This window comes from Schistocerca nitens, chromosome 7 (genome assembly GCF_023898315.1).
Source record: "Schistocerca nitens isolate TAMUIC-IGC-003100 chromosome 7, iqSchNite1.1, whole genome shotgun sequence".
In the NCBI taxonomy this organism is placed as follows: Eukaryota; Metazoa; Arthropoda; class Insecta; order Orthoptera; family Acrididae; genus Schistocerca; species Schistocerca nitens.
Genome location: NC_064620.1, coordinates 263502184 through 263646362, shown reverse-complemented (window position 1 = coordinate 263646362; position 144179 = coordinate 263502184). Strand labels below are relative to the sequence as shown.

Below are 144179 nucleotides of genomic sequence, written 5' to 3'. Positions count from 1 at the left end.
GCCTCCGCGCTCTTCTGACCTCAACCCTATTGACTTTCATTTATGGGGGCATTTGAAAGCTCTTGTCTACGCAACCCAGGTACCAAATATAGAGACTCTTCGTGCTCGTATTGTGGACGGCTGTGATACAATACGCCATTCTCCAGGGCTGCATCAGCGCATCATGGATTCCATGCGACGGCGGGTGGATGCATGTATCCTCGCTAACGGAGGACATTTTGAACATTTCCTGTAACAAAGTGTTTGAAGGCTCTCTGGTACGTTCTGTTGCTGTGTGTTTCAATTCCATGATTAACGTGATTTGAAGAGAAGTAATAAAATGAGCTCTAACATGGAAAGTAAGCGTTTCCGGACACATGCCCACATTATTTTCTTTCTTTGTGTTTGAGGAATGTTTCCAGAAAGTTTGGCCGTACCTTTTTGTAACACCCTGTAAATAAGACAAGCGTCTGGCGCAGTTGTTAGATCGGTTACTGCTGCTACAATGTCAGGCTATCAAGATTTAAATGAGTTTGAACGAGGTGTTATAGTGAGCGCATGAACAATGGAACAAAGCATCTCCAAGGTAGCGATGAAGTGGGGATATTCCTGTACGACCATTTCACAAGTGTACCGTGAATATCAGAAATGCGGCAAAACGTCAAATCCCCTACATCGCTGCGGCCAGAAAAGATCCTGTAACAACAGTACCAACGACAAGAGAATCGTTCAACGAGACAGAAGTGCAATCCTTCCGGAAATTGCTGCAGATTTCAATGCTGGGACATCAACAAGTGTGAGCATGCGAACCATTCAACGAACAATCATCTATATGGGCTTACGGAGACGAGTGTCAACTCATGTACCGTTCATGACTGCACGACGCAAAGCTTTTCGCCTCACCTGGGCCCATCAATACCGACATTGGATCGTTGATGACTAGAAACATGTTGCCTGGTCGGACGAGTCTCGTTTCAAATTGTATCGAGCGGATGGCCGTGTACGGGTATGGAGACAACCTCAAGAGTGCATGGGTCCTGCATGTCAGCAGGGGATTATTCAAGATGGTGGAGGCCCTGTAATGGTGTGGGGGGTGTGCAGTTAGAGTGATATGGGACCACTGATACATCTACATACGATCCTGAGAGCTGAAAAGTAGGTAACCATCCTGACTGGTCACTTGCATCCATTCGTGTCTATTGTTCATTCCGACGGACTTGGGCATTTCCAGCACGACAATGCGACACCCCACACCTCCAGAAATGCTACAAAGTGGCTCCATGAGTACTCTTTTCAGTTTAAACACTTCTGCTGGCCAACAAACTCCCCAAACATGAACATTATTGTGCATATCTGGTATGCCTCGCAACGTGCTGTTCAGAAGAGATCTTCACTCTCTCGTATTCTCACGGATTTATGGACAGCCCTGCAGGATTCAAGGTGTCAGTTCGATCCAGCACTATTTCAGACATTAGTAAAGTCCATGCCACATCGTGTTGCGGCACTTCTGCGTCCTTGCGGGGGCCATACACGTCATTAGGCAGGTATAACAGTTTCTTTGGCTGTTCAGTGTACACTCCTGAAAAGATACACATGGGGAATTTTTACTCATGGGTGTACCATGTTCAGAGACTTGAAAGTCACTACACCCATGCAGTATTATGCCTTCCCACACCATAACACGTGCACCACCTCAACGGTCATGTTCAGCAGGTTCCTGGGTGAATTATTTGTTCCCACCTCTCAATATATGAGGATACGTCCAGAACCGATACCCAGAGTGGATTTTCTCTCATCTGTGAAGAGCACGTGATCCTATTCCTCGCTAGCCAACCACTATTTCCCGCGCACCGTCGGAAATGTTGACACCAATGTGAGGGCGTCAACGGAAAGCAACGGGGCAAAGAGACGACCTATGGGCAGTCACCGTGTCACTGTAGAACGTGAGAATGCGTGTCTTGGGGTACTGTTGAATGTGGCTGCAGTTGCACCCACTGTTTGACGTTGGTCCCTTCTTGCCTGTTGCACAATTTAGCGGTCATCTGCTGCTGCAGTTGACCAAAGTCAGCTGCCTCCTCTTGTTCGGGTAGCAGTGCCTGTAGTTCAGAAAGCTACCTATGCACGAGGAAGAATGCTATGAACAATACCAAACTCAATGAATATTCATGTCACACTTCGTCCTTCTTCCAGTTTCGCGGTGATTCTTCGCAGTGAAACTCATCCGTATGTCGCCTCTGGGCAATATTGTAATGAGGAACACCACCATAGTCCTCTGTAACTGCTCGCTGATTGACACAGACTGTGTTTCCTGTTCTTTTAACTGCCTCGTACTGCGTGGTCAGCCACCTTTGGCGCTATGGGCACGCTGATTTCGCGCCAGGTTTTTGTGCACGACTTGGGGGCCCTTGGCGATATTCTCCCTCACTTTCATTATTTACACAGACTAGTTGATATATTTAGTTGTTTTATGTATCTCGTGCTTGGGCTTTGCAAGGCAGTGTAGTATTATCTGAAGAAGAGCTTGGTAAGATGCGAACTGTTGCGAAGTTTGACGGCTTTTTTTCAGTATTCATAAATATAAAATGGTTCATTTCATTAAGTGCATAAAAGTAGTATCCTATGATTACTGTGCCAACGAGTCGTAATTGGAAGCAGTCAACTCATCGAAATTGAGATCTATGAAAGGGAAGCAGTGGTTGAGAAGGGAGTGAGACAGGGCTATCATGGGTTTTATTCAATCCGTATTTTGAGCAACCAGTAAAGAAAACAAAAGAAAAATTTGGAGAAGGAATTAAAATCTATGGAGAAGAAATAAAAACTTCGAGATTTGCCGACGACATTGTAATTCTGTGAGAGACAGCAAAGAATCAGGAAGAGCAGTTGAACGGAGTGGACAGTGTCTTGGAAGGATGATACAAGATGAACATCAACAAAAGCAAAATGAGAACAATGGAATGTAGTCCAATTAAGTCAGGTGGTGCTAAGGGAATCAGATTAGGAAATGAGACACTTAACGTTTTGCCAAATAACTGAGGACGGTCGAAGTAGAGAGGATATAAAATGTAGACTAGATATGGCAAGGAGAGCGTTTTTGAAGAAGAGAAATTTGTTAACATCGAGTATAGATTTGTCAGGAAGTCTTTTCTGAAAGTATTTGTATGCAATGTAGTCAAGGAAGTGAAACATGGATGATATATAGTTTAGACAAGAAGAGAATAGAAGCTTTCTAAATGTAATACTACAGAAGAACGCTGAAGATAGATGGGTAAATCACGGAACTAATGAGCAGGTACTGAATAGAATTGGAGAGAAGAGGAATTTGTGGCACAACTTGACTCGAAGGATGAGTCGGTCGGTAGGACACATCTGAGGCATCAAGGGATCACCAATTTAGTATTGGAGGGAAACGTGGAGAGTAAATATCGTAGAGGGAGACCAAGAGATGAATACACTAAGCAGATTCATAGGGATGAAGGTTGCAGTAGTTACTCGGAGATTGAGCTTGCGCAGGATAGAGTAGCATGGATTGCAGCATCAAACCAGTCTTTGGACTGAAGACCACAACAACAACAACAATTTGTATAGATATGGAATGGAATCGTCACTTAAGGTCAGTCGTAAGTAAGGCTCTGGAAGATTATGTTTCACTGGTAGGATTCAGAGTTAATGAAGTCACTCTAAAAATGGGGCGCATTTGCTCACAACACATTTGTGCGACCCATATTAGAATATTTATTGAAATATGTGGGACCCTACTGCAGTTAAATAGGTCACATGTTCGAGTCCGGAAGGATCATATATTTTTAAAGTTTTACACAAAATACGAAAATTGCGTTAGCACGAACTGATTTTAGCGGTAGTTTCGATTGTGGACTGTATTACCTATAGCTTCACACTAGTCGTAGTCAGAGAAATGGACAACGGAGGATAAACGCATTTACTTTGCGAACAATCAATTCACTTTTTTGGAAAACATTGCTAGTAGTGAAGATATCACTATACGCCCACAGTACAACGAGTTGTAGGACGATGATTCTATACGGAGAGATATAAAGCATGCACAATATGCAGGTGACCCAGAACTTGGGGGCTGTGATGCTTGTGAATGAAAAGAACGTTGGCATCTGAAGCACACTTAATTCATCTTTACGTAAGACAATGAAACTTCAAAAGTTCAAACAATTAGCATCATATTTGGACAGTACGAAGAAAAAATCATTGTTTCTAATAAAGTAAAAGTGTGTGGTCACATTAACTAGAAGATAACTTTTTGAAAGTGATGTGTGTGAACAGCGATTTCAAATGTAAGCGCATTTAAACAGCAAGGAAAACACAATAATATTCTGTTTCTGATCGTTGTGGTGAAGTTTTGTCACTGTGATTTGGTTTTTATATTTTACAAATGAGTTAAAATGTTGTATTGGGTTAGATTCAAACCAGAGGTGTATTGATATCAACACGTAAAATTCGACGGTCTATCGCTCGTTTTTTTTTTTTTTGGAGGGCAGCTAACCCTCTGACCGAACACGATGAGCTACAGCGCTGGCTGTAACTGCTACCGAAAAATTGAGTGTAGTTGGGTAAATCTACAATTTTCACTAGGAGTTCAATTTCGTTGAGTGTATCTCGGAGTTAAGTTAATGTTAACTTCACAGTGGAACACAATTTTAATTAAGTTGGTGAACTTGTCTGTGGACGTAGTGGCAATTTGCCGGTACAGTGCAATCACATTTTATGCATCTGCTCGTTCTCTGGAACATTCAAGAACAACTTTTCCGGAGTTTTTAGAGATGTATTTGCACAGTATGGTACTATTATTTGTAAATCACTTTCCAAAACAAGACAGCACGGTGAATTAGCATTATGATAGTAGGAGAAGCGAGATAGCCGGTGTCGTCACAGGCATCACACGACTGGAATGGAGGGTTTTAGCGGTATTTCATATTATTTGAATTTAATTTCTTTTTTTATAGAAGAATACTGAAATTCAACACGAAGAAAAGCATATTAGGAGCATAAAATAACGTAATTAATCATTTAAGACAGTTTACAGGAAACAGTCAAATACCCTATTCCGTAGTCCCTATTCCGTAGTTTTGAGAGAGTTTAAGATGTTTCAGGGAGCAGGGAAAAGAGTGTCCGTTGTTGCACATATTGCCGCTCTAAATGAATGGAGCATAAACACATCACTTCCGCAAGGTTTCTACTATCAGCGTTCACAAAATTCCGGTCTATTGTTATTTAAATGCCGTAACTGCGTTTTAAATATCTAAATAGATAAACTGTTTGCAGAGAAAGTACGTAAAAACCGCGTAACTTCTAACACTCCTATAACAGTCGTATAGCTTCGTTTTACTCCTAGTTTGCGAAGTCACCACAGTATCAGCCAATAGAAGAGCGTTTTCGATCAGGTGACCAGATCTTGATATTGAATGATTTTCAAGCTTTAATTACATAAAAGTAACAGACATATTGAGAGAATATTGACCATGAATACTATTTAAATGTTATAATCAATCAGAAAAACATCAATTCAAACCATTTCTTTTACATATGAAATTAGCCTATTATAAATGGTGTCCCTCTCAGAAGCCCATTTATTTTGGTGCCAAATGGCAAATTATATTTGATTGAACTAAGTTTGGGGCATGAAGACAGTATGACTAGTATGTAAAAGTGAAAAAAAATCCTGTCCAACTTAAAAAAAGATATCACACAGTTTGCTGATGAATGTTATTTATTTGGATTTTGTTTGTAATGTTTTTTGCGGCATTAAAAAAGCACCCTGTGATGAATGATAACGAGGTAATCGAACATTTTAGTGTGCCTATAGTAGTTTTTTATTTAAATTCCATGGCGTGTACCGAGTTGGTTACTATACGTCACCTGCAGTATTGCTACCACTGAGATATGAACGCAATGAAAATAACTAATTACCATCTAACCATATAGATCACCGCATATAAGGTTTAACGAGTAGGTTCAATAAAGCAGTCCCCTACAGAGCAGCTTTTGTCACTATAAAATACGTGTACTCCGATCCTCCAAAAAATGTTAACATGATTGGATTTACATAAAACACAGAACTGAAAGTCTGTATTCGATTAATCCAGAGGTACCCACAGGAGTAGGCGCAATTTAAATAGAGGTGGAGCCCCTCCACGCCCACACCGGCATGATGGCCAACACAAAAGGTCTACTGCCATCTCTGCATGAGGTTAGTATTCACTAAAGTGAGGTGTCGCAGGATGTGGGTACTGCGATGTTTGCGTACGTCTGGTTAGGATTAACCATTAATACGCGCTCATCTAGAGATAGATTGGTCGAAATCTGACGAAGGGTAGCGGTTTGTAGGGCAGAGGAAAAAAAGTGCCAAGGCAAGAGGCAAGGGAAAAAAGCCTCTGCGAAAGTTAGGTCAGGCGGCAAGAGCAGTAGCGGTTGTCTTGCTGCCTGCGATAGGTTGTGTAAGGATAGGCTTTGTTAGTAGTGGGTATCATGCATATCGATACCTTGACGTTGTGCGTTTGTTCTGCTCGGCGGCTGGCGCTGGGTGCCGGTACAGGGTCCTCGTTCAGCGTCAGCAACCTGCAACAGTTAGGTTTGTTATCGATCTTGTGCCCGATAGGTCATATACCGGAGGCACAGTGTGAGGGAGTGTTGGCAGATTGTTTGTGCGTCTGTGGGCGAGCTCGTCGGTGTCCCTGCTGTGGCCTGTTGGTCGGCACTAATAGCAGCTGGTAGTTGCCAGTCAGTGTTGCTGATATGCAGGGGCTTGCCGACGTTTGTCGCTGTTAGCGTATGTTAGTTAACCATAGGTGGCTATGCCCTAGCTAGCAGTGTCTTTGGCCGCTTGTGTTTCCACCTGTGGTTGTGATCGTAGCTTCCCATGGAGTAGGCGCGTTTCGTTCTTCTTATATCACAAAGATCAGAAAATTTGAAGCAAAATGTAAGTAATGTCAGAATAATGTGTGCAGTCGAAATTTATCTGAAAATATATTTTGCGAGCCAAAGCCGTTACGGTCTTCACGAACTTGTTATCAAATTTGCACACACAAACGATCTGTTATGCACAGCATTGGTATATAATTTGAACTATTATCACAAGCATTTCATCTTACAGGTATACGAGATGACGTAGTGAACAGACCGTTAAGAGCGAGGAAAAATTTCAAAAGGCAACATTTCTATAAAATTAGCTGGCCGAGATGAGTAATATATGGTTCTTACAAGTTTATAGCTAGAAGTTAATAAGAACACTGCATTTGTTGCAGCACAAATGTAAGGCTCATTGGTATGTAGCCAGAAAACAGGAAATCATCATTGTGCAACATATGTTTACAAAATGCGTTTCTTCAGTTTTACAGTATTACTTATAACGAACTGGAAGAGCTGACACGAGAAGAAAAATTTTCATTTAAGGCGTTTGACCCTGTTTCCTTCATGTTATTAGGAAGACCAACTTGAAACGCGTGTTCTAAGGAAAAAGAGTGGAGCTGACAGATTACTGAAGCTTCTGTGGAGTTCTCTTCACCGAAATGTGCAGCTGACAGCCTTTACCAAACTACAGTTTGCTTATGTCACAGAGCAGGTTTCTCTGGAAGAGAGATTATCTGGTAATACTAAGAACCCTCCCATTAGGATGAAGTACATCTGTATCTAAATAGATCTTCTGTAAGCTACCGTATGGTTCGTGACGGAGAGTACCCTGTACTGTGTTCCAGTCGCAAATAGAGTGAAGGACAACCGACTGTCTATAAGCTTCCTCATGAGACCTTATCTCTCTAATCTTATTTTCGTGGTCCTCGCGCGCAGTATATGTTAGCGACAGTAGAATCGTTCGGCAGTCAGCTTCAAATACCGGTTGTGTTATTTCTCTCTATAGTGTTTCTCATAAATAACGTCGCCTTCCCACCAGGGATTCCCATTTGAGTTCCCGAAGCGTCTCCGTAACATCTACGTGTTGTTCGAACCTATCGGTGACTTTTCTAGCAGCCTCTGAATTGATTCCGATGTTTTCCTTTAATATGACGTCGTGCGGATCCTAGACACTTGAGCAGTACTCAAGAACAGGTCGTTACATCTTTGCAACGTTACGCCCAGATATTTAAACGATTTCAGTGTGTCAAGCTGGACACTAGTAATACTGTATCCGAACATGACAGGTTTGTTCTTTCTGTACACCCGCATTAACTTACGTCTTTCCAAGTATAGAGGTAACTGCCGTTCCTCATACCAACTAGAAACTATATCTAAGTCGTCTTGTGTCTTCCTACAGTCACCCAACTTCCACACCTTACCAGACACCAGCGTAGACTGTTGCCCAACCCGTCCGTCATAATGATGCGAGAATTTCTGCCACGTGTTAGTAACCACTAGAGGAGTGCTACTACCTGGGAAAAATGGGTTAACCAAGTAGCAGAAAGTAATCTTTTTGTCCCACATGTCTTGTTTGTCGATAGGTCTCAACGTTTAAGCAGGTAACGGTATCACTTCGAGTGCGTTACATCTAAAAGACGGTGCTGTGGCTTGGGCGTCTGACAAGTTTTCTTCAACTCTGCGCATGTTGCATGGAATTCGTTGTGGTCTGTAACCGTACCACAAAATTTGTAAGATATCACTGTTTATAAAGTAGTATTGTTTTATAAATTTATACGGCTTATGTAGGCCAGAGTTGCCGTGCGCAAGTCGTCTTTTGCCGGGAGTCATGTCGTAAACTGCAGTTCTTAAGTTGGAGGCGAAGGCAGTGGAGAAAAAAAAAAGTTGCGAGGGTTAATTGAAATTTATGAGAAAACTGATCTGAATACGTTGCGCTTCCTGACCTACTTAATTCTGAATAGCTATCCTTTTGCCGCATCGTTATATCTGTAAGTTGCAAGGAACCAGCTGGAAGTGGTTCATTGACATTTAGCGATGTAGAATAAAATATCAACGAGGTGTGCACTATTTAATGGAAAGTATCTGGCTACTAGAAGCCACTAGATGTCATGGGATGTGGACCCGGCAGTGTTCAAGAAGGGGACTATTGCGTTTTCAGTAGGGAAGTAATAACAGCAGAATGGGTCCGTCAGGAGAGTTCATCGACATCAAACGAGGGCTGGTCGTTGGATGTCACCTGAGTAACAAATTTATCAGACACATTTCAATCCTTTTAAAGCTGCCGAGTCGACTGTTGTTGACTTTGAAGTAGAAGCTTGAAGACACAATCATAACTAAACCAACACCATGCAGACCTGACGCACTGACGGACGTGGACCATCAAGCACTGCGGAAGGTGGTTGTAAAAAATCGCATGAAACCAATGGAAGGAATCACTTGTGAGTTTCAGAGTGCTCCGAGTAGACCAGTTAGCACAGTGACTGTGCGTAGCGAGTTACAAAGGATGGGGAACAATGGTCTATCAGCTGTTCGTAAGCAACATATCTGTAGTCAGGGTTAAGCAATGCTTCAGGTCATGTAGAGAGCGACGCCACTGAACAATGGCTGGAAATAGTGATTTGGAGTGATGAATCACAGTATAACATTTGGCAGTCTGGTGGAAGGATATGGGTTTGGCGAATGCCTGGAGAACGTTACCTGGGATTACGTGAGGTGCTAACAGTGGAAGACGGAGAAGGCAATGTTAGAGTATGGGATGTTTTCCGTGGTTATGACGTAGTTCCATGATTTCGCTTAAGAAAGTGCGGAAGACCATGAATGCGTTAACTAAATTTTCCGTCGGTGCCTTGCACAACATGATATAAACACATTTTACAGGACAACATTTTGCGAGACGATGATTGTATTACACTGAAGAGACAAACAAAATAGTACAGCTGCTTAATATCGTCTACGCCCCGCGAGAGCACGCAAAAGCGTGGCGTGGAGTCGACTAATGTCTGAAGTAGTCCTGAAGGGATTTAAACCACGAATCCTACAGTGCTCTCCATAAATCCGCAAGACGACATTCTTACTTCAGGCAATGAGCAGACCACAATCAAAAACCTTGCTGCTCAACTGAACTGATCTGTTGGTAGTGCTGACTCACTCGTCCACCAGCTGGGGTACTCAAAGGTGTGTACGCGCTGGGTTCTTCGCCGCCCAACAGCAGACAGTAAAGAACAACAAAGGACCATGTGGGCGGAATTTATTGTGCGTTACAAGGCTTATCATGACAGCTTTTAGTCGAACATCGTCACAGGCTATGAAACATGGTTTCATCACTTCGAACGGAAAACAAAATAGCAATACATGAAGTGGCGCCACTTCACCTCTACTCCGAAGAAAAAGTTAAAATCCGTAATCTCAGCCGGTAAAGTCAAGGCGACGGTCTTCTGGGATCTGAAATGTTATTCCTGATGTCCTCCCTTATATGGCAACGACCAATTCTGAAGTGTATTGTACTACCCTCAGGATACTGGAGAAAATGCAAGCAAATTTCTGCTTCTCCATGACAACGCAAGGCCTCAACCCAGTTTGAGCACCAAAGAGGAGCTCTGGAATGTTCTTCCTCATCCACGCTACAGCCCAGATCTCGCACCTTCCGATTTCCTTTTTGCCCAATGAAGGATGTGCTCCACGGGAAGCAATACGTGCATGATGCGGAGGTTACTGGTGCCGCAAGACGTTGGCTCTGACGTCAACCATTAAAGTGGTACAATGCGAAAATAGAGGCCCTCCAAATAATGTGGTGCAAGGCTACACTGAAGGGAGATTATTTTGTCTAAAAAAGGTGAAAAATTAGGTTTTGTAGCCAAAAGAGTGGGGAATAATATGGTCTATTGGATTCTTGAATAAAATCAGTCTGCTTTCAGAAAAAAGTGTTGCATTACTTATTGAACGCTCTCATATAAGATGACTGAAAACTAGAAAAGGACAGTCTCGCTGCTACCGTCTTAGTAGAAGACCTGCAGTATTGGGACAATGTCTACGTGGATTCTTAACAAATTTATACATCTGAATCTTCATAATGAGTCTGTTTATTGGCAGCAACAGCCAACTGTCCTTTCCTACTTTTGATGTGACATAACAAGTGGCATATAGATGGCAAGATTGACTGATTTATACCTTCATATCGCTAAGGTGCCACCCAAAGTCGCCGGCGCGGCAGTTGTCCTTTCTCCTCCTCCTGTTGTGGCAAGAAGGCGCAGGCTACGGCAAGAGACAAAGCGAGAGTGGGACAGGCAAATGGCTCTTGGAGGACGTCCGACGAGGAAGTCAGAGCAGCTGTGCCCATGTGAATGCCATTATGCGCAAGATAACGTTGAAGGGCATGGACAGACACCGAGGTCAATAGTCTGGAACCGGAGAGAGGTGACCACAAGTTACACAGGGGGACGCAGCGTGCTGCTGCTGGTCTGGAAGGTGGCGGTGCTTGGGAGTAACAAGTACGTGCTGCGACTCTGTGGTGGCTGTGTTCATCATCCCAACTTGTTTCGATAAGTGGCGAGGTTTTGTTTCTATTTTTAACAGAGCTATGTTATGCTGCTCTGAAAGGGGATTCCGCAATTGTGCATCAGCTAAATAGCGACTGATGGAAACTGTTTAATTAACTGAAATACTGAACTGTAATATTTGAGCCTTGGCTTTAGCTTGCGGAAATGCATGATAATTCCGTCCTGTTCAAAATGGCTCTGAGGACTATGGGACTTAACTTCTGAGGTCATCAGTCTCCTAGAATTTAGAAGTACCTAAACCTAATTAACCTAAGGACATCACACACATCCATGCCCGAGGCAGGATACCAACCTGTGACCTTAGCGGTCTCACGGCTCCAGACTGTAGCGTCTCCGTCACTGCCACCTCAGCGCTGCCCACTGGTAGCTACAAGGTGGCCCATGGTGTGCTTCCTCGTTGGCGTGGCTAACATCACGGCGACAACAAGCACCCGCAACCTGTCGTCCGAATCTGCAGCCCTCGCTTTGGGATGCATCCGGCGTGTGTTGGAAGCCAAAAAGACTGCCCACAGTAGCGAGCCATGGCGTGGCCCGCCACTGGCTCGCTGCGGACACCGTGTTGGCCTCAGAGGGTCGAAGCAGTGACCTACTGTGGACTGGAACGTTGACTCCCAATCTGCTACTGCATGTAACCAGTGGTGTGACGAACCCTGCCGTCCAGGAGAGCTGTCACACTTAACGCCTTGTTAGTGAACCGGTGCCTATTTATATGCGGCTGTGCGCCTCTGTTTTGCTAATACGCTGCTCCGAGTCATGTACTCTTAACACCTAGGTAGGCCAGAGGGCCACTTCTGCCTGTAACTTGTGCCATGCAAACCACTGCGTGTTGTCTTTTCAGTGGGTCTGCGGTCCTGTGGCCTCCATTCTAATCACAACCGCTGGTACGCGTAACTTACTGTCAACTGGTCTGAGCCTGGCTGTAACTTGTACGCTCAGATATATTGCACCGAAGCTAACCTCTTCCCATCTTAACCAGTGGTGCCGCAACACCTGCTAATGTAGCAATGTTTCGATATAAATATATGGGTTGTGAATACTAAGCTGTAGTCATATGTTCTGTCATGTTCAGGCATTAGTGCGATCAGGCCAAGATGTCTGAGTTTTCTGTTAAGGGTTTATCGTCCCCCTTAATGCAAAGTTTTTTAAATAGTCAGTTACTTGCAAGTTCATGTGCAGTTAACTGTCACAAGGATGCTGCTTCTGATAGATGCATGATTTGATTTTCCTTGTGATGGCCTGTGTATTTATACACTATTGGCCATTAAAATTGCTACACCAAGAAGAAATGCAGATGATAAATGGGTATTCATTGGACAAATATATTATACTAGAACTGACATGTGATTACATTTTCACGCTATTTGGGTGCATAGATCCTGAGAAATCAGTACCCAGAACAACCACCTCTGCCCGTAATAACGGCCTTGATATGCCTGGACTTTGGGTCAAACAGAGCTTGGATGGCGTGTACAGGTACAGCTGCCCATGCAGCTTCAACACGATACCACAGTTCATCAAGAGTAGTGACTGGCATATTGTGACGAGCCAGTTGCTCAGCCACCATTGACCAGACGTTTTCTATTGGTGAGAGATCTGGAGAATGTGCTGGCCAGGGCAGCACTCGAACATTTTCTGTATCCAGAAAGACCAGTACAGGACCTGCAACATGCGGTCGTGCATTATCCTGCTGAAATGTAGGGTTTCGCAGGGATCGAATGAAGGGTAGAGCCACGTGTCGAAACACATCTGAAATGTAACGTCCACTGTTCAAAGTGCCGTCACTGCGAAAAAGAGGTGACCGAGACGTGTAACCAATGGCATCCCATACCATCACGCCGCGTGATACGCCAGTATGGCGATGACGAATACACGCTTCCAATGTGCGTTCACCCAATGTCGCCAAACACGGCTGCGACCATCATGATGTTGTAAGGGAACCTGGATTCATCCGAAAAAATGACGTTTTGCCATTCGTGCACCAAGGTTCGTCGTTGAGTACACCATCGCAGGCGCTCCGGTCTGTGATGCAGCGTGAAGGGTAGCCGCAGCCAAGGTCTCCGAGCTGATAGTCCATGCTGCTGCAAACGTCGTCGAACTGTTCGTGAAGATGGTTGTTGTCTTGCAAGTCCCCATCTGTTGACTCAGGGATCGAGACGTGGCTGCACAATCTGTTGCAGCCATGTGGATAAGATGCCTGTCATCTCGACTGCTAGTGATACGAGGCCGTTGGTATCCAGCACGGCGTTCCGTTACTACGCTCCTGAACCCACCGATTCCATATTCTGCTAACAGTCATTGGATCTCGACCAACGCGAGCAGCAATGTCGCGATACGATAAACCGCAATCGCGATAGGCTACAATCCGACCTTTATCAAAGTCGTAAACGTGATGGTCCGCATTTCTCCTCCTTACACGAGGCATCACAACAACCTTTCACCAGGCAACGCCGGTCAACTGCTATTTGTGTATGAGAAACCAGTTGGAAACTTTTCTCATGTCAGCACGTTATAAGCGTCGCCACCGGCGCCAACCTTGTGTGAATGCTATGAAAAGCTAATCATTTGCATATTACAGCATCTTCTTCCTGTTGGTTAAATTTCACATCTGTAGCACGTTATCTTCGTGGTGTAGCAATTTTAGTGGCCAGTAGTGTACTTGTTTCTTTTGTTGTATAGTTCTGAGCTGTTATTTGTGAGTACTAAGTTAAGCTGACAAAGGACCTGTGTGGACCAGTGGGTTCTGAACTTTCTGTTCTGAATGTGTTGTATTCATCAGGCATCACTGGTCAGGCACTGGTATTGTAAACAGTTTGCCGTGAAACATTTTGCCTTTCCCGGTTATCAAAAGTTTGCTAGTACAAGCAATGATGGTTAACAATTTTTTTACTCAGGGCATATTTGGATTGTAATGTCCCAGTAACAGCAATGCCTTGATTGTATTTGAATTCTGACGTACAGTAAGGTTCATTAAAAAAGTTAGGACACCGGCCAAGCACAACTGTTGTAGAGTGTTACATAGGTTAGCATATCAACTATTTCCCAAGTAAATTTAAATAATTTAGTAATTCTTAACAATCTATTCTTTTGCTGCAAATTTTCGTGGGCATTTTTCTCCATTCAGGTTGTTTAATGAAATGGACTACACTTAAACACAAACACCTATGACCGCCACCTACTTTCAGGTTGTTTCAGTACCTAGTATTGCTCTCTGCTTTTGATTAAAATGTCTAAGAGCTTTTGGCTGTTGTTCAAGACTCTTTTTTTTTTAGAACTCAGTCACTGTGTAGAATCTGTTCCTCGTTTAAATTGTTCCTTCACAGTTGCGTTTTCATTTGTGGTAAGAATTTAAAGGTTTGTGGCCGCTTATATTTTGAATTTTTTTAATTACGAAATATCACTTGACATTGTTTAGTGCTGTACTCAAATTACCAACGTGTGTTGCACGTGAAACTGTTGGTAATAAATAAAATTATTTAACTTTATTTAATGAGTCCATTCCAGTGGAGTTCCACGTGTAGATCCTTGCATCCTATCTGCATTTACAATTGAAAAACGTCATCTATTACAAGGACTTCAAATTAAAGAAGTGTTTCAAACTTCTGCATCAATTGCTAGTGGCCTAATCAAAAGGTGATCGCCACTTTGGTTGTAACTGGTATACAATCTGATATTCTCCTTAACAGTCCTCGGACGAGTAGCTCTGAAACTATACACTCAAATCGTGTTTCACGGAACAGGTACATAAATCGCGACAGGGGGACTCGATTTAAATAGTGGAGTCATTGACGTAATGCGGAAACTGAGCAATTTACGTGATGTCCGAAACGGCATGATCACTGCTTGCCACCATGGTTAACGTAAGTGAGCAAGGCAAAATGGAGCTATCCAAAACCCACGCCTAGCCAACTGGGATGCACCAAGCTCCATAGATGACAGCGGTGAACGACGACAGCGGAGAAGTGTACTGGCGAACAGATGTGTAACTGTTGAGCAACTAATCACCCAGATGAACCAAGTGGCTACCAACAGTGTCTCCTCATCGACCGATCAGCGAACGTTGCTGCTTAAGGGCCTCCGCTGCATGCACCTGTTTCATGTGGGCATGCTGACTGTATTTCATCAGCGACGAGGTCTGGAATTTGCACGCCATTACCGCAAATGGACGTCCACTGATTGCAGACTGATGACATTTTTAGATGAATCTTGCATGCTCCATCGAACAGATGGCTAATATTCTGCAACAATCGTTGGAAGGGTCCAGCAAAGAAGTGGGTGTGTTATGGTCTGTAGAATGTTTTCATGGCATTCCCTAAAAATTCTTTTTCTGTACTCTGGAAAGCATATCGATCAACACAAGTGTCTATGTCCAATACTACATACAGTGCGGTTTTCTTCGTCACGATAGCATCTACCAGCAAGACAACTGAACGTGTCACACAGCTCAAAGTGTAGATGCGTGGTTCAAAGAACACCAGGCTGTGTGTACAGTAATTCCCCGGCCACCAGACTAATCAGATTTAAACCCAATCGACAATCGGTGGGACTACCCGATCGCACCGTTGCCATGGATCATCTACCAAGAAACCTAACGCAGCTGATCACGGCACTGAAACCTATATTCCCCCACATCTCTGTCAGTACCTTCCACAAACTCGCTGACTCTTCCTGCACATTTTGCAGAGGTGCGCACTGCACAAGGGAGCTATTCAGACATTTGGAAGGTGATCACTGGACAGTGTATAATACTGAAGCTTAACAAACTTCTGGAATGTAACTGAATTTACCAAAATCATTTCGGTTCTAGAAAGATAGATATACCTATAAATAGCATCCCTCAGTAATCAAAATAATTGAAAAACATGCAGTATGTACATGGAGTGACTTTGCTGGAGCATTTGGCAATTCGGATGGTTTGTGCTTTCCACTCAGTACGAGATAAGAGCAGCCAAAAGTATATTGATACCTTCATGACGGAAAGACCAAACGATCAGGTGATGGATTCGTGGAACCTTTCTACAGAAGCACATATCAAAAGATTATGTACACGGTTCAGTATGTTCTACCGTTTCTGGGATGTGGTCTGCATTCAAACCATGAGAAGAATTTAACGCCTGTAGAAGCGTTTATGACTACACAGAGCGCACATCAGCATGCACGGTCCTCTTTCGGATGATGGTCCCCCAGGCAGATACAACCAGTGCACACTGGCTTTCTTTTCTGCCCTGAAAGCTATAAGCCTAAGGGGCTCCATAGCAAACCTGAAGTTGGCTCCCAATAACTGGCAAACCCCTCGCCCCTTGTGCTCCCTCGGAGAGACCACTTGTCCCCTAGCAATGTGAATGGGCGAGGCCAGATGGCCTCCATGTTGGCCCTCCGCCTCTAGCGATGCGAAACCATTACTACCCGCCACTCATCCTCTTGTGAGAGCAAGTCCACTGCGTCGGATACACTGAGAGGTGCCACGGCAGCAGAACCCAGGGGCAAAACAGGCAAACAAGCGTTATCGGCGGTGTCTCCTGCAACTCATCAGATTCTCCGCCACCGCTACATCTCGAGGCAGCAGAATGAGGACAACTGACTGTAGCCAAAGGCACATTCAGCTGTTCGTGGGGGCCAGCTCCCCCTGAGTCCGTACAGAGCATGCGCACATCCTACCCACCCCAGTAATACCAACTTAAGAAGTGATGATAAAAGCGCAGGTAGAAACCTATACATGCAACCTGCTATGTCCCATGTTACTAATGGACACTGATTAATAATTACTTGTGAAATTAGTTGTTGAGAAGAAACGGGAACTTTCAGATTGCATGACAACATTTTATAGCTACAAATCATCACAATAAACCTCTTATGTACAGGAAAATATGCACGAAATTTAAGAAATAAATAGAATAAGGTAAATAGGTAACTTGCCCTTACCAGGTGTGTCCCAGAAACTCTGGGGGGGGGGGGGGGAGAGGTGTAGGGACTGTCAAGGGGGAGATGACCATGAAAAAAAGAGTCAATAACGAACGAAAGAATAACGTACTTAGAGTTGGAGCGTGAAGTGTTTGGAGTTTGAACGTTGTAGGTGTTATGTATGAGGCGGAACTATGAGCCTCATGGAAAAAGGGTGACCGGCTGAGTCATGCAATTTGATCTTAGTTTGATCACGAGGTGTGGCCATTAATTGCACGCGTTGATCACGTAGTCTGACGTTGAGGATCGATGAAGGATACTTGACGAGATGTATCTGGAACATCTTAGGTGAACAGAAAGTTAGTAGACAGCAATATCATTAAATACTTAGCTTTAATTCAGCATTAGCGGTGTACGTCGATCTTGACTTTGTACAATAATATTTACAAGTGCAGTTATACACTGAGCTGCGAATACTTCTTTAATTCTGATTGCATCACACATATAGATCAATTGTCAATGCATTAACTGTATGTTGCGCCTGGCTAGGTCGTAGCTACTGACTTAGCTGAGGGCTATGCTAACTAGCGTCTCTGCAGATGAGATCTCTGAAGCTATAATAAAGTGAGCCATTCCTGTTAAAGTCTGATGTAGAACTGGCCAGTGCACTAGCTTGTCTCGTAAGACCAGCCGTGGGGCGGCGCTCGGTCTGCTAGCGTCGACAGCGGCGACTCGCGTGTCCGATGTGTACTGACCGACTGCGGTCGATTTGAAGCCTACAACCTAGCAAGTGTGGTGCCTTGAGGTGACATCACATTAGGGAAGCTATGAAATATGAAACGGGAAATGCAAAGGCTCAGTATATATATACTGGGGGTCATTGAAATGAAATGGAAAGAAAACAAGGATTTCTAGTCAGACGAGTATAAGATGTTAACAACAACACCAGAAAATGGAATAACTAATATAAGACTCATTTTTTTCAATAGGAAGGGGCTGTGAACAGTTCAGTGATAGGGTTCACCTTGTCCGAAACGACAGCAAACCAACGCCGACACAATAGATCAGGTGCACATGCAGACATCACAAGCACAAAATAAATAGGTAAGTAAGGTATAAGAGAATATTGAACGCGTAATTCAGTATGTAAAGGAAGACGAAAATCAAACCGTAATGTAGGATTGGAATGCGATTATTGGAGAAGGGTAGAATAAACGTTTTGGCGGGGAATATGGGCTTGGTAGTAGGAATGAGAGAGGGGTAAAGCTAACTGAGTTCAGCAATAAAGTTTGGCTAGTAACAGCGAAAACTATGTTCAGTATCAGGAAAGGAGGAGGTATGTCTGGTAAAGGCAGGGAGTCAGTTAGATTACTTCACGGTCAGGCAGAGATTGCGAAATCAGGTATTGGACTGTAAGGTGTGCCCATGAGCAGATGTAGACTCAGATCACAATTTCGAAATGATGGAGAGTAGGCTGAAGTTTAAGAGACTAGTCAGGAAGAAGCAAGGTGCAAAGAAGCGGGATACGAAAATGCTAAGGAATGGATATATACCCTTGAAGCTCTCTGAAGTTGTAGATACTGCTATAATGAATAGCTCACTAGGGAGCTGAATTGAATAGGAATGGACAGTCACAGAAACTGGAAACAAAAACTTAGCTACAAAGACGATAACTGGGAAACCATGGGTAACAGAGGAAATACTGCAGTTGATCGACTAAGAAGGAAGTATGAAAAACCTCAGGAAAATTCAGCAGTATAAGAATACAAGTTACTTTGGAGAGAAATAAGTATTCAGTGCAGGGAAGATAAGGTGATAAGGCTGTATGAAACACGTGAAGAAACCGAAAAGTTGGTGTTTATTGAAAAGAATTATTCAAAAAACAGCCCCTGATGAAATTAAAATCAAGACCGGTAAAATTAAGACTACAATGGGAATTCCACTGTTAAATCCAGAGCAGGGAGCAGATGGGTGGAGAAAGGACATTGAAGAAATCTGTGAGGTGAGGGCTTGTCTGATGACCTGATGAAAGAAGAAACAGGAATCGACAGGGAGGAGATATGGGATCCAGAATTTGAATTTGAATTTTAATTTAAAAGAGGTTTAGAAGACTTAAGATCAAATAAGGCAGAAGTGGTATACAATATTCCACTGCATTTCTAAAGTAACTGGAACAGCAGCAACAAAACGACTATTCACTTTGGTGTGTAGAATGCACGAGAGTGGCAATATACCATCAGGTTTCCGGAAAAACGTCGTCCACACAATTTCCAAGACTGGAGGAGACAACAAGTGCGACAGTTAGCGCACAATCAGCTTAATCGTTCATGTCTCCAAGTTGCTGGGAAGAATAATACACAAAACAACCGAAAAGAAACCTGAGAATCTGTTTGATGACTATCAGCTTGGCCTTAGGGAAGGTAATGGTAACAGAGAGACGGGTCTCACGATGCTGTTTATAATGGAAGTGTTATGCCGGTGCCACGGTAGCCCCTGTGGGCCAGCTACCCATATTACACCACAGAAGACGAGGATGTCTTTGTCCAAGGCGTACCAAATGCTCCTTGGTAAACAACGGAGATCCACATACAAGATAATGGAAACAGACATTCCGAGAACTACTTCCTGCAGGGAAGCTCGATCCACGAACTGCAGGAAGTATCACTATGCCAAAACCGGACTGGCTGGAGACAGCTATTTAGGGTCTAGAACCAGCCCCGAAGTTCAGTTCACTGTGGATGCTGACCTCGTGTACTTTGACTGCGCCGGCCGGTGTGGCCAAGCGGTTCTAGGCGCTTCAGTCTGGAACCGCGCGACCGCTACGGTCACAGGTTCGAATCCTGCCTTGGACATGGATGTGTGTGGTGTCCTTAGGTTAGTTAGGTTTAAATAGTTCTAAGTTATAGGGGACTGATGACCTCAGCTGTTAAGTCCCATAGTGCTCAGAGCTATTTGAACCATTTGAACTTAGACTGCTGAAGATTACGTCTTCTTCTTTGAATTGGACTCTTACTAATGTGTGTGTGTGTGTGTGTGTGTGTTACCACGAACTTTTGTGGAAAATTAGAAATGAACGTTTGTTTGCCTCAATTAGGAGATTTTTACTGGCATCGTTATTGTTACCTTTCGTTTGTTGTTCAGTCATCAACCTTGTGAACTTACATCAATAAAAGTTTTGTTTGTAAAAAATTGTGAATTGTCAGTCACAACAGGAAGCGAGACTGATGAAAGACATGTTCATCGGATCTGTGGACCTGGAAAAGGCGTTCGACATTGTAAAATTATGCAAGACGTTCGCAGTTCTGAAAAACACTAATGCTAAGCTATAGAGACAGAAGAGCAATAAACAATATATACATGAACCAAGAGCGAAAAATAAGACTAGATGATATCGAACGAAATCCTCGGGCTAAAAAGGAGGTAAGGCAGGGTTGTAGTCTTTCGCCCTGCTTTTCAAGAAGCAATGAAGGGGAGAAAAGAAAGGTTCAAGAATTGCGTTAAAATTCAGGCTGAGAGAATATCTGTGATAAGATTGTCTGATGACACAGCTATCCTCACTGAAAGTGAAGCAGAATTGCAAGATGCGTTGAATGGAATGAACAATTTAATGGGAACAGATTTAGACTGAATGTAAATCGAAGAAAGACGAAAGTAATGAGAACCAATAGAAAAATTAACAGCGAGAAGGAAGAGTTGGGAATCAAGTCAAGGAACTCTGCTACGTATGAAGCAAAATTACCCATGATGGACAGAGCAAGGATGACATAAAAAGCCGACTAGCACCGTACAAAAGGGCATTCGTGGCTCAGATAAACCTGCAGGTACAAACTCAGGCCTCAATTTTAGGAAAAAATTTTTTAGAATGTACGTTTACAGCACATCTTTTTATGACAGTGAGACATGGACCGTGGGAAAGCCGGAACAGAATGAAGCATTTGAGATGTGGCGCTGCAGAAGAATGTTTAAATGAGGTGGACTGGTAAGGTAATGAATGAGGAAGTTCTTCGCATTCTGACATGTGTGAGACTGGATCTGATGTATGTTCCTAGCACAGTTACGCATTGACGCTCTGTGAGTGTTTTAAGAATTTGTGTTGAACCTATGGCCTGCAAGGTAGGAAGATACCACAGCTCACCATGCACAGTTAGAAGAGTGCAGCAATACGGACTGTGATGTAAACAGACAATGATCTCAAAGTCAGTTCCACTAAACCCCTTGTAAAGGAAACACTATCGCTAACAGAAATTAGTGTATGGCTTCAGGCGTAACTACAGGTCAGCAAAAATAAATAAAAAAAATAAACAGCAAGAGAAAATTAAAATCTTTGATTTTCATTACTAAGGTTTATGTTTCACTCTAAGTATGACTTTATGACATTTATGACATGCCAGCCATAATTCTAATACGTACAGGATGGTAAAATATTGATTTTGGATATTCACAAATGAGAAGCGAAGTTCCTGATTATTCTGAGGTTCTTTAATAGTTACATGGTTGATGAACATATCTGGGGGTCGATAAAATACAAACAAATTAAATACAATTCGGACCGAAGACATTAATTAAGCTGAAATACACAATTAAAGAAACCGAATAATGGATGGGGGTTGGTGAAGAGCAATCAGAAAGAAGTACACAATTACAACAATTCAGTAACTTCAGAGTATAAAGCACTCTATAGTGAGTGATCAGTTCCGTTCGTTTAATCAGATACCTCACATTTCTGCTTCAGTTAAGTCGAACAAGCGTGAATCTGTTTAACTACAAGTCGTGGTTGAATGTACGAAGAAATAGGAGAGACGGAGACGTCCAAAGTTCTGAGGGTCAATTGAGTATCACTTGCTGACGTAGCGCAAGCGCGCTTGTTTACCTTTCGTCGGCGGCGTCAGTGGCTGCCATCGGCGCGAGCTGTGAACCTGAGAATCTATTCTAAATCTCTCTCGACTGTTATTAAACACCAGTCTGATACATTCCTACGTCTTTGATGAAGCCGAGACACTATTTGCCTGGAATAGCGCATAATGTCGTTGTCCTGAAATCGCTTGCAAGCGTTAACTGGCAATGCTTGGTGCAATTCTCCTTGCTAGGAGACGCTGCAGTTTATCTCCTTAAGAGTTAAGACGATCCTGTAAACAAGTGTTCACATAATTACTCTCGCAATCGTCTCAGAGCGGTGCAAGTCGCCTTGCTCAAACACTTTAAAATTTTCTGCAAGTTAAGTGCGAATTTCTATGTCTGCAATTTTCCTATGTCAAAGCTGGTGGTCACGCATTTTATTTCTGGCCAGTCAGAGCGTTCGTACTTATCATAGCTCCACCAAATAGAGTTTCTGTAGCCTATTTCAGGCGTCGATTCTTTCACAGGGCAGATTTAACGTCTGCTACATAATACTGAAATAAACAGCTTCTTTCCACGTGGGCTTTTACGCAGATGGCCGCAGTAAGTCCCCACTGTTTGGAGTTGGATTTTTCTGGAGGTTTATCTGCCATCTCCAGCTGTGTTCCTTAGAAAGGCTTTCCAAAGAGCCGTCATTAAAAGGGCAGCTTTTTCCGACGGCCTACGCGGTGGCTACGACATCTCATTGTGTCCACTGGATGTCTCGCTGTGAAGGTTTCTGCCTACACGAGACCAGACATTGCAGTTGTAAAATTTTCTTTCGCTCCGAACTCCATCTCATAGCACGGGTCTGGGAAATTCCATGGCTGCAATTACTAATGTGAGTGTTAGTGGTTTATATTCACGAAATGTTGGTTTGTTTATCCGATATTAAATCAATTAAATTCATACATTTTCATGTAACTATGTCGTCTGACATTTAAATTTAACCGGAATTGTTTCAGGAATTCAGTGTGAGGTGTGTTATTTGTCTGACATCTTACAATATTACCGGCGAGTAAAGAAGTATATGTAACGTGCTGACAAGAAGAAGTGAGAGGATGATAGGACATAGGTTATCACACCAGGGAATAAACTTCATGGTACTAGAAGGAGCTATTGAGGGTGAAAACTGTCAAGGAAGAGTGATTGGAATACATGCAGCAAATAATTGAGGACATAAGCTACAAGTGTTACTTTGAAATGAAAAAGTTGGCACAGGACGAGGACGCGTAATAGGTTCTATCAGTTAATAAGTCTTCGAGCCACTCACATATGTATGAACTTATTCCATTTGCTCGAATCTTCGTTAACAGTCTGCAGTGCTGCAACATATCAAAGGCTTTCCTGAAACCTTGATACATGGAATCTGCCTGTTGCCCTTCATCTGTAGTTTGCAGTATATCTAGAGGGAGCCGGCCAGGGTGGCCGAGCGGTTCTAGGCGCTACAGTCTGGAACCGCACGACCGTTACTGTCGCAGGTTCGAATCCTGCCTCGGGCATGGATGTGTGTGATGTCCTTACGTTAGTTAGGTTTAAGTACGTTCTAGGGGACTGATGACCTCAGAAGTTAAGTCCCATAGTGCTCAGAGCCATTTGAACCATATATCAAGCGGGAAAAAAGTAAACCGAATTTCTCACGAGCGGTGCTGTCTAAAAGAGTGCTCATTTGTGGACGTAAGGTTTTCGGGATCAAGAAAATCTCTATATATAAAAGGAAATGTCCTGACTGACTAACTAGTTATCGCCCAGGTCAAATCGGTAAGGATAGAAACTTGAGATTTGGACAAGGTGGTGGTGGTGGTGGTTAGTGTTTAACGTCCCGTCGACAACGAGGTCATTAGAGACGGAGCGCAAGCTCGGGTTAGGGAAGGATTGGGAAGGAAATCGGCCGTGCCCTTTCAAAGGAACCATCCCGGCATTTGCCTGAAACGATTTAGGGAAATCACGGAAAACCTAAATCAGGATGGCCGGAGACGGGATTGAACCGTCGTCCTCCCGAATGCGAGTCCAGTGTGCTAACCACTGCGCCACCTCGCTCGGTCCTTTGGACAAGGCTTGTATCTTATACTGTAGGCACTGTTTAAGAAGAGATTCTTCGAAATTACAGCCCTGAGGTGGGGGGGGGGGGGGAATATGGGATGAAGGTTTTTTCTGAAAAACGTCACTGTTAAGGCAATTTTGAAGCTAGACTTACAAAAGTTGGTATTTGGTTCCTCGGTTGGAAAAAGGGAAATACGTGTTTTAGCATTTTCAGGAATTTAACATCATAGGGTGAAATAGTAGGTGAAAATACATCATTATTAAAGAAATGTTTTAGTACGAATGCATTTTTTAAAGCTAAATTTATGAAAAATGAAACTATTTCAGTTTTTTCTCTACTCCAGGGATGCTTATTACTAAGACGTCCACTCGGGAGTCTGTTCGATATTCAAACGACAGTATTTTCGACTATCCTACGTGAACGATTCCTTAAACGCGATATTTGAAATTTCGGCTTTCGTTTTGCCATCTACATCGTGCACAACAGGCTGGACAACGAGTGACTGGATAGAGTCCTTAGACCCGCCTAGCGATTTTATGTAGGAGCAGAACTTTCTCGGGTTCTCGTCCAGACCTTTTGCTAACGTATGACGGTGATCATTGCTGTATGCTTCGTGCATAGATCTTCCGACAGAGGCAAAAATATCTACTACCCCTTGCCAGTCGCCATTTGCGCGTTCTCTTATGAGCCGAGAGTGCAACACACATTGATTCCTCAGCATTTTTCGAATTTCGTTGCTAAAGCGTGGTGGGTCTCTTGTATCCTTAACCCACTTACTAGGCACTCAGCTCTTCAGACCACTAATAACTATCTGTTTAAACTTAGCCCATAATTCCTCAACGTCCAGCTTACTGTTAATGAGAGACGCTAACAACTGCTCATCTCTTTTAACAGAAACACTCTCCTAGCCTTCTTTACTGATTTACTGCCTTTCGTAACCGAAGATGCTATAATGACATCAAGATCACTAATCCCTGTCTCTACATTGACGCTGTCTGTAAGGTTAGGCCTGTTGGTAGCTGCAACATCTATTTACATTACACACGGGCTGCAGAACTAACTGCTCAAGACAGTTTTCATTAAACATATTCAAAAGTACTTCCCAACACTGTGTGTTTATAGCCCATCCACAATGAATCCGTAGACGTCTCGACCTGTACTCTATAGTCGCCTCCAACCAGTATTGCACGATCTGGGTATTTTCGCGCTATTGGCCGTAGACCTTTTTTGAACGACTCTAGAACTTCCGCAGATCTTGATTTCACCTAGACCTGTTATACGTGAGTGTCACATTCAACTTCGTCCTCAACAGTGTTAATATTTGTGTCATCTGTAATGATCACTCTCCTTCCAATGGAGTCTAATCTGTCTTTCCGATATACGTTCCACGACTCGCTAAGTATCTTTCTGCTTCGGGTTTCTACTCCCAGTTGTCGGGCCGTGTGGCGGGTAACAGTCAGGTTGAAACCCCACCGCTGTCCAGTGCGAGCTAACATCTCAAGGATGTTAGGGCTCACATGCGATTCCTCTTCATTGAAATGTCTTGGCTCAAACTCGTCTAGGGGTTGAACCTCACACGTCGCATTACACGTCCTAAATTAGACACTTGTGACCCTTTGGTTAAATTGTCTGGCTGATGGCATGTTTGCGAAACTCTAAGAAGTTAATATGACATATAATGATAGTAACATCAGGAACTAAATTAACGACCCATAAATGATGCAGGCCACACTGTTGCGATTTGGTTAGAATAAAGTGTATTCAGAAAGCAAACTAATAGCGACAGTGGTTGTATTTAGAATTACTATTATACTCGAGCGCATATCCATTTGGCGCAGTTCGATAATTCACAGTCTCATCGCGAATCACAAGTCCAATACTCCACCTCGTTAAGTACGCGAAAAGGTAGAGTTCATACCAGGCGCGCGGCTGTTCACTGCTCAGAGACCAAGTCCCTCGATACCACACAACGCGAAATTTTCAGAGTCGTTTCACTTCCTAGCTACCTAAAGACCGACCATCCTCTTTCGAGTCTCCACCAGCACTGTACCCTTTGGTGTCTAGACTTAGTGTACCGTCCGCTTTCGCGACTGCACCACCACAAGACCCTCTGCCCGTCCCCGGCCGCGTTTCCCGCACGCCGAATATCCTCGTTCAACTGACTAGGTCATTTCCCTTTCCTGGAGCCGTCCATCTGATTGGATACAGCTTATTCTACATTACTTTACATTTTAACGCATTTAAACAATCAAAGCTGGACCACTTTCACGTTCTAATTAAAGTAACAATAATATCCATTACTTAATAAACGTTAAATTCTTTTACATAAAACCAATACAATTTCCTTCTTAGCTTTGAATACCACGGCCAGTAGCCTTGCACCAATGTGCTTTCTGATAAATAAACAAAGAACAAAAGTAACTATTATGCACTAAACTTTACGCCCCCGCTAGCAGAGTGGTCAGCGCGGCAGAATGTCAATCCAAAGGGCCCGGGTTCGATTCCTGGCTGGCTCGGAGATTTTCTCTTCTCAGGGACTGGGTGTTGTGTTGTCCTAATCGTCATCATTTCATCCCCATCGACGCGCAAGTCGCCGAAGTGGCGTCAAATCGAAAGACTTGCACCCGGAGAATGGTCTACCCGATGGGAAGGCCTAGTCACACGACCACCACCACTAACCTTTACAAGAAATATTCTATTACCTAATGAATCAATAAGGTGTCACGCTGTCATCGTTCATTGTGTTTTGTGTGGAGGAAATGATTATTTCATCCTTAACTGAAATACTGATAATTTAAATTTACTATATCTTTTAAACAAATAATGTTACTGAGGTGATATTTACAACATTTGTCATTTTAATATGCTCTCCTATATGAAATGTCGATCGTTAAGATCGACCAAAGCGTTCAGATTTTAGCATTCAGGTCTTTAACTTGTTAATTTCACTTTAACAGTAAATCCTAAACTGTTATAGATATGATCAATATTCAAGTCTTCTTGGGATCACCTTGAAAATTAATGAAGGATGACACATTAAATTTACTGTAGCTTCATTCCCTGAAATACTACAGAATTAAATAGTTTTCATAAATGTTTCCCTTTATGGCCGATCTTAGCTCCACCATATTTAACACTGTTACGTCTCCCTGGCCACAAACAGCTTCTACGGGGTTTCCCTACGACGTAGGTTCTCGTCTGTCTCACTCGCACATTACAGCGCTCAGGCCTCATTCAGCACAATGGACGCCTGTGAGTTTCCACATCTCTTGGCAAGTCTGTGCTCTTTGTGGCACATGGTCCTGGACGACAGGGTTCGTTTCACAATTCCTGATGGCTGACTCTTTCAGTCATATACTTAAATGAGAGCGAAATGCTCGTTAATTCACACCGGGGTGTCACCAGACACATCTTGACTAGCCATCAGGGCCTGAAATCTCATTGACTGGAGTATAATTGAATTCAGTGAAGAGCCCTGCTTCGAACTGAGCCCCGATAATCAGTGAAGGCGTGTCTATGGCAGCTGCATATAGTGCGTACGTGATCATCAATCTTCATGTCAAGTTTCTCGCTATTCTCATCTCTGCTACATCTTAACACTCCCATATTGCTCAGAGCCATTTGAACCATTGAACCACTAAGGACAGCAATGTCGTCAGCGAATCCTGTCACCTTTAATTGTAATTCCACTCCTGAACCTTTCTTTTATTTCCATCATTGCTTCTTCGGTGTACATACTGAACAGTAGGGGTGAAAGACTACGCCTCTGTCTTACACCCTTTTTAATCCGAGCACTTCGTTCTTGGTCGTCCATTCTTATTATTCCCTCTTGGCTCTAGTATACATTGTATATCACCCGTCTCGCCCCACAGCTTATCCCCATTTTTCTCATCATTTCGAACATCTTACACTATTTTACATTCTTGAACGCTTTTTTCGGGTTGCCAAATCCTATGAGCGTCTCTTGATTTGTCGTTAGTCTTACTTCCATTCTCAGCCACACCGTCGAAATTGCCTCTCTCGTGCATTTACCTTTTCCAAAGCCAATCTGATCCTCAGTTTTCTTTTACATTCCTCTATATGTTATTCTTGTCAGCAGTTTGGATGCATGAGCTGTTAAGCTGATTGTGCGATAATTCTCGAACCTGTCAGCTTTTGAATGCTTCGGAATTTTGTGGACGATATTTTTCCAAAAGGTCAGATGGTATGTCACCAGACTCATACATTCTACGTACAAACGAGAATAGTCGTTTTGTTCCTATTTTCACAATAATTTTAGAAATTCTCATGGAATGTCGTCCATCCCTTCTGCCCTATTTGATCATAAGACTTCCAGAGATCTTTTAAATTCTGATTCTAATACTGGATCCCCTGTCGACTCCTGTTTCTTCTTCTATCACATCGTCCGACAAGTCTTTCTCTCATAGAGGCCTTCAATGTACTCTTTCCACCTATCTGCTCTCTCCTCTGCATTTAACAGCGGAATTACATTTGAACTCTCAATGTTACCACCTTTTCTTTTAATTTTGCGGAGGTTGTTTCGACTTTTCTACAAGCTGAGTCAATCATTTAGACATTTATTTCTTTTTCCATTTCTATACATTTTTCATGTAGCTCTTTCGCCTTATTTCACTGCACTTCCTATTTACGCCATTCCTAAGTGACCTGCATTTCTGCACTCGTGAATTTCGCTGAACATTTTTATACTTCCTTCTTTCATCTATCAACTGAAGTATTTCTTCTGTTACCCATAGTTCCTTCGCATTTACCTTCTTGCACCTTTGATTTACTTCCCAAATCCTGTGATTTCCCTTTTTCAAGATGTCCATTCCTCTACAACTGAACTCCCTACTAAGCTGTTACTTATCGGAGACTCTACAGCCTTAGGAAATTTCAAGCGTGTCTCTTCATTTCTTAGTACTTACTTAACCCACTTTTTTGCACATTGATCTTCCTGTCTAGTTTCTTAAACTTCAGCCTACTGTTCATCACTATTAAGTTGCGATCTGAGTTTATATCTGCTCCTGTAAACGGCTTAAAATCCAATATCTGATTTAGGAATCTCTGCCTAACCGTGACACAATGTAACTGAAATCTTCTCGACTCTCCGTGCCATTTCCAAGTACACCTCCTCCTCTTATAAATCTTGCATAGAGTGTTTCCTATTACTAGCTCAAATCTATTGCGAAACTCAATTAGTCTTTCTCCTCTATCATTCCTACTACCAAGCCCATATTCTCCATCAACCCTTTCCTCTACTTCTTGTCCTACAACTGCATTCCAGGCCCCCATGACTAATATTTTGGTCTCGTTTTACGTACTGAATTACCCGTTCAATAACAAACACTTTCTCTATCTCTTCTACTTCAGTTTGTGACGCAGACATCTTTAGCTGAGCTGTAGATGTCGGTGATGGTTTGCTGTTGATTCTGATGAGAACAATCCTATCACTGTACTTTTCACAGTAACTCATTGTCTGCCATATATTCGTATTCATAACGAATCCTATTTCCGTTACAGCATTTTCTGCTGCTGGTGGCATTACCCTATACTCACCTGACCAGAAATCCTTGTCTTCTTTCCATTTCAGATCACTGACCACCACTATATGTAGATCGTGCCTTAGCATTTCGCTTTTCAAATTTTATAGCTTCCCTACTACGTTCAAACTTCTGAAATTCTACAGGGTGATTGTAATTAAAAGTTCAGACCGCTGTACAAATAACACTACTGGTCAGAATGACGTCAAATAGCAACGGAATATTATCGAAGGGGAAAACGTATAGCAGAAGAAAAATAAATAGTTACAAAATGTAGCAATAGATGGCTCTGTAAGCATCATATTTTAGTAGTGGACGACTACAAATAACAAATGAATCATACAATACCAAATGTGTACGTTTGACGTTACACAAACTGTACTACGCAGTGTGCATGGGTGTACAGGTGTGATACTGTTACGTAAGCAAGGCAAGGGCTTATCACGTCGGATGCGAAAATTCGGTTTTTCATTGTTCTGCGTCTAAAAACCTCATAAAAAGCATCACTCACATCGGTTTTTAATTGTCCAGAGACCAAATACCCCAAAAAAAGCATTCATCACTTCGGTTTTTAATTGCCATGAGGCCAAAAACAGCATAAAAAGCATCAATCAAAATCAAATCGGATTATTAATTTGTGTGTGACTGGCACAAAACGTCTTCAGTATCCTGTCCACCGTTTTCCGCAACAAGTTCAAATCGAGAAACAGCATGTTCCTTTCCGGGGTCACCGTTCAATGCAGCTAAGTCAGCAGTCGGAACACTGAACACAACATCTTCCAGACAGCCCCACAGCCAAAAGTCACACGGATTAAGATCAGGTGATCGGGACGGCCAGGCTGTAGGGAAATGGTGGCTGATAATTCTAGCATTTTCGAAACGGCGTGTCAGCAGCTGCTTAACTGGATTTGAAATGTGTGGAGGTGCACCATCTTGCATAAAAATGGTCCCATCCACACATCCACGCTGTTGGAGAGCTGAAATGACGTGGCTGCGCAAAAGACACTCATAGCGCTTATCAGCGACGGTACAGGTAACAGGACCGGAAGCACCTGTCTCTTCGAAAAAGTATGGACCTGTGATAAATGATGCGGTAAACTCGCACCACACAGTGACCTTTTCAGGATGAAGTGGTACTGGTTGATTTGCGTGTACATTTTCCGTTGCTCATATCCGGCAATTCTGTGCATTGACATATCCTGTCAGGTGGAAATGGGGTTCGTCTGTCCACAAAATCTTCCACAGCCAATGATTGTCTACTTCCATACGAGCAAGAAATTCTAAAGCAAAGGTCTCTCTTGCTAGCAGGTCAACAGGAAGGAATTTTGAATGGTTAGCAATGAAGGATGTTTCGTAGGATTTTATGCACCCTGCTCACGGGTATGTCCAATGTTCGGGCAATTCTCCATGCACTACTCGTTTTCACACCACCAATCGTCTCCTACTGCGTTGCTGTGGCCACTGCTTCCATTGATGTCTAATCAATTCGTTTCCTTCTCCTACCAGATTGCACACCGAAAGAAACCGTCTTTTCGAATTTCCGAATCATTTTCTCCAGACCCTTCAGTGTCCGGAACTTCTGTAGGGCGATGTGTACACAGTCATCATTCTTGTAATACGGCTTTAAAAGCAGAGCGCGAACGTCAATTGAGACAGTCATGGTGAACGTCGCAGACGCGAAAGGATTTTAGCCGTGTACCCGGCGTGTTTATGCCAACTTCAATGGGTAGTGCGCATGACAGGTTTTTTCATTTACGTATTCTGGCACATAAAGCGCCATTTACTGATCAATTTTCACACAATTTTTTTTCTTCTGCCATACGTTTTCCACCGTCTCCAATAGCATTCCGTTGCAGTTTGACGTCATTCTGACCAGTGGTGTTATCTCTACAGCGTTTTGAAAGTTTAATTATAAGTACCCTGTACGTACTCATTCGTAGAACATTATCCTTTCGTTGATTATTCAACCTTCTTGTCACAGTCACCTCCCCTGTGGCATCAGCCCTGGAGATGGTTACTGGTCCGAAATCTTTTTCCAATGGAGAGATCATCATGACACGTTTTCGGTTGCAGGCTACAGCCATATGGACACACATTATGTAATTTTAATGAGTGTTTCTGTTGCCTTCTGCATCCTCATGCCGTTAATAATTGTTGATTTTTCCGCCTTCTGGGCAGTTCCCGGCCAAAAACCATCAGAAATAGGAAGTCACCCTCAGTCAGCCAACGGCCTTGCCAAAGAGGACGGATTAGGGAACAGTGCTCCTCTACAGACCGATAACGAAAGCCCAAGCAGACTGCTTAAGTAATACATCCAATACGTTGTCCTGCACGGTGAGTGTTCATCAGAGACATGAGTGCCACAGGGATATGAGATAGAGCCGCTCTTGATCTCTGCATACCTAAATGGTGTGACAGATATGACGAGCAGTAGTCTGTGATTGTTTGCTGATGACAGCTGCCTGAGACAGTCACGACAGTTAAATATATAGGCTTGGCTGAAAATGACATGAAATGGGAGTCGGTTGCAGGAAAGTAAAAGTGAAGTAGATTTCGGTATATTACGAGAATTTTAAGAAATCATAGTCCATCGAGATATTGCGTGAAAACCAACTAATGCGACCCGTTTTAGAATAATACTCGAGTGTCGGGAACCCCACCAGGCGGATTAAAGGAAGAATCGAAGCAATTCAGAGACGTGTTGCTAGATTTTTTACCGGCAGGTTCCAGCAACACTCGAGTAATACTGGGGTCTCTAAACCAGATGGAAATGTAGTGTTGGCAGAAGAGCCAACACCGTGTTGCTAGAGGAGGCCGAAATACACGCGTTTAAGCTCACGCAGGCTGGCGTGAGGTCTGGAACAATTAAAGGAGTTGAGTTTAATAAATAAAGAACGTAGTGGCTTGAATACTTAACTTTAATCCATAATTGGTGTACATCGCTCTGGTTGATTCGTTAATAACAATCTCAATATAAACTGGTAATGGCACCTTGCTAGGTCGTAGCAAATGACGTAGCTGAAGGCTATGGTAACTATCGTCTCGGCAAATCAAGTCGTATTTGTCAGTGAACCTTTCCTAGCAAAGTCGGCTGTACAACTGGGGCGAGTGCTAGGAAGTCTCTCTAGACCTGCCGTGTGGCGGCGCTCGGTCTGCAATCACTGACAGTGGCGACACGCGGGTCCGACGTATACTAACGGACCGCGGCCGATTTAAAGGCTACCACCTAGCAAGTGTAGTGTCTGGCGGTGACACCACAGGAAATCCCTGGAGGATGTCTATACCCCGTGAGAAAATATAGAGAACGAGCATTTTTGCATTACGATTGTGATGCCGCCAACGAACGTTTCTCGTAAAGGCCGCGAGGACAAGATAAGAGAAATTAGTTCTCGTGCGGGACCGTATCATAGTCGCTTTTCCCACGATCCATTCTCGAGTGAGCCGGCCGCTGTGGCCGAGCGGTTCTAGGCGCTTCAGTCCGGAACCGAGCCGCTGCTACGGTCGCAGGTTCGAATCCTGCCTCGGGCATGGATGTGTGTGATGTTCTTAGGTTAGTTAGGTTTAAGTAGTTCTAAGTTCTAGGGGTCTGATGACCTCAGATGTTAAGTTCCATAGTGGTTAGAGCCATTCTCAAGTGAAAGAGGAAAGGAAATGATTCATAGTGGTACACGGTACCCTCCAACATGCACCGCACGTATTCAGTTGTAGATGTCGAGGTAAATGTGACTGGTGGACTCAAGCAGCGAACCTGTATTTAGAATCCGTTACTGTTTAAATTTGCTGAGAGTCTGTAACAGTAAGCTATCGCTCTTACTAATCGTACCCGACAACGAATGTTTCACTTTTCGTTGGATCTTGTCTGCCTCTGCTGTTAAACGAAGTTCGTAAAGCTCTCAAACTGACTGGATATAAGAAGCACACGAACGAATGTTTGTGAGCCGTTACTTTGTGGATGAATTAAATTTCCATGAGGTTCGTCTGTCATCTGTTTTTGTGTGGTTAGTCCGCGGTAGAACGCTTCGGCTACGTCTAGGTATTCATCGCAAATGGTGTACTATAATAAAGGGAAGTCTCAGTCTGTTTATGCAAAATCTGTCCTTACAATGATTGTGGATCCTGTGGAGATCATCCAGCAAGCCACCGATAGTCTTCTGGAGATGCAACTTTCCTACAGACAGCAGCGTAGTTCGTGATCAGCCATACGGCTAATGTGTTTATCGAACTGCTATGGAATAAGAGCTATGTCCTATAGCAAGTACAGCAGATAAGATTAGTGGTACAATCTAAAAGCCGGCCGGGGTGGTCGTGCGGTTCTAGGCGCTTCAGTCTGGAACCGCGTGACCGCTACGGTCGCAGGTTAGAATCCTGCCTCGGGCATGGATTGTGTGCTGTCCTTAGGTTAGTTTGGTTTAATTAGTTCTAAGTTCTAGGCGACTGATGACCTCAGAAGTTAAGTCGCATAGTACTCAGAGCCAACAATCTAAAAACTAAAAAATATAGGAGGAAAATAAAGGAAAAGTAATAGTATGTCACGATACGAATCACACTGTTTGTTGTGAACATCGATAAACACATATTTCAAGAGTATGGCCTTTGCATAATGCATAAACACTCGTCAACTCATTGCCTATTAAGCTATCATGTGGTGCCACGTACAGTGCATGACAAAAATTTCAAGTAAGAACACAGCCCGTGAAACGCATATTTGTCACTGATTGAGTAGTAAAAATCACGGTACATTACGGTATGACGTTTTACACTGGTTACTAAAAGGTAAAAGTTGTAAACAAATGTGAATACAATCAAACAAATATTACACCCAAAATAAAATGATCCATTTAGTGAGGAAACATACACAGTTGTATGCCAATTGAAACTAGAGAGAGGGTGAATGTAGGGTTCTCTTACCACGTAACATGTGAAAAATTAGGAACATCTGCCAACTGATACCCCTTTTTGACGCTTCATACAAGTGCTACTCACTGAACAGTCTATGATTCACTCTCCATGTCACCTTGCTGTCTTGATGATATACGATAATTAATCGTGGTAAAGGAGATTCATCGGGAAACCACGGTAATTGCCTCAAGCTCCTATCGTGATCTACTGCGCTGTCGATTACTCTGTTTTCAATTTAACGACTCAACAACGGCTCTCATCCTCAACACAGGGCACTCCTATGCTGAGAGTGCTCTTACGAAACTTTGGCGCTTATCTCAGTAGGTTATCAGTTTCTTCCCAAACCATTTATTCGTCATGAAAGTCAGTGTACGAATTGAAAAAGTCGAAGTGAAATAATTAAGTGTAAGAGGATCACTAGTTCAAAGGCTATATCCTTCGCAGTTTGTCTTTAAGAAATAAAATGGCTATCACTGCTCAGTATAGATGTCATGCTGAAAGAGATGTTTAATTCTTCTGATAAAAACGGATGCAACTGCAATGGCAACACCATTTCCGGTGTTATCTATAAAGAGGCAGTCCTATGAAATTATCTTTTTTACTTTGGGAGTGTTTTCTAAACTATTTCAGTACGTCTGAATTCAGAGGTAAGGGAAGGTAGCGTAAGGTGGCCATTCTAAGAGAAAATGAGTTTTCAGCAAAACACGGTTACTGCTGATGGAATGAAATTTCGTGACTACATTTGTCTAGGTAGCATATTTAACCCTTCTAATACCGAGTACTTTTTGTTACACTGAGTACCATTGGAGTCTTTAGTGACCCCAACGTAATTTATTTTTATTAAGGATAGTTTTAATAATGGTAGAATAAAATCACATGATGTCAGTGACATTACATTAAATTAAAATGCATATTTTTTAAATTATTTATTTCCATAAAATTTACAAACGATTCTCATGAAACTACAAACATTTTTGATTAAATTCCGAATTGACATTTATGACGCATTACACTTACAGCAATAAATTGCAGAGTGCTTTTTACACACAGAACATCCACATTTTGAACATTTATCGGTGAATTTTCTATCCTCAGACTTTTATAAAACGGACACCTTCCTCTTCTTTTTTGTCTGTACTGTTGATAGAAGTACTGGGGAAATAGTTTTGTCTGGCTTTCTTCCGACGAGCTACTTTCCTAATTCTATGAGAAATTCCCGTGTCTTGTAGTTGCTCCTTTCTGCCCAGTCTCGTGTAATATGTAGCCATATGATAAATGCGTTCAGTGCACTGATATCAATCATGTTGTAAAATAATACCACTGGCCACCTTCTGCTCATCCTCTTTGTAGTCTACGTTCTAACCAGCTTTTCCATGGTATATACTCCTGATTTTGTTTTGTTATAATCCAGAATCATTGCTGGCTTGCATTCATCATGATCTTCCACTTTCTTCCTTGAATACATTGTACTGAGCAAAGTTACAACTTTTCCGTTTTTCGGACAATATGAAACAATTGAAGCATGCTCTTGGAATCCAAAAATAGATGAATATTTGACTGGACGTTTGGTCTGAATGAAAGCTTGTGGTAGTCCTCTTTTATTTTTTCTAATTGTTCCTAAGAGTGTGAGACTGATTTTCAGAAGGTCTTTGGCCAAACGAAGGCTAGTGAAAAAATTTTCAGTTGTTACATTTCTGCCACTGTTTTCTAAGCCTTTCACCATATCTAAAGCAGCTCTCTTGCCTTATCCAACTTTACGAGATTCATTTTCTTGTCGACCAGTATAAACTTGGAGATTGAGAACGTAAGACATCGCACTACACATACAGCCCATAATTTCAACCCATATTTTCCTGGTTTTGAAGGAATATATTGCCGAAATGGACATCTACCAGGAAATGCCACAAGTTGTTCATCAATTGTTACGTTGCTGTGAGGAACATATACTTCTTGCAATGTGTGTACCCACATTTCAAATATTTCTCTGATGGGAGCAAGCTTGTCAGGAGCACGGTTGTGACGTCTCACATCTGCGTCATCAAATCGGATGCACCTTGAAATTTGCGTATAGCGATTTCCAGCCATTGCTTCACTAAAAATGGGTCTACCATCCTATTTGTTCCACAGATGTGCAAGTGCTTCATTTGTGGGCCTTGTAAGCAACTGCTAGGATCAAGACACCGATAAAGCACTTCAGTTCAATGGCATCTACTGGTTTCCATTTACTAGCATAAACAAGACTACTCTCTTCGTTAGTCCACATCAGCAATGTTTCTCCTAAGAAACATCTGAAAAGCTGATTCTATGGAGTCTACATTTTTCACTGCGAATTTTGTTGGACCTGGCCTTACTCGCATTATGTTCCATCTCTCTTCTCTTCCACAAGCTCTTCTCAACTCGTGTTTGTGCCACAATTCTTCTTGGTTTTTAGACCTACAAAATATAAAAAAAATACAAAGGTTATATCTTGGCTCTAGACCCTAACACACTTTTACAAAAATTCATTCTGTACTTATATATAAGTCAGAAATATGTGTTACTTCCTGTTCAGGCTGGACATCTGCGCTGTCCAAATCTTCTTCTGAACTTCCGTCTGATTGAGGAATATTCTCTTCTAAGACGTCAATTTCTCCATCGGTACATGAGACCTCAGAAACTATATTGCTGATATCACTACTTGATTCTCCAGACAGAGGATTATTCTGCAGTAATATTTGAAGCACTTCGTCTTCGGAAAGGTGACGAGACATTTTCCACTAAATGCAACATATACAATAGTAGTCTCCACTTGTATGGAACAAACAACTATCGGCTTATAAAGTACTGGCAACAATCACACGTTACAACAATATTTACAAGAATAAAACAAAGGAAATAAAGCAACAGTTACGGATTCAATGCAGCATAATTGGGTAATAATACCGCAAGAGAGAAATGGGGTCGAATTCAACCCCAATGGTATTCAGTGGTTCTCTCTTGATTTTCTGCAAAACTAAATATTATCAAAAAGTTATATTAATATATTACGAACCCATTACTTAATTCAGGAAAAGTCCGAATTTTTCATAATTTTTAGGAATAGGAAATAAGGCATATTTTATAGAAAATTACGGCCTGGGGTCATTATAGACCCCACGGTATTAGGAGGGTTAAGTGATTAAGATGGCAAGATTGCAGGGTAATGTAAGCGCAAGATAAGCCATTGCAAATGCGAAATGCTGGTACGTTAATAACGGCTGTAACTATCAGAATATTAAATGGAAACATGAATCCTGCGTGTATTGTGTTGTACATGTGTCGAACGCAGTTTGTGTGATGGGGTTACATGCCTGTTGCACTTGGTTGGTCAATACGGGAGTAGGTACTGCTGTGTGTCGATGACGCTGGAGTTGTGTTCCAATGATGTTCCTCATGTGCTCGACTGGAGACAGATCCGGTGATCGTCCAGGCCAAGGCAACACGTCGAAACTCTAAAGATCATGTTGTATTGTATGTTAACCGGGGACCTAGAAACGATGGATAGGCTCCATCCCTGCCGCAACCGCAGTGGTCCACAACCCCACGACGACCACCGCCGTCCGCTTCACCCCTCCGCCGCACCACACTGAACCCAGCGTTATTGTGCGGCTCGGCCCCCGGTGGACCCCCCAGGGAACGTTTCACACCAGCCGAGTGAAACCCCTATGTTTGCGTGGTAGAGTAATGGTGGTGTACGCGTACGTGGGGAACTTGTTTGCGCAGCAATCGCGGACATAGTGTAACTGAGGTGGAATCAGGGGAACCAGCCGGCATTCGCCAAGGTAGATGGAAAACTGCCTAAAAAATCTATCCATAGACTGGCCGGTTCACCGGACCTCGACACAAATCCGCCGGGCGGATTCGTCCCGGGGACCAGGGGCCCCTTCCCGCCCCAACCGGGCGGGCACAACAGTGGTAGGTGGGTGAGCGTTATTATCCTCTTGGGACACATCCCTTGAGTACTGTTCATGAATGGCAGTACAGCAGGCTGACGTACAGACTTGCAGTCACGGCGCTTGCGATAACCACGAGCGTGCTACTGCAGTCACCCTGGACCACAGCTCAAGATGTAGGCCCAGTGTGTCGAGCAAGCAGGCTGTTTGCAGACCCTCAACTGGCCTTTTACTAACCAATACACGACCGTCACTGGCACCGAGGCAGAACCAGCTTTCATCGTAATAGACAATTCCCTCTAGTGAGCTCGCGTTTGACACCACTGAAGTCTCCAATGTTGATGGTTTGGAGTCAGTAGAACGCACGGTGCAGGGGATCTGGATCCAACTGCCCTTGAAGTGAGTGATTTGCAATAGTACGTTGTGTCACTGTGGAGATAACTGCTGCTCCAGTTTCTGCTGCAGTTACACTACTATGCGCCAGAAACATACGCGGACCACGATGGTGCTCCCTCTCGGTAGTGCCATGTGACCGTCCAGAGCCCCGTCTTCTTGCGATCGTACGCTCTCTTGACCACCCCTCTCAGCAATCATGTACAATGGCTACATTCTTGAAAAATCTGTCTGCAGTATCACCAAGGAACATCCAGTCTCTCGAAGCCCTATTACACGATCTTGTTCAAACTCGGTGAGTTGTTGATAACTGTGTCTTTGTCGCCTTAGAGGTATTCTTGACTAACATCAACTCACAACATCCCATCTCAACAGTAATAAACGATCACGACCGTTAAAGCGTGTACACTACTGGACATTAAAACTGCTACACCACGGAGGTGACTTGCTACAGATGCGAAATTAAACCGACAGGAAGAAGATGCAGTGATATGCAAATGATTAGTTTTTCAGAGCGTTCACACAAGAATGGCGCCGGTGCTGACACATACAACGTGCTGACATGAGGAAAGTTTCCAACCGATTTCCCATACACAAACAGCTGTGGACCGGCGTTGCCTGGTGGAACGTTGTAGTGATGCCTCGTGTAAGGAGGAGAAATGCGTACCATCACGTTTCCGGCTTTGATAAAGGTCGGATTGTAGCCTATCGCGATTGTGGTTTATCGTATCGCGACATTGCTGCTCGCGTTAGTCGAGATCCGATGACTGTTGGCAAAATATGGAATCGGTGGGTTCAGGAGGGTAATACGGAACGCCGTGCTGGATCCCAACGGCCTCGTATCACTAGCGGTCGAGATGAAAGGCATCTTATCCGCATGGCTGTAACAGATCGTGCAGCTACGTCTCGATCCCTGAGTCAACAAATGGGGACGTTTGCAAGACAACAATCATCTGCACGAACAGTTCAACGACGTTTGTAGCAGCATGGACTATTAGTTCGGAGACCATGGCTGCAGTTACCCTTCACGCTGCATCACAGACAGGAGCGCCTGCGATGGTGCACTCAACGACGAACCTGGGTGCACGAATGGCAAAACGTCATTTTTTCGGATGAATCCAGGTTATGTTTACAGCATCATGATGGTCGCATCCGTGTTTGGCGACATCACGGTGAACGCACGTTGGAAGCGCGTATTCGTCATCGCCGTACTGGCGTATCACCCGGCGTGATGGAATGGGGTGCTATTGGGTACACGTCTTCGTCACCTCTTGTTCGCAGTGACGGCACTTTGAACAGTGGACGTTACATTTCAGATGTGTTTCGACCTGTGGCTCTACTCTTCATTCGATCCCTGCAAAACCCTATATTTCAGCAGGATAATGCACGACCGCATGTTGCAGGTCCTGTACGGGCCTTACTGGATATGGAAAATGATCGACTGCTGCCCTGGAAAGCACATTTTGCAGATCTCTCGCCAACTGAAAACGTGTGTTCAATGGTGGCCGAGTCACTACTGTTGATGAACTGTGGTATCGTGTTGAAGCTGCTGTTTGACTCAATGCCCAGGCGTATCAAGGCCGTTATTACGGCCAGAAGTGGTTGTTCTGGGTACTGATTTCTCTGGATCTATGCACCCAAATAGCGTGAAAATGTAGTCACATGTCAGTTATAGTATAATATAAATCTCCAAATAATACCCATTTATCATCTGCATTTCTTCTTGGTATAGCAATTTTAATGGCCAGTAGTATATTTAAAGAAAAGCTGATATGTATCCTCTTAGTGGCACTATTAGTGGCACTCTTCTGCGACTGGGGCGAAACTGGAATAGACATTGTCTTTTAGATGCAGAAGCACGCTTACCAGCTTTCTTTTATGCCACACAGCTCCTTCGTGGTTTTGCAATGTTTCTTACCGTCAGTATATTTTTACATGGTCATTTCGCGCTAGATCTCTCGGGCTACTTCTGCGTATTTTACGGCTGCTACTGTTTCAAGGCATTTATCGTAAACGGTGTCATAAAAAGTAGTCGATCTCTCGGTCTGCTTATGCCAAATCTGTCTTTTCAATGACTGTTGATTCTGTTCAAATCTTCCAGCAAGTCACAACAGTCTCCTGGCTTTGCAGCTTTTATGCAGACAGCAGCATAGTTCGTTACCAGCCACACAGTTGATGTCTTTACTGAAGTACTGTGGTGTAAGAGTTACATCCAAACCAAATGCAACATATAAAATTACCGTATCGCGCCGAAATTAAATATATATAGTGGGAAACTAGATAAAAAGTAATAGTATGTAGTAATATGAATCTCACAATTGTTGTGCTAGGGTAACAGGAATTCATGCAAGGGCTGGTAAAATCATTCATTACTTGCCAATTGATTTACATTTATTAAACAATTTAAAAAAACAACAACAGGAAACACAATTAAATAATATTTTAGAAATCATCAATTCTTAAAACAGTGAGGGAATGATTTAAATTCAATGAAGCACAAAGCTTTAACAACGACAGCAAAATTATTAAGCAAATATGACACATTAAATGTCCCAGGTTAACACTATGGTTTTATATTACCTACCCAAAATTTAATACGGTCTATTAAGAGACCTGACAGAATTTTTGAAGGTTAAATGTTACACTCGATTAGCACAAATTTACTAACAGGTAAACTGTATAAACAAATTTAAATGTCCCAAGCTAACAGAACGGTTTTAAATTACAGACCAATGTTTAACACACTCCTTCGAGAGACCTGGCAAATTTAAGCAAATATAACTGCCAGCGAATGGTCCGGCTAATTAGGGAAAACTTGATACAGAAAGGGCACGCTACCAAAGGAAAATACGCAAAATCTGAAAGGAAAAAATGGAAATGAGCGGATGGCATAACTGGCCGGGAGGCCCCATCCAGAGAAGTTCGGCCGCAAAGTCTAAGAATTATTTCAGTCGACACCACATTGGGCTACTTAAGCGCCGGTGATGAGGATGAAATGATGAAGGGGACAACACAACACCCACTCCCCGAGTCGCGAAAATCTCCAACCCGGCCAGGAATCGGACCTGGGTCCGCTTGCATGGGAGGCGAGCACGTTACCACCTTTTCGTTTGTTTTTTTTCTTTTTTTTCAACTCATTTTGTTCGCTTTTTTTCGTTGGATCCGCTCGGGGCGGACGTCGCAAGATACCGGTTTAAGTTCGTCGTTGATCGATTAACGCAGTGTTTTTATTACAGAGGGCAGCTAACTCTCTGACCGAACACGCTGAGCTACCATGCCGACTACCACCCAGCTAAGCAGGCGGCCCGACGCGAAGCAGTGAAGAAAAAATTTAACTTACGAAATAGTCACCGTGCCGTATAGCAGCTACACACAAGGTAACGGCAGCGGAGAATTGCAAATGCTGCCCTACAGTATCATGCCACCGGTGTGCTGACCCTTACCAGGCAGTACCTGTTCCACGCAAAGACTGCAGAAACAGTAGGTGAGTCATCGGGCAACAGCACGGTGCTCGTAAAATAAGCGTCATGCGACAAGAAGAAGTCTAGAAATACCAACAGGTCAATTAGTACTTTCACGAAACAGCTGTTTGAAAAAGCGATCCAGAATAACGTACAACACCCGCAAACGGCAGTTAACAGAAAAAAACTAAGAATTTCAAGTACAGCACAATTCGAACACTGTCGAGAACCAAGAATAAGTATATAATATAACTAAGGTAAAAACATAGTTAAAGTAGATTTCAAATAATTTTTAACTCTTATTTCGGATTGAAGTCCTGGTTCTGTTAGTAATATAAAGGTCAGATAGATGTACAAGAAGGCCCGTAGAGCCAATCAGGCTTCAAGAACCAGCTAAGGAATCTCGCCTTACAACGTCCAAAGGTGTCTACATAGAAATTTTCACAGCTCTCTGGCAGCGCTCCGAGTATACTATAGTTCAATTCTTTTATCTTGGCGGTTCGCGCATGCCCGCCCAGACGCCGGAGATTGCTGCGTTGCCAGTTGCACGCGCCAAGCAAACTTACGTATATGGGGGAGTGCGCAGTTTATGAAGTAAAGCCACCACGGCCGTTGCTAGAGACGTGCTACCCGCATTCCGCGCTGTGCGCGATTTTGTCATCACTGCACTGCTCGCCTCTGCAGACACATGGTGTTCCGACTGCTTTGACACACTTATCATTCGCTTTCACAAAAACTATTTGGTCCAAAAATTTGATTTTTACACATCTTCTTGACTGATGCCTTCCCCACATAAATAACGTAATTTTGTTTCGATGTTCAAAGCAGTTATTGTGCAGCATTAAATGTAGTAAACCATTGCACGAAATTTGAAAGAGTTTGCAGAGGTAAAAGCCCATAGTGTATACTTTCCATATGGTCTATTTTAGTTGTCACTAGAAATTTAAAAAAAATTACCTTCAAACGAATAAAATTCATGAAGTAAGACACTTCGATATTGTTTTTAAATAAAGAAAATATTAAGCACCGTACAAGGTGTGAACTCAGAACCTTTCGCTTAGCAGCGAAACACTTTAACCATTTTTTTTTTTTTAACCCGGGCCCTTAGGATTGACATTCTGTCGCGCTAACCACTTTTTTTTTTTTTTTTTTTTAGGGAAATAGGAGACACAGGAATCAACAGTAGTGGAAGGCGTTGTTATTTATTTATTTGCATGTGTTTTTGTAAGATTCACTAATATCATGAAATTATGGGAACACATCGGCGAAAAAGAAAAGAAATATAAATTCTGGTTAAAGAAAGAAAGGAAAAAGGAAAAGCAAAAAGAAATAAAATCCGCGCAATCTGCGACGCGCTCTCCCATCCGCGGAGGTCAGAAGTAGAATAGATCGTAGGCGGTTGAAACTCAGACACCGCCAGGGGAGGAGCCAGGCACCCCCCAACTCAGTGGAGGTCTAACAAAGACCGCTCGAAGATAGTTAGCAAAAAATGTTCGGTATCGTGGCGAGTTTTCGAGAGCTGCATGGGCTGTTCGTAAATAGGTCCAAAAGTCGAGGCGGGATTTAGGTCCCTCATGAAAGAGATAAGCGACCGCCCATCCTTTGACCCACGTAATAGCATGACATTTGGCGGCGGGAAAATGTCGGTCCTCCGGGTATAGAAACATTCGAGGTTCGATTGTGTCGGGTGGCACCCGGAGATAGCAGGCAATGATTTGCTGCACGAAGCGCCATACATCTTGCGACGAGGCGCATGTCAGACGGTGTTCATCAGTGTCCAGTTGCTGGCAAAGGAGACAAAGAGGGGATTCTGACAAGCCAATGTTGTGCAGGCGCTGCTTCGTGGCAAATTTCCTGTTGACTATGTGATACCACAGTGCCCGGACGTTCGTAGGGAGGAAGGGCTGGTGGACGGTAGTCCAAACTATGGGCCACTGGATGGAGGGATGTTTGGTCTCCATCACATTCCGGGGAACACAGCGCAGCAACAGGCTGTAAAAATCCTTAGTCCTAGGTGGGCGTGTATCTGGGAGACCTGTATGTATGTAACTGTAGTCGACGAAAAAGGTCGAAATATGGGACAAATAAGGCACGATATGGCCGACAGACACCGGTGGTGAGGTGGAAGCAGGTAGGAGGACTTCAAGCAGGCTGCGTGTTAGAGATGTACCCTGGCCCATCCACTGTTTTCTCATGGTACTCATGTACAAGGCTGCAGCTCGCATACGGACATTAACGAGCCCGACGCCACCATACCGTGAGGGCAGGGTAAGTGTCTCATAACGGACTTTAAACATCGAACCAGCCGTGAGATAATAGCCAAAAGCCGCCTGAAGGTTGCGCCCAATTGCAGTTGGCAGAGGGAGAACTTGCGCGATGTGAACCAATTTTGATGCCACATAAAGATTAATAAACTCAACCCGTTGAAGTGTGTCCTGGCGGCGCAAGAGGTTCTGGCGGACGTCGTTGCGGATGACGTGTAACAGGCGACGGAAATTCGTTGCCGCTGTGCGTGTTACCGTGGGGGTAAAGGTAATGCCCAAGTACCGGAAAGTCCGCACAAGCGGCAGGGGTGCAACTTCACCCTCCTGGAGGCCTCGTCCAATGTGCATTGCAGAAGATTTGGCGACATTCATGGCACTGCCAGCGACAGCCCCATAACGGGTAATCAATTCGAGGACTTCCCGAATCTCAGAGCCGGAGCGAATGAGGAGGAGCAGGTCATCAGCATATGCCCGACAGCGAAAAGTGTGTTGGCGTAGGGTGAGGCCAGAGAGCTTGGTCGTCAAGCCACCAAGAAGGGGCTCAAGGGCAATGGCATACAGGAGGGTAGAGAGGGGGCACCCCTGCCGTATTGAACGGCAGATAGGTACCGGCCCTGCTAAACGTCCATTGACTTGGACACGTGAACTGGCACTGTCGTAAAGACGCCGGATGACGTCGAGAAACGGAGGGGGGATGCCCATTCGGGCTGCCACCGAAAACAGGAAACGATGACGCACTTTATCGAAGGCGCTGTCGAAGTCTATAGCGACAACCGCTGCCCGGAGTCTGCAGGCCGCCGCTATCGCAATTAAGTCGCGGCATTCCCCTGTGGCAGTCTGTATGTTAACCTGTCCGCCAGGCGTCGTTTGCTCTGGCGAGAGGATATGAGGGAGTGTAGTTCGGAGCCGCATTGCCAGTAAGCGCGCGAAAATCTTGTAATCGGCATTGAGTAGGGTGAGCGGTCGGTAACTCGTGACCATCGAACCTCGGGCTGGTTTGTGGACCGGTATAATGATGCCCTCAGCAAAGGCGGGTGGGATTGCTTGGTCAGATGTCATCAGTTCTTGGTACATAGTCGTCCACCGTGGTGCCATGAGGTCCCGAAAGGTACGGTAAAACTCAATCGGTAAGCCGTCAAAGCCGGGCGATCTGTTGACTGCACCCTTGGCGATGGCATGGTTGACTTCGTCTAGCGTGACCGGCACTGTCAAAGCATCCGCCTCCGTGTGGGGGAGGGTGCGCGTGACGTAATGCAAAATGGAGTCGTCTGCTGCAGTTCCAGCGTCTTCATCACTATAAGTACGACGGTAGTGCTCGACGAATGCGTGGACGATGTCATTCTGAGTGGTCACCTGCGTTCCATGAGGCGTGGACAGAGTGCTGATGATCTGCCGACGACGCCTTCGTTTGTCGGACACTATATCATGCATGGATGGAATTTCTAAATCCGCGTGATCGTGGCGCCGCGTCCTGATCACGACCCCTTGCAGTTTCCGGCGTGCCAGCGCAATTATCTTCGCCTTAGTTCGTTGCCGTTCCAACTGGTTGTCCGGGGTTGGCGGTTGAGCATCCAGATCTCGGAGAATCGCGTAATAGAAGTCAACAGTGGTGCGATGCCAGTCCGCCATGTCCTTCCCGTATCTCATTAGTGTCCTCCGGATCGCCGGCTTGGCACAATCCAACCACCACGTCAATGTCGAGTGGTAGCGGGGAAGGCGTCGTTCGCAGGCTGTCCACGTTTCAGTGACTTGTTGGCGACACGCCAGGTCATGCAAGTGTGAGGTATTGAGTTTCCATGGCGCACGGCTGCGCCATACTGATTGCGGCGGAAGGAGGACCGTACAGATGTAAGCGCAATGGTCGGAAAACGCCAGCGGCCATCGTTCGGCGCCCCGTATCGCAGATCTAAGAGTTTGTGAGACATATATCCTGTCTAGTCGACTTGCGGAATGACTGGTAAGAAAGGTATGGCCAGAAAGGTCGCCGTGGTGAACTTCCCAGGTATCGTGAAGCAGGAGGTCTCGCACCACTATACGTAGCTCCTGGCATGTAGTATAGTGGGGAATCTGATCTTTAGGATGCAGCACGCAGTTAAAATCACCTCCTAGTAGGCAATGGTCATACCGCCCTAAAAACAGAGGAGCGATTTCCTCGGTATAAAACTGGGCTCTTTCATGCCGTCGGTCGGTGCCTGAGGGAGCGTAGACATTAATGATGCGTGTCCCCATGGCAGTGAGTGCCATGCCCCGAGCTGATGGAAGGAAGGCGACATCGGTCACAGAAATCCCGTGGCGGACGTGGATGGCCACCCCGCGGCCCATAGGATCACTCGCGGAGGCGTGGGCGGTATAGCCATTGATATCCGGGAGACTAGCCATGTGAACTTCCTGCAGAAGGGCGAAATCAATATCCGAAGCCCAGAACATCTCCTGCATAAGGCGGATTTTCACCCTGGAACGGATGTTGTTGGTGTTGATGGTTGCTATCCGGTAGGCCTGGTGTCGGATTGCTGGAGGTTGGTCCACTCCGCTGTCCGCGCAAGGGTGTGGGCGTCGCAGCGGAACATTATCCCGCTGGCCCGCAGGGGAGTCTGGGGAGAGTATGATTAGTGGTGAGGCCGTGACGGCGCAGGGTCCCGTAACGGGTCCTGCTCCTCGACCTCCTCCTCGTGCCACGCCGTGAAAGCGGAAACTGGTGTATCGTCCATTTTGCCTGCAGAAGATGTTGTAATTGTGCGTGGTGTAGTATCGCCTGTGTTACGTTCAGGATTTAGTTCAGCGTCAGCACGGGGCGCAGGCACACCGATAGATGTCTCCGCGCTCATAACGTCTTCGTCAGCAGTAGCGGGTTCTGAGGCCTCGTTCTGGTCGACGGTTACGTCCTCCTCGACTTGTAACGTCTCCTCTTGGCCGGAAACGGTGCGACGTCTTCGCTTGCGACGTTTCGGGGAACGTTGTTTCCTTGTGCGACCCTCCGTGTCAGACGACGCAAGGGAGTCGCGTCGTTCTGGCAGAAAGGCCGCTGTAGGAACGATGAGCGAGTCGATCTCCATCGTGTTTTCGAGGCCAGGGTCAGCGTCTGGTTGCGCCGGCATCTTCGGAGCGGCGTCGATGGCCGGCCGAGGCGGCGGGTCGTCCTAGGCGCTCTCCGTCGGTGACGGGTCGGGCTCGTTGGTGGCGTCGTTTGTGGTGACCGGGCGACGTTGCAAAGCGGTAGGAGAAGCTAGAGCAGCGGCATAGGTCACCGGTAGCACCGTAGGTTGCGACGTGGGTGGTTCTTCGGCAGCTGGAAGTTGCGTAATACGCCGTTGTAGGCATTCGGATCTAAGGTGGCCTTCTTTACCGCACCCGGAACAGGTCCGAGGCTGGCCGTCGTATATAATTATTGCACGGCATCCGCCAATCTGTAAATAGGACGGGACGTGGCTTCGGAGATCTATGGTGACCTGTCGGACCCCGTTTAGGACAGGATACGTCCGAAACTGTGTCCACTTCTCCGCAGTGTGGCCATGGACTGTGCCGTATGGGCGTAGTGCCGCGACGACTTCCTCAGCAGGAAGTTCGAATGGCAGTTCGAAAATGCGTATCGTTCGCATACCTAAGCCTGCGTGGTCGACGGTTACCTCCCCCACATTGCCATCAGCGTGACAGAAGCGGAGCCCCTGTTTGGTCTCACGTAGTATGCGTTCGCACGCCGCGTCGTTAATGATTTTCACATAGACCGTGCTGCTCACGATGGACAAATGTATGCCGATAATATCGGTCGCCGGGATCTTCACTTCCTCTCGCAGAAAACGCTCCACATCGAGTGCTTTGGGTCGGGCATAATCTTTGCAGAAAGTAAATCGGAGTGTTGATTTACGGTAACGGTTCGCCATGGATCGTACAAGGTAAGCCGGCACTTAAGCAACGGCCGTCAGAAAGTAAACAAGGCGAGCTCGCGCGCCGCACGAAGTCAACACGTACGCGTCCGCTCTGTTGCCCTGCCGAAGGCAGACTGAACCATTAGGCTAATGCAGCTCGTCATCCAACAGCCTTCTTGGAGGATTTTAAAATATGACGCAAAATACCGATAAACACTGTTGGTATGACTATGAATTACTCATGTTTCGTCGATGTACAATAGGAAATAAACAATAATGGCTGTTCTTTATTGCGAAAAAGCGGTTAGAGAGAATGATACAAACACCTTTCCTTGCTGTCGCCTGAATTATGAAGCTTATTGCTTGTTTGGTTTAATTAATTAATGGAATATGAAGCAGTTGGTATAAAGAATGCTTTTTACAAACTTTCTATTAAAGAAATTCTGCTATCAAGACATTGCTTTTGTTCAGTTACTTTATTTATGACTGAATGTTTCTAAAACTGAAGACACTCGTCCGTGTTCTGCACTGCAGTCAAGCACTGGCAACGTCGTTCTCTGTTCATTGGCTGACTGTGTTTTGTGACGTCAGATGCGCAGAACGAACCTAAACTCGGCCGCCGTCGTAAATGACGCGCACTTTAACAGATCTGCCCAGATCAGACTCTAAAACATAATTAAAGAGCATATTAATTACAAATGTTCATAACAGCATCTGTGACCGCTGTTACGTTCCCACTGCTAGTACAGATGGTGACTATAATAATGTTACGCATCACACGGCAAGGGAAACACTATTAAGGGAGGCCATAACTCCGCTACCGGAGGTGTCTTAAAATCAAACCGCAAAAAACTGTCACCCCAATCGCCAGACGCGAGGATCACAACTAAGTTACTTTTCAGGAAAGCAACACAGGGCGCTCAGCGAACACCGAGTTAGGCGGGCTCAAACAGTTTCTATGAGCGATACACATCACACTAACGGTGGAACCAAACTTCCCGGAAAGCACAAATTCACAACTCTGGGAAAAATCATACAAGGCAGGGCAGTAACAACAGAGCCCGCTAATGCTAGTTCGCCGGAATCAGCTAATCAAAATGAAGCTCTTTTTCGTTGTAACGGTTGCCTCATGCAAGACATCGACCACCGGCGAGTCACAACACACGTTTCCCCCTGCCGACTTCCAGCCCCTCCTCGTCCCCAGTGACTGCACGTTCTACACTCGCCCGCCTCACAAAGATTTCCAAACAGAAGACGTGGCGCAAGAGCGCCACCCGCCGATCAGAGGGAAAATAAACGAGGGATTCGATCTGCAGACTGCAGTAGATAGGAGTCAACATTTCTCGGTTGTGACCTCGATAAACGCATACTTCAAGAGTATGGGCTTTGCATAACCAAGAAACACTTCTCTGACCTGCCTGAAACCATCTCAAGGAAGTTCAGCTATGCTGATTATATGGCTCTAGCTATCCAAAGCAAGCAGTTTGAAGACACTGAAAACATCCTCACAACTGACCTATACAAAATGGATGAGTATTTCACCAAATGGAGGCTAATACCAAATCCCACCAAGACTGAAGTCAGCTATTTTCATTTGAACAACAGAATGGCGCGATATGAGTTGAAGGTTCATATGAATAACAGTCAACTGTGATATCAGCCATATCCAAAGTACCTGGGGGTCACTCTAGATAGGACATTATCCTTCAAAAGACACATGGAAAATGTATCCAGTAAAATAGGCTCACGGAACAGCCTCATTCAGAGGCTCTGCAGCACTAACTGGGGAGCAGCAGCAGACACACTACGAACCTCTGTACTCGCCTTAATGTACTCTGCAGCCGAGCACTGTGCACCAGCGTGGTTAACCAGCAAGCATGTAAACAAGGTAGACACGCAGCTCAACGCTCCTATGAGAACCGTAACTGGATGCCTAAGGACTACCCTATTATATTGGATTCCATCACTTTGTCTTATAGCTTCACCCTCCCTGCGAAGACAGGAAGCTCTGATGAAGGAATACACAAAAATAATTAATAACCCCTACTTCGTATCCATGAAGATGTCCCAAGTTTGGAAAGAACACGACTCCGCTCCAGAAATCCCCCTTTAAGACTGGCTCATCAACTGTCAGCTGCCAACTTCAGGATGGATACTAAATGGCACGAGAGCTGGAGTGATAGTGCCTTCCCTGACAACCGTGAACTTATCTGTCCATCAGAGAAACCTAAGGGCTTTGAACTTTCACGACAGCTATGGAAAAGCCTAAACAGAATCCGAACAGGACATGGACTATGTGCACACAATCTACACAAGTGGGGAGAGCTTCCCAGCTCTAGCTGTGACTGTGGGGCACCTAATCACCTGTGAATTAAGAGCCTACCAGGGTAGTCGGGCTGACTTCTTCAACGCCACACCGCCCTGCCTCGAATGGATCGCCAATTTGGAGGTCAGAATTTAAAGACTTGTGTAACGCAAAATATCTGCTGTGATGTTACTTTTTATTGTGTTTATGTATTATATTTTATCTGAATATGTATGCTTCACTTATGTATTTTATAGTGTATTTTATGATATAATTTCACAATGTAATAAGTGTAAACCATGTGTGTGGCGCCATACGCTAAATAAATACTTCTCAACTTACTGTCAACTTAACTGCCATCTGGTGCTGCGTACAGTTCACGCCAAAAATTTCAGTAAAAACACAGCCTATGAAATGCAAATTTGTCTCTCACTGAGTAAGTAAAAGTCACAGCACCTTACACTGTTTAGCTTTACGCTTGTTACTAAAGAACGAAAGTCGTGAAAAAATGTGGATGCAACGAACCATATTTTATCCCTAAAATAAAGCGATAAATTTAGGGCGGAATGAGATATAGTTGTATGCCAGGTGAAAAGGAAGAGCGTAAATGTAGCGTTCTTTAATCAAGTAACATCATAAAATTAGCAGCACTTATCAAGTGATACCACAGTCACACGCTTCATACAAGTGCTATTCATTGGACAATCTTTGACTGAGTGTCTGTGTTATCTTGCTGTAATCATGATATACGATAACTTACCGTGGTAAAGATGATTCGTCGGGAAACCACGATGATTATCACAAGAAGTTATCGTGATCCATTGCCCCGCTGATAACTCTGTTCTCAATGCAACAACCCCACAACAGCTGTCATACGCAACATTTAGCATTCCCATGGTGAGAGTGCTCTTATGAAAACTTGGGAATTACCTGAATACGTTACCATTTAATTCCAAAACCAGTCGTATGTAGTGCCAACAGCAAAATGCGGAGGTTGGTTCAAATGGCTCTGAGCACTATGGGACTCAACTGCTGAGGTCATTAGTCCCCTAGAACTTAGAACTACTTAAACCTAACTAACCTAAGGACATCACAAACATCCATGCCCGAGGCAGGATTCGAACCTGCGACCGTAGCGGTCTTGCGGTTCCAGGCTGCAGCGCCTTTAACCGCACGGCCACTTCGGCCGGCTAAATGCGGAGGCGGTGGTCTTATGGTGTGGTCGTGCTTTTCATAGAGGGGCTTGCACCCCTTGTTGTTTTGCGTGGCACTGTCACAGCACAAGCCTACATTGGTGTTTCTTGCTTTCCACTGTTGCAGAGCTATTCGGGGATGGCGATTTCATCTTTCATCACGATCGAGCACCTGTTCATAATGCACGGCCTGTGGCGTAGTGGTTACATTACAGTAACACCCCTGTAATGGACATCCTGAGTTGAATCCTAATGAATACCTTTAGGATGTTTTGGAACGCCGACTTCGTGCCCTACATCGATACCTCTCCTCAGTGCAGCACTCCGTGAAGAATGATGAGATGCCTTCTTCTGCAGGAGCAAAATAATTTCATGTTCCACGTGGTACGCCGATAAGAAGAATACTAAGAGGAATTAGAGATGCAGTAGGCGGTAAAAAGATAATGCGAAGCTTATACAGTATCTTCAATACAGAAAAAAAAGAAACCCTTTTTGAAACAGAGAAGCGATTTTATGTATTTACAGTGAATGATCTACGGAGAACTGACAGAATGGAAGGGAACAGGGCATTGTTTTAACAAACAGTAGGAGATGGCAGGCGAAACTCGGCCCTAATATTGATTTCAAGAAGCTTAGCTCGATGGCTAGAGAGCAACCTTACAAATAAGTCAACGTAGACAGATTCCCCGAGTAACCTTCCAGCATCTGATTGAACGTATGCCTGCGAGAGTGGAAACCGTCATGAAGGCTAAGGGTGGGCTAACACCATACTGAATTCCAGCAATACCGATGGAGGGCGCCACAAGCTTGTAAGTCATTTTCAGCTAGGTGTCCGGATACTTTTGATGACTCAGCATATATATATTCTAGAGTTTTTGAAAGCCTGCTGCTGTTCTAGGCCCTTCAGTGCGGAACCGCGCTGCTGCTACAGTCGCAGGTTCGAAAGTCTAGGGGACTGATGACCTCAGATGTGATTGGATCCATTTTAACCAAGTTTTCGAAACTACTCCAACACCACTGGCTTCAAGGGGAGGCGAAGGTGCGGTAAAGTGATCACTCTAAAGGAAATTGAATTTTCACCCAAACACGATTATTGATGGAAGCTTCCCGTTTCCTTAGTTTAGATCTACATATTATAAGATATTACACTGAATATCGACAAGTGAAAATATATATAATGAAAAGGACCTATATACATTTTCTAACGCCTTACATAGAGACCACTTTTCCCAACTTAACGGGGCAAGTGGTCAATGTGTAGGGAACGTGGCTATCGCCGAAACAACTGGTTGTCAGTTGTATCGTTTCTTTTTACAAGCCAGTCTAACTTGACTCTTAAAATATGCTCAAAGGAAATCCTGAAATAACTGATTTTCTTTTTTTTATTTCCATTCTTGTTAGAAATCGATTGAAAAATGAAACATTTTGTTTCTTTTAGTTTCATGCTGCCCAGAATCAAAATATTATTCAGGCATATATAAGAAAACAATGTCCGGTCACCATCCGCTGCTTTTCTCGAAAAGTGATGAGTGACTGAATACTACACAACATGATCAGTATTCTCCTACTGACTCTAATTGTTTCAAACCCTTCTCAAAAGTCATGTAATCGACGATACCACTATTTCGGCGTTACGAAAAGTCAGTGGTATAGGGTGTAAAATGATATGGAAGAACTCCGTTTTTATGTATGAAGATGGTATCTGTTCTTTCGGACATGTCCGAAAGAAGAGATACCACTATACGGCTCACCGGCCATTTGACCATCTTCTTCTGTCGGATGCACAAACAGCGCCCGAACTCTTACGGGAGTCGGCAGTAAAGCCGCGAGTAATGAGTATGATGGGCAGGGGCACTATGATTATAGTGCGGGACAGTAAGTTGCGAATGTGGGTCTCACGGGAGGCGTGCCAGAGATAAGTCCCTGCAGCCGCACTATCCTCTGTGTCCTCGGTGACTCAGATGGATAGGGCGTCTGCCGTGTAAGCAGGAATTCCTGGGCTCGAGTCCCGGTTGGGGCACACATTTTCAACTCTCCCCGTTGACTTATATCAACGCCTGTATGCAGTTAGGGGTGTTCATTACATTGTAACGCTGTGTTTCCTGTTAACTTGTCCGTTTTCAAGGGCTACAAGAAGATAAAGACTTATTATACAGACGTAAGCCAGCAAAGAGTTGCTTTCTATTATATACTACGAATGAATTTAAGTTATTAATTTATAGGTGTTACCATAATAGCGTTTCTATTTTCTTATTTGATGGAAATGACACGACAAATTTTTAATATTCTAAAGCAAACAGAGCGCTGTACTTCACTGCTACGTCACGTCGTAAAAATATTTTCAGACTAAGGTTGGTGCCATTCTGCAATACAATGTATGTCCGGTGGCGACGGTAGGAAAGTACCACATAGACCTAGTTGGGGCACGTCTTGCACACTGCTCGTACACTCGCACCTTAAGCCACGACACATATCATATGTGACATTACTGTCTCAGCAGTGGTGTACCAGTTCTTATGCCAAGTGTTTGATGATCATTTCTGTCGGCATTGTTATTAAAATAGCACTGATCGTTTTCTCCATTTTCTTCAATAAATCAATATTTCAAACCAATGCAGATATTACGAATAAAAATTACTCTTTCCTTAAAATTGGTTAGGGAAAAACGAAAATTTTTGCGCTACTGTTATGGCTAATTGATATTTCGCTTCTTTACTCGCTTATTAGTAAAAAATTAATAACACTTGTTAAAACTGAGACCAAACAAGTATCGAAAAATACCGGTTATTGCGAACTAAAATATCGGTATCGGTTTTAGCCGCTCGGCTTACCCGTCCGAGCAGTGCGGACATACGTACTCCAAAAATGGACCGTAACCGTCTGGGCTGAAGCAACGCCACCAGCTTGGCGCCTTCGCTTAAGCGCAAAAACACTTTGCTGATATTGTAATGAATTGTCAGTAGTTTCACACACATTACGAATATGATGAGAAGAATAATTTTTTTTCTTGCGGTGCTGGAAGAGTATGAAGAAATCTGGGTATTTTGGCCTATTTGAAAGCTTGCTCTCTGGCTGTTGAGCTAAGCTTCCTGAAATTAATATAATGGTCGTGTTTTGCCTGCCACCTCCGACTGTTTCTTAAAACAATGCGCTGTTTTCTTCAAATGAAATGTGAACTCTTATGGAACTTAACTGCTAGGGTCATCAGTCCTGTTTTGTTCCATTCTGCCAATTCTCCGTAGATGATTCACTGTAAATCCATAAAATCGCTTCTCCGTAAAAAAAAGGGTTCCTTATTTTTTTATGTATTGAACATATAGCATAAGTTTCGCATTATCATTTTACCGCCTACTGCATCTCTAATTCCTCTTTAAATTCTTCTTATCAGCGTACCACGTGGAACATGAAATTATTTTGCTGCTGTAGAAGAGGACACCTCATCATTCTTCAGCACCTCATCAGCATTTGACATTGCAACAGGATCTCACTTTTTTGCTCTGATTTCTGGATATATTTTCTAGACAACTTCATGCCCTAGCATGTGAAAGAATACCGAGCAGCAGCAGCAGCAGACTGTTTTCAAGCGGATTCTAGTATGAGGCCAAATATAACAGAACACAGATTTTTTAAATAAAATTGATCAATTAATTCAAAATCGTCACAAAGGTATAGAATAACAGTTGTTACCTTTGTATGTAAAAGGATTTAGATGTCAATCTGTAGTACTATGTATAGTATGTACAAGTATCTACTGCGAAAAACGGTTTAAAAATGAACTGTCAGGAACAGTGGCCAACAGTGGCCGCCATGGCTACTTTTCCTGAAGAGTAATGAGACCACGTTCCCCTACGAGACGCCATGTCAGCATTAGTGGTTCACAGATGAAAATCTCCAACCGATAGAAGCAACAAGGAACTATATTCGTAAGTCAAAATATGTTGTTTAACCACCGGTATAGCAAAAAAAAGTATTATTCTAGGTTTAAGTGACTTAACAACAACAGTAGAACTGACCTACATTTCATCATACGACTGAAAACTAGAAAAGTACCTTACAAAAAGCAACGGGACTAGCTTCCTCTGCCAAACTCAATAAAAACAATAACGGTGTGGTTCGGAAATGGTTTCACTGCTTCTCGGCAGCCAGCAGCGCTGTTCAGTGCAATGGCCACTTTACCCCCTCTTTACCCTCCCTGACCACCTTACCCCACATTCATTGTGCGGTCCTGCCCACTCGACGCTCATAGTGTGCTTAAAGGATGCTGCGTTCTCGGAATACTATACAACAATTCAAGCACATAACATTAATACTTGTTATTACAAATAAGAATTTGGCAGTGCTTAACTTTGAGTTTACAGCGGTGTCGCAAGCGATGGGCGACATGCAAACAAAGTCCTTTGCTGTATACAAGGCCCATGTAAGCAATTGGTGTGGATCACACGTCACTGCTATTGTAGTGCTCTCCTAGGAATGTGCTAATACTGTCCGAATACTGTCCCTGTGAGGCTAGCAGGAGCGGAGCTTATATTCTCTTCGGTTAGAGGGAGCTCTTGTCGTGGTGCTGTCCTTTTCAGAGGGCTATTGGCTGACGTCGTCTCACCGTCTTCTCTGGTCTTACGTTCTTCGTCTTCGTTCCGGCGCTTGTCGATACGCCGGAACATTCCCATGTATATCGTTAAAAAAAATGGTTCAAATGGCTCTGAGCACTATGGGACTCAACTGCTGTGGTCATAAGTCCCCTAGAACTTAGAACTACTTAAACCTAACTAACCTAAGGACAGCACACAAACCCAGCCATCACGAGGCAGAGAAAATCCCTGACCCCGCCGGGAATCGAACCCGGGTATATCGTTAAAGAGAAATTTAATGTGGTAGATAGAGTATGAAACCTAATTGCTTTTGACAATGAAGGGACCTACTGGCATCTGTATAGTTTTTTTTTGTTTAATGTGATACAATATGCCAAGAATAACTATACAACGTATTTCAACAGTCAGTAGAAGTATGTTTCGAGAGCCTTCACGTCACAGCGCTCAGTACACACATTTCAAAGTTAGATGAGTCCACTGGATGCTGCTGGCATAAAAGCCGTCTGTGAGGAATCAATGCTCTCTGTTACGCTGTAGTCGCCATCAGTGTCATCTCCACCGGATTTTAGTCGGTAGCCAGTCAGGATCTTGACCGCGTAACGGTGTGCACTGCCTCGAGCACAAGGCCACCAGGACGCCACCATTAGCAGTAAAAGTACTCCAATTTTTTCCTCGTTATCTGCTGAGGCCGTTCCTTCATCTGTTCCGCCGTCTGGAAAAGACAGCCACCACTCCACCGCCGCGCGGATTAGCCGAGCGGTCTAAGGCGCTGCAGCCATGGATTGTGCGGCTGATCCCGGCGGAGGTTCGAGTCCCCCCTCGGGAATGGGCGTGTGTGTTTGTCCTTAGGATAATTTAGGTTAAGTAGTGTGTAAGCTTAGGGACTGATGACCTTAGCAGTTAAGTCCCATAAGATCTCACACTCCACCAGGTGAGAGCCCCCCCTGCACTGACAATCAGCACCATTCCGCACACATTCCAGTTCGTCGAGACACTTGGACTTGGCTCCATCCAGAACTGTCTTCTTCCGTGTCATTCCACGAACTGACCCTTTCCGATTCAGTCCGGGAACTGACTCCTTCCGAGTCACTCCAGGAACTGACTCCTTCCCTTCGTACACCTTCAAGCACAGCCAGCCTCGACCAGTGCTGCAGCCCTCCGCAAAACTGTGCTCAGTGTCCACGACACGATGCAGGCACCACCCACGGGCACAGCGCTTGCTTCCAAGAGATAGTGCCTGTTCCAGTGGATGACTCCCCGTCGCCGTCTACGTCTGTTCCCAGCTCGGCCGCGGTGATGCCCGTATTTACACTCGTGGAAAAAAGTATAAAAGTAGGGTTGCTATGAAAGTAATATACCATGTCTGAAACATTCTTGTATCGACTTCATTATGAAAGACATAAAAAAATCATGACGGAATCACGTAGTTCCTTTCATAACACGAGTAACAGAATAAGGCGTTTGCATTTCCTAAATGGAAACTGGTACAAAGGCATTCACTTTCCTTTTGTGTTATTGCGATGTTAGCTCTTTGTCCAACCTCCGTACTTCCTCATTACCCCAAAAATTCTCTTCGGCATTAGTATTGTTACCGTCTGTAATTCTTGCAGTGAAATTGTCCACACTTCTATTTCTATTTCAGCTCACATTCGGACTCAAATTGCCTTCGATTACGATAAACACGCCTTGCAAGTATTCCTCAAAGGTTTCCCACACAGTTCAATTCCGCACTACGAGCAGGCCAGGGTGAGAAACCTAGCGTTATCTTCAAACCACTTCTTTGTTGTAGCCAAAACATGTACCGATGCATTATCTTGTTGAAACATTAGACTTTCGCGGCTTAAGTACTCATACATTCTAATTCATTCTGTCTCTAGCAACTCTGTTCATTCTAGTGTTCACCCAAGCAAAGCGTGATTCATCTTTACTGCAAAAGACTGCCCAAATCATAAGACATCCGCCACCAAAATTTCTGCTCATTCTTACCTGCTGCTCTGTTCTCAGATCATAGCTATCATAATGAAATCCATCCTGAGAATCTAAATTAAACTTCTTCCAATCACAGATAATCACATTTTTCCCAGTCTGAAGTCCATGACATATGTTTTCCAGTACACTCCAATCTGACCTCTTTATGTTTGGGCGTTAGAGAAAGTTTCTGCAGTAGTTTCAGGAAAGGGAGATGCCTGTCATTTGAAAAAAAAAAATCGTCGCATACGTCTAGCAATTACTGACAACTGCAAATAAGCATTAAGTTGAGAAGAATAACAGTTTGTGTCCTTCACTCTGTGCAAAAGAAACCGTTTCGATGCCTCAAATAATTTTCTACGACGTCAATTCTTTCAGTTATGTCAATATTGTGCTTCCAGTGTGACGAAATTATCAATCACTGCACTTGGACTTTTCAACTTCTTGGCGATTTAACGATTAGACAGTCCCATTTCCTTGTACTCACCTACTCACCGACTTTTGCTTTTTCATCACACGGTAACTGTTTTCCACGTGGCCGTGTCACAATTGTGGTTTGTGTACACAATAATCACTACCACTAATTGCGTCTGTTGCCTGTTTGCAGTAAAGGCAAATATTAAAACATTAACACCACACAGAAGGGACTGTCTTTATACTGAGATCTACCCGCTACCAACTGAATTGTTGATCTTCTGTTATATACTGTACTACTGACATCAAGCGCGATACCATCTGACTGAATTTATGAGTATACTGCATCTGATACTATTGCATATACACTATGCACAAGTATTCCAAACAACAATGTTAAATGTCCTACAAGCCTTCATGCTTTTATGCTAAACTCCACTACTACATTTCGTGAACCGTTCCGTCCACTTGTCGCGACACTAGCGTGACACACAACTTGCGAGGAATTTTTGAGACGGGGAAAATTAACTGTAGAGTTTGAGATGGTACACCGGTTAGAACCGTGGTGGAGAATGGGAACGAGAATGTGCCTGCTTCTAATTTAGGTAAAGTATTTGAAAACCTCCTGTATACGAACGTGTATTTGTTGCTATGTGTGCAGATTTAGCTCGACATTTGCAGTACAACTATGCCGCCGCCAATCGACGAATCACCCAATAATGCACTGAATCAAAATGGTTCAAATGGCTCTGAGCACTATGGGACTTAACTTCTGAGGTCGTCTGTCCCATAGACATTAGAACTACTTAAACCTAACTAACCTAAGGACAACACACACATCCATGCCCGAGGCAGGATTCGAACCTGCGACCGTAGTGGTCGCGCTGTTCCAGACTGTAGCGCCTAGAACCGCTCGGCCACACCGGCCGGCTGCACTGAATCAGTGCCAAATTAACTGTATCACTGTCGAAAGTGCAAGTACGAGTTAATGTTCTCACGTTGTTTCCAACTCGTTCGCAGACTCTTACAGAGAGTCTTTATGTTTCATTAATGCTAGTGATTCGCTTATATATGGGCAATTCGGAAAGTAAGCTCCGATGGGATGCGAAATTGAAACCACAGTGAAAATCCGACGAAGTTTTGCACAGATGTGGTGGGCAGTGACTTCAATATGCCCGTCGATCGCTTCACGTCGATCTTTTCAGTTCTCAGCGCACAGTGAGCACGTAAAGATGCTTAGAACACTAGCATATCCCGCCAAGTATGAGGGCCTGGTGAGAAATTTCGCCTGATGTCATGCATCCTTCATAACATAACTGTCATGCGTTTCCTTCTGCATGAAAATTCTCGGCCGCACTCTGAAGGGGCAGTGAAGATGCTCCTGCAGCGTTTTCTATGGGAAGTGTTTGATCACCCACAATAGAACCCGTAATTGATTCTTCCTGTGTTTCATCTCTGCTCACATGAACTGCTAGCTATGAAGACAATGTTCTGGCACGGAAAACGAGTTTTAGACCAGCGCAGAAATTTGGCAGGAAGCACAGGCGGCTTGCTTCCATGACGAGGGTATTGGAAAGTTGGTACAATGCTACGACAAATGTCTAAATCGGGGGAGGGGGGGGGGCGACTATGTAGAGAGGTAGCTGGCAGGTGTAGCTAACTATTGCAAATAAAACATTTCTGATTTTCATAGTGGTTTCCATTTTACGGCCGATCACACCTTACTTTCCGAATAAGCCTCGTACTAAGTGGTCATTGAGCCTAGTAACGTCACTTTTTCTTCTGGCAGAGTTCCAGAACATCTGCTGGCGCCGAGTTCACTCTGACCACGTTACCATATATAACACAACAGAAACAACGCCGCATATGCAATCTACTCAGAGACACCTGAACTGAATGTCGCATTCCGCGTAGAATAGGTACCCACTGTGAATGTGACAAGAAACATAGCCGTTCTGGTTAATAAGCGAGCAGCTATTATCTGCCAGTTACCAGTGCCATACATTCATCAGGATAATTTAATTTAAAAATGTTAAGCTTCATGCAACATAGAACGATGTATCATGATTACTTGATTTTCTTCACGTATCGACTAGACGAAAATTTTGAAATTTAGACAAACTTCCAAACAACAATTGCAACAATTATATTTTCGTAGAAATCGTTTTAGTTGTGTGCAATATTGCTCATAAAGTACTTTTGTACGACTTGAAACCTTACTTTCACTGTCTTTCGACTTGAATTGTAAACAGATTTGTCGCAGTCAGTTTTGTACTTGTCTTGTAACATTGTTAGCAATGTTATATTTCACTCATAAATTTCATAACTCTGTAAATTTCTCGTTTATTTCTCCGCTTCATAACATTCATCTGAAGGTTACTAGCCGGCAGCTGCGGCCGAGCGGTTCTAGGCGTTTCAGTCCGGAACCGTGCTGCTGCTACGGTCACAGGTTCGAATCCTGCCTCGGGCATGGACGTGTGTGATCTCCTTAGGTTAGTTAAGTTTGAGTAGTTCTAAGTCTACGGGACTGATGACCTCAGATGTTAAGTCCCATAGTGCTTGGGGCAATTTATCCATTTGAATATGAAGGTTACTAAAATCAGTTGACCTTGTGTAAAGCGCTTTATGCATCTAGAAATATTATGTAAATATTCTACTTAGTTCCTATCACTCTTCTCTGTATTGCTTTATGTAGCTGCACAATTGCTTCTCTGGTGTCGTCAAATTTCCTGGAGTTAAACTATGCATCGTATATCCTCTGCTTTCTTTTATTCCCTGGTCGTCACCATAAAATAAAATAAAAACGTATTTTGATATGACAACCTTATCAATCATGACGTCTCACATCTATCTATTATTTCGTTCCTTAGCAATGAAAACTTAGTGTTCTTCAATAAAACTGTATCCTATTTCAAAAGATTCCGTGCGAAAAGAATGAACATCGTTATTATTTTCTGACCATCACTCACTTCCTAATTGGCTGTACTGTAGCTTGGTATTAATGATCAACTCAAATGCTAGCTACTACGTTACGCTTTCATTCTGTAGCCTCTAACATTCCCGGCAGGCTACTAATAGCTTACTGTGAAACAAAATAGAATGTTATGCATTCACCAGATATAATTTTTTACGCATAATGTCTGTTCTATGGAAAATACGTTATCAGGGTTTTCAGACAGGCTGACGTGAATAAAAATTGGGTTCATATGGATAAGAAATGCTAAATGCATATCAGTCGTTCATACTTTACATCAAAAGAAAGCGTTTGAACTGTTGGATGACACTTTAGTGCAGGAAAAAGCGCTTGTTCTGAAGAACTGCTGAATAATGACGCTTGAAATCTACACATAATCTAAATTACAGTCATTGGACACTGCGTTGCTAGCATCTGTTTTTTGTTCTTTATACGGTTTTGGGGTATCGTAAAGGCATTCTAGGAAAAAAAAAGCTGCACCACAATGGGACGGAAGTCGGTAGATGCGGTGTAAATGCATAGAAGAAAAAATTATTACAATTTCAAAAGAAAAAAATGGATGATTGATTCAAGAGAAAAAGCTCCACAAATTGAGGAAGTCAGCATAGCTTTAATACACCTCTGGCCCCTGTGAAAGCAGTTATTCGGCTACGCATTAATTGATGAAGTTGCTAAACATCCTCTTGAGGGATTTCGCACCAAATTCTGTGCAACTGGAACGTTAAATACAAAAACCCGTGGCAGTTGGAGGACCCTGCCGGTAATGTTCCAAATTTTTTCAATTGGGGAGGTCAGGCGAACTTATCCAAGGTAGGGTTTGGCAAGAACAAAGACAAGAAGAAGAAACTCTCGCCATGTGTGGCCGGCTCAGGATGGCTCGCCATGGAGGGTAACAAAACGAGACAAATCGTTGACGTTCCGCAGTGCATAATGATGCTGCGCATGCCGACCAAAGTCCTCACAAGCTGCGACATGGTCGTGAATTGAACAGTGACCCGAATATAGAATAAATTTCCTTTACTTCACAAATGTTTTGTCGTCAAACTATCGGTTTCGGCCTATGATGACCATCTTCAGATCTGTTTTACAGAAACATGTCCTAATATACTGCCACTATGGCTCCAGTATATTCGAACCTGGCAGCCGTTTTTATAAAACAGATCTGAAGGTGGTCATTAATGACCGAAACTGGTAGTTTGATGACAAAAAGTTTGTGACCATAGACGTGAAGTAAAGGAAATTTGTTCAGAGAGGTCTCGTTATGAAAACAAGTGACAGCTCAGACCACCACTCCTGACTATCCAGTTGTATGACAGGCGACAGTGAGGAGACATATCTTTGACCGGGACATTCATTGGCTGGAGTATAACTGTCTTCAGTGATGAGTCCCGGTTCGGACTGATCCTCGATGACCAGCGGTCTTTGGTCTGGAATCTCGCAGACCGGATTATTATTTTCTTCATTGACGAACCCCGAGTAGAACAGAGTCCCGATGACCGATGAAGATGTGTCTGATGACGTCATATGGCCTGACAACTGGGAGTGATGGTCTGGGACGACATTTTTTTTTCATAGCAGAACACCTTTGGTTGTCATCCGTGACACCTTTACAGCACAGCGGTACGTCAACGAAATTCTATGACCTGTCTTGTTGCTCTTCATGCAGCAAGACAATGTCCGGCCGCACACGGAATGAGTTTCTACTGCATGTCTTAGTGTTTGCTAAACCATACCTTCGCCACCAAGGTCGCCTGATTTGTCCTCAAGTGAGAATTTTGGAGGATTAAGGGTAGGGACCTTCAACCAGCTCGGGATTTTGACGACCTAAGGCCACAGTCGAACAATGCTCGGCACGATATCCCTTAGACGGACATCCCACTATGCCAAACCGAATAGCTGGTTGCATATGCACCAGAGATGCACCAACGGATTAGTGACTTTCTCAGTTTGTGAAGCTCTTTCTCTTGAATAAATCATCAAATATTTCTGTACATTTACATGTACATCACCGATTTCCGTCCCATTAGGATAATTCCTTCATGAAGAGCATTTTTTCTTTTTTTTTTTTGTCCTTAGCTTACGAGAACGAAGTTTCCATTCTATCTCGAGTGCAGTGGGTCAGGGGAAAGTAAACGCTGGGAAAAACGAGAACTATCTGTAGAGATAAAAGATGAGCACTTCTTACTGATAAACTCTAGAGTAGTTCTCTTAACTTAAATTTATCTTTCTCTCAATCAGTGTATCGACTCGAGAGCTGATACGCGTCACCACATATTGCTATATAAAGATAACAGCGCTATTTGGTACAGCAGTCACGGGCCATCTTCTGTTCTCGTCACGGCACAGATATGACGTCACTTGTTTCCTCAGTATTTCTGATAGTCGTCGCCCTGGCTGGCTACACGGTGAGTACAGACCTTGCGGCGTTGTCCAGCAAAGGGTACATAGTTCTTTGTTTCGTTTAATACAATCTTGTTTTCTTATTCCTGTCAAGTTCAACGCATTATCTACACTCACTGTAATAAATTACACGCTTAAGATTGACCCGAATTTTCTTTAACTTGTCGGATTCGCTTGTGAAACATCTATTACCCATACGTCCCAAGGCATTTTCACTTCAGATTTCGTCATTCCTGACCATTTCAGTATTCATCTTTCTTACGACATTTCAGAGAGTTACAAGTTTTCATGTTTCTCCTCCGTCTACGAGTCAGTTTCATGCAGATGTTTCTTCCGGATGAATAGCTTCAGGAAAGGACTGTCAGTTCATCATCATTACAGTCGTCAGTTTGCAGTTCACTGCTGAATGATCGCCTCGCTCACTAGGTGTAGAGGTCTCGCCTCGCTCTGTGCACATCTACGTTGTTTCTGGATCACCTGTCAATAGTTGGTCGTCTTCAGTTATCACTTGTAATCGAGAAAGGTGCAACAGCGGTAAGACACTGGGCTCGCATCGGGAGAACGGCAGTTCTCAGACCTGTCCGTTCATCTAGGTTTAGGTCATCCATGAATTACGTTAATCGCTTAAGCCGTATGCAGGATGGTTTCTTCGTAAGGGCATAGCCAATTTTCCTTCGCTTTTCTTTTTCACTCCGAGCCTGTGTTCAGTCACTAACGACCTTGTCGTCGACGGGAAGTTAACTATAAGCTTTCTTCTATTCTCATCGATACGTGTGTCAACCAGTAGGTTGACTAGATGTTCCGTCTATATTCAGTTAATTTACATTATATTCATAACGACGTATTCAATCTCACTCTCTTTCCTGGTCCGTTTGTTTGTTACTATGTTCTGCTAGTAATTCAAAATACGCATTTCTCGATAGAATGTCCAGACGACCTCAGTTATTTAATAATTTTTACGCTAATTGTTCATGCGTCTGCACCGTAAGCTACAGGTGTTTGCCATTCCTGGCAAAGCTGAAACATTATTCCAAAAATGTACAGAGTGCTTCATGGATGTGGAACCACCCATCTAAAAGCAATTAAGATGGATAAATTAAGTCACTTAGTTTGAAATTGATGGGGAGGAAACTTTTGAGGCTATGTTACCAAAGTATCGGCCATTTTGGAAACTACTACCTTGGATACAAGTCGTAATTTCCGTACTGAAGAAGCGATTCATTTGCCGTATCAAACACGTAGAGATTTACTCGAGGAAAACGATAATATCTTTGACCGAGTATAGCTTTCCTTGTTCTCGAGTTACTTCGCGTTTTGTACCAAACAAAGCAACTGCTGGTGTTAACTCATAAAGCCTACAGTATGTGTTCGACCCGACATGCTGACCAGCAAATTGTAAGGTTTTTACTATCCGCTCAGCGCGCTCCTGAATGTCACTTAGCAAAACACGTACAGGAATGCTGGAACGGGCAGCGACAATCCACTGCCAGATGTGTGCAGGGTTTCTGATCTTAACTGCATACACACTGCATAAACCTCTACGACCTTTAAACGTGTGCTCAAAATTTTTTATATTGAGCTACTACTTACCCCAGTTCCCTGAGAGAAGCGTTGAGCACTGTCTCTGGACTGTTAGTGTAGGATGCCGGAACAGCGATTCATGGGGTTTCATGTGTAGCCGTTTTAGACCACCCAGTCTTCGGGTTACCGCGACAGAACCAGTTTCATGCAGTTTCGCGAGAAGTTCCATAACCGTATTGCGGATAAAGGGTGCTCTGTTTTGGTCGCATCAGTTTTAACTCATCTACTGTAACACGGGTGCTCCTCAATCCTGATATCAGTACGACCTCAGCTCGTTCGTCTTGGATTAGCACCATCAGCTTCACGTCACCTGTAAGGAAGAAGTATCAGTTATGACTCGAGAATAAATGAAGCTATGGATTCGAGGGGCATGAAAGGGAAGCAGTGGTTGGGAAAGGAGTGAGACAGGGTTGTAGCCTCTCCCCGATGTTATTCAATCTGTATATTGAGCAAGCAGTAAAGGAAGCAAAAGAAAAATTCGGAGTAGGTATTAAAATTCATGGAGAAGAAATCAAAATGTTGAGGTTCGCCGATGACATTGTAATTCTGTCAGAGACAGCGAAGGACTTGGAAGAGCAGTTGAACAGAATGGACAGTGTCTTGAAAGGAGGATATAAGATGAACATCAACAAAAGCAAAACGAGGATAATGGAATGTAGTCAAATTAAATCGGGTGATGCTGAGGGAATTAGATTAGGAAATGAGACACTTAAAGTAGTAAAGGAGTTTCGCTATTTAGGGAGTAAAATAACTGATGATGGTCGAAGTAGAGAGGATATAAAATGTAGACTGGCAATGGCAAGGAAATCGTTTCTGAAGAAGAGAAATTTGTTAATGTCGAGTATAGACTTAAGTGTCAGGAAGTCGTTTCTGAAAGTATTTGTATAGAGTGTAGCCATGTATGGAAGTGAAAGATGGACGATAACTAGTTTGGACAAGAAGAGAATAGAAGCTTTCGAAATGTGGTGCTACAGAAGAATGCTGAAGATCAGATGGGTAGATCACATAACTAATGAGGAGGTGTTGAATAGGATTGGGGAGAAGAGAAGTTTGTGGCACAACTTGACTAGAAGAAGGGATCGGTTGGTACGACATGTTTTGAGGCATCAAGGGATCACAAATTTAGCATTGGAGGGCAGCGTGGAGGGTAAAAATCGTAGAGGGAGACCAAGAGATGAATACACTAAGCATATTCAGAAGGATGTAGGTTGCAGTAGGTACTGGGAGATGAAGAAGCTTGCACAGGATAGAGTAGCATGGAGAGCTGCATCAAACCAGTCTCAGGACTGAAGACCACACCAACAACAACAAATGGACTAATAGAAGACTCCACTATTTTTATCGTATTATTCACTGTTTGATATGAAAATCTACGAGTTGCATACAACATGGTGACTTACTAAATGACCATTGTTCTGTTTAGCCACCTGTGTCTGTTTTAGAAGGCCGATTCCATGCCTGTGGACTACCTTGTATTTCCTTTTACAGCAGTACTCCAGGCAAATATCTTATTTAACTACAGTGCAACACTGAGGTATGTTTTATTTTGGTCTCTAACTCTGTATTCACATTTTTGTAGGTGGGGCAATACGCAACTGTGCAGACAACGTATGGAGCTCTGCGGGGCGTGGGTAACACCACACTCAACGGAACCTCTTACTACCAGTTCTCTGGCATCCCATTTGCATCCCCTCCTCTCGGTGAACTTCGCTTCAAGGTGAGAACCAAGTCTTTTAGAATACTGAGCGGAACATTGCATACTAGGTGTGCTACAGTGAGGCGGTGGTTTTGTGATTGATATCAAAATCGAGAATGTGAGGCTTACAGTTATTCGCCAACTTAGTACGCCCGATTAGAAAAATCACTTTTCTTCCCAAACACGCTCTTGTATTGTACTGAAGAAATCAAAGAAATTTCACACCAGCAGCAAGTATAAGGTGCTTTTGCGCAAACAAATCTTCTGCAATCCATGCTGCTACAGGATCTGAATGACAGCATAGAATTACATGGCACGAATGCTCTTCCTGTGTCTCTCTGAAGTGCTTTCAGAAAAAGAGGTCGAATCCGGGGGAAAGAAACTTCCAGTCAAATTTACTGCCTCACATACTTGGGGGTGTGGAGGATAATAATTTTTCATGACATTACTTGTCAGCGTGGCTTATATCAAGGGGACTGTACGCTACGTACAGGGATGACGTGTCGATTACTAACTCATACCTGTTTTTATAGTCCAAGAATCTATTGTTACTGAGCACTTCATTGCTACTAGGTACTGGATGAGGACCGTAATGTAATCTAAGCCTTCACGTGAAGTTTCTAGAACAATGATAGAAAACTGTAGGAATATGGCTAGAAGATAATGCAATCATTGCATTGGTTTTTGCTCATCTAAAACCTAATTCTCAATCTTCTCCCAAGGAAGACTTCTGAGCGTAATTTTACAAGAATTAATTTTTTTGATAATTTGAACACACTGCCTTCCGCAACAGGTACTGTGTCCTTTGTAACAGAATGTAGCATACATTTTCAATTCTGTTCGTGTACCTCTATGGATAAAATTCGCCTGAATTGCCCAGAATGATGTCCAAACCGATCGCGAACATTTGTCGCCCGGTGACATGTCGCATTGTCATTTCCATCGTTGCTGGTGAACATGAAGTCCATGCATGACCAAAAGTGGTCTACAGGTAGACGAAGATAACAGTTTCCGATGATCGGTTCAGCTGGACCAATGGACCAAGTCCATTCCATGTAAACACATCCCACACCGTTATGGAGCCACTACCGGCTTGGACAGTGCGTTGTGGACAACGTGGATCCATGGTTTCGTCTTGTCTGCGCCGCACTCGAATCCTACAATCAGCTCTTACAACTGAAATCAATACTCATCTGATCATACCGCGGTTTTACAATCGTCTAGGTCCATCCAATACGGTAACGAACACAGCATAACACTGCAAGCGATGTCATGTAATAACAAAAGCAAGTCGACCGTCTGCTGCCTTTGCTCGTTAATACCAAATTTCGCCGTTCTGACATAACTGATACGATTCTCGTACATACCACACTGATGTTCAAATGTTCAAATGTGTGTGAATTCCTAAGGGACCCAACTGGTGAGGTCATCGGTCCCTAGACGTACACACTACTTAAACTAACTTATGCTAAGGACAACACACACACCCATGCCCGAGTGAGGACTCGAACCTCCGGCGGGAGGGGCCGCGCAATCTGTGACACGACGCCTAAAACCGCGCAGCCTCTCCGCGCGGCCCCACACTGATTTCTGCGTTTATTTTACGCAGTGTTGCTTGCCTGTAATCACCGAAAAACCTACGTAAACGCCGCTTCTGTCGGTCACTAAGCGAAGACCGTCCCCCAATGCGTTGTCCCTAGAGAGAGCTAACGCCTTGAATTTGGTATTCTGGACACACTCTTCGCACTGGGATTTCGGAATGTTGAACTCCCAAACGATTTCAGAAATGGATTTTCCCATGCTTCTAGTTCCAACTATAATTCCACGTTCAAAACCTCTTAATTCCGGTTGTGCGGCCATAGTTGTGTCGGAAACCGTTTCAAATGAAACACACGCGTACCAATGACAGCTCCGCCAATGCACTTATCTTTTATATTTTGTGTACGCGATACTACCATTAATTTGTATATATACGTATTCGCATGACTGCTATCACGTCAGAGTAGAATGTATCTGGGCAGTAATGCTGTGGATACGTGCACATTAAACGCTGTTTTCTGCTACACGGAAGAGACTGGGCGTATACTTTCTCTTATCAAAAACGGAGATGCCTCTCACCGTGGTCGGAGCAAATAGTGTCTCGCATAGCACGGCTGCTACGTGGAACTACAAGAATGTTAGATCGGTCTCCGCACTTTTGATAAGAGAACGACATTCACGTCTAGTTGCATACAGTGAAAAATCCAACAACATCTGCTGCTTTTTCAGATTTTAATGAATGTTAGTTCGAGTTTAATCCTGAGCATTCCAGTCGTTATTCATTATGTATGGAGCAATGGCAACCTGTTTCCACAGCCGCCGCAGCCGCCAGCTGCCTGGGAAGGAGTGAGGGACGCTGTGGAGGAGGTTGGCGCCACCTGTTACCAGGATCGAGATGGCTACCTGTTCGGAGCGGAAGACTGCCTCTACCTAAACGTCTACACACCTCAGGTACGCTCGCCACCTGCTGACTTTCCCCTGTGTTCACGCACCCAGCGAACTCTTGACAGTCTGGAACCACGCGACTGCTACGATCGCAGGTTCGAACCCTGCCTCGGGCATGGATGTGTGTGATGTCCTTAGGTTAGTTAGATTTAAGTAGTTCTAAGTTCTAGGGGACTGATGACCTCAGATGTTAAGTCCCATAGTGCTCAGAGCCATTTGAACCATTAGAACTCTTGACGTGAAGCAGGTGTTCGATCTGCTAGATGTCACATCATAACAACTGTGTCTTATGGCAGTCTGGGCTTTCATGATAGTTATCATCGAAGGTAAGATTTTCTACTTTGCTATGCCACATCATATTTCTCTTCAGATTTCTTCTTCACAGCCGAAGTTTCGACTCATCTGGTGGCATCTTTTTCTGTATATTAGCCTGTCAATTTCGGAGAAGAAATCTGAAGATTAGCATGATGTGGCCTAAGAACCGACAATATTTTCCCTTTTATTGTTTCTTAGCTTACAGTAACCTAAACAAATGCAATGGTTAAAAACTGGTTTTAGTTCACCTAAATTCCATTTGGTGTTATGTAACTAGAGAGTAATTAATAATTACAATGCACAAGGCTTGTGTGACAGAGTCACGTTCGAAAATTTCAGGCGCGGTTGCGTGTGACCGTCATGGGTAGTTAAGACGTATTTTTTGAAACTCAAAATGGCCAGAGAGGCCTTTCACATCTGAAATATAATATCCATTCAAATTTCGCGTCAGTCGCGTAATAGTCGAATGAGTAGCGCCACTATGAGGATGAAAAATCAGATGAGCGTTAGTTACCTTTGAGGTTATACGTGGTCAGTTGATGTTGGTCAAGAATGCCTTTAAGGTGACAACGACACCATTATTAGCACATCATTGAGTTTGAATGAGGCCGTGCAATAGGGCTACGAGTATTTGAATGTTCCTTCTACGAAAATGCATAAAGACTTAGCAAGGACGTAGCTACTATACACGATTGCTGACAGCGGTGATCATGAGAATGTACAGTCAGACGAAGACCGAGCTCTAGACGACCACGTGGCACCACCGAGAGGGAAGACTGCCGTATTCGGCGTACGTTTCTTGCGCATTGTACTAGAACTGCAGCTGCAATTGGAGCAGCAGTTGGCACCAGAGTGACATACCGAGCTGTTACAAATCGTTTACTTCAAAGACAGCTCCAAGCCAGGTACACCGTTGCGTGCAATCCACTGATCGCAAACCACCGCAATTTGCTCCTTCAGTGGTGCCAAGTGAGAGCCCACTGGAGGGCAGGGCGGAGGTCTGTTGTGTTTTTTGTCGAAAGCTGGTTCTGCCTCGGTGCCAGTGATGGCCGTGTGATGGTTAGGAGGAGGCCAGTTGAGGACCAGCACCCAAATTGTCTGCGTGCTTCACACACTGGACCTACAACTGGAGTTATGGTCTGTGGTGTGACTTTGTATGACAGCAGGAGCACTTTTCGTGGTTATCCCATGCGCCCTGACTGCAGCCGGCCGAAGTGGCCGTGCGGTTCTAGGCGCTGCAGTCTGGAACCGCGAGACCGCTACGGTCGCAGGTTCGAATCCTGCCTCGGGCATGGATGTGTGTGATGTCCTTAGGTTAGTTAGGTTTAACTAGTTCTAGGGGACTAATGACCTCTGAAGTTGAGTCCCATAGTGCTCAGAGCCATTTGAACCATTTGAACCAGCCTGACTGCAAATTTGTACATCACTCTGGTGATTCGACCTATTGTGCTGCCATTCGTGACAGCATTCGAGGGGGTGTTTGCCAACAGAATAACGCTGGCCCACATACAACGTTTGTAACCCTACATAATCTACACAGCGTCAACATGTTGCCTTGGCCCGCTCGATTACAAGGTCTGTCTCCAGTCGAGCACATATGAAGAGCTTATTTCATTAGCGGTACAAGTCCATTTTTGTTCATATTGAGATACCAGAAATATCCAAGCATATGACTTCTTGCTAGAGATGAACCTTTCTTTCTGTTTGTTTGGATCATTAATTTCAGAAGCATTATAGGCAGAAAAGTGGAGGTAATGGACTTGTACCACTACTGAAATAAGCCCTGCATATGGAGCATCAACGGACGACAACTCCAGCGCCATCTACAATCAGCCTTCGACGTCCCTGTACGGACCAATTAAGTGCAACAAGCATGGAACTTCATCCCACAAACTGATATCTGGCACCTGTACAACACAAATCATGCACGTTTGCGTGCTAGCATTCAATATTCTGGTAGTTACGGTAGTTGTTAATGTACCAGCATTTCACATTTGAAATGATTTATCTCGCGCTTACATTAACCCGTCATATTGCAATGGTAATCAAATATTTTACTTATACACAGATTAGATGCTGAAGATTAGATGGGTAGACAACATAACTAATGAGGAAGTACTGAATAGGATTTGGGAGAGGAGGCGTTTGTGGCGCAACTTGACTAGAAGAAGGGATCGGTTGGTAGGACATGTTCTGAAGCATCAAGGGATCACCAATTTAGTATTGGAGGGCAGTGTGGAGAGTAGAAATCGTAGAGGGAGACCAAGAGATGAATACACTAAGCAGAATCAGAAGGATGTAGGTTGCAGTAGGTACTGGGAGATGAAGAAGCTTGCACAGGATAGAGTAGCATGGAGACCTGCATCAACCCTGTCACAGGACTGAAGACCACAACAACAACATCACAGGTATTTTCGAAATTTCGATTCTCAAATAAATTTTTCGGGTTTTAGGTAACTGTCTCCGTTAACCAGCTCATGCGTTACTACTTCTCACTGCTGGGGTAGGCAAAGTGAGCACAATCAGAGGTCTTAACTACTGAGGAAACTTGTAATGACAGCTGTCGAGAGCCCGAGGATTTTATGTCACTTGATGAGACTTGGAAACGGAGAACATTTTATCTAAGGATCATATTAGTTTTTAATACACATCATAAATACAATAAACTTGGTTGCTTTAAAAACCTTCATTACGCTGGTTGTATTTCTGTGTATGACAGGTGTCGGAGGACGCGCTGCTACCGGTCATGGTCTGGATCTTTGGTGGTCACTTCACCGGTGGCAGCAACTCTAAGGAAGACTGGGGGCCCGACTTCTTGCTCGACCAGGGAGTCGTTGTCGTCCTCCTCAACTACCGACTAGGGGTCCTGGGTACGTCCCACCATGTGTCGCCAAATAAATACTGAAGGCATGTTGAAAAGTAATGCCTTCGAATTTTCACCAAATACGTACTAAAAGCGAGGACCCAAAACTATGGCCTCCGAATTTTTTATGCGAGAACTCTTACAGCTTTTTTAAATAAGAGAACCGTTATTAACATTTTACACCTTTATTATTCACGTCTAAATACTTGCACACCTGTACCGCCGGGAGTCTTCGAACTGTAGCGTGCTAAGGGTGGTGTGCAACGTAACTATGTCTGTGCGTGAGAAACAGCGTGCTGTAATCGAGCTTCAAATTCGAAGAGTTCGACCGCACATGGAGCACCCTATCCTTCACCGTGACAATGCCATACCATGCATGAGCGCTGCGACATCTGACACCTGCGACATCGATCACCTTCCATGCAGTCATGATGTGTCCCCACCCGATATTCATCTGTTTCCCAAACTTAAAAGAAAAAAAAAGTCCTCGAGGACTTCACTTTTTGACTTTGATAGTGGTAGCAGTGACTGCTGAGGTGAGGTTGTGGCTCCATCAACAAGGTCAAACACTATACAGCGACGGGATGAACGGACTGCTCACTCGTTGTGAGAAATGTGTTTGTTGCCATTGTGACTATCTTGAGAAACAAATATGTAGACCTGAAGAATAAAGCTGTAGAATGTTAATAACTTCTGTTTTATTTAAAAATCTTTAAGAGTTTTCACATGAAAAATTCGAAGGCATTATTTTTCAGCACAGGCTGGTAGATACGACTCTATACTATGGGTACGCACCTAATAGTATGCCGGTAATTGTAATGCCAGAATGAATTATGTTAGCTATAAATCAACATTACACTTAATTAGTTGATCTGTTTACTCACAAACAAGAGTTGTACATAAACTTATGTGTCCTCAATTAACATACAACTCTGGAATGTAAATTTTTACGTCAGAAGGAAATTAGCTTATTCGTTATAGAAGATTACTGTTCGCCGAGGATCTGATTGTGTGCTAAAAGTATCTTTTTAACGTTTCTGTCTATGGGCAGAGAGTAGGAACTATTGTTGATAACACGTGGGATTATTGTCTTCATGTATTAGATTTGGCATTCTATCTTAACAGTTATTAAATCTCTTGATTGCGTGGTGTGGTATATCACACCTCCCCCGTCTATGACGTAACTCTTTCTGTTTAGCTTTCGGCTCTTAAGTGTTGTTTTCGTTTTGTTACTACTCGTAAGGTATTTCTTAATCAGTGGTCGGCGCTCGCCTGAGGAATTTTCATCTCTGCTGCCAGCTCACTTATAGTCGCTGCAAAGTGGATGGGGGTAGGAACAGGCCACTGTATCTTATCTTGTCGTAGTAGCTGCGAGATAGAACGGCCGCAAACATGGGAGTGGCCGCTTCCTTCCATCATACTTAAAAAAAAAACAAAAAAAAAACCTATGACTCCTACACAACAATGGTGTGGGCTACGTCCTTACTTTAAAACCTACACCTGCATACATCTACATAAAGGAATGGATTATTTGGCTCGTTCCGTGTTCTTCAAAATTGGTCAAGCCATGCCGTCACTGATCTTCCTAAAGGTCTTTCGCGTCTTGGTTTATGTTGTTTTATGGCTTTCCACCTTAACTGATATTGTTTTATTATGTTAATTATATTTACATATTAACTTCACTACGGATGTCATCATTTTTCTTCTTATCCATCAAAGTAAACCCAGCCACGTATCTAAGGAAATTCATTTCATACGTTTCTTTCCCTTTTCTTTCACTTTTTAAGAGGCGAGTTTTCACTTCCATACAGCATTAAGGATTTCATAAATTATTAAGGAGAATCAAAAACACTGTGCAGGCAAAGTAATCTCTAGATTTCTTCGTCCAGTCTCAGCAGAACTATAAGAAAAGTATGTGTGGCAATATCTGTGGAAGTGCATGCCGTCACTTCTTCTCTTTTCGCAAGTCAAACACTTTAAATGAAAATTTCTTTGCCCATAAATATTCGAAGCTGCTCTATCTCGGATTGCAGACTACAATAACAGACTATGCCATAGAACTGAGAGCCACGTGATGCCCCAGCTTCAAGATTAGAACGAACTATACTCTTAGAAAATTCCTGTTCTTCGGGATATGGATTATAGTGTAGTGGGTAGTGAGGTTCTATAATTAATTTATTTACGTTGTGTCCATTGCTGTGATCAGTACAGAATATCTTACACACTGGTGTACTTGCTTTGTGATTCAAGCACAGCAATGCCTTTGTTACAGACAGCATGCGCTCAATGTTTTGAAGACCTATCAAAAACCGTAGGCTTGTTAATGAAAACGTTCGGTGAACATCACTCTCTAACCGGACATGGCCGCACAATCACTCTGTCGACCTTATCTATCGCAGTTTCCAGTGAGATTCAAGTGAACTTACATATTATTTAAGTTTTACGCAGAATCTGTATTTGGATTCTTTTGTTGCCATCCTCAATGTAATGTAATGAAATATTCGTGATAGCCTAGTGTCAAAATTCTCATCTTCACTGCTCCTTTCTCCTCTATGGTAACTATTGCTTCATGTCGTATTATACACCGACCGCCCAAAAAAGTTCCGAGACAGTAACTAGTGTGGCAGTTTGAACTAATGACCCTAAACAGTAGATGTGGTATCGACCAGGCAATGTTAAGTACTGGACGTGGGACAGTAGGAGGGAGCATTATACTGCTTGACTCCTTGGTGAAGGTATGTTCTCGAAACTTAAAAAAAAGCCTGTACCGAGCTACTGAGCGTCTCTCTTGCAAAGTCTTCCACTGGAGTTTATATATATGCTCCGTAACACTTTCGCGATTACTAATGATCCTGTAGCGAAGCGCGCTGAAGACGAAAAAAGTGAGTTCAAAGTTTGTCTCGCACACCTTGACTCTCTAACCAAAACAATGACTCGCGGACAACAGGCGCTACCTGACCCAAACGCGAAATGCGGTGTATCCTTTCTGGAAAGAATCACCACGGGTGACGACACTTCGTGCTATCAATACGGATCTAACATAAAACAACTAAATGCAGAAATTCACATAAAGTGGAAGCCCTTGGATGAGCTATTCAAGCCAGTGTAACGTACGAGCTAAAGAACATCCGACAGAAGGGTTTTTCTGACTGTTTCACATGCTTACTTGAACGTTGTGTGAGGTGTAGTCAAGTCGGAGCAGACCACGTAAAACAACCGAAGTATTAAAATCAACATTTTAACTTTTCTCTATTTCCGATTCATCGAGACTCGGAACTTTATGGACTGAGGGATTACATACCGTGATGTACTGTAAGTAGCCTCTTTGTATGTTGGCAGCCTTATTTACTGTGATAAAGTCGCTGACAGCGCTCTGCACCCTCGGCAGGAGATTCTGTGGTTGGACGGACAGTAGTTAGTGACTGGATAGGGAAGTGTATGGACACGATATTCTTAGTGGAGGGTCTGTGTTGGTAAGACATGCATTGTAAAGTGAGATGAAATAGTGTGTTTATAAGAAAATGCACGAGGAAATGTATGATGATGGATGTTTGACTGATAATGTTTGGGCAGTGGAATTATTGAGAACTATATAATTTTTGGAACTGTATGTCACATGAATAAGGTAAAATTTTCTAAATACATCCATGTGAAACTACCTCTTTACTTATTTTTATTAAACACTGACCTACAGAATTTTCCCTGACAAGGACAGCTCGAACTTAACCTATTCATTTATTACCCACATTATACAAGCCGAACACAATCTGACTGCTATACATTGACAACAAGACTGCCAATAACTAACACAAAAGAATGGACCTGAAATGCAAGGAATCCTTACAATAATACCAATCCAAAAAATATGAAAGTAAAGAAATATGAAACTACCTCTAACTCTTGTTAATTGTTTTAAATTCATTTCAGTCACGAATCCCAACAGTACAAATCCCATTCTTTTTCATGCGTCACTTACCTCACAGGAAATCTTCGTAACACGAACTATAGCAACTACATCAAGTAGCAGCTATAGCCAGCTAAATAAAACGATTTTACTATAGACTCTAGCTACTAGGAGGCATATGGTTAGCGAAAGAAAGAGTTTGTTGAAGAGCAAAAAATGCATTTAGAAAAAAGTTTACCTTATTCATGTGACATCCAGTTCCAAAAATTATATAGCTGTCAATAATTCCACTGCCCAAATATTATCAACCAAACATCCATCATCATACATTTCCTTACGTATTTTCTTATAAACACGTCATTTCATCTCATTTTACAATGCATGTCTTATCAATACACAGTCTCCATTAAGAATATCATGTCCATACACTTCCCCATCCACTCGCTAACTGCTGCCCGTCCAACCACAGAATCTCTTGCTGAGGGTGCAGCACGCTGCCAGGGATATTAACACAGTCTAGAGGGCTGCCAACATACAAAAAGGCTACTTTCAGTGCGTTTCACTTCCACTCAGTGATATAACATACAGCAGTCTATATATTTTCTAAATATGTTCAATAACGCAACACTGTTATTGTTACCCAGTACGATGTGCGCTTCATTCCTTAGTTAATTCTGTCATTCTCGGTATGCAGCATACCAACCATTAGTTTCGAACTTTATTTCTGGCAGTATTCTCTGTCTTTAATTTCACTTCAAGGTATTTAGTGACGCACACTGATTCACAAGAAGTGAAGCATCCAGAAGGGAAGGAGGAAACGAAAATGAATTCACGTGGTGGGAGGGTATGTGATGATACTTCAGCCATCACAACATCGAGGCAAATGTATAAATATCTTGGCAGTATGAGGCCATTTATTACTGTGAGGTTTAAACCTCTTTCGCCTGTGTGCACGTTCTGATTCGTTTGGGAAAGGTGTCATAATGCCACTACTGAGCCAAAAAAGGCAAAAACTGTCGTTACTTGGCCTTGATATCCCTGATACTGTCGCCGTAATGGACGACCGATCTTGTCTCACACACGCTCTGTCAGGGTCAGATCTGGGATCTTGCTGCCCACGGGAGTACGTCAATATCACTAAAACAGTTCACAGACACACGTTCCATATGTGGACGAGCATTGCCTAGTTGAAATACGGCGCTGCAGCACTGTGACATGAGAGGCAGGTCTTCAAGACGCAGGATTTCGGTGACGTATTGTTGTACAGTTAGAGTTGCTTCAATCATCACGAGCCATGACCGAAGTCATACTCGACGTCTCCCCACACACTGACGCATGGAGTAATATATCAAGGTCTCCTCAAAATACATGAAGATTGGGCCCTCTCCCTATGTATCCATCGTACTACCCGTTGACGGTCATGTGGGCTAGTGCAGTACCGTGGTTTGTCCAGGAACGCAGTGCGACCGCGTTATAAACAGTCCATGACTGCCGATCACGGCACCACAGCATCCCAGGGAGTCGACTACTAGGGGCTGGGATGGCAGGTGAAGATGTAAAGGTGTTAGAGTGTGCCTGGTGCACAATACAGCGATCTTCCCGTGGTGGTCAGACCTGATTGACCGGAAGCTTGACATCGACTATATCTGCCCTCACTTTCACATGCAGCCCAACATCATGTCACTGTCAAATCCGAATGCCCCATAAATCTAGAGGTAGCATGATTTGACCTTCCGATCAAATGGAGACCCATAATTAGGTCCCTTTCATACTTTGCAAGATGATTATATTGCTTTCTAAAGCGACATCTCCGTACCCTTACAGTGATAATTCAACATCCAACGTTGTTCACGCTCCTTATATATCCTGCCAGGCTTGGTAACAACTGAACACAAAGAACACTGCAGCACTCTGCTGGACATTCTAGGTGTCACAGAGAATTTCAACTCTGATCATATACATACCAGCAAATGGCTTTTACATGTTACATTTTACATTGGCAACAGACCTCATATTCTGGGTGCTTCACTTTTTCTGTCGGCACTTTATTCACTTTTGACATATTATTCATTAACTCTAATTTCAGAATCAAGTTTAAGGAGTTTCATTTTTATATCCTAGTATTCGTATGTTTTCCTCGTTTTCTCCAAATGAAACAACCATTAAAGAGGACATCTCCTCGGCGAATTGTGTAAATTTGCGACTAATTCGTTATTAAAATGGAGCTATGCGGTAGCAGTATAGCCCTTCTTGACGAAGGCGTTGTATATCGGTGTCCCTTTCCTTATGGAAACCTCCTACCTACGACCATCTTACGTAATGTAACTGAGTGACGAGAGAGACGGAGCACTGGAGTCGTATAAGAGAGGATGGCGGTTCAAACCCTTATCCAGCCCCCACGCTTACTCTAACTCACTCGAGGGAAACGGATGGCTAATTTGGAGACGCTTTTGATGATTTCCTTCTCCATCCTTTCCCAACCCTGACACTTATGAGTGACTGTAGGAGGATACAAGATGACTTAGTTGGTGCGATGAATTGCAGATAGCCCTAAATGTAGAAAAATGTAAGTCAGTGCAGACGAGTAGGAAAAACAAACCCATCATGTTCCAGTACAACATTAGTAGGCTTCTGTTCGACTCAGTCACATCGATTAAGTAACTAGGCGACACGTTGCAAAGCAATATGAAATGGAATGGGCTTGTAAGAATTGTAGTGAAGGCGAATAGTAGATTTCGCTTTTTTTTAGGAAAGTCTGGTTCATCTGTAAAGGAGGAGGCATGTGAGACACTCGTACGACCCATTGCTGCGTACTGTTTGAGTCTTTGAGATATTCACCAGCTCGGATTATAGGAAGACATCGAAGCAATTCGGAAGCAGATACTAAATTTGTTACGGTAAGTTCTAGCAACACGCAAGTATTACGCAGATGCTTTGGGAAGGAATGAAAATCGCTGGAGGGAAGGAGACGCTTTTTTTGAGTAGCAGTATTGAGAAAATTTAGAGAGCAGGCATTTGAGGTTGACTGCAGAATGATTCTTCTGCCGCCAACATAAATGCACGTAAGGACCATCAAGAGACTAGATTCACTAGGGCTCTTAGGGAGGCATATAGACAGTCGCTCTTCAGTTGCTCTGTTTGCGAGTGGAACAGGAGAGGAAGTTACTCCTAGTGCTACGGGGTACCCTCCGCCACGCACCGCACAGTGGCTTGCGGAGTACGAATGTAGATGCAGATGTATACCTAGTCGCCGACGAGGCGTTAAATCCTAATATTCTATCCTACCAACGGAATCTTGCCTCCAGCTTCTTTGTCTTACCCTATTTCAAAGTTAAGTAATCGACTATTTTCCCTTCTGCTACTTCGCATGAGCTCCACTTAAGTTACTTTCAGCTCACGTTCCACTATGCAGATTTAGGTTTACCGTGAATTGCCTAAATCACTCAAGGCAAATGCCGACGTAGTTCCTACGAAATGGCACGGCCGATTGCCTTTCCCATAATTAAAAAACGCAGTGCGACCATCTGCTCCATCTTAAACAATATCGTTGCCGAAGGTACGTTGAACTATCGTCTCACTTCCGTGCTTGCTTCCCCCCTTACTTTTATCTTAACCCATGTTTCGCGCTATGACGCCCATTCCACGTGACCCGTCCTCCAACTTGCTTTAGATTTTTCCGTAAGAATTCACATGTAATCAGCCATCTGTGAAACTTCATGCTTATCTTCTTGTAATTTTTTTCTGTGTTCATAGTGTATTTTGCAGCATTGATCAGGTTTTGGATTTGGGTCTCGACTTCACACGAGATGTTTTGTGTGCTGTGCAGGACTGCTCAGTTTGAGTGACCCGATCGCCATGGGCAACAACGTTTTCAAGGACCAGGTGGCTGGTCTCCAGTGGGTGCAAAGCAACATCCGCGCATTTGGTGGCGACCCGGAGAAGGTGACGCTCTTCGGACAGAGTTCCGGCGGCATCAGCGTCGAGATGCACATGTACTCACCGCTCTCCAGAGGTATGCATCTAGTGTCGTCTTACAGATCATGCGAATTCTTTGCTGGTTCATCTGACAGTCTTATTATGTTTGACTTCTTTAGTGCACCAGAGAGCAATATCTTCAAAACTCAGATTTAACTTACTTACATTTAAGAGAAAATTCGTACTTGATATTAAAAGACTGCTTTAGGACTTAGATACCGATAGACAGTAATGAAAAGAGACATTCTTATTGGTGTGCTGTACTTTTACTGTTATGAGAGAAGCGACCATTTAATTTTTAGCATTTATTTTTTTACTAAAGCATATTTACTTCTCTAATACACTCTGTAATTCACATTACCAAGTAATCACAGAGTTTCTAGATAGGCCTCCTTTTTGTCTGTTATTACCGGCCGGTGCGGCCGAGCGGTTCTAGGCGCTTCAGTCTGGAACCGCGCGATCGCTACGGTCGCAGGTTCGAATCCTGCCTCGGGAATGGATGTGTGTGATGTCCTTAGGTTAGTTAGGTTTAAGTAGTTCTAAGTTCTAGGGGACTGATGACCTCAGATGTAAAGTCCCATAGCGCTCAGAGCCATTTAAACCATTTGTCTGTTATTAAATTGCTAGTATGGTCATTCCAAATCGTTATTTGCCTTTTAAAGTTTTCCTTTTTCCTCATTCTTAATGCTTTAGCGGGTCCGTGTGTTAGAATTTCTTTAATAGTATTCAGTTCATAGATTAGGGCTCGTCCTGTATTCTATAGTAAATTTTTCCATACCGAGATACATAATGAGAGAAATATCCCTTTTCAAAAATGCAGCAAAAAGTAAATAATCAGATGTAAAAAAAATACACGCAGTAGGATCCGCAACAGATGCTGGTCGCAATATGTCAGCGTAACGTGCGCGCTGCCCAATGCACCTGATCACAACTATGACCGCAGCGGCTCAATGGGCAGAGTTTGGTCGTATGACAAAGTAATATCGCGTTCGGCCATCCTGATTTAGGTTTTCCGCTATTCCACTAAATTGCTTGAGACAAATACTGGGTGATTCTCAGCCTTTCCTAATCCGATGGGACCAATGACCTCGCTGTTTGGTCCCTTTCCCCAAACCAACCAACCAACAAAATAACGGACGGACGATGCGAATGATTGTAGTCGGATGAGTGCGCGTTGCCCGTTCGCCCTCCATATAAACTATTCGCGCCCAACGTGCCGCAATCGGGTAGTGGCCACACTACCGCGCCACCGCCCTAAAAGCCCACCACCCTAGTCGGCACAGCGGCTCTCATTGTTAATCCGCCGGACGGATGTGATCTGTGGCCAGCGTCCCTCCCTGAATCACGGAAGCGGTGTGCTAACGCGCCCAGTTATCCGGGCGGGTCATTTTATTCTCGCCAAAATCGTCCTCAGACAATCGATTTCAGTCAGTTGCAGCTGTCTACAAATCAGTTCAGAAAATACCATCCATGTGGCTCTATTAAATAGGTCATCACCGTCATAAATCGATAGTATGACGTTTTAGGGGTCATAGACGGGAGTAAACGAAACGAATTGTCAACTATGATATCAAGTACTTTGCTGCGCATAGACATATGCATTGTTCAAAAAGATTTCGGGCTTGCAGCCGGTCGTCGTAAACTTCATTGCACGATATTTCGGCCGGACAACTGCCAGATATCTTCAGGTGAGCCGAACGAGGACTGACGAAGACGTTCTCCGCTTCGTCTAATATAGTACGCTGATGGTACTGCCACTTCTCGGTTCCTGTTTCTGGTTGAGAAGGCCCTGTTACTTGCTGGGCCGAGTGTCCATTGTCTCTGAACTACGTCCTTAAATGTGCAAGTTCATTAGGCAAATTCTCTGCACCAGACACCGTATGTGGCCTGTGTACAAGCGTTTTAAGTAGACTCATGGTTTGTGATAGGTGATGGCAACTTAACGAATGCAAGCACAAATCAGTGTGAGTGGGCTTATGATAAACGCGTGGAATTCCGTCATCTCCGAATTTTGCTCGAGACGAAGACGCCAGAAGACTTCGATAGCTGCGGCCAGCGACAGTACCGACGGCAGCTGAGTCTCGCAGTTCCACCAGCGAGGGCGCTGTCACTGGGCGGTGTGGTCCTTCTGTCTCCGCGACTGCAGCGCACGCGCGGCAGTGCTATCAACGCACTATGTAAGACGGAGCGGAGAACGTCTTCGTCATTCCTCGTTCGGCTTACCTGGTGATGGCTGGCAGTCGTCCAGCCGAAATATGGTGCAATGAAGTTTTCGACGACCGGCTCCAAGCCCGAAAGCGTTTAGAACAGTTGATTCGCTGGGAAAATTTCAAATTTTACTTCCTGCATTGTTTCTAATGAACGAAGAACAAATTAACGGCTCCCTAGAGGGGTAATTTAAACTTGAAGAGTTTCAGTTTCTTACAAACCGTCCCCATACTTTTTTTGTCCACTTACCTGTACCTTTCAAGATAACGATCTGATACAGCCTCAAGCTGTCATTCTTTATTTGTACACTAGTGACCAATTTAACTCTTAGACCGGTTACAAACTACCTGGTAAACGGGAGTTGTAGGAATTCGTTCATTAACAGTCGGTTGAAAGATAAACACATCAGAAATCAGGTGATCAATTTTGCTAGGATTAATAAAAAAATACTGCACAACAATTGAGTTATGGCGCTTGATGAACAGTACATGAGAAAAAGAATGAAGTACCGGGGAAGGGAGGAGGAAACTAAATGGAATCTTACGGGTTGAGAGGGTATGTTATATTATTCCAGTGATTATAACATCGAGTGAAATATACAAAAACTTGGGCAGTAAGAGCCCACGTTATCAGCATTCATGCAGTGATTGTGTTGGCAAGGGCCTCATAAAGCCGTTAAATTCTCTCCGTTCGCAAGATAGCCATACAACTTCGTAACTGGTCCTCCATAACATGGACGGTCGCACAGGGATGGCGATGACGTACAGTATGATCCATAACTCTCTCCAGGACAGAATCACGTCACCCAAACAGTACATAGAAACACGTGCCACGCGTGAACAAGCATCGTAGTGTTGAAAAATGACGTAATGGTACTGCATGTAAGAGATAACACATAAGGGCCCAAAATCTCACAATTCCCCGCCACTACCCAATCGTGACATGAAGTCATATCTGACGGTTTCTCACACAACGACGTTTGCGCCATCGTCGCCAACAGTGGTTACTTATGGTAGTGCAGAACTGTGATTAGTCACTGGAGGCAGTGAGACGCCATTCATTACAGTCCGTGATTGCCGATCAGAGTCCCAATACAGACGCAGCCGTTTGTGTTGTTTATGAGAACCAGAAAATATTAGATACAGGCTCCCAGGTAGATGCCATTTTCCTTCGGTTCCGTAGGGCGTTCGATGCGGTTCCGCACGTTCGCCTGATAAACAAAGTAACAGCCTACGGAATATCAGACCAGCTGTGTGGCTAGATTGAAGAGTTTTTAGCAAACAGAACACAGCATGTTGTTCTCAATGGAGAGACGTCTACAGACGTTAAAGTAACCTCTGGCGTTCCTCAGGGGAGTGTTATGGGACCATTGCTTTTCACAATATATGTAAATGACCTAGTAGATAGTGTCGGAAGTTCCATGCGGCTTTTCGCGGATGATGCTGTAGTATACAGAGAAGTTGCAACATTAGAAAATTGCAGCAAAATGCAGGAAGATCTGCAGCGGATAGGCACTTGCTGCAGGGAGTGGCAACTGACCCTTAACATAGACAAATGTAATGTATTGCGAATACAAAGAAAGAAGGATCCTTTATTGTATGATTATATGATAGCGGAACAAACACTGGTAGCAGTTAATTCTGTAAAATATCTGGGAGCATGCGTACGGAACGATTTGAAGTGGAATGAAAATATAAAATTAATTGTTCGTAAGGTGGGTGCCAGGTTGAGATTCATTGGGAGAGTCCTTAGAAAATGTAGTCCATCAACAAAGGAGTTGGTTTATAAAACACTCGTTCGGCCCATGCTTGAGTGTTGCTCATCAGTGTAGGATCCGTACCAGGTCGGTTTGACAGAGGAGATAGAGAATATCCAAAGAAGAGCCGCGCCTTTCGTCACAGGGTTATCTGGTAACCGTGATAGCGTTACGGAGATGTTTAGCAAACTCAAGTGGCAGACTCTGCAAGAGAGGCGCTCGGAGTCGTGGTGTAGCTTGCTGTCCAGGTTGCGAGAGGGTGCGTTTCTGGATGAGGCATCGAATATATTGCTTCCCCTACTTATACCTCCCGAGGAGATCACGAATGTAAAATTAGAGAGATTGGAGCGAGCACGGAAGCTTTCCGGCAGTCGTTCTTCCCGCGAACCATTCGCGACTGGAACAGGAAAGGGAGGTAATGACAGTGGCACGTAAAGTGCCCTCCGCCACGCACCGTTGGGTGGCTTGCGGAGTATAAATGCAGATATAGATGTAGATGTGTTAACGCCAGCCTGCACGTGGTACAGTAATTCCACGGGCCGCCTGCTGCAGATCTCCGGCCAAAGGTACTCGATGGCACAGAATGTTGGAGAGATTGCATTACTGGTTATCGGATGGCAGACGTGAAGGATTGCGGTGTGCTTCATGCACGGTAGGACGATCCTTCCTTGTGGTGGTCAGACGTGTTCGACTGGAGCCTTGACAGCGATTGTATCTGCCCTCACCTTCCTGTGGAATTCAACAACGGGCCATTGTCTCATCCAAATGCCCTACAAATATGGACAACGCACGGTTCGACCAGCTGGGCAAATGCAGACTCACAGTGAGGACCCATTTAGACACTCTGAGGTGGGAATAACGCTGTATCACGAGTACCTATATCCTTCAGTGACCAATCAGCATCTGAAGCTGGTCACACCTCCTATATATCCTGCCACGCCTGATAATAACACTAAACATGAACAACCTTAATGGACTCTGGTGACCGTTCTACTTGCCACACAGAGACGTGCAACTGGTACTTCATTTACCCGATGTCGGTGTCTCTGTGTACAGCGTGGCACTGATATCCCACCATGTCTTCTATGTGCCTCACTTTATTTGTTAGGCAACATAATTGAATGGCGTAGACTGTCAAGTTTGTGAGCGAAATTTTCTTCGTTGTCGTAAGTTTCACTAGCGTCATTAATACACCTGCACACATATAAAATTACATGTACCTTAATATACCGCCACACTGGTCTAACACTTCACGACTGCGCGATCGTTAATGTGGCACGGCACGACGAAAACGCTATTACAAAGATATTACTGTGTGTTAATGTGCCGTAGCTGAATTATCGTATAGTAAGATACTAATAATAGTAGAACATTTTATCATATAATGTGTTACTGTCTCTAACTTTTATGCGACTGGTAGGTGAGTTACATTGGATTGCTGCCGCTTCCGTTTATCAGGATATTAGAAAATGATCTACGTTCTAAAAATATACAATAGTGCACAAATAACAAATGACAGCTTCAGGTGATAATATATTAATCGCTGTGTCAAAGCTGTGGACCAAGCCTACTGAAGATCATTGAGTATTTGTGTATCATTCATAAGATTCTTACGTGAGATGTTGAAAACGGGCGACATTCATCTGCGTCTGAGCCGGAGCCACCAAAGCTCTACCGACTACTCAGGGACGTCGTGTGACTTCCCCCTGCCCTCTTTTTGTTGCAACGTGGCACTTGATTTCAGAGAGTGTAGGCAGTCTTTTGTGGTTGCCGCAGGGTTGTTTCGGGCAGCCATTTCACAGAGTGGATCGGCCCTCGGCGGAGACCACATTGCGGACACGAACCGCGAGATCGCCTTCTGTATCGGCGCAGAGCTGGGCCTGCAGACAGAGGATCCCCAGGAGCTGCTTACCTTCCTGCAGTCGGCGGAGATTTCCTCGCTGTTCACCACGGTAGGCCACTGACAGCTATTCCCGTAGCCCCGCACTAGGTAACCCCAAATTCTCTAAAGAATCTAACACCCATGTACAGCTTTAAGTTTCAGGTCACTTTACAATTGAGTTATTGAGATAAATATTTAATGATAAGCATGTAAGCGAGAACAGTTACAGAAGTTTAAGGTTATGTGTAGAGTGTGTTGCAAGTCCATAATTGCTCTCATTTGCAAAGACTGGATAATTAGGCCTCGTGGTGAACACATTGTATGCTGGCATCTTGAATAACGGTACTTGCGTCATCACCTGACGTCACGGTAGTGCCCTCTGGTGCCGGTACTTTGTACTAAGTCAGTTGGAGTTTGAAGCTCTTCTGAATACACTGGATGCCACCATCTTGGATTACGTCACAGATGAGAGCGCCCTCCGGTGGTGGCGATGTGTACTAAGTCATTTGGAGTCCTGACCTTGTGGTGAACACACTTGCATGGAATTGATTAAATAAAGTCTTATGTCCAAGTCCTTTTCCCACGAACCCTTAGGAGGTGGTGGCAGTCTGGCGACTGAGGTTAGTACAAGTGTCATTTCTTTCGCGCCATTTTGTTAGGTTAGTAGACATATGGGAATTGAATTTTGTTTACCGCCTAAATTAAAAGTAGGTGCCAGTTCGTAGGAAGAGGTATGGTCGGGTGACTTAGATTAGAGGAGGTAGGCCAAGTGAGCTATCTTCCCGCGATTTTCTTTGCTTGGTAGAGATAAACGGGGTATGGTGCATTATCATGTTGGAATTTGAACTTCCCGCCATTCCCTGGAGTGGGAGGAGGGGGGGGGGAAGAAGGTTAGATAGACCAAGTGACCTTCTTCCTACCAAAATTCCAAATTCCCCCCAAAATCCGCCTTGGATGATGTAACTGGGGGGGGGGGGGGTCTGGGACGTCACAGCCACCATCTTGGATAACGGTACTTTGGCGTAGAACGCAGGTTGTTCCAATACTGACGTTAACGACGCGATTTCTAACGTTTTCTCAGGGTGATTGACTGATTGTAGGTCTTCGGATTTCTTTAGAAACGATTCCACTTTGCTCACGATATTTCGACATCTGGTTTGGTTGTCTTGTTAGAGTTCTCTGATCAATGCTCTTAGGTGTGTCACTACAAGTTCACATTTCAGAATCGAACCTACATACATACAAGTCTTCACACAGTGCACAGTGTGGGGGAGGGGGGGGGGCTACCTTGTATCTCTAATAGTCTTTTCCTATTCCACTCGCAAACTGAATGATGCGCAATGATTTACGCAACCTCAAGAAAGATTCATAGTTTCTGACTGTAATACATGTCTTACGGCATTATACATTTCACATAAGATTACACTGAGGTGACAAAGTCATGGGATACCTCCCAATATCGTGTCGGACCTCCTTTTGCAGCCGGCCGCGGTGGCCGTGCGGTTCTGGCGCTGCAGTCCGGAGCCGCGGGACTGCTACGGTCGCAGGTTCGAATCCTGCCTCGGGTATGGGTGTGTGTGATGTCCTTAGGTTAGTTAGGTTTAAGTAGTTCTAAGTTCTAGGGGACTTATGACCTAAGATGTTGAGTCCCATAGTGCTCAGAGCCATTTTGAACCTCCTTTTGCCCGGCGTAGTGCAGTAACTCGACGTAGCATGGACCCAACATACTGCTGGAAGCCCCTTCATAAATATTGAGCCATGCCGCCTCTATAGCCGACCATTATTGCGAGAGTGTTGCCGGTGTACGATTATGACCACGAACTGACTTCTCGATTATGCTCTCCTAATTTTGATGGAATTCATGTCGTTAGATCTCGGTGGCCAAACCATTCGCTCAGTTTGTCCAGAATGTGCTTCAACCCATTAGCGAACACCATATAAATGCCAGCGTTGTTTGGGAACATGAAGTCCATGAAACTCTGCAAATGGTCCTGAGGTAGCCGGACATAAGCATTTCCAGTGAATTATCGGTTTAGCTGGACCGGAGGACGCAGTCCATTCCATTTCAACACAGCCCTTACCATTATGGAGCCACTACCAGCTTGCACAGTACCTCGTTGACAACTGGGTCCATAGCTTCGTGGCGTGTGCGCCACATTAGAACCCTACCATCAGCTTTTACCAACTGAGATCCAGACTCATCTGACCAGGCCATTGTTTTTCATTCTTCTAGTGTCCAACCGATATGGTCACGCGCCCATGAGAGGTGCTTCCGGCGATGTTGTGCTGTTAGCAAAGGCAATCGCGTCGGTCGTTTGCTGCCTAAGCCAGTTATCACCAAATTTGCCTCACTATCCTAACGGATACGTTCATCGTACGTCCCGTAATGATTTCTGCAGTTATTTCAGGCAGTGCTGTTTGTTGTTACCACTGACAAAAAATGGTTCAAATGGCTCTGAGTACTATGGGACTTAACATCTGAGATCATCAGCCCCCTAGAATTTAGAACTGCTTGAGCCTAACCAACCTAAGGACATCACACACATCCATGCCCGAGGCAGGATTCGAACCTAGGACCGTAGCGGTCGGGCGATTCCAGACTGAAGCGTCTAGGACAGCTCGGCCACATCAGCTGGCTTACCACTGACAACTCTACGCAAACACTACTGGTGTCAGTCGTTAAGTGGAGGCCTTCGGCCTCTACGTTGTCCGTGTTGTAAGGTAATACCTGAAATTTGGTATTATCGGTGCGTCTTGACACTCTGCATCTCGGAATATTGAATAACTTAACGATTTCTGAAATGGAATGTCCCGTGTCTCGTTCCAACTTCCCTCTGCATTCAAAGTCTATTAATTCCCGTAATGGGCCATATTCACGTCGGAAACGTATTCACATGAATCACCTGAGTACAAATGACACCTCCACTAGTTCACTGTCCATTTATACCATGTGTATGCGATACTACCGTCTTTTGTATATGTGGTTATCGTTATACCACTACTTCTGCTACCTCAGCGTATATTACTTAATGAATGGGTTATGAGACTATTTCAAATTTTTATGTTTAAACAGTTTTGACATGAAATTCTGATAATGAAATTTTTTTTATCTGTAAGCCTTTAGTAAGACTGACCGTGTTATTCTTCACCGGCTTAGTCATTTAGTAATACAAGTTACTGTAACAGTGTTAGCTTTATTTTAACCCAAACGGAAGCAAAGGTGCATTCTAGGTAGCTCATGCAATTTCATTGATACCATCTTTTGACGAGGAACAAGTTCTTATTGGTGTTCAGTGTTTAAATACTGGGACTGCTACCGCGTTTGTGATACATAAATGACATTCAGTCTGTGACTGGCAGTGAAATGCTTTATGCTGCTGAGTCATATGCAAGACTGTAGGGGATATTAGCAAATATCAAGCTCCTTCATTTGAGGAAAACAATGAAGCAAAAATCTACTCCATATTTTGAAATACGGACAGACTTAATACTTCGACAGATATAAATTATCCGTTATTGAAGGAAACGCAATTGGCAAAAGGCCCATTAGAACTCAGAGAAAATGGCGATTTAAAGACATTTCTGGCTTGGTGCAGTTGTATATCAAGAGAAGCTTTCCATGGCGCACTGTGTAGATCAGAGTTAACAACGCGGGTCACCAACCTTCGGTAGAGGTTGACATATGAAGGACATGTACAACAACAGAGTTTATGTTATATTAAATATTCAAAAATTGTAGATCGTTTCTCGGTAAACAGTCTATAACTTAGGGACGAAAAATGTTAGACACAGCATTTATAATTCTCACTAACGATGCATTAAAGAAAATGGAAATATAAAAGTGAATGTTCAAATTTCCTAGTGGTACATTTGCATCAGAAATTTAATTCAGGATCCCATATCATAGATCTTCTTAAATGATTGGGATATTAAGAATTTACATATAGTTACTGATTTTCGTTGATTGGTTGAGTTGGAGGAGGGGATCAAACTGCGAAATCATCGGTCCCATCGGATAAGGGAAGGTTCCGGAAGGAAATAGGCCGTGCCCTTTCAAAGGAACCGTCCGGGAATTTGCCTGAAGAGATTTCGGGAAATAATGGAAAATGTGAATCAGGGTGGCCCGACGCGGATTTGAACCGTCGTCCTCCCGAGTCCTGTTTGGGCAAAGCATTTACTTTTGATTCTTCCGTTTATCAGTATCATATGGAATATTTTTTGAAATAATTCGAGAAAGTGACACAAAATATTCATTGACCAGAAACGTGCTGTAATGATTATATCGGTCCCTCATGCTCGTTAATTCATGTAGGTTTCTCATTACGGGAGAAAGGACGTTCAAGAGAGTGTAATAGTAGGGCTTATCGTTAATTAGGTTTTTTCGAAAAGAACAATATACAGCTTAAAGCTAATACTAGCGTTTTCAAATATAACACTAGTTTCAAAAGTAGCCTCCACTATTCATAATTTTGTCCTGCACTTGAACAGAGAGCAGCAATAAAAATATTTGACCGCCTCCCTTGTGGATCAAAGGTTGTTGTAGACAATAGAAATTTTTGAAAAAAATTGTTTGACAGTATATTTTGTGCTTGACAGTATGTTTTAGTGACTTAGAATTTCGGGATGGATAAAATCGGTATATGTTTGGATTGCATTTGTGAATTTTTTGGTACATTGAGATTTAAAAATAAAGAATAATTATTTAAATGAGCGACCTCTAACCATGTTTTCACAGAAATATTCAAGAAGTCTGATTGATTTTCTTATAGATCTATCAGAGAATACCATTTCGCAGTAAATCGTTGTATTTTTGTTCTGCTTTTCTAATAACGGCCAGTTCTCAGAGGTTTTCTGCGTGGTGTTGATCTTTTACATTGTACCATAATACCGTTGTATTAGCCTTTTTCACTCAAATGAGAACCTAGCATTCGTTATAAGAATGATAGGTATTTCCTCTTAGATTTCCAAATGAGTCATTCTTACTGGACTAGAATTAAGTAACAATTATCGGCAAAACTATTATTTTGAAAATTAGCCAGACTTTGGAAGTATGATAAGAAATCATTATATAACACCTAACAAGATACAAATAAACTATGGAACGTAATTGAACCACATTCAAAGGTTCGTACAGTAACAGCCGACTGTAAGAACAGAGATTTGTGTTGTGACAATTAATCGATGACGCTAAAAATTTATTTTTTTAATGCTTACCAACGCGTTTCATCCTTTCATCTCAGCATCTGATCGGAACCGATGTCCAGAGGTCGATGGTGGTCAGAGTAGCAACACGAAGATACGATACACACAGCAATACTAGTGGCAAAACAACAGTAAAAAGGGAAGCGTTACGTTCTCCGTAACCAAAAATGGCAGCCATTTGTTGCTCTTTATTGACGAAACACAACGCTAGGAGGTTGTTGATAAAGGTGATAAAAGAGAAATCTGTTAACAAATAGCCTCGTGGAGTGGTCGCGTGGTTTGAGACACCATGTCACGGATTGCCCGGCCCCTCCCGCCGGAGGTTCGAATCCTCCATCGGGCGTGGATGTGTGTGTTGTTCTTAGCTTAAGTTAAAGTAGACGGACCAATGACCTCAGCAGTTTGGTCCATTCACACACAATTGAACATTTTTATAAACAAATAAATATTTGTACATGTTCAGTGAGGTAGACTAGTATGTACATTTAAGAACTTGTAGTCATAATCAGATAGTCTTAACGGCGTTCGCTTCTGGACTCATCCACTAACCGGACCGTCACAGTATCATAACAAGAAATATCAAAGTTTATATTGGCTTATTTACCACCAGGAGAACGTAGTTCGTAGTACTGGACGGAAATTGTTCCCATGAGTCAGCCATTTTATTTCTATGCCTTTTTGTGTGTTTCAGAGTTGTGGAGTGGGCTTCATGATCGCCATAGAGCCTGAAGCGGAGGGGGCATTCATGACGGCGGACCACAGCAGGCTCGGAGCGTGGGCTGTTGCAGGCAACTATACTCCTATGCCGCTCCTTACCGGCGTTACCACCGGCGAGTACAACTTGCAGCTGCAGAATGGTAAGTTTCACAACCTGTCCTTCAGGTGACTCAAGGCTCTGTACTAAGAAATAAACACTTGAAAATGATGATGAACTAACACACTCTGTTAACGACAATAGTAAGGTTACCACGGATGACAACGAAAGAGGTTCTGCTATGACATGAAAGGCACATACTCCGTAAGCTACCTTACAGTGCGTGGTAGAGGGTACCTGCTAGTCATTTCCTTTTCCATTCCATTCACAAATGCAACAAGGTAAAAACGACTGTCTATATGCCTCCATATGAGCCCTAATTTCACTTGTCTTCCTTTCGTGGTCCTTACGCGCATTTTATATTGGAGGCAACAGAGTCGTTCTACAGTCAGCTTGAAATGCCGATTCTCCAAATTTTCGCAATATGTTCCTCGGAAAGAACGTCGCTTTCCTGTCAGGGATTCCCATTTGATTTCCCGAAGTGTCTCCGTAACACTTGTTGTTCGAACTTAACGGTAACAAACGTAACAGCTCGCCTCTGAATTCCTTCGATATCTTCCTTCAATCAGATTTTTATGGATCTCTAATTCCTAAAATTCTCCCTATAAACCGAAGTCCATCTTTAGTCTTCGCTATCACAGTTCTCACAATTTCATTCCATCTAATATCGTTTTACAACGTTATGCTCAGATAATTAAACGATGTGTCAAGCAGGACACTTCTAATGCTGTATTCGAACATTAAAAGTTTTTTTTTTTTTTTTTTTTTTTTTTTTTTTTACTACTCGTCCGCATTTTCCACTTTTAGAGCTATCTGCCATTCATCACACCAACTACAGATATTGTCTAAGTCATCTAGCACCTTTCTACAGTCACTCAACTCCGACGCATTACCGTAGACCACAGAATCATCAGCAAACAACCGTAAATTGGTTTCCATCCAGACCCGGCAAATCATATATGTATATAGTAAACGACAGCGGTCCTATCACACTTCCGTGGGATACTCTGATGATACCCTGGTCTCTGTTGAACACACCGCCGAGGATAACATGCTGAGTTTTGTAACTTAAGAAGCGTTTGAGCCAGTCACACATCTGTCAACTTATTCCATATGCTCCTACCTTCGTTAATTCCCTGCAATGGGGCATCGTGTCAAATCCTTTCTGGAAACGTAGTGAAACATCCCCTTAGTAAAATTTATGAATTACTGTGCTGATAAACCTCTTACATTATTTGATTCTCAAACAGCTGAGCAGAACTGAACAGATATTTCTCTCTTTACTTATTCTGATCAACACTAAACTGACACACAATATTTTTAGCGCAACGCAATCTGACTTTCAATAATCTCTACAAAAGAATGGCCCTGACTAACAATAACCTATACCTTTCATGAATCACTTACCTCACAAAAATCTTTGTTACTCGAATTACTGCAATACAGCGAGCGCCAATACTGCCAGCTAAATAAAAGATTCTAACTACTGAAGGTACTAACTACTGATAGGCATAGTTAGCAAATGAAAGATTTTGATAGAGAACAAACAACGTATTTACCTTAATAATGTTCGAAAGTACCAATAATAGCAGGAAACACTTGCGTTTGATGATGATGAAAAAAGTTCCATGGAATACAAAATAACTACAATATTCATATAGATTTTCCTATTTGTGCGTGTAAAATGTCCTTGCATCAGGAGTATTTGCTTTTGTTACATAAAAGCGCTGAAAGTATCACGCTCCGCCTTTTCTTACATACAAAATGCAATTTGCATTTTTAGGCGCAGAAAAGACACAGTACACTAACACTATACGATGTGCGATTTCAGTCACGTGCAAAACATATAAACAAACAAAGAAGAAACAAAGAGAAGTTTTCGGCTCCCAGTTCCTCTCTCATACATTCATCTCTCTGCCAATGTTACCAATACTCCCATTTACTACTTCATTTACGTACATTACCAAAACTATCGAACCGTAGTTTTTATAGAGAGCAAAACTACATGCAGACCTGGTTTTCCTCTATGTATCACTCGCTAGTGGATCATGAAGAAAGGAAGTAAGGTAAAACGAAAATTACCCATCGCTGAGAATAGGTGTAGAAGAACAGGGAGTTCGAATGTAACTTAGTGAGTACGTGATTGCCATAGTGTACCTTTTCTTCTTACAGATGCGGGAGGCGAGCCCACCATCGCCGAATCTGTACTGGAGCAGCTGAACTCGGACTTCGAGGCGGCCATCGACTTCGTGCTGCGCCTGGGCGACATAGAGTCGAAGCGGCAGGCAGCGGCCGCCCTCAGGCAGTACTACTTCGGCAACGTCACCAACATCACGGCTGACAACACCGTCCAGTACGCAGCTGTGAGTACACACCTACTGTAGCCAACTAAACAAGAATTTCCGACTTAAATTCGTTCGCATGATTAATGCTTTGGCCGGCCGAAGTGGCCGTGCGGTTAAAGGCGCTGCAGTCTGGAACCGCAAGATCGCTACGGTCGCAGGTTCGAATCCTGCCTCGGGCATGGATGTTTGTGATGTCCTTAGGTTAGTTAGGTTTAACTAGTTCCAAGTTCTAGGGGACTAATGACCTAGTCCCATAGTCCCATAGTGCTCAGAGCCATTAGAACCATTAGATTAATGCTTTCACTTCGTTTTTTTCTCAGATGATGACGGACCTGAACAACGGAGAGCCGGCAGACACGACTGTGCGACTGCTGAGTACCACCATGACACAGCCCATCTTCTACTACCAGTACGACTACACGGGGAAAAGTCCGGTCGACTTGCCTGGTGAGTGAGGGAAAGAGGTGGTTCATTTGTCGCTCACATATGAGTGTACTATCGGAATCTTGCATGGCAATAACTAACTCCTCCCGAACAGGCCATGAAGGCCCAAAGCTACCAACCAGCCGCCGTATCATCCTCAGCCCATAGGCGTCACTGGATGCGGATATGGAGAGGCTTGTGCTCAGCACACCGCTCTCCCGACCGTATGTGAGTTTCCGAGACCGGAGCTGCTGCTTCTCAATCAAGTAGCTCCTCAGTGTGCCTCACAAGGGCTGAGTGCAGCCCGCTTGCCAACTGCGCTCGGCAGACCGCATGGTCACCCATCCAAGTGCTAGCCCAGCCCGACAGCGCTTAACTTCGGTGATCTGACAGGAACCGGTGTTACCACTGCGGCAAGGCCGTTGGCATGGCAATAACGTAATCGCTCAAAAAATGTTTGGCACTACCCACAATGAAAGATCCCTTTCTTAGGCCTCAGAAATGATGAAATTTCATTTGCTATCCTTGTGGGATCTTCCACACTCGTTGGTTATAGGGCGCCTAGAGGATATTGCATTCTCGGAATGCTATACAACAATTCAGACAAAAAGCATTAGTAGTTTTATTTCTAGAAAGCAAACTGACAATGTTATGTTATATTATATTAACCGGGGACCTAGAAACGACGGAGAGGCTTCGTCCCCTCCGCAGCTGCAGTGGTCCGCAACCCGACGACGAAGACCGCAGTCCACTTCACCCCTCCGCCTCCCCACACCGAATCCAGGGTTATTGTGCGGTTCGGCACTGGCACCGGGTTATAGCCCCCCCCCATCCCCCCAGGGAACGTGTCACAGTGGTGGTGTATGCGTACATGGAGAACTTGTTTGCGCAGCAATCGCCGACATAGTGTGTCTGAGGTAGAATAAGGGGATCCAGCCCTCATTTGCCGAGGCAGATGGAAAACCGCCTAAAAACCATCCACAGACTGGCCGGCTCACCGGACCTCGACACAAATCCGCCGGGCGGATTCGTGCCGGGGACCGGCGCTCCTTCCCGCGCGGAAAACCGTAATTTAGACCGCATGGCCAACCGCGCGGGCAAACTGACAATACTTAACTTTTATTACAGCAAGCGGGAGACGACATGACAACAGTAACGTTCTTGCTATACACAAAGTCCCGGTAAGTACTTTATACTGATCACGACAATCTGATAGTGTGGCACTAATACCGCAGCAGACTGGGGCGATCTGAACGGCAGAGGCTGGCAGGAGCGACGCTTATACTCACTTCTACAAGGTGTCGCTCCTGGCGCGGCGCGGTCCAACTCCGCGCACCACTGGCCGACGTTTCCTCCCCGCCTTCTCTGCACCTGCGTTCCGCATCTTCGTTCCGGCATTTGTGGTTACGCCAGAACAATCTTGGCCGGATTCCACACACTCTAACAGATGCTCAGTGATCAACACGCATTGCGCAACGTACTGCTCCTCCATATTTTTAAACTGTCAAATCGGTACAAATAATGGTTGCCAGCTTCGCTGTGATCTGTGAGACGGGGTTAACATTAACTTTCCACTTCACTCAATAATCAAAGCACGCCGTATTGGCGTGAGCAGACCGTCGTCATTAAAGCAGTTAACTGCCCCCCTGAGGCACAAATCTTTGAAGACATTGATCCAGTGCTTGACGTCCGCGGTCAACAACATTCGGCCTAAGGCCGCTGTTTACCACTTATGGATCATACATGCACCAGGCAGTACTTCATGGGGTGTGGTGCGCAAAGAAATTGGACAAGAGAAGAACTCGAATGGAATCTACATCACACGATCGTGTGAAACCCAGATCGCGCTATTCGTCCACGAGACTCAGAGGGCCATAGACAAGGGTTCACAGGTAGATGCCGTGTTTCTTGACTTCCGCAAGGCGATCGATACACTTCACCACAGTCATTTAATGAACAAAGTAAGAGCATATGGACTATCAGACCAATTGTGTGGTTGGATTGAAGAGTTCCTAGATAACAGAACACAGCATGTCATTCTCAATGGAGAGAAGTCTTCTGAAGTAAGAGTGATTTCAGGTGTGCCGCAGGGGAGGGCCGTAGGACCGTTGCTATTCACAATATACATAAATGACGTTGTGGATAACATCGGAAGTTCACTGAGGCTTTTTGTGGATGATGCTGTAGAGCATCGAGAGGTTGTAACAATGGAAAATTGTACTGAAATGCAGGAGGATCTGCAGCGAATTGACGCATGGTGCAGGGGATGGCAATTGACTCTCAATGTAGACAAGTGTAATGTGCTGAGAATACATAGAAAGAAAGATCCTTTATCATTTACCTTCAATATAGCAGGTCAGCAACTGGAAGCAGCTAATTACATAAATTATCTGGGAGTAGGCATTACGAGTGATTTAAAATGGAATGGCCATATAAAATTAATCGTCGGTAAAGCAGATGCTAGACTGAGATTTATTGGAAGAATCGTAAGGAAATGCAGTCCGAAAACAAAGGATGTAGGTTACAGTATACTTGTTCGCCCACTGCTTGAATACTGCTCAGCGGTGTGGGATCCGTACCAGATAGGGTTGATAGAAGAGATAGAGAAGATCCCCCGGAGAGCAGCACGCTTCGTTGCAGGATCATTTAATAATCGCGAAAACTTTACGATGATGATAGATAAACTACAATGGAAGATTCTGCAAGAGAGACGCTCAGTATCTCGGTACGGGGCTTTTTTGAAGTTTGCAGAACATACCTTTACCGAGGAGTAGAGCAGTGTATTGCTCCCTCGTACGTATATCTCGCGAAGACACCATGAGGATAAAATCAAAGAGATTAGAGCCCACACAGAGGCATACAGAAAATCTTTCTTTCCACGAACAATACGAGACTGTAATGGAAGGGAGAACCGATAGAGGTAATCAAAGTACCCTCCACCACACACCGTCAGGTGGCTTGCGGAGTATGGATGTAGATGTAGATGTAGAATAACAGATATAAGAAATTGCTTATATTTTAAGAAGCATAACTACGCATACAGCAAGGAGAGGGTACGAGTCATTATCATTGTGAGATACCGTCATACATTTAGACTGTTTTGAGAACTCAGGACAGATCAAAATCAGCAGCAGTATTCCCTTCGATAGGCTGAAAGGCGTGAGAAGATTTGTAACGAATCACATGTATTAACCTTTTAAGGCAGTGGCGTTCGTCGATGGAATATCAATGTTCCGGAGCAGAAGTCCGTATTTAAATCCCAACATTAGTTTCAAGTTAGGAGTCAATACGACTTTTCATGTGTATTTTAGCAGACCGTATGCAATGCACACGAAGTAGGATGGTTCACGTAGATTACTTTCGATATGAGAGAATGTCGCTCCTGAAGATAGGAAAAGACGTTTTTCAGCAGATCCAAGAATACGTATAAATACCGTATATCATTGCTGCTCGACACTTTAAAGCGATCAAACATAAAGAAGAAAATTCTTATTCTTCAGGTGCCACGCACACTGCAGACCTGGACTCCATCTGGCGGGCACCCGACCAAAACCTGGACCCTGACTCTGACGAGCAGAAGGTGCGCACCACAGTCCTTAAGCTCTGGACAAACTTCGCCAAGTACCTGTGAGTATTCGCTGACAAGCTGCATAACTTTTGTTGACTAACTACGGCGTTACCATATTATGAGAACGCACACACTGTCTAGAGGTGCATCCAGGACTAGTAATCAAAACGTACTTGTCCTCGGTCTAACCTCGCCACTGTTTAAATTTTGAATAAAAATCATTAGCAATGGAATTCACCACTTGGTGCAACCAGTGGTTCCTCCGTGTCAACGCCTTCAAGACCTAGGCGATCATCATAGGCCGCACCACCCGCTCCTTCCATGATTTCTACCTCACCATTTATGGCCGTCCTATCCACCTCACTCCTACCCTCAAATACCTTGGCCTCACCCTCGACTGCCACCTCACCTGGACTCCCCATCTCCTTACCATCCAAAACAAATCTCACAACAGACTTCACCTCCTGAAACTCCTGTCCAGCCGGATGTGGGGTCTGCATCCTTCCACCATCCTTCACACCTACAAATCCTTGATCCATCCCATCCTCTGTTATGCCAGCACAGCTTGGATTTCCGCCCCTACCCGGTTCTATAAAGCCCTCCAAATCCTTGAACGCCATGCGCTCCACCTTCCCTTACACATCCGCCTTCCGTACCCCACGCGCATCCTCTACGACCTCATCCCCTTCCCTCACCTTCTCCTTTTCCTTGAGCACATCCGCACACTATATATTGTCTGCCGCATTGATCCCCCTCACCCCCTGATGTCTCCCTTCCTCTCCACCCCCAACCCATTGCCGCGCCTTTACCGTTGTGTCCCACCCTCTCTCCATCCCCACACCCTCCGCCTCCTTTCCCCACCACAACTTCCACCATCTACCCCTCCCGGATGATGAACTTTGCCCTGGCATCTACCCTTCCTACCAACTCGAACCCTATCTTCCTGCCTCCTCCTCAGGGTTCCCTCTCCTCCCCCTCCCTTCTCCTGAGCGGCTTCCCCCTCCTACCCCTCCTCCCTCGCTTGTGCTCCCTTTCAGTCTCTCTGCACTCCCTCCTGCCTTGTCTTCCCTCTTCATCTCCTGCCCCACCAGTCTGCCTCTTAGTGTACCCGTTGATGACCCTACTTTCACCCCGCCGCCTCCCCTGCTGCCCCTTGCTCTCCCCTCCTTTTCCGTCCTCTCCGACCTCTCCCTCGGCAGGTCCCACCTGGCAGTTTTATTCTTCATCATGTGTGCTCCAAGTGGGTTTTAAGTGTGTTGTTCTGGAGTGTTTTTATACTGTGGCCGACTTTCAACCTGTGCATGTGCATTCAGTGTCTTCTTTGTGTTTTAAGAATCACCAACTGTGTTTTCTAACTTTCTGGTGACTTTTTTACTTGGCCCACCATGAACGTCTCCATGTCAGTGTATTTTTACCTCCATTTTCTCTCCTTACTCTGTTTTATGTTCCCCTTTTTTATCACCTTATGTATGTAACATTTTATTCTTGTTTTAGTTGTCATGTCACTCAGCTAAAGAGCGGCGGATTGTGCCGCTGACAGCCCTTCCCTGCCCATATGGGGCAGGGGAAGGAAATCACAATAAATGAAAAAAAAACATTAGCAATGGAGGCCGAGTACTTCCTGCATACGTAGTCATTCTCGTCGTGCCAAAAACTTTCTCAAAGCGGGTGGAGGGTCGACAGAGGTTCAGGGCACTCTCTTGTCCTTCAGGTGGGGAACTGCCCATAAAGGCACAATAATCAGTAATGATCAAATGTATGAAGATGCAGAAGGGAATGGAAACCACTGCATTAAAGACACATAACTTGTATCCTCAGGACATGGGACCTGTTATTGAAAAGTGTCATGATGATCCCTCCAATGGCAAAAGTTTCCAGATCCGTCCCACATTCGGATCGCCGGAAGTATGCTGTCAAGAACAGGTGACCATGAGAAAAACATTGAATAACCAACGGAAGAATAACGTTCTACGAGTCTAGGCGCGGGATGTCAGAAGCTTGAATGTGGTAGGGGAGATAGATAGTCTGAAAACGGAAGTGCAGAGGCTCAATCTAGATATAGTGGTGATCATTAAAGCGAAATAGAAAGGAGACAAGGATTTTCGGTTAGACGAGTGTAGGGTTATATTAACAGCAACAGGAAACGGTATAAGGGAAGCAGGATTCATTATGAATAAGGAGGTATGGTAGAGAGTGAGTTACTGTGAACAGTTCAGTAATACCGTTGTTTTCAACAGAATCGATAACAAATCGATAGCGACAACAGTTGATAAGGTATACATGCCAACGTCGCAAGCAAAGGATGAAGAGATACAGAAAGTGTATGAGAATATTGAACAGCTAATTCAGCACGTAAAGGGAGATGGAAATTTAGCAGTCATGAGGGACTGGAATGCGGTTGTAGTGAGGAGAAGTAGAAAAGGTTACGCGAGAATATCAGCTTGGTCCCAGGACCGAGAAAGGAGAAAGACTAATTGAGTTGTGCAACAAATATCGGTGAATAATAGTGAATACTCTGTTCAGGAATCATAAGAGGAGGGGGATACTTGGAAGAGGACGGGAGGTAACGGGAATATTTTAGCTAGTCACGTAGATAATACGAAATCAGATTCTGAGTTGTAAGGCGTAGCCAGGAGCAAATATAGACACTGATCACCATTTGGTAATGATGAAGAACACGCTGAAGATTACGAGACTAGACAGGAAGCGTCAACGCCCAAGGAAGTGGGACACGGAGCTACTAAATAATGAACAGATATGCTTGACGTTCTCTGAGGCAATAGATAATGCGTTAATGAATAGGTCAATAGGCAATTCAGTTGAAGAGGAATGGCATCCCTAAAAAGGAAAATGACAGTAGTTGGAAAGAAACACTTACATACAAGGAAGGTATCCGCGAAGGAACCATGGATAACAGAAGAATTACTTCTGTTGATCTATGGAAGAAGGAAGTACAAAATTGTTCAGGGAAGTTCAGAAATACAGAAATCAAGTCGTATGAACGGAATATGTAGGAACTGCAGGGCAGCTAAGACGAAAAGGCCTGCTTGGGAAAAGAAACGTTTGCCGGAAGGACTGCTCAGCGAATAGTAAAGTCAAAACAGCCTTCGGTGAAATTTAAAGCAGGGACAATAACGTTAAGAGTGCAATGGGAGTAACAATTTTAAATGCAGAGGACAGAGCGGATAGGTAGAAACAATTTATTCAATGGCTCTTTCAGGGAGAGGACGTGCCTGACGTGCTAGAAGAAACAGGTTTCTACAGGAAAGGGTAGGGGATCTAGTATATAATCAGAATTTAAGAAAGCTTTGGATGGCATGAGAACAGATAAGGCAGAAGGGACAGATAACATTTCATTGGATTTTCTGAAATCACTCGGGGTGGTAGCAACAAAACGACTCTTCACTTTGGGGTGCAGAATATATCAGACTGGCGATACACCATCAGACTTTCGGAATAACATCATGCACCCAGTTCCGAAGACTGCAAGAGCTGGCAAGTATGCGAATTATAGCACAATCAGTTTAACAGCTCATGCTGACAAGAATAGTACACAGAAGAATGGAAAAGAAAGTTGAGGGTGTGTCGTTGACGATCAGTTTCACTTGGAAAGGTAGATGCACCAGAGAGCAGTTCTGCCATTGCAGTTGATAATTGAAGCAACGCTGAACAAAAATCGAGATACGTTCATAGGATCTACCGACCTCGAAACAGCGTTCTACAATGTAAAATGGTGTAAGATTGTCGAAATTCTGAGAAAAATAGATGTAAGCTGTAGACAAGATAGGAATATGCACTACGAACAAGAATCATTAGGGAACAACAGGACTGGAAGACCAACAACGAAGTGCTTAGATTAAAAATGGTGTAAGACAGGAATGTAGTCTTTCGCCCCCGTTGTGTATTATATACGTCGGAAATAAACGAAAGGTTCAAGAGTGGGATTCGAATTCAAGGTGAAAGGTATCAGTAATATGATCCGCTGTTCACATTGCTCTGCTCTGTGAAAGTGAATAAGAATCACTGGATTAGTTGATTGGAATGAACACTGTAATGAGTACAGAACGTGGACTGAGTGTAAATCGGAGGAAGATGAAACTGATGAGAAGTATCAGAAATAAGAGCAGTGAATAATGTAAGATCAGAATTGGTGATCACGAAGTAGACGAAGTCAAGGAATACTGCTATATAGGAAGCATAATAACCCATGACGGGTGGAGAAAGGAGGACCTAATAAGCAGAATAGCACTGGCAAAAGGGGCATTCTGACCAAGAGGGATCTATGAGGATCAAACATACACCTTAATTTGAGGAAGAAGTTACTTAGAGTGTGCGTTTGAAACACAACATTGTGTGGTAGTGGAACACGAACTGTGAGAAACCTGGAACAGAAGAGAATCAAAGCATTTGAGGCGTGGTGCTACAGACCAATGTTGAAAATTTGGTGGACTGATAAGGTTAGAAATGACGGCGTTTTCCGCTGAATCGGCGAGGAGAGGAATGTGTGCAAAACACTGACAAGCAGAACGGACTGGATGAAAAGCCACCTGTTACTAAATCAGGGTATAATTTCCGTGGTAATAGACGGAGGTGTAGAGTGTAAAAACTGTAGAAGAAGACAGAGATGGGAATACACCTAGCAAAAAATAGAGGATCTAGGTTGTAATTCTTACTCTGAGATGACTAGTTAGCACAGGAGACTAATTAGTGACTGGGCGCATGAAACGCGTCATAAATTGGTGACTAAACAGCGTTCCCGGACTAATAATCTATGATATTCTCTTGCGGTTACTGTCGGGTCCGAAAATCAACGTGAAGTAACATGTTCACAATTCAACTCGCCACTGTACCAGATAGGACGATGGTGCTGAGTCTTGTGGGACTATAAGGACGCCGACCTAGGTGGTCGAGCGGCTCTAGGCGCTTCAGTTCGGAACCGCGCGACTGCTACGGTCGCAGGTTCGAATCCTGCCTTGGGCATGGATGAGTGTGATGTCCTTAGGTTAGTTAGGTTCAAGTAGTTCTAAGTTCTAGGGGACTGATGACCTTAGAAGTTAAGTCCCATAGTGCTCAGAGCCATTTGAACCATTTTGAACTATTAGGACACTTTCATGTTCCAACTTCGGCTGCTGATTAAGGAACCTGTATTTTCTTTGTTACGGTTAGCACGACTGACCAGTTTCGGAGTCACTTGTCAACTTCAAGCGGTATCTACAAAAGAACACACCACGAATTCAGTGGGTTTGTGTGTGACTTACTAACAGACAAAAATATTTCAATTAGTACTGATGTGTCGGCAGCGGGGCCTACACCTTGTAGAATGAAGTGGCTGAAAGTGCACGCTAAACTAACGCAGACGGGCGCGAAGTACTGGAACATGAGACTTATTAATGAATAAGAAGAAAAGTACGTAGCTGGAATAAGATACTTAACTTTATTCTCTTGTTGGAATACATCTCTTGAATAGTAGTAAGCTATAAGCACTGATACAAATGGCGCCTTGCTAGGTAGTAGCTATGGAATAAGCTGAAGGCTATTCTATCAGTCTCTCGGCAAATGAGAGGAAGACTTGGTAGGTCTGGTCGCAAACTATGTCGTCCGTACAACTGGGGCGAGGTCATGTCCGTGTCTTGTGACCTGCCATGTGGTGGCGCTAGGATTGCGATTACACAGTGGCGACACGCGGGTCCGACATGTACTACAGGACCGCGGCCGATTTAAGTTACCACCTAGCAAGTGTGGTGTCTAGCGGTGACACCACATTCCTCCCCCGCAAATCGGCGAACGGTCGTGAGATAAGGCTTCCGCCCGCCGTGGGGAGGACCCCATGTTGACGTATGCGATGAGGTGGGGAGCCTAACAACAGGCGAGGCTGTGCCACCCGCACCCGGCCATTCGGTCCGAGGGGAGCTAGGAAACGCCTGCAAACCTAGTTCAGGGTGCACGTCAACATGAGGTGTATGCGCACGTAATGAGACAGAAGGGTCGACCTCCATGTGGTCGGAGCACCCGACGGGCGAAGACGACATCTGGTCCGGAGCGGGCAAGAGGTCCATGGCGGAGGACGGCTGGTCACGGGAAGCGAGCGGCGGCGCGTGACCCAGGGAGGCGCCAGGCGGTTGCAGCGACGCGTCCACTGCGGGCGGCGCCGGCGGCGGCTGCGGCGGCGGCGCGACGCCATGGGGCAAAATGGAAGGCAGCGTCGGCAACACCTGGGGATGAGGCGAGCCAGTAGATGGGTCCCCAAGGCGCTGACCTGACGGCTCCGCCGCTGAAAGCAGACGGGGAGCGGCAGAACCCAGGCGACGACAGAGGCGCAGCTGATTGAGATGCCGACGCACCTCACCAGAGGCCCCCAAAACCAAATACATCGCGCGGCCGAGGCAGCGAAGAATGCGCCCTGCGAGCCAACGCTGTGAACCGCGATAGTTGCGATAATAGACAACGTCGCCAGGAGCAAAAACAGGAGTCTGCCGCTGCACAGGAACCTGATGTGGCGGATGCAGCAAAGACATCAGGGTGCGATGAGATCGACCATGGAGCAATTCAGCCGGCGAGCGACCATCGCGGGGCTGAGAGCGATACGATGACAAAAAGAGTAACAAAGCGTCCTCCTGAGAATGCGATTCTTTCAATTTCAACATCTGTGACTTGAACGTCCGGACCAATCGTTCAGCGGCACCGTTGGACTGAGGCGAAAACGGCGCGGATGTCAGATGTTGAATACCATTGGCCTTGCAGAATGACTGAAAGTCTGCGGACATGAATTGTGGGCCATTGTCGGAAACAATAGTCTGCGGAAGACCTTCAATGCAAAAGATAGCAGACAAGGCTTGGATTGTGGCAGAAGACGTCGTGGAAGACATCCGGACAACAAAAGGAAAATTACTGAAAGCATCGACCACAACCAACCATCGAGCATTCCAGAATGGACCAGCAAAATCGATGTGCAAGCGTTGCCAAGGGGAAGTGGCTTTCGGCCATGCAAAGAATTGACGCGGCGGTGCGGATTGTTGTTCGGCACACGCCACGCAAGAGGAGCACATATTCGTTATCGCAGCATCGATTCCGAACCAAGTACAGTGCTGACGAGCAAGTTGTTTCGTACGCACTATACCCCAATGTCCTTGGTGAAGAAGCTTTAAGACAGAGGACTGCAACGAACGTGGGACCACGACTCGGGATTGATCATTATCAGAACGCAACAACAAAACACCACGTCGTACAAAAAGTCTCTCCTTGTGAGCAAAAAAACGGCGAACCAGCGGATCCTCGATCCGTGACTTTGACAAGGGCCATTGCGTAGCAACAAAACGCAAAACAGTAGCAAGGACAGGGTCAGCAGCTGTGGCTGTAGCTACACGACGAAAATCAATCGGAAACGATGCGACCACGTCATCGGCTTCCGAATCAATGAACATGCAAGCAAGTTCGGAAGAATCGAATGCTTTATCCTCAGCAACAGGCAAACGGGACAACGCATCAGCGTTGCCGTGCTTAGCAGTGGACCGATACAAGATATCGTAGCGGTACTGCGAGAGAAAAAGTGACCAGCGAATGAATTTCTGCGCTGTACGTGGAGGTACAGGCTTGTGCGGATGAAAAAGCGATGTCAACGGTTTGTGGTCTGTGATGATGGTAAAGTGACGACCATACAAGAAGTCATGGAACTTGGTAACACCAAACACGAGAGCTAAAGCTTCTTTCTCTATTTGTGAATAAATTCTTTGCGCAGATGAGAGCAATTTGGACGCAAAGGCAATAGGGCGATCATGCGAGCCATCTTTGTGCGCAAGCACAGCACCGATCCCGAAATCCGATGCATCAACCATCAACAAAAGGGGTTTTCGGGGATCGAATGGCGTAAGGCAAGTATTTGAAAGTAACGCCGATTTCAACTGGCGAAAGGCGCGTTCGCATTCCGTCGTCCAGACGAACTGAACACCTTTACGGCGTAAGCGATGAAGCGGAGCTGAAATGGAAGAAGCATTGCGCAAAAATTTATGATAATAATTTATTTTACCCAACACACTCTGTAGCTGTTTCAAATCTTGCGGAGCAGGTAAGTCCTGTATGGCACGGAGGTGCTCTGGACTCGGATGTATACCTTGGGCATTTATGACATGCCCCAGGTAGGGTAAGTCCCGAGCAAAAAACACACATTTGTCCTTACTCAAGCGAAGACCATTCTGACGCAATACCTGAAATAATGTTCGGAGATTTTGCAAATGTTCTGCTTCTGTCTGTCCTGAGATCACAATATCGTCCAGATAGTTCGCAGCAGTAGGGACCGACGCACAAATAGTTTGTAAATATTGCTGAAACAATGCAGGGGCGGATGCACACCCGAATGGCAGTCTTTTGAAGCGATACAAGCCAAGATGCGTGTTTACCACCAAGACGCGCTGGGAGTCTTCGTCCACAGGTATCTGCAAGTACGCATCTGCTAGGTCCAATTTTGAAAAATATTTTCCCGGGCACAGTTTGTCAAAAAGATCTTCCGGGCGGGGCAAAGGAAAAGTAGCAGTCACAAGTTGTGGATTCACAGTGGCCTTGAAGTCCACACAAAGTCTCAATTTTCCAGAAGGTTTTGGCAAAATTACTAAGGGTGAGGCCCAGAGAGAAGCCTGCACACGTTCAATTACACCTTGAGATTCTAAATCGTGTAATGTTCTGGCGACCTCATCACGCAATGCGTGGGGAACATTGCGCGCTCTGAAAAATTTCGGTTGCGCGTTGTCTTTCAATTCCAAATGTGCTGCATAGTTCTTAGCGCAACCAAGGCCCGGTGCAAAAATGTCTGCAAATTCTTCACAAAGACTAGAAACACTAGCGGAAGGCACAGTCTGATTCACTGATAGGACCTGATTTACTATAGACAAATTAAACAATTGAAACAAATCTAAACCAAACAAGTTCACTGCACTAGAAGAACGAAGAACGTAAAATGATACAAGTTTTGTTTGTCCCTTGTATGTTGCAAGAAGGCTGCACTGTCCTAACACAGGTATATGCTGTCCTGAGTAACTATGTAACTTAACATTTGCGGCACGCAATGGCGGTTGGCCCAGTTGTTTGTACGTGTCGTGATTGATCAAAGAAACTGCAGCTCCGGTATCGAGCTGGAATGGTATCACTTCGCCTTCAAAGTCTAAGTCCACAAAAAGTTTATTGTCCTGCTGACGACAAGAGCGACTGGCACGTGCAAATTGAACTGATACAGGTACAGAAGCACTTGCGACTTTACGGGATTTTCGGCGACGTCGACACACACTTTGGGTGGGACGAACACAGTCACTGTTAGCTAAAGTGTCACTGGACGGGTGGGAATGAACTACATGAATGTCCATGGGCGAAGGTCCACGAGCCTGATTGTCCTGGGTTCGATTCCGGCGCAAAGCAAAGGGCCTGGAATTATTGCGATTGTCTGATCTAAGCTTTTTCTGGCAAACACTTTGTACATGTCCTTTCTTTTGACAGTAAAAGCAAATAGCTTGGCGTGACGGGCAATTTTCACGCGAATGTCTAGTTGCACACCGCGGGCATGATTTCACTGCAGTTGCTTGCTTACGCGGCGCACGTGTTTGCGAGCGAGGCTGCGACGGGCGCGAGGGCCGCTTAGCGTCCCGTGCAGCGGGCCCGGCGGGCTGATTAATGTGACACACTGCTGGCGAAGTTTCAAATGAGTCCTGAGCAAAGTCAAGTGTGTCTTGCCTATCCAATATGTCTATCACTTGTTGAAGGGAGGGATTTACGAGTTTCAAAATCTGTTCCCGTATGCGAACATCCGAAACGTTCTGTGCTATTGCATCACGCACCATAGTATCTGAATATGGGAGGCCACATTCACATTCAAAGGCGCACTCCCTAGTAAGTCCTTGCAAAGTTGCAACCCACTCCCTATTAGTCTGACCGGCCGTACGTTTTGTACGAAAGAACGTATACCGTTTTGCAACTACATTTACTGTTTCTTTGAAATAGGCATCTAAAGCCGACAAAATTTCCTCGTAGGTCAGAGTTGCTACGTCGCGTCGGGGAAACAATTTCACTATCACACGGTAGGTAGACACACCGACACAAGAAAGCAAAAACGGCTGCCGCTCTTTACCTTGAATTCTGTATGCCGCGAGATGAAACTGGAACTGGCTGGCCCACTCAGTCCAGGTTTCGCACGTGACCTCAAAGGGCCTAAATGGCGGTGCGACAGCGTTGTGTGGCTGCGGTAGCGATGAAGCGGCGGCTGCCGCATCGGTTTGCAGCGCACGTTGACCCCGGACGAGCTGTCCAAGGGCTTCCAATAACGCCTGCGTCTGCTGATTCTGCAAGCGAAAAAATTCGGACAGTACATCTGGAGATTGTGGCGAAGCCATGACACAAGCAAATCAGAGCACAAAAAGGGAAAAAGAACAAATCAGTCCAAAGCAGAAAAAACACTTTCTCTCGTCGCCATGTGATGTGTCGGCAGCGGGGCCTACACCTTGTAGAAGGAAGTGGCTGAAAGTGCACGCTAAACTAACGCAGACGGGCGCGAAGTACTGGAACATGAGACTTATTAATGAATAAGAAGAAAAGTACGTAGCTGGAATAAGATACTTAACTTTATTCTCTTGTTGGAATACATCTCTTGAATAGTTGTAAGCTATAAGCACTGATACAAATGGCGCCTTGCTAGGTAGTAGCTATGGAATAAGCTGAAGGCTATTCTATCAGTCTCTCGGCAAATGAGAGGAAGACTTGGTAGGTCTGGTCGCAAGCTATGTCGTCCGTACAACTGGGGCGAGGTCATGTCCGTGTCTTGTGACCTGCCATGTGGTGGCGCTAGGATTGCGATTACACAGTGGCGACACGCGGGTCCGACATGTACTACAGGACCGCGGCCGATTTAAGTTACCACCTAGCAAGTGTGGTGTCTAGCGGTGACACCACAAGTACAACTCAAAAATTCGTACTGTAAGTAGTAGACATGATAGTTCCACAAATCATACGTGTGCTAGCGTCAAGTTTAAAATAGACTTAGTGAACGTATTTTTTTTTAAACTGACATGTTGAGAGTTGTTAGCATGCAAGCTTGCTAAAAGGTTATATGACAATTTGTTACGTCACGATCCCCTAGGTATACAAGAAACATTCACTTTACAGGTTTCGGCAAGTAGCTGCCATCTTCAATGTTCTTAATCCACTGAACAGTTTCCCACAAATATACAAACAAGCTGCACTCTGAACATCACGAATATATGTAATATATTTCAATGAATGCACATTACGTCGTCACATGATATAAAAAAAGACGGACGACGTCTGCACCCAACTTCTCTGCAACTCCAGTTGATTTCAGTCCAAAGTTAATAATATTGCTGTATCTCTATCTGTGTGTTATAATAATACAGTTGAACTACAGTCATCCCGTGTCTCTAGGCCTGTTCCAACCGTACCTTCTATTCTGTGATTTTGAACAGAATATTCTCTATTAATTAAAATTTGTTGCAGACCTTTATTAGTACTCACCTTCTCTCATTCCTACTACTATACCATTTTCAGCTGCTGTTGACGTTAACCTACATTCGTCTTACCAGAAATCGGTACTTATTTCCATTTTCATTTAGTGATCCTATATGCCCTTTCAGATCTCCCAGTTTTCCAACCACTTTCAAACCTACGACATCCAACGCTACTATTAAGATGTTACCGTTTCGTTGGTTACTCAATAGTTTTCTCATTGTTACCTCCCTCTTGGCCGTACTATTCAGGAGATTCTCAAAGGGGACAGATCCAGAATGTTACGCCAGTGGAGTGATTATCACGACTCTTTTTCAGTTACAAGCCGCATTTCATGTGGATAAACATTACATGAATTTAAGGCAATGGTTGTCGTTAGACTTCCATCTCCATGCTGTTTACCATACCGACACTTCTTTCTTTTACAGACAGCTCCCCATCCCAAGATCAAGAGGTTGCTGTGACAACCTGTCCGCTCTTCCACCTTTTTTGACAGGGTCGTTGACAGAACTAGGGTGATCGATGATAACAGAAGTCGTCACCTGGCATTGCTGATAATTGTCATTCAAATCGGGACCCAGGACTTTTTAGTTATGCCAAAAACACTATCTCTAGACCACAGACCACTTAGTTTGTCACCATTCTTTAACACAAAGAACTGATGATTTACAAAACCCAATCCGTGCCTTTACGTCGTTAAACTCATAGACAGCCACCCGAAAGACGCACCAAGGAAGTCCTTAGACGCACCATAAAGGAATCAGCCAACAACTACGGGATAGACGAGTTACTTTACACCAGCTACCAGCAATGTCTGCTACTGAAGAAGAACCAAAGTCAGTTCTTGTAACTTTTTTTAATAATGTGATGCTTACGTGAATGGTAAACTGTGGTATACTTTTCTTCAGATCTTGACTAGAGGAAGTTGCTTACAAAAAAAAAAAAAAATGCAGAGTTCATATTAAGAAGTAGATGCAGTGCTATTCATATCTTTTTAATGGACAAAGCTACAAGAACAATTATACTGGTTTTATCAACGTGGTAGCGAAACAATATTTGCTTGATACATTTTTATATTGCTTCTGAACAAATGTTTGTGATGGTCTAGATAAACGCGACACCCTGAATAACAGTCGGAATACGCAGGTGAGTCCTGTGTCATGGTCTGGTAGAACAGAGCACAGTCGTCAGCAAAGAATAGCACGGTTCGAAGTGATTGTGCGTTGCTCGACGGCGAGTTCTTTCAACTATGCAAGCTTTCCTGACGATGTGATAGCCTTCCTACGCCGTCTTGCATCGGCCTGTGGCCTCTGTAGTAGCGATGATATTGGGCTATCGATCTCACTTTTACGAAGACGGGAGCCTGTGTAATTGCGATCTTAACCACATGGGACGTACTTGTCGTACAGTAACAGTGGTCTTCTCTTGTAGCAGAACATCTTTAATAGAAGCATAAGGGCCTTATCTTGGCCGATGAATGAGATATGATAGTCCTATTAAATATTCTAAAATTTCCCTCAAATTTAAACCACGCTCTCTCAAAGCACATTCGTAGATTCTACCACGTTCCAACTCAAAAGGACAGATGGATCTTATTTTCAGTACTGCTTGTACATATAGTTTTGTTTCCTGTGCTGAACTGTCAACCTCCAAAGATGTCCTGAGTTTACACTCTCTCAGCACCCTCAGTGACTGTCATGTGATGCTTCTTAAAGGAAATTTGAAGTATAACAAATTTAAGTTCGCGATGATAGCGATTAACCTTCCACTGAACTCAGTAATACATTTTGTCTACGTTTGTAATAATTTTGACAATATTATGGAAAGGATAGACAGTTAATTACCATATACAAGAGATGCTGAGTCGGAGACAGACACAACAAAAGAGTGCTATACATCTGAGCCTTGGGACAAAAGGCGTTCTTCTAAAGTAGGAAACACACGGACATTCATACGAGCACATCTCTGACTCTCTTGACTATTGTTCTATCCACTGAGACCGGCATTTGTAGTAATACTGGCATAAGAACGCGAAATTATTGAGACTCACTTCACAAAAGCCAAACTACTGAAATTAATATACTCTGAAAACTATTGAATGGCAGATATTATCTCTGTATTATTTAAAAACGCTGAAAGTTGACGTTTAAATGTCTTCGTAACCCTTACTTAGGCGGAAAACATAAAACACAATAACCGACATCTCAGTAAACCTGCAGCTAAGTTTCCTAAGGTTTCGCTATCGCAGATGATGAAATGAAATGTCAACAGCTAACGGGACATGCCCAAGAAACATTATATCATCAATGTTGTTTAGTCAAAACCAATTATAGTTCACTATGTTAAATTGTAGATCATTTTAGTCACTGTCTAGGCAGCGTTTGCCATAAATTTGTCATTTCTCACACCAGTCAGAGAGTAGGGGCAAATACCGTAACTTTTCTAATTTTCAAAGACTAACTCGCAGAATTGTAGTGAATGTGCCGATATCCGGTCGGCAGTTGGTTTAAAAATGTGAACAAGAACCTCTATACATATCCTCACTGAGGAAATTAATAATTACGTTTACCGAAAGGAACCACAATTTAAATAAATTACAACAGAACAACTTAACGCTTAGGCGGAATAACATTATTGTAGAAACGTAATGTATGCTAACTTACAAGTTTTAGGTTTTCTTGCCATAATTAAAACTGGAAGATAGTAATGTATGAAGTAGCTGTGCTCGTCATTCTGCTAACTTTTTATGTTTCTCACTCTTTACTCTCTCTCACTTTTCCTTGTTCTTTTATTTCCTTTTTAAATTAGTTTCTTGACTGCTGAAATTAAGATAACAGATTTCCTGTCTATCGATGCTTCAACATTGTTAAACCGCATGCTCTGACTTCTAAGATCTGATGCTTGCAGGAATCCCACCCCCGAGGACGATCCTGTGATTGAGGGCGGCTGGCCTACCTACAACTTGGAAACGAAGTACTTCCTCAACATTGACGTCAACTCTACCGTCCAGCAAAACAGGAACGCTGAGCGAATGGACTTCGTGCACTCAGTGATTCCTCCGTACTACTGAAACTTGCTGTGATTAAAAAACTGTAGACTACATGTCGTATTATTTAAATACGAATGTTAATTAAAGACTGGATATATTGTACTGTAAGAATACTGTGTTAATAAAGTATTGTAAATTAACAATCGTGTAGCATTTACATAATACTTGCTTGTGAACGTGAGCAGAGTAATGACCTCAAATGATGGATAGTAAGTATTTACTTATCCATCACTGGATAAACTGTAAACTCTGACTCGTGCCTATTCTCCAAGTCTGCAGAAGCAAGCACTGGCGCTTCAAAGTCGGAAGTCTGTTACCTTCTTTGTCCACTTCCGTTGTTTCGTCGTACCACTTTCACCGTACCTTTCGAACATCTCTATCAGCTGATGAAATGCCAGCAAGATGCGTAGATCCCCTCTAGTATCTTGTGGGTATTATTGTCCATGCACTCGGCGTCTATTGTTTGCAATGCCTTGCTGGAACTTGCAGAGTCTACGAAATATTTGGAAAATGGGGTTAGGCAAAGAAAGTGTAATCGGATGCTTAAAGATTCAAGTATCCGACCACAAGACCGATCTTCATATATGGAATGGAAAATTGTGTTTGTGACAAACTGACGGTTATCAGAATTAATAAAGGGAGCCGAACCACAATCTGTTAACTGAGCTGACAATATGCTGACATGCCTCCAGTAGGAAAAGTCAAAATTCTATGTGAAAAACTGCATTGCGTGGTTGATCAATTTGATGCAAAGAAGCTACTGAGTCATAACTGCACCCTATCTAATTGCTTTAACTGAGCCCTTAAATCTCATTCACAAATTATCCCACTGAATACTCGAGACTTGCTGTGGCTCCTCACTCACCGAATGTCTGACTTCTTGGCTTCCTCTGCTCGCCAGTTTTGTTTATTTACCCCCACCCTGCCCTTTATGACACTGAATTTTCCACCTCATCATCTTTGCCATTGCTGGGTTCAGTTTGCAATATCACCTAATGTACTACCGAGACTGGTTAACCACACCTACCAACCTTCCTACAATGAAATTTCCGCTCTTCCAAGTCAGTAAGAGCCTGGGCGGCAGCTGGTGAAAAGTACGGGAATTTCCGAGTCATTTTGATGCTGGCTTCTTGGGGCACAACCTAGCGAGGACTGTACATTCGCTAGTGGATTTCATTCCGGATTTGCTCATAAACATGGCTCAGAACCCCTTCAAGTGTTTATTTGCAGACTTGAGTTGCCGAGACGGCTGCTAGCAACAACAAAGGCAGTTTTTTGTAATTTACCAAGCCTCTGGGACTGTGTTTCTGCTGCTGGGACGAAAAATGAGGGGAAGGCAGCTGCAAAACTCACTGCCGAAATGACTGTCGCAATCGCGAACCCTGTCAGCAACGAAACAACATGGAGAGAGCTCCATAAGCGTGGTACTGCACGGTGAGCTGGAATTCCAAAACCACTCATGTTCTGTGCAAATGACTTCAACATGAAAAAGTTCGTTTTACTGGAAAGGATTGTGTCATCATTTTGGTTGATTCGATCCATCACATGACGAAATGTTTTCTCCCCAGTGGCACTACTCTTTTCCAAGACTAGAGGGTCCTTGCATTAATAGCACAACATTTTTGTGGATGAATTTCCGTCTGTCCCCTTATCACCACATCTCAATATGACTGAGTTTTTGTGGTGTACTTCGGAGAGAAGTGTGCTTGATCGCTGTCCACCTCTTTTATCTGTACCTGAACCTTCCACTTCTTTGCGGGAAGAGTGGGGTAAAATACTCTCTAAATCCATGCAGAACACGTACTTATCTATTCCAAGACGACTGGAAGCTGCTTTAAACCCCGATCGATTTCCTACATCGTGTTAGGCAGGATAATACGTTTCGTTTTTGGAGCTTTCTTATTCTGCCGAACCGCTGTACGTTTCTTTTCTGATAAGTATTCAGTCCCCTTTCGCACCTCATCTGGCCCGTTACAATACCCGATCTTACTCACATGGAAAATTTCAGGAATTATTTGGGAAAGTAAGTGAAACATAGAGATCATATCTGCAATTTCGCTTCTCTACGGAACCTAATATCCTAAGAGTGGCTTGGACTCGATATGTCACATCTGAATAAACTGTTGGGATTCTCTCATCACCGAAATGAGGCTATTATGAAGAACTAGAGCTGATGTTGAACGGAACTGGCATGATACACAGGCGTTTACACTTATAGGACCGGATACGGTCACTGGGTTGCTTCTTGCAATATAAGTCAGCTCCGTCTGTGACATTTTCTGTCACCGTTTTGTGCTTCTGCTAGTAACAGTCCTTGGCAAGGTCCTGCTTCCTCCAAAATGGTTCAAATGTCTCTAAGCACTATGGGACTTAACATCTGAGGTCATCAGTTTCCTAGACTTAGATCTACTTAAACGTAACTAACCTAAGGACATCACACACAGCCATGCCCGAGGCAGGATTCGAACCTGCGACCGTAGCAGCAGCGCGATTCTGGACTAAGGCACCTAGAACCGCTCGGCCACAGCGGCCGGCTACTGCTTCCTGACAGGGCTTCTAGAAAATATTCAGATCAGTTGCGGGGAAGCTACTACTATTATGGGAAGGTCGCCAACTATTACTCCTGCATTGTACGTTCCGGCCGCAAATCATTCTGAGGAATTATGGAACGATCGGGCCGTCATCTCCAGAATGGGTGAAGCCCTTTCCAAAAAAATGGCTCTGAGCACTAGGGGACTCAACTGCTGTGGTCATCAGTCCCCTAGAACTTAGAACTACTTAAACCTAACTAACCTAAGGACATCACACAACACCCAGCCATCACGAGGCAGAGAAAATCCCTGACCCCGCCGGGAATCGAACCCGGGAACCCGGGCGTGGGAAGCGAGAACGCTACCGCACGACCACGAGATGCGGGCGAAGCCCTTTCCCCATAGACTTCAGAAGCTGCTTTTGGCGTGCACAACAGCCCACATGCATGGCCAAGTATGGCAAAGATTGCGCAGGAATGTCTTTACACAGGTTGTCCCAGGAGGAATGGTCAATCTTGAGGGATAGGACAGGAACGATCATTCGAAGCAGAAACATCTTGTGAAAATGGGCTACAAAGTGCTTGCTTAAGAGCTATGAGCACTTCTTTGCCTTCGATGCAGTGAAACATATCTCTTCTACTGCAAGCTCTTAGTTTGAGAGGTGTTAGTACGGACCAAAAAAAAAAAAATAATTTCCAGTAAATATAGTCTCTAATATACATACACTAAGAGCTAAGACAACTTGTTCATCTTCGCTACTGTGGAACACATCTGTTCTGCAGGACAAGTGCTTATAGCTGTTCAAGAATGCGTTTTGCAGACCATTTTTACTACAGCTTTTTGCTTCGAAGGATGGTTCCTGACATACTCTTGAATATTGATGATTCCTTCTGGAATACACAGTAGAAGCGAGAGTGCGTGTTTGTTTTCTAGTGGGAAAAGATGTTGAACAACAGCAACGAAAGTCGGCAAATCAAATAATTGGCGAGGCAAAGAACTGTGCTCCACAGTCAGCTGTATAGCCCCATACATGGTAAATTTTGGAGAATAGTGTTGTGAATCGTTTGTTCCGAGGCATTAGATGCAACACAGTGACATCGGCTGGGAAGTACAAGACCCTAGTACCCTCCCGGATAACCGAGCGCTTTAAGCCGCTGGTTCTGGGGAGAGAACCTGATCCACCGGATCGAATCCGCTGGCCGGATTAACGTAGAGGGCTGGTGCGCGAGACAGCTTGGATGAGGTTTTCAGGCTGTTTCCCACGTACCACTAGGCGGATACTGGGCTGGCAGCCTCGTTACGCCACAGGTGAACTCAACGAAAACGTTTAGAAGAAGTTCTTATGCTTGCGAACGAGATATAATCCAGATGCACAGAGATAGCTACACAGATTTCGTTCTGGAGTAGGCGATGAATAAGAAACTGATGAACTTATCTGTTTCATTTTTGTACACCCCCTTCAACCTCAGATGGATAGTGAGACAACAGCTGTCGAATGTATGAGAAATAATGATAGTACCGTCAGCTGTGTGTCTGCTTCTAACTGTTTATATGTGGCTGTGTCGGTAGTGTTATACACCGTCATCAGGCCCCCCTATTGGCAATTGTACGCATTGCCATAAAAGGAAATACAGGCGTTCGCAGACCTACTCATTGACTGATATGACCAGTGCGACCCGTCAGGCAACTACCCTGGTTAGTATCTTCAAATCCATAATCAGCAGCAGCAACAAGACCTTATTGTTACGTATTACCATTTGGGAGACGTGGGGCAACCCAGGCATACGGTATCTGTCACGTTCACACCTGCTGCTGCTACCTTGGGATTCGTGATACAGTTTAAAATCTCTCTGGAACACTCAGAATGTTTTCGACATGTTATTCAATGTCAGGGGCGTGGTGACCCCTTATGTAAGAAAAGAATCTTTCTTAATACGCATGCAGGTGGCCAGGCACAGTGGAAGTTAGACTGAGAGGGATCTGACAGATCTCATACACCGCCCTAATTTTCTTGTCTCTGTTGTCTTTCTGTGCCACGAGTGTCTCGGAAGGGAGTCGCTTCTGTTCTTTAGTACATTACTAGTAATTGTGCACCTAAATAATTCTTACCTTTTTGTCCTATCATTTAACATGTTGTACGTGGATGTGAGTTTTTGTAACAGTAGCCAGTACCTGTCTGCTACGTACTGCAGTTTTGCCAATAGCTGTGGTGGAAGCAGAAAGCCTGATATACTAGCTACGTCTTCAGGGCCTGTGCATAACAGGTAGAAGGAGGTAGGTTGGCCGTTAACTACTGTACGCTTTCTCCCCCTCTCCCCTCCCCCCTCTCCCCAACCAATAGGTTAAGCCGAAGAGGTAAGCACACTTGGCCTAGGCAAGGCACTTTACCGCCACTGGTACTGGATGAGTACGCACGTGTGGACATTCCACTGATGGAGGCATATGAATCATTTAAAGTGTGAATTTTCAGTTCCTTTGGTAATCAGGAGTAATTATGCCAGTTATGAATAGTTTTGTGTTGGTATTCGACATTATTGTTCAACATTAGAAATGAATACTGTGTGTGACAGTTAGGCTCCTCCTGTGGGATATTGTAAAGAGACTTTATTTTCATAATACAGGTTGTACATTAAATGTGTGAGATAACTTTATTGAGTGTACTAGCGAGAGGCGTGAACCTGAATTTTAGACTTTCCGCTCGTTTTCAAAACTTGGAAGTCAGTGGCTTTTTACTGTTCTATTGCCACGTGGACAGTGGTAGGATTTAAGTCTATTTCTTGCTAGTTTTCATTAAATGTATACACCTTCAGTGAGTGTGTTCTATCCACAACACAGTAATTGGTTCAAATGGCTCTGAGCACTATGGGACTCAACTGCTGAGGTCATTAGTCCCCTAGAACTTAGAACTAGTTAAACCTAACTAACCTAAGGACATCACAAACATCCATGCCCGAGGCAGGATTCGAACCTGCGACCGTAGCGGTCTTGCGGTTCCAGACCGCAGCGCCTTTAACCGCACGGCCACTTCGGCCGGCAACACAGTAATTCCAAAACGTGTTCGACTAGCTGCATATTGTGTAAAAAAGTAAGTCTGTGGCTCGCGAAAAGAAGCGAATACGAAATATCAAGAGCTAATCTTGTGGAAGTGTCTTAGTTATCAATTTTATTGAAAAAGAAGGTACAAAATGCTTTCGTGCGATAGCAAGGTTAACAAAATAGAAATTTTCATATAAAAGCTGCTTCATAAAGTATTCGCCCATTACCTGAAAGTGCCTAAAACTGGCACCCAGGGTTGAAACCTTAATGCTGACATATTGCACAGTCTTGCGTCAACGGTTCGCTAGCAGTCTGACACCTGTTGGTTTGAGCGACGCTGGAGCAGTGCAGTCGCACCATGGGTCGTAAGGGCTGTAAGAGGACATTATTTGAAAGAAAACTTATTCTCTGTGTCCTTAATCAGTGCAAATCCTCTTACGAGATCGATAATGTATAGATGTTAGACCTAGAACGGCGGTCCAGTCCATAATATATCGCTTTTGCGTAACCAAAACATTAAGAAACCAGGCATGGACCAGACGTCCTCACTCACAACCCGAAGCAGACGTGAGATTTATCATGAGGGAAATCGGACAATCAGCGTTCCAGTGGTGGATGAGCCGTTAGAATAGAGGAGCAATAAAGTATGTGGTATCGCAGTCGAGAATACCTGCAGGGAGTTCAGATATAATAGCCGGGTAGCTCACAAGGAATTTTAGGTCAGTGACCAGAATCGGAAGAAACGTCTTGATTTTTCCCGGGAACATAGATTCAAGAAGGAAGTCTTCTGTAACAAAGTTATATTTCCTGCCGAATGGAAATGTAGCATATTGGTCTCGTATGGTTGACGAATGGTGTGGCATAATACAGACACGTAGATGCTGCCTCATAAACTTGTGTCCACGGTGAAAAACGGTGGGAGGTTCCCTGATGGTGTCGGTGTGTACGAGTGTGTGTGTTTGGTCATCAGTCTTCTGAATGGTTTGATGCGGCCAGCCACGAATTCCTCTCCTGTGCAAACCTCGTAATCTCGGAATAGCACTTGCAGATGAAAACTACATTTTATGCAGGTTGCGAAGCGTCACAAAATCTGTAACAATGTATTAAAGTAAAATCGAAGTGCTAGTACCGAAAGAATAGGTCTACAGGGAAATTACATTTTTCTACAAGATATCGACCCAAAGCATAAGGTTATAAAAACGAGGATGTGATTCCTATACAGCAAGCCGAAATAACCCAACACTCCTTCTTTGAGCCCAGATTTTAATCTCAATGAACACTTTTGGAATGTGCTGTAAGAGAAAAATCATAAAAATACATATTTTTACTGTAGTGTTGGCAGAAGAGCCAACACCGTGTTGCTAGAGGAGGCCGAAATACACGTGTTTAATCTCACGCAGACTGGCGTGAGGTCTGGAACAGGACAATGTCTCGAGAATTGCAAATAAAGTACGTAGATGATGTAATACTTAACTTTAATCCATAATTGGTGTACATCACTCTTGACGGTACAGGTTTTATAATAAGCTCAATATCACTGGGAATGGCGCCTTGCTAGGTCGTAGCAAATGACGTAGCTGAAGGCTATGCTAACTATCGTCTCGGCAAATGAGAGCGTATTTGTCAGTGAACCACTGCTATGAACGTCGGCTGTACAACTGGGGCGAGTGCTAGTAAGTCTCTCTAGACCTGCCGTGTGGTGGCGCTCGGTCTTCAATCACTGACAGTGGCGACACGCGGGTCCGGCGTATACTAATGGACCGCGGCCGATTTAAAGGCTACCACCTAGCAAGTGTGGTGTCTGGCGGTGACACCACATTTACCACGAAATACTTAACACAAGTTCTTCAAAAAGAGTGCGACAATATTCCATCCCCTATTATAGCAAGTTCGTCACCTGCATGTCCAGAGGACTGAGTGTACTAATAGCTACAAATAGAAAACCTCACTAAATATTAATTTTTCTAATTTAAAGCGTGTTTTCAGGCTCCAAATGTCAAAATAAATAAATAAAAATAATAAAAATCGAAAAAAGCAGCGGACGAATACTTTATGAAGTAGCTTTTGTATGAAATTTTCTATTTTGTTAACCTTGCTATCGTTACGAATGTTCTTTCTACATCTACATCTACATCCATAATCCGCAAGCCACCTGACGGTGTGTGGCGGAGGGTACATTGAGTACCTCTATCGGTTCTCCCTTCTATCCCAGTCTCGTATTGTTCGTGGAAAGAAGGATTGTTGGTATGCCTCTGTGTGGGCTCTAATCTCTCTGATTTTATCCTCATGGTCTCTTCGCGAGATATACGTAGGAGGGAGCAATATACTGCTTGACTCCTCGGTGAAGGTATGTTCTCGAAACTTCAACAAAAGCCCGTACCTAGCTGCTGAGCGTCTCTCCTGCTGAGTCTTCCACCGGAGTTTATCTTTCATCTCCGTAACGCATTCGCGATTACTAAATGATCCTGTAACGAAGCGCGCTGCTCTGCGTTTGATCTTCTCTATCTCTGCTATCAACCCTATCTGGTACGGATCCCGCAATGCTGAGCAGTATTCAAGCAGTGGGCGAACAAGCGTACTGTAACCTAAGTGTCCGCAGCTCGTGGTCTCGCGGTAGCGTTCTCGCTTCCCGAGCACGGGGTCCCGGGTTCGATTCCCGGCGGGGTCAGGGATTTTCTCTGCCTCGTGAAGACTGGGTGTTGTGTGATGTCCTCGGTTAGTTAGGTTAAATAGTTCTAAGTTCTAGGGGACTGATGAACATAGATGTTAAGTCCCACAGTGCTCAGAGCCATTTGAACCATTTTGTTTGTAACCTACGTCCTTTGTTTTCGGATTGCAATTCCTTAGGATTTTTCCAATGAATCTCAGTCTGGCATCTGCTTTACCGACGATCAGCTTTATATGATCATTCCATTTTAAATCACTCTTAATGCGTACTCCCAGGTAATTTATGGAATTAACTGCTTCCAGTTGCTAACCTGCTATATTATAGATAAATGATAAGAGATCTTTCTTTCAATGTATTTGCAGCACTTGTATACATTGAGATTCAATTGCCATTCCCTGCACCAAGCGTCAATTCGCTGCAGATCCTCCTGCATGTCAGTACAATTTTCCATTGTTACAACCTCTCGATTACCACAGCATCATCCGCAGAAAGCCTCAGTGAACTTCCGATGTCATCCACAAGGTCATTTATGTACACTCCTGGAAATTGAAATAAGAACACCGTGAATTCATTGTCCCAGGAAGGGGAAACTTTATTGACACATTCCTGGGGTCAGATACATCACATGATCATACTGACAGAACCACAGGCACATAGACACAGGCAACAGAGCATGCACAATGTCGGCACTAGTACAGTGTATATCCACCTTTCACAGCAATGCAGGCTGCTATTCTCCCATGGAGACGATTGTAGAGATGCTGGATGTAGTCCTGTGGAACGGCTTGCCATGCCATTTCCACCTGGCGCCTCAGTTGGACCAGCGTTCGTGCTGGACGTGCAGACCGCGTGAGACGGCGCTTCATCCAGTCCCAAACATGCTCAATGGGGGACAGATCCGGAGATCTTGCTGGCCAGGGTAGTTGACTTACACCTTCTAGAGCACGTTGGGTGGCACAGGATACATGCGGACGTGCATTGTCCTGTTGGAACAGCAAGTTCCCTTGCCGGTCTAGGAATGGTAGAACGATGGGTTCGATGACGGTTTGGATGTACCGTGCACTATTCAGTGTCCCCTCGACGATCACCAGTGGTGTACGGCCAGTGTAGGAGATCGCTCCCCACACCATGATGCCGGATGTTGGCCCTGTGTGCCTCGGTCGTATGCAGTCCTGATTGTGGCGCTCACCTGCACGGCGCCAAACACGCATACGACCATCATTGGCACCAAGGCAGAAGCGACTCTCATCGCTGAAGACGACACGTCTCCATTCGTCCCTCCATTCACGCCTGTCGCGACACCACTGGAGGCGGGCTGCACGATGTTGGGGCGTGAGCGGAAGACGGCCTAACGGTGTGCGGGACCGTAGCCCAGCTTCATGGAGACGGTTGCGAATGGTCCTCGCCGATACCCCAGGAGCAACAGTGTCCCTAATTTGCTGGGAAGTGGCGGTGCGGTCCCCTACGGCACTGCGTAGGATCCTACGGTCTTTGCGTGCATCCGTGCGTCGCTGCGGTCCGGTCCCAGGTCGACGGGCACGTGCACCTTCCGCCGACCACTGGCGACAACATCGATGTACTGTGGAGACCTCACGCCCCACGTGTTGAGCAATTCGGCGGTACGTCCACCCGGCCTCCCGCATGCCCACTATACGCCCTCGCTCAAAGTCCGTCAACTGCACATACGGTTCACGTCCACGCTGTCGCGGCATGCTACCAGTGTTAAAGACTGCGATGGAGCTCCGTATGCCACGGCAAACTGGCTGACACTGACGGCGGCGGTGCACAAATGCTGCGCAGCTAGCGCCATTCGACGGCCAACACCGCGGTTCCTGGTGTGTCCGCTGTGCCGTGCGTGTGATCATTGCTTGTACAGCCCTCTCGCAGTGTCCGGAGCAAGTATGGTGGGTCTGACACACCGGTGTCAATGTGTTCTTTTTTCTATTTCCAGGAGTGTATATTGTGAATAGCAGCGGTCCTACGACACTCCCCTGCGGCACACCTGCAATCGCTCTTACTTCGGAAGAGTTCTCTCCATTGCGAATGACATGCTGCGTTCTGTTATCTAGGAACTCTTCAGTCCAATGCTCTTACTTTGTTCATTAAACGACTGCGGGGAACTGTATCGAACGCCTTGCGGATGTCAAGAAACACGGCATCTACCTGGGAACCCGTGTCTATAGTCGTCTGAGTCTCGTGGACGAATAGCGCGAGCTGGGTTTCACACGATCGTCTTTTTCGAAACCCATGCTGATTCCTACAGTGTAGATTTCTAGTCTGGTCATTATACTCGAACCCTTTGTTGCGTTTTTCAGTAAAATTGATTTACTGAGGTACTTTCCACAGGATTTGATCTTCAGATTCTGTATTCGCTTTTTTTCACGTGCCACAGACTTACATAAAAATGGACTGCTAGACAAATACTTTTTGGACGCACTGTATATTCCAAGTTCATGTTGAATAGTTCTTTCGCAAACTGATGATCACAGCGCACTCCAGCAGATATCGATGAGTGGTTCGGAAACAGCCCTGCGGCAGTGACTCCCCAGCTGCGATCGCTGCCTGTGCAGAGTGCGTTGGCTGTTGCAGCAGACACAGAACTCTTCTCGCTGCCCTCTGGCGCCGAATCTCGAGCCACGTACGGTCAGATACTAATGACGCATTGTTCTCTGTGGCAGGCCGGACCAACATCCTGCGCCGCCGCTTACTTTACACACAGCCACAGAAAATTACAGTGAGTGAGTGGCGAGACCGGGTGCGAGGGAGGGAACGTGAGAGAGAGAAAGAGAGGGAGAGCGAAACAGATCCGTCGACCAGTGTGTGCTGGGCGCCTCCAGAGTCCATTTAGCTTCCAGTTTTCAAAACAAACCGTCGTAATCACGCAACGCGGGAAACGCTCCGAGCTGCAGCAACAAAATGTTTTGCGTGCGCGGGAAGCTGCATCTGTTGGCGAACGGTGCCGCCGGTTTTCTGCCCTCTGTGCACAAACTGTGCGGCCCGCCGGCTGCCCCACTGGCTCGCCAGTGTCAAACAGCCCTGCTGGCTGAGCTGCCGGCAAAAGCAAACAAAAGGGCCGCGCTTACAGCAGCGCACCGAGCGGGGCGAAATAACGCGCGGACGAGTCAGCTGGACAACTGAAATCTGGCGTAAATGCCTTCCTTGACGCGGTGGAATAATAGGTAGCTTTGTTTGTCTTCAGAATTAGTGGATGAAGTACTGGTTGATTCAAACGCAACTTAATACACCTAAAATCAATAACACTAAAAACAGTGAATGTCTTCAGGTGTGGTGGAGGAAATACTGAATTACCCGTAAGAAGTTGGCAGTAGCAGTCTTTGCGTTTTCACCGTGCAGAATGCACCTGTAAACCCTCTAGAATCTTTCGGACTCGACACAGAAGGTTCTGCTGTTGTAAACATAATGGGGAAACGAAAAATTAATAATTAGAGTAATATTTCCAATGAGTAGTAGCATAATCTGCATTCATCGTCATGTAGTAGAATCTGCGTTCATCGTCTTAGATGTGGCGAAGTAAGTAACTGCTGAGTCGAAAAGCTTATCGTTATTCGCAAGTGAGGAACTGAGAAGTACTGGCAGTGATGTTGCTTACCTACATAGAGTTAGGTGACAAAAGTCACGGGATACCGACCAATATCGTGTTGGGCATCCTTTTGCCCTATGTAATGCACCAACATGGAAGTCTCCTGCTAAAATATTGAGCCATGCTGTCTCTATAGCCGTCCATAATTGCGAAAGTGTTTTGCAGAATTTTGTACACGAACTGACCTCTCTGTTATGCCCTATAAATCGGGCATCTGGGTGGTCAGATCGTTTGCTAAAATCGTCCAGAATGTTCTGACATGACGCACTGTCACCCATAAAAATTCCGACGCTGTTTTCGAACTTGGCCGGCCGGAGTGGCCGAGCGGTTCTAGGCGCTACAGTCTGGAGCCGCGCGACCGCTACGGTCGCAGGTTCGAATCTTGCCTCGGGCATGGATGTGTGTGATGTCCTTAGGTTAGTTAGGTTTAAGTAGTTCTAGGTTATAGGGGACTGACGACCTCATAAGTTAAGTCCCATAGTGCTCAGAGCCATTCGACCCTTTTTTTTTTTTTTTTTTCAAACTTGAAATCCATGAATGACTGCACAAGGTCTCCAAGCAGCTGAAAATAACCATTTCTAGCCAGTCATTAGTTCAGTTAGACCAGTCGATCCAGTCGTTTCCTTACAAACGCAGCCACTACGGTATTGTACAGAGCCTTGTTGACAATTTGGGTCATTGGCTTTATGCTTCATGGGGTCTGCACCACAGTCGAACCCTACCATCAGCTCATACGAACTGAAATGGGAAGTCGTCTGACCAAGCCGCGGTTTGGTTTTAAATGTTCTTTTACACTTTTTTTGCAGTCGGCATTATCACAAACACCATTTTTGTGTCTCTTTGTCACGCAGTGATGTGACGCATTAGTGCAGCCACGACTAATACTTAGAAAGGGAGGGATTCAAATATCCTTCCGTCTCAAGATTTAAGTTTTCCGTTTTTCCATAAAAGCTTAAGGTGTCTGCAAGCCTTGTCCCCTAGAAACAGTACGGCAGATTTCCGTCCCCAATCCGAGTCTGTGCACTGTCTGTAATTAACTCGTCGTTGAGGAGGTTTTAAAACTTAATCTTCCTTTATTTATATTTAGTAATGTATATGAAATGTTTGACATGTTCAACGGTACATACAGATATGGTACAAGGATCTGGATGTGGAAAGCCACTAGCCCGAACTTGTCAATTAACATTAAATAATTTTGTTTGCTAACAATTTCACGTACTTTTGGTACTTTGAGCTCGGAATCAAACAATGTAATCTGGTATTTTATAATTAAAATATTCAAGACGATTACCAATACTGGCCTTTAAAATTCTACCACAAATAAAAAAACTGGTTATAAAAGTACAGTTTAAACAACAATTCGTACGTTTTACGTATCCACTGAGTTATAAAGCAATGGGCTTTGAACAACAACCAGAGGAAGAAAAAATCTTATTTACCGAAAAGGATGAGAAAAAAGACACTTGTTACTCAAGCAAGTGGAACACGGGTACCGGCGATAGGTTTTTCCAGGGAAGCATAGCTCATTTAATTAAATAACATGAATATGGTAGAAGGCCCCTCCCAATTTAAAACAAATAAAGATCAAAATACGTTACTGAATTACTTGAATTTACTTTAGCAACGGTTGGTATTCCGCCCTACATAATATTCAAGAAGAATAGTGCACGTCCAACGGTCTAAGTTACTTTAACTAAATCAGCCAGGATGGTCTAAGCTCTGCAATACTCGACAATTTAAATACAAGGCATTAAAAAAATGGTCACAGCAGTCTGCTACTGAAACATTATAATCAAAACATGAATTGAACAAACATATTTGTTTAAAATGATTTCTTGCAGTAGCAAACTTAAAGCGTCTGATATAGGCAATTTGATTCACGGAAAGTTCTTTACAAAACCATCGCGTATCGCGTAACCATTGGGGTCTGGAGGATACAACGTATTCAGAAACAGCAAACAACCTAAGTAAATGACTCATTAGAAACTCTACGCAGGCCTTTGCAGCCGAGCAGTTCTAGGCGCTTCAGTCCGGAACCGCACTGCTGCTACGGTCGCAGTTTCGAATCCTGCGTCAGGCCTGGATGTGTGTGATAGCCTTATGTTAGTCTAGGCGACTGATGACCTCAGATGTTAAGTCCCATAGTGCTTAGAGCCATTTGAACCATTTGAATACTGTGGAGTGATAAACCCTTAAGAAAAACCGTGGCTTGCTTAGACTTACGTCCGAACTTGACAGGACGTATGCCTACAGTTCAATATTTACAGTAGATATCTTTAAACCCACGGACTGGTACATTAGCAAAGCATACATTTATATGTAACTCCGCAAGGCAATACCACGTCTCAGACAGTTCAGTTTAATGATAGTTAATGAAGAAGCTCCCAGGAACCGTTTCTTTAAAGCTGATGCACGATCAGTGAGTGTTCTTTATCCAAGAATAACGTAGCTGTGTTTAAAACAGAAACGGAAGCTCACCATTTATCCGAACAGATTGTGAGGATGAAGCCAACCACTACGGCTTCGCAGCCTGATGCGGTACTTGCTTCCTCGCATCCAGACTTTCCAGGCCAACAACAACAACACGCTGTGCCCTCCCGAGTAACTCTTCCCCGCCTCTCGCTTGTCCCAGAATGTTAAGCCGTCGGCACAGGCGACGAGGCAGCCAACGTTGACGTGGACGCAGACGGGATATCCAGCGCCACGAGAGAGAGAGAGAGAGAGAGAGAGAGATCCGTCTGCACACGGGGCGTGCTGGCTAACGTGATTTTGCTCTCTCAGCGCTCTCCAGCGGAGTTGTCGGCTTTATTTAGTTCGGAAAAGACACAGTTTGTTCACGAAAACTGACGCGCATAAAATTCCTACTTTAGCCGTATTAAAACGCACTTTTCCTCCCTTGCCCATATGCGAGTCGTGTTGTTCTGTTTGTGGTATGCATACATAAAAACTTCAGTATCCGTGAACACGTAGTAAGACATAAAGGAAAGGTACACGTCCATGTCAGTGACGACGCCAGCTTGTAAATTTCATCAAATCGAATAAACTCACAACTGACAAAGAACGCATTTTTAAATAAGATTTACAGAAATTAATCCTATTAATTTCGTAAGAAAGCCCCGTAACCTTTTGGAAAACATGAAAGCGAAGGAAAAGTAGATAAAATTGATCTCCAACCCTATATCGCCCCAATCTCTGTACTGTAACATGCTGCCTCTATACACAAATCTTTTTTTAAGAAAATGTTTAGCTGACAATGAGATGATATAAATAAGGTGACAGTTAATTGCAGTAGTCAATTACAGTATCCACAGAGCGAGGTATGACACTCAATACTTAACAGAAGGAACTGGAAACAAATTTCACAACGTTCTACATTCGAGAGGCATCTTTACTGTCATCCTGTACTGGTGGCAGTTATGCGAGCCACACATTTTTCTTCTGCACTCATGAGTTTCCTCTAGACTATTGCTCCGTTATAACACCCTTGGGATTTTGTCTTACAGACTTCTACTGTGGTTTTAATCGGTGACGTAATTAATTTACATTTTATGATACAAGATCCTAACAAGAACGAAACATTTCCCTGAATCCTTAATGTGCCGTTGCCTTAAAATGGCTAATTATGATAACACGCGAGTTATAATGCGATAATAACAAAGTACGAAAATTCTTTAAACACCAATATGAAGTTTCCAGTAGTTTTATTACAAAAAACTATACATTAAATGTGCTGGTGTTTAGAAACAGCATATATACAGGGTGTTTCAAAAATGACCGGTATATTTGAAACGGCAATAAAAACTAAACGAGCAGCGATAGAAATACACCGTTTGTTGCAATATGCTTGGGACAACAGTACATTTTCAGGCGGACAAACTTTCGAAATTACAGTAGTTACAATTTTCAACAACAGATGGCGCTGCAGGTGATGTGAAAGACATAGAAGACAACGCAGTCTGTGGGTGCGCCATTCTGTACGTCGTCTTTCTGCTGTAAGCGTGTGCTGTTCACAACGTGCAAGTGTGCTGTAGACAACATGGTTTATTCCTTAGAACAGAGGATTTTTCTGGTGTTGGAATTCCACCGCCTAGAACACAGTGTTGTTGCAACAAGACGAAGTTTTCAACGGAGGTTTAATGTAACCAAAGGACCGAAAAGCGATACAATAAAGGATCTCTTTGAAAAATTTCAACGGACTGGGAACGTGACGGATGAACGTGCTGGAAAGGTAGGGCGACCGCGTACGGCAACCACAGAGGGCAACGCGCAGCTAGTGCAGCAGGTGATCCAACAGCGGCCTCGGGTTTCCGTTCGCCGTGTTGCAGCTGCGGTCCAAATGACGCCAACGTCCACGTATCGTCTCATGCGCCAGAGTTTACACCTCTATCGATACAAAATTCAAACGCGGCAACCCCTCAGCGCCGCTACCACTGCTGCACGAGAGACATTCGCTAACGATATAGTGCACAGGATTGATGACGGCGATATGCATGTGGGCAGCATTTGGTTTACTGGCGAAGCTTATTTTTCCTGGACGGCTTCGTCAATAAACAGAACTGGCGCATATGGGGAACCGAAAAGCCCCATGTTGCAGTCCCATCGTCCCTGCATCCTCAAAAAGTACTGGTCTGGGCCGCCATTTCTTCCAAAGGAATCATTGGCCCATTTTTCAGATCCGAAACGATTACTGCATCACGCTATCTGGACATTCTTCGTGAATTTGTGGCGGTACAAACTGCCTTAGACGACACTGCGAACACCTCGTGTTTTATGCAAGATGGTGCCCGGCCACATCGCACGGCCGACGTCTTTAATTTCCTGAATGAATATTTCGATGATCGTGTGATTGCTTTGGGCTATCCGAAACATACAGGAGGCGGCGTGGATTGGCCTCCCTATTCGCCAGACATGAACCCCTGTGACTTCTTTCTGTGGGGACACTTGAAAGACCAGGTGTACCGCCAGAATCCAGAAACAATTGAACAGCTGAAGCAGTACATCTCATCTGCATGTGAAGCCATTCCGCCAGACACGTTGTCAAAGGTTTCGGATAATTTCATTCAGAGACTACGCCATATTATTGCTACGCATGGTGGATATGTGGAAAATATCGTACTTTAGAGTTTCCCAGACCGCAGCGCCATCTGTTGTTGACAATTGTAACTACTATAATTTCGAAAGTTTGTCTGCCTGAAAATGTACTGTTGTCCCAAGCATATTGCAACAAACGGTGTATTTCTATCGCTGCTCGTTTAGTTTTTATTACCGTTTCAAATATACCGGTCATTTTTGAAACACCCTGTACATGGAGTGTAAGGTAAAACGTGAAACCCACCGAGCATGGGCTTCTACCGAAGAAGACGAGTGCAGCACGGTGTCTTGCTTTCTGCTGGCCACGAGCTTTCTGTTTGTGACGTAGGGAGCGTTCTTTCTTCCTATTTGTTCTACTGTACGTGACCCGCTGCTGAAATGTTGCGAACTTATTTTATGTTTCACGTGTCAAAATAGCTCCACAATGTGAAATAACAGTAAGTGACGGCGTAAAACTTGCAGAGCGTCACGTCAACATTAGCTAACTCATTCCGTGTTCCGACGGCTGTAGCCTCGCTGCCTATCTATGCCCGTCAACGTCAATATGGACGTGACAGCGTTACTCCCAGACTTCCTCGCCCGAAGTCCTCCAAGATCCAACTGCCTTCCACCGTACACGCGCACCGCCTTCGAATCGTCTCTCACCGTTGCGAACGCCCTATCGCCCCACCGGCACGAAGCGCAAATGCCGCACCAACAATGTTGGGTATCGCCGCGTCGATACAAAGGTATCAGTAAAAATTCATAAATAGCATATAGTTCCTTGGGTTGTTTTTGTAAACTGCCTTTTAAAAGATGTAGCTGAAGCTGGAAGAGTGCCTCATTTCTATAGTGCTTATTGCTTTAAAATCAGTGGCATAAAAATTAAAGGGGTTAAATGTTAAAATACTTCATAGCAGTTTATTGATATAAATTGTCTTAAATTTATAATGTAATGCGCGTATTATGTGTTTATTGTTCTGCAATAATTCAGCGGAGTTTTGTCTTTTGTTATTGAAAGCTAAGGAAAATTAATTCATTGAGTAATTCAAAACTGCAGAGTTGTTCTGGCAATCTGGATGGTTTGGTGAGATTTTACATGTCCGATTCCGTCCGTGAAATGTTCCCTCATCTGCCAGTTTTGTAGACGAGTTTTATAATTTACTGAGCGTCCTTGAGGTCGACAGGGAGAGGCCGCATAACAAAGCGTGTTATCTGAAGATATTAAAATCGATGTATAACGGAAGTATGATGATTTTTTGTGCGTCTTTTGTATATTTTACTTTGCTTTCCTCTGGAAGATATTGTTTGCGGAACTTTTTAGGAACTGACTGGAGACGGTGTAGTGACGGAGTTAGTTTTTCAATCTAGTGATCCGACCTGAGAGGTGAGACGCCTCAATACGCCTCTACAAGGCAGGGCAAGGAAGGTCCGGGAAAATGAGAATTGATCATCATTCGTGAATGCACATTTGAATTACAATTTATGAAGATTACAAAATTCCATATAAATCAGCAAATACCAGGATGGCCCCAAAGGGAAAGGTTATGGTTACCCATTTCGAAATTAAGAGCACTGCATGCTAAAGATTAAGGTATGATCATATTTACCAAATATTCATTGCATCAATAAACATTTGAGAGTAAAATTAAATAATATTAACGGGATAGGCTTTATATAAATTCAATCAACTTTTATAAGCTTTTAACAGTGCGTGAAATAATGTACACAAATATAGAGTGACATTAACTCGGCTAATCCAGTGACATTTAAATCAGTTTAAAGACTGTTTTAAGGAAATACGTATACAACAACTGTAATAAGAAATTTCAAGCTGACAGTTTTACAAAATGTTTGGAGCAACCGGTTGGTATCGCAAGCGGTTCGCACCCGGCAGTACAACCCGTGACACTCCAAAAGAACACGGCCCAGTAGATCAAATTAACTGCTTCTAAAACATGCGCAAGACAATCATTACAAACCCAATAAAATTAAAACGCGCAATACAGCGTGGCAACAAACAGCTAAATCTCACACTCTGTGGATGAGATTTGTGGATCAACTGCACTCCTTTCTCCAATACCAGTCTAATTTGCAATATAGGAAAGGAAAAGTACAAATAAAAAAATATAAAAAGAAAAATCATGGTACCAGGTGATGTGACAGAGATCTACAATAAGTTAATATAATTTTTCTTCATTTACAAGAGGTAGAAATTTTTCTGTTTGAAGAACCCACGCTGCCGGTCTTGAACAGACAGTGCCATAAATACGAACTGATATCAGGTTGGACCAGCTCCATAAGGCTGGCCGCAAGAACACAAATGGAGCGTTAAAGGTCACACTGAACTTTACACTTTACATTACGGCAAAATTTTCTAAATGTAGGGTTGTATGCCCTTATCCAATTGTCCCACCAAAGGACAAATTCATTAAAAATCTGGCATGTTAAGTACAAGGAAGTTTTACACGAGAGGCTAAAGCTTGTCAAACAAATCAAAGGATAGCAACATCATTATCAGCGGGCATCGACTTCCATGAGAGGTCGGCCCTGCTAACGAGCGTTACTCAAGTGCAGGACGCCAAGCTGTTATAATAGGCCTTAGTCAAGGTACAACAGCGCTGCTGCGCCACTGCTAAATGTAAGGAAGATCTTTGAGCTCGTCACCAGGTATTAATGGAGAGACGGTCCCGTGGTGCCACGTAGAGCAGAACTCTGGCACAGACGGCGGTTTGCAGCACCAGTCCTCGGGCCGCGGTGGAAAAGACCCCGCTTCCCGCGATACAACTAACTACGACGGGAACGTAGACCACACCCCCGCCGTCGAAAGTGCAGCTGACAATCCCAGGCCACTAGGTGCTTCGCACACCGCACAAGGTTATCAGCTAAGAACAACCTGCCTCCTAGGCGGGCTTTCTGAGATAGTGTGGGCTTGCCAGAGACCTCTTAGAAGCCGTACGTCGATGCCCTATATGGGGAGATAAGCGCACACGAAAGCCTGGCGCGATAGATCCATTCGCGACACAGTTCAAGAGGAATTTATTAGTCGTATAGAAGTAGTGTCTCGGAGGTCAAATTGCAGTTAGCGTAGTGGGCGGCGCTGTTCGATAAGACTATAGTAGCTTAGCTGCACATCCGACCAGTGGCTGGCGAGGAGACTTCTAGCACCCTAACTCGGAGCGCTCACAGTGTCTGTTTATAAGTAACTAGACACCTATTAGTGGTCATTAATATGGGTGCGACCACTGTTCGCCTTTATGTCGGGTCCAACTCTGCTGGTCTGAAAGTCTGAGCAGAAACCAAAACCGGAGAAGGTAAACAAGCTGTACACTGAAATCTGGAGCTCGACAGTATAGCTCATGCCGCAGCTGTTCCATTAAGTTCAGATGGGAGTTTTGAGCAGGCCAGCCCACTGCAGAATGTTCTTGATGAACAAAATTAGCCACAGTTGTAGTTGCAAAGTTCCTTTATATGGAAAAGGGCATGTACACTACCCCGGTTTTAAAACCCTAATTCCATCTTCAAGTGCTACTGTAACAGATAATGAAGTCTAAGTAGGACACTAATCCTAAATTAACTACGTTTTAATGGCTGTAAACCATCACTAGAACATAACTGCTTACAATAAAACCGTAGAAGACACGCACAAAAATGAACTGCAGTAGTATGAGAGAGTCGGTGTGCATGAAGCATGAATGATGTAGGGTCGAACTGTAAGAGTCGAGGTAAACAGGGCCTTATATATATATATATATATATATATATATATATATATATATATATATATATATATATATATATATATAAAACCATGCACTCCTAGAAGGAAGAATATAACCCGATAACCTATTAAGAATGGCCAGAGATGTGGCATAGACTTAAGAAAGCCTACAGAAGGGCGTAAATGCCATTACAAACAACATTAATGCCTACATGGTTTATATGTGTGTGGTGTCATTTCTTCGGACGTGTCCGGAAGGACACAATTCTTAATCCCGCAGCCGTACATACACATTATGAAATGATATAGAAATTCTGCCATCGGCCACAATCTGGCATTGTTATGAGTTCAATGGAGACTATCACAAATTTGTGCTGCACCGTGACTCGAACTGGATACGTCTGAAAGAATAGTCACCACGAATATATAAATACACAAGTAATGATGGGTATTGAGATCATTACCCTGTGTATGCTTTCTAATACCTCATGAAAGCTATCGGGAATCAGCGTGAGGATGAGAGCAATGAGTGTGATGGTGCTATAGAAGTAGTGATCGACAAGTTGGAAATTTAGCTAGGACTGGATGCGAGCTCTGATAGCAGAAATGGTTAAGGCGACCGCTCCATGAAGCGGGAAAGTCGGTTTCGAATGCTGCTCTAGCATTAATATTCACTTGTCGCCGGTGAATTCATTTCAGTGTTCAATTAGGGTCAATGTCAGAATTTCTATTGCATTTCATAATGAAAATGCTTGTTGCCGAACAGCAAAAAGTAACTTACCACATATACGTTCAGGCAGCCGGATGTCGAGTATAGCCAGCATGAGGACAGCCTACGACACTATCAGTGAACGCCGAGCCGAATAACTGCTTGCATAGGGGTCACAGGTGGACCAACGCGTATTCCACTGGTTCAATTCGTCCAGCTGTTTCTCCTGAATAAAGCATCCAAATTTTCTGAAATTATAATCAATTGCACTTCTGTACATCACATCCGAACCCGCCCGTCCAGTTGCGCCGTCCAACGCGCTGCTTCCCGAGCGGAAAGGCGTTCAGGTCTCCGGCACGAATCCGCCCGGAAGGTTAGTGTCGAGGCCGGGTGTGCCGGCCACACTGTGGATAGTTTTTAAGGCGGTTTTCCATCTGTCTCGGCAAATGCGAGCCGGTTCCCCTTATTCCTCCTCAGCTACACTATGTCGGTGATTGCTGCGCAAACACCGTGTCCAAGTACGCGTACACCATAATTACTCTACCACGCAAACATTTGGGGTTACACTCGTCAGGTATGAGACGTTTCCCGGGGGGCGAGGCCTCTCCGTCGTTTCTAGGTCCCCAGTTTAATACACAATACATGACATCTACCGTTTCCCCTCCCATTCGGATAATTCCTTCAAGGTGGGTCTTTCTTTTTGTCTTAGAATGTATTTTCCCAATTTCTGACCGTATCGTCACTAGGATGATTACCCATTTATCTATGTTTTACTCATATATTGTTCTCAACACGTCACTGCCATCAAAGTAGACAGGTAGAATTCATTCTCACGGTGCGCAGCGTTCGAAATGTTGGGGCGTGTCGTTGTAAGTCGACGTTAGCGTTGATTCTGGCCATGGCCACGACTGAGCCTTCACGTGGCACTACAGAAGTTGCGAATGCGGACAAACGGAAAATTTTATCTTAAGCTGTGCTTGTATGTATGTATGTATTAAACCGAGGACCTAGAAACGACTGAGAGGCATCGTCCTGCCGTAGCCATCACTGTTTCACAACCCCGCAACAGGCCACAGAAGTCCACACACCCCACCGCCTCCCCACACCGTACCCAGGGTTATTGTGCGGTTCAGCTCCCAGTGGACACTGGGAACGTCTCATCACAGACGAGTTTAACCCCAAATGTTTGCGTGGTATAGTAATTATGGTGTACGCGTACTTGGAAACGGTGTTTGCGCAGCAACCGCCGTCACAATTTAACTAAGGCGGAGTAAGGGGAACCAGCCCACATTCGGCGAGGTATATGGGAAATCGCCTTGAAAACCATCCACAGGCTGGCCAGCACACCGGATCTAGACACTAATCCGTCAGGCGGACTCGCAGTACGTTAGATCGCGCGGCTAGCAGGCTGGGCACAAACTATGCTTAGTTTACCGCTATTTGCGAAACTCCGTATTGTGCAGTGTCGTGTGCCTTTCGTCTAGCTAGCTCGCTGTTCATTAACGCCGACGCGACGGGCAACAATAAGAAACTGTTGCTGGGTTCCTTAGACCTGTACCTTCTGTGGCTTCCCAAACGGCACCCTCAATGTCCACTTCTACCGAGATGCTTCCGTCCTCTTTCACGTTCCGAATTGGCTCGCATCCTCTCCTACTGTTCCATCACAATAAGTCCCAAAAATGTCTTTTTAGCCTACTACAACTCACTCAAATAAAACAGATACCAATTATGTCTGATTCTTCACTGAAGGTATTCAAAATATGTCTCCTGGCTATAAAAGCATAGCTCTTTTGTTACTCATTATCCGGTATGAATATTTCCTTAACTATCAGCACTCACTTTGTGCAACAGGATGACAAGAGGAAGCTGTGAAAAACTAGTAATTTACAACAAAAATATTACTAGAATCATGTCACCAAACCAAAGAAAGACGAAAGATTTTTATCTTTATTTATAAAAATATTACTGAGAAAGTTTTGGCTGTGTACGGAAATCGCAGTTTTCATAGCAGCAAAATGAAGTCTCTTGAAAGACATCATATTTATGCCAGTGACTGTTAAACTTTTTATTTCCACTATTACAATTTCGGCCTTAGGCTATTATCACGTGCAGATGTTTTGACTTTAAGCCATGTCTACGTTATACAAGCTAACACATATATATGTCGTTGTCATGTGCTGTTGTATATTAAAATAGTACGTTTTACTGATACCCCAACCTTGAACCACAAGGACAGCATATCTGTCGTATTCGAGATATGTCCTCGAGGGGCGTACAATCATGGGCATACTATAAGCATCTTGAAATCTATGACACAACATTAAACACGGTGATAATTTGTGTGCAAGAAGTGCCTTGAGGCTGGGTGTACTTAAATACCTTTATATTTGTCGTCTATGGTATGTATCGTATTCAGCAAACCCATTTCGCATCAAACATAAATGTGGCAGGAAGAAAACCACAGAAAGTAGTTGCTGGTACTGAGGCGGCTTGCTTGCGACCAGCAACTTTAAACTAATTTATTAAGGAAAGATAGGCACTACGTAACTTGAGCGTTAATATGATCCGTAGCAATGTAGTACGAAGTTTGCTTGCACGGATCAATCTTTGAACACTGACATCGACCTGAGTCCAATGAAGTATGAATAATGCAACTGATAGAATGTTAGCATGGCTCTCACACTGGCGATCGTGAATTCATTGTGATATCGTCTTGTGTCAAGTTGTTGATGCTGTAGAATTCATTGTTGGAGCATGCTCTAAGAAGAGCCATGCATCTGCTTGTACCCGCCTCTGGGCGGTTGCGTGTTCACACGGGAACTGTATGTGTGTGACATGTGGCTGAAGAATAACACAGTCAGTGACGTATACGCCCTCCATGGCGCCTGACCATGACTAAGTTGCATCACTCTGGAGTTTGGTATTGCCGTGTAGCGCATTCCCTATGTATGGCTGTGTCTCGTATCTTCGGGCGATCACAGCAATACGCCTCGTCGCTGCAGACACGTCATCATTACTGTACACGTTGAGTTATGTTCCATGATAATATGTTTGTATAGAACGCTCACTGGGCTTTGAGCTTTATGAAGCAGGTGTTTGTGTCAGAGCCGATCGAGAGGCCTAATTTAGGGAGAGAAGTTTGAGATTATTTCAGTGATACGGTTTACAGTTGGTCCCTCCAGGAATGAGGTTACAGCGAATGCCAGAGCATGTGATAAACCTAGAAGGTATTCGATGGGAACAATAATTTTTCCGGGGCGAATGCAGAATAAAAGGGACAGGTGGAGGTCTCCTGCTCTCTGGCTCAGCTACAACGTAAGTACATCTACCGTGCAGTAATGCTGAAATGCAAGGAACGTTGAGGCGCCGTTTAGTAAAAGAGAGAACGAGACAGACGGCCTAAGCCTTCTGCTCTGCAGCATATGCTGATTAAAAGAGAGTGACAAACACGAGTTCTGCTTTGGCACGTAATCAATATCAGACCAAGAATTTGAAGCCATTTTGACTATTTTTCGACCGTGACTGTCTCAAGAAATATGTAAAGGTTTTTTTTTTAATTGTCACTATCAGTCACAAACTTTGTCAATTATTGTATTACTTATTTATTTAGCGACATGTTTCGAGGGTTAAACCTTATATTTAGGTTAAATGGCGTTACAAAACCAGCTTTACAAAAGAACAAAGATGACCACAGCATTTACGAAAAGACTATGTAATATCAGTATGAACTTATTGTAAAGCTGATTTTGTAATGCCATTTAGCCTGAAGATGAGGTTTAACCCTCGAAACATGTCGCTAAATAAATAATTAATACAATGATTGACTACGTTTGTGACTGGTAGCGGTAATTTAAAGAAAAACAGCTTTACATACAAAAACCTTTACAAATATGAGACCAGCTTGCTGACGACACTGAAGAGTTCTAACCAAACAGAAATCGTCATGTCATTCTTACCCGAGAGGAATCCTCAGACGTAAAAGCACGTTCAGGTGTGCCCCAAGGGAGTGTGGTAGGACCCATAATTTTCTTCTTCTTCCTTTTCTGCCAAACCAGGATTAGGCCCTACAGCTAGTTTCGGCCTCACAGCCGGCAGGAGTGGCCGAGCGGTTCTAGGCGACTCATTCTGGAACCACGAGGATGCTACGGTCGCAGGTTCGAATCCTGCCTCGGGCATGGATGTGTGTGATGTCCTTAGGTTAGTTAGGTGTAAGCAGTTCTGAGATCTAGGGGACTGATAACCTCAATCTTAGTTTCGTTGGAATACTTTTACAGTTATTGGTTGTACCTCCAGTTCCGCGTATAGTACTCTGGATAGTGCCATGACTATAAAATTTCTTTTTGGTTTCTCTTCTAGTTTTACCCTTCACTGTTCTTCTCATCGTGCCACATTGGCCGTGCCACATTGACCGGTGTTAATTTTTTTATTTATGTTTTTTCATCTTAAAAAATTGTCTTTATCTTCATCAAACGTTATGTCAACCCTAGATACTGGAAATGGGACACCTATTCTACTATCATTTTATTGATGACTATCTTAGTCCTTACAGGATACTTTTCTAAAAACGCCGTTGTTTTTGTTTTTGTTGTTGATATTTGTAAAATGTTATTTCGGCTTATATTATGCGATCTACGTACTGGTATTTGTAATTTGTTTTCACTATTCTGTATGATTACCTAGTCTTCGGCAAAAACTTTGTGTTTAGAAATTGGCACAAGCGTTATATTTAGAAATTTGCCTGGCCCAATTCTCATACATTGAGGTATGCTGTTCATCACACATTCCCTAACCAGATCGTCGATGTACATGTCAAATGGTTCAAATGGTTCTGAGCACTACGGGACTTAACATCTGTGGTCATCAGTCCCCTAGAACCTAACTAACCTAAGGACATCACACACATCCATGCCCGAGGCAGGATTCGAACCTGCGACCGTAGCAGTCGCGCGGTTCCGGACTGCGCGCCTAGAACCGCGGACCACCGCGGCCGGCGATGTACATGTCGGACAGTGCTGCAAACATACTACAGGCTTGCCTCAGGCCTACTCGCTTGTTTCTCTCCAGTTCTGGTGTCAACCGTTTGCCAATATCTGCTTCCACTTTGCTGTTTTTGTGTAACCCTTGACATATTCTTACCAGGTGCCTGAGGAAATCTCTTTTCTCCAGTACTTACGAGAGCTTTTTTCTGTGGTTGCTTGTCCAGTGCCTTGTCAAAGTCGATAAACGCTAGGTGCTGTGGCGCGCCTACGACGGAGCGAATGCAGCCGAATGTCTGCTGGCTGCAATATTCAAATGGCCACGGCTCCGCTCGTGGAAGTCTGGAGGGAGGCCAGCAAAGGGCGACTCTGGCAGTCGTCGCGCGCAGCTAGAACCGGTGTGCGCAGACCGGCACTACGTTTTGCTTCCGCAGCCCAGCTCTGTAGCCAATCAAAACCAAGTAATCCTCCGCTTGAGAGGATTTAAGCTATCGCTGCAGCAGCAGAAAACAATGTTAGGGCCACTAATGAAGTATCAGTTTTGAAATGACCACTCTGTATGAGTCGCCCATCATAAGCCACCAATGCTGGTACTTAATGTACGAGGTTCATTCAATAATTAAAGAGACAAATAGGTCTGAGACAAAAACTGTTAGTAGGGCAATTTTGTTACTTTTATGGTTTTCAGTTGCCATCAATGGGATGTGCCATGATAAGCTGATATATAAACATTCTTTTGTTTTGTACCCTCAAAAATACATTTCAAGGTAGCGACTCGGCTTGAAACATCCACATTAATTGAGCAATGTTCTGTTATCTGACCATTAAAATTGCTACACCACGAAGATGACGGGCCACAGACGCGAAATTTAGCCGACAGGAAGAACATGCTGTGATATGCAAATGATTAGCTTTTCAGAGCAATCACACAAGGTTGCCGCCGGTGGCGACACCTACAACGTGCTGACTTGAGGAAAGTTTCCAACCGATTTCTCATACACAAACAGCAGTTGACCGGCGTTGCCTGGTGAAACGTTGTTGTGATGCCTCGTGTAAGGAGGAGAAATGCGTACCATCACGTTTCCGACTTTGATATAGGTCGGATTGCAGCCTATCGCGATTGCGGTTTATCGTATCGCGACATTGCTGCTCGCGTTGGTCGAGATCCAATGACTGATAGCAGAATATGGAATCGGTGAGTTCTGGAGGGTATTACGGAACGCCGTGCTGGATCCCAACGGCCTCGTATAACTAGCTGTCGAGATGATAGGCATCTTATCCGCATGACTGTAACGGATCGTGCAGCCACGTCTCGATCCCTGAGTCAACAGATGGGGACGTTTGCAAGACAACAACCATCTGCACGAACAGTTCGATGACGTTTTGTAGCAGCATGGACTATCAGCTCGGAGACCATGGCTGCGGTTACCCTTGACTCTGCATCACAGACAGGAGTGCCTGCTATGGTGTACTCAACGACGAACCTGGGTGCACGAATGGCAAAACGTAATTTTATCGGATGAATCCAGGTTCTGTATACAGCATCATGATGGTCGCATCCGTGTTTGGCAACATAGCGGTGAACGCACATTGGAAGCGTGTATTCGTCATCGCCATACTGGCTTATCAACCGGCGTGATGGTATGGGGTGCCATTGGTTACATGTCTCGGTCACGTCTTGTTCGCAATGACGGCACTTTGAACAGTGGACGTAACATTTCAGATGTGTTACGACCCTTGGCTCTACCCTTCATTCGATCCCTGCAAAACCCTACATTTCAGCAGGATGATGCACGACCGCATGTTGCAGGTCCTGTACGGGCCTTTCTGGATTCAGAAAATGTTCGACTGCTGCCCTACCAGCACATTCTCCAGATCTCTCACCAATTGAAAACGTCTGGTCAATGGTGGCCGAGCAACTGGCTCGTCACAATACCAAGCTCTGACTCAACGCCCAGGCGTATCAAGGCCGTTATTACGGCCAGAGGTGGTTGTTTTGGGTACTGGTTTCTCGGGATCTATGCACCCAAATTGCGTGAAAATGTAATCACATGTCAGTTCTAGTATAATATATTTGTCCAGTGAATACCCGTTTATCATCTGCATTTCTTCTTGGTGTACCAATTTTAATGGCCAATAGTGTATATTGTAGAATGTCTAAGGTTTATGGTGAAGGTTGCATGAATCGCTAAAATTTTACAACTGATTAGAGCAGTTCAAAAATGGTCGCGACTCACTGACTGACGAACACCATTCTGGCCTACCAGTTGTAATTTCTACTCCCTCACTTGAAAGTCGAATTGATGACATTATTCATGCCGACCGCCGTGAGACTGTGGAAATGATAGTTGATAAGGTTCAAGTTAGTACTGGTACAGTTCATAACAGTATCTGTAACAAGCAGAAGTGCCACAAAACATGTGCAAGGTGGGTCCAAAAGGAGTTGATGCGGCTACACAAGGTAACAAGATTGAGAGTGTCCACAGATCTAAAGGAACGTTATAAAATAGAAGGTGAGCACTTCCTCAACAAAATTTTAACTTGTGATGAAACTTGGATTCACTTTTATGAGCCAGAATCAAAAAGACAAAGCATGGAGTGGAAGCACACCAACTCACCTGCAAGAAAAAATTCAAAACCCAAGCATCAGCAGGAAAAGTCATTTTAACGGAGTTTTGGGATTCTGAAGTTCCAGTTTTTTCTGCTTATTTGGAAGAGCAGTGTACAATGAACAGCCAGTACTACGCGGATTGTTTTTTAAACAAGGTGAAGCCAGCCATGAGAGAGAGACGTCGTGGATCTCGGAGGAGAGGCGTGATTCTCCAGAAAGACAATACACTTTCTTATATCGTTCAACCAACCCGTCCAACCATCGAAAAAATAGGCTGCGAAGTATTACCTCGTCCCCCTTACTGTCCTGATGTAGCACCTACTAATTTCATTTGTTTGGTGCACTGAAGGAGGTGCACGTGGGAAGAGGTTCCAGGACAACGAGGACGTGAAAAAGTTTGTGGGAAACTGGTTCAAACATCAAGATGAAGAGTTCATTGCAGCCGGAATAAAAAAGGTTGTAGCCCATTGGAACAAGTGCATAAGTGTTAAAGGGGATTATGTTGAAAAGTAAAAAAAATATTGTTTTCTAAAAATAAACCCTTTTTTTCTCCAGACCAATATTGAATGATGCTCGTGTTATCTACTGCCTGCACCTTTAACATCTACTGGCGGATGATGGTACTGTACTTCAAGTCCCACCGCCACACCTTCAACGTGCACTCCAATGACGTCCTTGGAATGCCATCACTGTAGGACAGAACGATTTTACCTTTCACCAAGAAAGTAAGACCGTGATCAAACGGTAACGCTGTGTTTTAGCCTACTGCAAAACAAGAAACAGAAAACAGTGACATCGCTTGGCCGGAGCTGATGATCATCACCAGAGCAGCCGCCACCGTAGCTTTCGTCGTCCAGTCCACCGTTCGCAGCCACTCTTCTGACAACGACGTCGCACTACCGGGTACCGGACACTGCCAGCTAGGCGGGTCTGGACTAGGACGTCATTTCGGGAACTGTGGTCAGGAACTTGACATCACTCGTTCTTGTAACAGAACTTAGCGTTCAAGACTTAATTTTTGTTTCCACTACATAGTGTAACAAGTGACCTCATTCTTGGGAGTAGCAAGATAAGCGTTACGCCATCTAAGAATTACGGAAAAAGTGTTTGTTTATTTGGTATTTAATCTGGCAGATTCCACAAGTACATTTAAGTTGTTTGTTCAAATAATCAGAATTGTGTGAATAAACAATTAGTAAATTCAATCGAGCAAGTGTCTCTTGTGTTGGACATGAAAACTAGGTTCGTCTCCAAACTGACTTTTCACAATATACATAAGTGAGCTACGGGAAA

The 144179-nt window shown here is 44.1% G+C and overlaps 1 protein-coding gene and 1 pseudogene across 1 annotated transcript; one reads left to right on the top strand and one right to left on the bottom strand.

The window, feature by feature from the left end:
• Positions 1-64315: 64315 nt before the first annotated feature.
• LOC126195097 (acylcarnitine hydrolase-like) lies at positions 64316-114073 on the top strand. Its single transcript, XM_049933562.1, has 11 exons — positions 64316-64407; positions 67563-67700; positions 70035-70169; positions 73198-73348; positions 81072-81257; positions 86961-87136; positions 92960-93125; positions 95255-95445; positions 95748-95874; positions 99351-99477; positions 113822-114073. Exons 1-11 carry the CDS (start codon positions 64351-64353, stop codon positions 113982-113984), a joined length of 1617 nt encoding a protein of 538 aa, XP_049789519.1. The 5' UTR covers positions 64316-64350; the 3' UTR covers positions 113985-114073.
• LOC126195985 (5S ribosomal RNA) lies at positions 96160-96277 on the bottom strand (annotated as a pseudogene).
• Positions 114074-144179: the final 30106 nt, after the last annotated feature.

Bases quoted from the DNA above. Each gene is read 5' to 3' on its own strand.
- LOC126195097 (XM_049933562.1), top strand. From the start codon at position 64,351: ATGACGTCACTTGTTTCCTCAGTATTTCTGATAGTCGTCGCCCTGGCT. The intron at 81,258-86,960 runs GTATGCATCTAG...TGGTTGCCGCAG, and splicing joins GTACTCACCGCTCTCCAGAG to GGTTGTTTCGGGCAGCCATT. The intron at 95,446-95,747 runs GTGAGTACACAC...TTTTTTTCTCAG, and splicing joins ACACCGTCCAGTACGCAGCT to ATGATGACGGACCTGAACAA.